This window comes from Atractosteus spatula, chromosome 22 (assembly GCF_055471065.1).
Source record: "Atractosteus spatula isolate fAtrSpa1 chromosome 22, fAtrSpa1.hap1, whole genome shotgun sequence".
Lineage (NCBI taxonomy): Eukaryota > Metazoa > Chordata > Actinopteri > Semionotiformes > Lepisosteidae > Atractosteus > Atractosteus spatula.
Window position 1 is genome coordinate 5,166,351 of NC_142727.1, and position 108,317 is coordinate 5,274,667.

General features: G+C 44.1%; 1 protein-coding gene and 2 pseudogenes across 1 annotated transcript; all 3 read right to left on the reverse strand.

Annotated features, from left to right (window-relative positions):
- Positions 1-5,464: 5,464 nt before the first annotated feature.
- LOC148816697 (alpha-2-macroglobulin-like) lies at positions 5,465-38,248 on the reverse strand. The gene is made up of 36 exons (XM_088939626.1): positions 38,187-38,248; positions 31,209-31,389; positions 30,246-30,402; positions 29,368-29,420; positions 27,275-27,295; positions 26,699-26,867; positions 26,440-26,524; positions 25,255-25,375; positions 24,831-24,945; positions 23,639-23,748; positions 23,284-23,454; positions 22,797-23,015; positions 20,431-20,494; positions 19,564-19,709; positions 19,175-19,321; positions 17,916-18,065; positions 16,944-17,049; positions 16,304-16,421; positions 15,747-15,972; positions 14,751-14,877; positions 14,541-14,662; positions 13,208-13,259; positions 12,726-12,809; positions 12,422-12,598; positions 11,915-11,996; positions 11,318-11,474; positions 11,060-11,134; positions 10,128-10,290; positions 9,452-9,642; positions 9,100-9,315; positions 8,642-8,766; positions 8,265-8,355; positions 8,035-8,103; positions 6,316-6,421; positions 6,011-6,055; positions 5,465-5,793 (listed from the first exon to the last, which is right to left on the reverse strand). The coding sequence occupies exons 1-36, from the start codon at positions 38,246-38,248 to the stop codon at positions 5,771-5,773; spliced, it is 4,326 nt and encodes a 1,441-aa protein (XP_088795752.1). The 3' UTR covers positions 5,465-5,770.
- Positions 38,249-48,677: 10,429 nt separating this feature from the next.
- Positions 48,678-75,793, reverse strand: LOC148816698 (alpha-2-macroglobulin-like; annotated as a pseudogene).
- Positions 75,794-90,413: 14,620 nt separating this feature from the next.
- LOC148816699 (uncharacterized) lies at positions 90,414-92,200 on the reverse strand (annotated as a pseudogene).
- Positions 92,201-108,317: the final 16,117 nt, after the last annotated feature.

Sequence of the window (108,317 nt, forward strand, 5' to 3'; positions counted from 1 at the left end):
TCTTTCTCATCCAATCCCCTTCTCACCCATTGGTTCTTGGTTTCCCTTGGTTACAGATTCACAACCCACACATTTCCTGGTCACAAAGGGAACTCACAGCCTGGGGTTCCCATTGCCTTTCGCATTGTTGTCAGCTTCCTCAGAAAGTTTCCGTCTCCTGTATATCTCAAGATAACCTCCCCAATATTCCTTCCCAGTACTCGGATCTACACCTAGCCTTCAGTAAACAGAAGGCTCTATCCCTCCCGCCTCATCGCCCTACTGACTGTCCTATAGACCTAATTCCAGGGGTTCTACCCCCTAAGGGCCATGTCTATTCACTCTCCCACAAGGAGACTCAGGCTATGGAAGATTATATCCAGGAATCCTTGGAATCTGGTTTCATCCGCCCCTCTTCCTCACCTGCCTGCGCCGGTTTCTTCTTTGTTAAAAAGAAAGACGGCTCCCTCAGACCCTGTATTGATTATCACAGTCTGAACAACATAACTATCAAGAACAGTTATCCCCTTCCTCTGATTTCATCGGCTTTGGAATCACTCCGGGGCGCCACTATTTTTTCTAAATTGGATCTCCGCGGTGCTTATAATTTGATCCGCATTCGGGAGGGTGACGAATGGAAGACGGCATTCATTACTACTCACGGTCATTATGAATACCAAGTAATGCCGTTTGGACTGGTTAATGCTCCTGCTGTCTTTCAGGGGTTCATGAATGACATCTTTAGGGAAATCTTACACAAATATGCCCTGGTATACTTGGATGATATTCTAATTTTTTCCCGCAGTCTCCAGGAGCATGTCTCTCATGTGCGCGAGGTTCTTCATCATTTGATTCAGAACAAACTCTACGCCAAATTGGAAAAGTGTACTTTCCACGTTCCCAGAATCCACTTCCTTGGCTACATCCTCTCACCCCTGGGCATTGAAATTGACCCTGCCAAGACTGAATCCATACAGAACTGGCCGACCCCCCAGAATTTAAAACAAATTCAACGCTTCCTGGGATTTTCCAATTTTTACCACCGTTTTATTAGGAATTTCAGCTCTGTCGTCTCCTCCATTACTGCCCTGACCCGAAAAGGTCCTGATCAAGGGAGACGGAACCCTGAGGCAGACCAAGCTTTCCTTCATCTCAAGAGACTGTTCACCACAGCCCCCCTCCTCCGTCACCCAGATCCCAACCTTCCATTCATTCTCGAGGTGGATGCCTCAGTCAACGGAGTCGGTGCCATATTATCTCAACGTCATGGAGAGAAGGGTATCCTCCACCCCTGCGCCTTTTTCTCCAAAAAATAGTCCCAGGCCGAGACCAATTATGATGTTGGAGACCGTGAACTCCTGGCTATCAAACTCGCCCTGGAGGAATGGAGACACTGGTTGGAGGGGGCCCTGAACCCTTTTACTATTCTTACGGATCATAAAAATCTCTCTTACCTACAGACTGCCAAACGTTTGAACCCGCACCAGGCCCGCTGGTCACTTTTCTTTTCTAGGTTCCATTTTTTCATTACTTATACACCGGGATCCAAGAACATAAAGGCTGACGCCCTATCTCGCCTCCATGATCCTCCTGGCTTTTTGGACCCTCCTGAACCTATTATACCCCCTGAGGGAATCGTGGCTGCTATTAGATGGGACCTGGAGAACCAAATCAAACGTGCACTTCACAACCAAACCGTTCCCCCTCCAGACAGACTCTTTGTTCCTGATACCATAGGCTCCACTGTTCTTCACTGGGGTCATGATTCACTGTTTGCAGGTCGCCCCGGTGTCAAACGTACCTTGGAATTCATCTCTAGACATTTCTGGTGGCCTTCTATGAGGACTGATGTTACTGGGTACGTGCAGGCCTGTTCCATCTGAGCCATGTCCAAATCCTCCAGTCTTAAGAAGCCCGGTTATTCAGGTTTACTCCAACCACTCCCAACCCCTAGAAGACCTTGGTCCCACATCTCAGTGGACTTTCTTACGGATCTTCCCGAGAGTCAAGGCAAAACTACCATTATGGTAGTGGTAGATAGATTCTCGAAGTCGGCTCATTTCATTCCTCTTCCTGCCCTTCCATCTGCCCAAGACATGGCCGACCTCTTCATTCTTCATGTCTTCAGACTTCACGGCATTCCTGCGGATATCGTATCAGATCGAGGACCTCAATTCATTTCAAGATTCTGGAGAACTTTTTGCAAATCTCTTGGGACTTCCACATCTCTCACGTCTGGCTATCATCCTGAATTCAATGGACTGACAGAAAGAACCAACCAGGACCTTCTTACTTACCTTCGATCTTACGTCTCTGCTTCTCAAGATGACTGGGTCTCTCTCCTCCCCTGGGCTGAATATGCCCATAACTCTCTCTTCCTCCACCACTGGGATGTCCCCCTTCTATTGCTCTCTAGGATACCAACCCTCTCTTCTCCCGGATTCTATTCCTGATTCGGATATTCCCTGCCTCCAGACGCGCCTCACTTTTCTCAGGAGAATTTGGAGACAAGCCAGATCCGCCCTTCTGAAGACCTCCTTGCGGCAGAAGACCACCGCTGACCGTCATCGACGACCTGTGCCCAGACTACGACGAGGACAATTTGTCTGGCTGTCTACTAGAAACTTACCCCTTAGACAGCCTTCGCATAAGTTGGGACCCCGTTATATTGGACCTTTTCGCATCCTCTCCCAGCTCACCCCTGTAACCTATCATCTTGCTCTTCCTCCAACTCTCAGGGTGCACCCCTCCTTCCATGTCTCTCTCCTGAAACCCTACCACAGATCCCCCCTCTCCCGGCCTCGGCCACCTCCACCCCCACCACAACTCATTGACGGTCTACCTTCCTACACGGTCAATAAGATCTTGGATGCCCGCTGGCTCCGAGGCCGCCGGCAATTTCTAGTTGACTGGGAGGGCTATGGTCCTGAGGAACGTTCCTGGGTCTGTGAGAAAGATATTTTGGATCGCAGTCTCATCGATGACTTCTTTCGTACTCGCTCTCTGGGGTCGTCAGGAGCTGACCCTAAAGGGGGGGTACTGTCACGCCCCACACTCTACCTCGGAAACGCTGTTCTGCCCCTGTCACATTCCACACTCTCCCTCGCAAACGACGTTACATTCCCGGAACCTCTGTTTCACAATCTCATCCCTGATTGCACCCATCACATTCTCACATGCATCAGATTCTCACTCCCTAACCAATCATCCAATCACACCCCTTTCTTTTCAGTATTTAAACCCCCTTCGCACACCTTCCCACGCTCACTATTGAGAAGCCTTTCTTAGTATTCTCCAGTGCGCGTTTCCTAGCCTTTCGACTGATCTCCCGGTACGAATCTTCTGCTTCCGCCTCTTGACCTCGCCTTCTGGATTTCGACTTTTGGATTGTTTTTGGATATCTCTCGTTACCGGACCCTCTGCCTCCCTTATCGACCCAGCCTTTTGGATTTCGTCTTTCGGATCGTCCCTTTGCTACTCTGCGTCCTGTGGGATTCCGGTCACGCATAAGGATCCTCCTATTCCCACATATAGGTCCCCTGACAATTTCTCTGTGTCTTGAGTGGAGAGAAACTGCCTTAGTTTTGCAATATTTCTTAACTGTAGAAAGCATGTTTTCGATACTGTTTTAACATGAGAGTTAAACAAGAATCTTGTGTCTACTATGAAGCTTAGGTTACGTGCTGAGTCTTTGAGGCACATTTTTAAATCCTCAGAGTTAAGTGCTGAGGTTATAGTAGTCCTATCAGTATTTTTGCCTCCAAACAACAGAACCTCAGTTTTATCAGAGTTGAGTAACAAAACATTTTCAAACATCCAAGTCTTTACTTCACTAACGCAATTAACTAAAGTGATAATAGACGAGTTGTCGTTAGGTGTAAATGATATGTACTGTATAGTAGAGTAATCTATCGTTTTTCATTCTGGTACGTCTTTAACAGGGTGGCGTGGCGGGGCTGGAGCCCTAGTTTAGTTCCAGACTGGGGCGCTATCTGTGTGGAGTTTCTATCTTCTCCCCAAGTTAGTGTGGCTTTCCTCCTGTTGCCATGGTTTTCTCTCACAGTCCAAAGGCATACTGGCAGATTAATTGCCTGCTGCGTGTTTGTGTTTGTGTGTCTGCCTTGCGATGGACTGGCTGTTCCCTGCCTTGCACTCATTAATTGCCCGGATGGTCTCTGGCTCCTCCGCATCACTGAATTTTAAGTTTTAAAATGGGTGGACAAACATTTTTAACAAGAGAGCTTCAACAGTCAAGAACTGTGACTGTAATAGAAACTGCTAGTAGATAAATGCTTTGAAACTAATAGATTTAGGATTACTGTACATTAAGTTTTGACCTTCAAAAGGATGGTGCACTACACCACAGATGAGACGCGAGACTTCAGTTCCTGTAGCTGTTCATTGCTAAAAACCTCCTTGCTGCTAGCTGCTCATTGATCCAAGAATCATTTGTTCATTGATCTAAGCCATTTTGTGAAAGTTCCCAAGAAAGCTGTTTCAACAATAGAGTAGTATTGTCTGTCCCACAATGGTAAATGAATTAATTTACTTGTATCCATTGCTAAATACACTGAAAAAAGAGCATGGCCAGACCAAAGCCTGGCGACCACAGGTTTGAGGGCGATATTGAGCTCATTTTACATGGCTGCAGGTAAACACTCTACCCGTCATATGGTGCAGAAAACACACCTGCCCTGGTCTATGGCAAAGCCGCTGCAGTCTTAATTGATTTTTGTTTCCTATCTTCCTTTTCAAGAAAAGATGTTGTTAAGGATCTTCCCTGTAATTAAGAAAAAATATTTTTAAATGTAATAAGTGAAATACTGCCAGCAGCCATTTCACTGTGCAGCTCCCAGCTGGCTACCCACTGGAGCTCAGCAGGGTTGAGCCTGGTCAGTACCTGGATGGGAGACTCCTGGGAAGCTATGGTTGCTGCTGGAAGTGGTGTTAGTTGGACCAGCAGGGGGTGCCCACCCTGCAGTCTGTGTGGGTCCTAATGCCCCAGTATAGTGGCGGGGACACTATACTGTAGTGGGTGCCATCTTTTGGACAAAACATTAAACCAAGGTCCTGACCCTCAGTGGTCATTAAAGATCCTTGGGCATTTATCGATAAGAGTAGGGAGTTATCCCAGTGTCTGGGCCAAGTTTCCCCTCTCACCCTTTACTGTGGCCCCATGTAGGATGGGCTTGCACTTGCCCTGTGATGGACTGGCGCCCTGTCCAGGGTGTACCCTGCCTTATGCTCATTGCTTGCTGGGTAGGCTCTGCTTTCTATCCTATCTATCCTATAGTGCTTTCTTTCCAATTGTTGGTACTTGAATTCTGTGAAGTTAGTGTTTTCGGCATCGGGATTGGTTCAAACACGTCACCTTGAAAGCAGAACCTTTCCATTTGGAAGAATCCTGTTAATCAGAGGCTCGAGCGTGCAATGCATGACTAGATTTTTCAGTAATTTATTTTTCATTGTACGGGGGCATTAGAAATTGATACCAAAATAGAGGAAAACAGAAAAAAGCATAAACAGTTTTCAAATTAATGGGTGCCCGTTGGCATTTTCAGAGAGCTCTTCAATACCCACTGCTCACAGGACAAATGTCCAGCCCTAGGAGACAAGGTCAGAGATTTTTTTCCTTTAACGAAAACATAAACTGAAGATCGTAGCTCATGCAGTCTTGCCGGGTCGTGCAAAATTCTGATCCTTTTGCGGTTTATGCTATGATGCTTTGGACCCGAAATCTGGACACATCTGTTTCTTTACCCTTCCAGAGGCAGTCTCCTGGAGCTCCCTCTCAAATCTGGTTGATCTCATGATCTGCCAAGAGAGCACATGACTCAGTGTGTAATTCAAGTTGATAGGAAGTTATAGAAGTTAATAAACTCAATGATTGTGGTGATAATAACAGACAGCTCTGCATCTTTTTAACTCGATCTCCCAGACACCAGAAACAGAGACTGAGATCACAGAAATCACTGTGCTCAATGGCCAGACAACAAAATGGTGCCCTCTTGTGGAGCATGAGTGATCTTACCTTCTTCAGGGCATGGATAGATGTATTCTGATGTAGCCTGCTCACCTGGAAGATACAATTAACATCCTGTGAGAGGCAGACCCGTCTGGCAGTTTACTATGGTAAATTAATATTTTATTTACATTATATTTCTCCGCACTCAGACCCACATCATGAGCTGACTATGCTGCAGACAACCAGACAGTAAAATAGTCTTAACAGATCGAAAGGTTTACTGAAAGAAAAGTAAAATTAGAGCAAGCCATTGTACCTTTTTCAATAAACAATTCAATTGGCTAATTATTCTCTCGTTAGAGGATGCTTACTTGTCTGGTAGTAGTCGTAGATCTTGACCACAGCTGGTTTGAGTCCCTTCACTGGGTGCTCCTGGATCATTCTGAATCTGTACTGTTGAGACTTTTCTCTATGAAGCTGCAAAGGAGAAAAAGATGACTGACATGGCTGACACCTTTGGTGAAGTATTCTATAATATCTCATGAAGAACAATGCAAAAGCCGAAAGATGCAATATAAATGAAAAATCTAGAAACATTTCTGATAATGTCTGAGAGACATGGGAATAAGCAGGAAGATTAAATTGTGTCATGTTCCTAGTCAGGTTTGTAATAAGAATGATCAGATGAGAGGAGGCCATTCTGTCCTTTTAGTATGTTTGTTAATTAGAAGCTAATGATCTGAGGATCTTAGTCATCCTTTTCTTGAAAGAAGCCAGAGTATCAGCTTCACAACATGGCTGGACAGTTTGTTCCACACTCCCAACACCCTTTGTGTAAAGAAGTTCCTACTGTTTTCAGTTTTAGATGTACTTCCATGTAGTTCCAGTTGTGCTCCCTGGCTTGTGTTTCACTGATGTTTCTGAAGAAGCCCGTTGTATTGAGTTTAGCAGCACCTAATAGGATCTCCAGTACAGTGCCACCTTAATAGAATGAGCTTTGTTATACCACCAATTCAGTACATAAACCATGTAGAATTATGTACCCCATGATGTTTTATTTCATTACACTGCAGGTTGGAATCTCTAGCTTTGTAGAATGGGTTTTGTGCTCTGTCAGATGGAGGTACTGTCCTTTAAAGACATGCTTTTGGGTTGATGCCACAGGAGTGTGCAGACATGACTTGACTGCACTAATACTCAGCAGCCGATGACTCAGAAACACTGCGAAGGGCACAGCATTGGCTGAACTGAAACCAGAGGCTGTGAGGGTGGGACCACCTGAGATTCTTATCCTCTGGGATGACCACTGTTACTAGGGCAGCACGACTGCAGTAAGAACCACCCATTGAAGACTACCGAGTGAGTTAAAAGTGGCAAGTCAAAAGTCAGTTTATTCCTCAAGTATGGAATTACAAAAAGGAATTATGTGGATGTATCAATGAAAAATAAGAAAATTAGGGTATTTCAGAAAGGAAGCATAAAATAAGTATATTACAGGAATGTGCTTTGAAAGACTCAGTAAAATGGAAGGGCAAGGGTCACTGTGTACAGTACCAACACAAGCAAAGAGAGCTTCCAAAATTAGTTAGATTTTAGTTTTACATATTACATGGGTAAGCAGGTTTATCCCCAAGACCCATGTGAAGTTGCACTTTAATTGAATCAGGACCCTTGAAATCTTCTCTTTTCAAGATTAAAAGGTTCGATTCTCTTGGCTTGTTTCGTTGGACATTCCTTTAAATTTGGGAATGTACCTGGTTACAGGACTGATTCCAGAGCAGTAATACCTATTTTGCTAAAATTTGACCAAAAGTTTGCACAATAAGGTCTCAGCTACTGTACCATTGTCTAGAGAATGAAGATGCCAACAAAAACACTTGAGTGTTTTATGAGTAGCTTGCTCAAGCTCAGTGATTCTGCTCATATTTACAGTTCATTTCTGCTACCTGTCTGTAACTGTATGAAAGGTCAATGTCAGGTGCTTGTCCAGGCAATTCTGTCTCATAGTTTTTGAATAATTATAATAATAATGAAAGACATGGTGTCTGCATCATGCTGTACAGGATGTTCTCCAGGAGGTTTGAACTCACCCCATCTAGATACACGATCACGTGACCATCTTCAGTGTCAACACGCTTGACATACGGGGCTCCTTTTAACTGTGGGAGAAACAGACATCACATGATGACTGAGAGGCAAAGAGAGAGGGTTTGCACCAGGGTCACATTTTGAAAACTGAGTAAGCGCACTCTGATGCTTCTGTATTGACTTAGGAGAAAAATAATGGAAACTGATGGCACCAGAGAGGAGGAGATCTCACCTCACTCAGAGTGTCTTTGTCAAAGACAAACCCAGACAGGAGCTTGACATTCACAATCACCATGTTGGTGCTCTCTCTCTTGCCCTTGTAGCTGTGGGGTCAAAAGGAAAAAAAGGTTTTGGAATGTAGCAGCAATACTTATTAATAAGTCAGAATTAAGTGTTGCTGTGCTTTCCTAAATGAGGCCTCATCTCTCTTTCTCATCTCTGTGGTGCAGCCACAGAGAAGCTATTCATGGAGTTGTGATTTAAGGTGTTTTCTCTCAGATAAGGAGCAGCTCCCAAATGGGGATGTGCCCAGCTGGTGGTGGTACTCTTCAACTCTCCAAGTGCTGTACTGGGAACACCACCACAACCAGATGAGAAACGTGCACTTGCCTCACATTGACGACAGCAGTGAGTGGCCTGTTCCTCGTGCTGCTGTCACATGTCATCTGTGACTCTGTTGTGATTTGGAAGGTGGAGAAGTCAGGAGGAGGAGGGATGTTGTAGTGGAGAGCCACCTGAGACAGGCAGGGAGGGGATGGGAGACAGCAACACAGTTTTGTTATTTCCAGACATTTACAATTAGTGTCCTGTGTTTGTGTCCTTTGGGAATATTGGCTAGGGTTTGGGTCAAGGCTGTGGTTCAGGATGAAATTAAGAGGGCTGTTCCTCTAGCCTATGTTGTATTAGGCATGCACATTGCATCAGGATTAGTTTGATAAGTGATCTGAGGATCTTGCCCTTTTGTTTCAGTTCATTTTAGAGTTGAGCTTGGATTTAAGACTGGTGTCATTTTCGTAGCCTCTGAAAACTCAGTGATGAAGCAATATTTAGGGTGTATAAGCACTGACCTGGATTGACATGCAGCCTGTGGCCTGCACCTCAACACTGTACTTCCCTGGGACATCTCGCAGTGCCCTCTCCTGGTACAGCAGACTGTTGCTAGAGTCCACAGTAAACTGGTGGAGGTCCCCCTCTGTGGACTGCACTGTCACTTGGCTGGAGACCTCTTTGCTGAAAGCCTCCGCCCCATAGAGAGAGAGAGCCTGCAGAGCTACTACGGTGTCCTGTGCACAAACACAAACCACAATCACTGCTTGTGCTATCCATATGCTACACAATACAAGGTCTCAGGTCACTGACTGGAGAGTCACCCAGGAGATCAGTAGGATCCAGAGCTTGATGATTTAGACAGATCAATACCTGTGTGGAAGAGAATCCTCCATAGGAGTTCTGCTGCTTGGTCAGCCAACTGACAATCTTGGAGGCCCGGCCCAGGTCCGAGGCAGACAGCGGTGGGTGACTAAGAAGAGCCAGCAGCACATAGGAGCTCATCTCTACTGACAAGGAGTCCGAATCCTCCGAGGCCGACTGAGACCAGTGCAGAGTGTCTCCTGAGAGAGAGGGAAACAGGTCAATTACCCAGGGAAGAGAGGAGGAGGGTGATGGGTCCAAGGAGAAGTCATGATGATAATTTAGAAATGTAACAGGTTCTTGGCTAGAAGTTCCATAACCTGTAAATATATAATTATGAATAGGATTTCATCCTCAACAATAAATGAGGTTTCTCTATGTGTGTCTTCATGTTTCAGGTTGCATTTAGATTTCTGAATTTATTTGAGTGACACTTCTCAAAAGAGAGTTCAGTTTGTACCTACAGTACATAAACAGCTGGACGTTTGTGAGGTAATGGGAGGTACAACAGCAGTGCCCCACCTGGGATGTGAACCTATAACTTTCCAGTTTCAAATCAACAGCCCAAACCCCACTCTGCTCTTTGTGTGCAAAATGTGTGTCTGCTCTTCCCAGTGTACTTCCAACATTATGTGTCTGTGCATTTTGAGAAGGGTGCTGAGCTGCAGAGAGGAGGAGGCTGTACCCTCTCTGCTGGCCAGAGTTTCTAGCTTGGTCCATAGTTGTGCTCTGGTGTCCTCGTCCCCAGCCAGAGTGAAGGTGTAGAACAGCAGGGCTGCAGTGTAGACATTGGTCAGGTTCTGGGTGGCAGAGTGCAGGCAGGAAAGGCTGCTGTTCAAGACCTGGTCCTGAGAGAGGGAAGAGCTCAGTGACTCCCTGACCCACTTGCGCTCAGTCAGCTTTTGCTTGAGGCTGTTCCTTTTCAAGGCAGGGTCTTGGAGCATTCTATACAGCTAGCCTACAATGGGGCTGTGGCTAGAATGACATCTAGGAAGGTGGAACCTTCAGCTTTATTTTAATAAGTTGTTTTATCTACATGATTCAATTTAGATTTAGCAAATTAGCAGCTTGAACAAATTCCCTGGAAAGGGAACATGGAATAAAGCCACTACAAAGGACAGTAATGATCTACAGAAACACCTTTTTTTGGCTGAGGAATAAAGGATCAGTTGGTTTTTGATGCAAATTATTTTAGCAGGAGAAAGTAAAAAAGGCACTGTGTGGACTCAGTCCACCTCACAATTTAATATAGTTTATAGGAAATTATAAAAAATAAATCAAGGCTGAAAAATATGGGGGTGTTGTTCATTTTGAAATCCCTATATGTAATCTGTGAGCAGTGTAGATAGGGGAGTACTCTTGCTTTGTAATGCATATGGACTAATATAGCTGACCCGCATGGTCACTGTACAAATTTATTGAAAACAGTTCCTTGAGTTTCTGTAAGTCAGTCTTCCTTGCAAAGTTGGCTGCAGTTTATATGTATTGTGTGTGCTGTTCACTCTGGCTTCCACCTCACATTCCCGTAGGCAAAGACCCAACCAGGATACAGTGTCTATTCAGTGTCAGTGCAGTGCAGGATGACACAGAACAGGTGGAGAGCACATGGTTACTCACTGTCTTAGACATGTTGAGCTCCAGCATGGCTGCAGAGATGTAGGCAGTCAGGGTCACCTCGTCACTCACACCTCCCTGAAACACATTCCTCACTGTATTACACACACGTTTACAATAGTATGATACACAGCCCACAACATGTCACAATTACAACTATCACAAATAGTCCATGCAGTATTCCACACAACTGTATCACATAGCACATCCTGGGCACATGTTCTCAAGATGTTTAACCCTCTGTGCCCCTCTCTCCCTCACCTTCATCCTGTTGTTAAAGAGCCTGCCCACACTTTGGAAGCAACCGTTGGGCTGCTGGTGACGGGTGAGCCAGTCCCTGGTGCTGGAGATGATGTTGGGGTCAATGTAGATATAGGACTGGGCTCCACCGAAGGACTTCATCACAAAGGCAGTCAGCCTGGGGAGAGGAGAGAGTTGGAGTTAAAGCGTCAGTAGTTCAGCATGGAGCCTCCAGAGCTGGTCTATTACAGGACTGAGCTATGCAGACCTATCATTGCAGAAATACACTAGCTAGTCTGTGTTTAGCAGATTGATCACATTAGTGACATTTCTGTATTGACTGCAGTGTAGTGGGGTCACTGTGTGTTGCCCAGATCGATGCTGCATATCAATGATGGATGAAGAAGGCCCCTCCTATGTGTGGTGTGACTGGGAATCTTTTGGGATGAAATACACTATAGAAATGTTTTTATTACTTTTTGACTCATATGCTGACTAACATAAAATAAAATCAGTTTAAGAATTTTAAGTGACATCTTTAGGCCTCCTTTCTTGCCGACTAGAGATGATGAAAGGTGAGTCTGTGTGTCAGGGCTGCCTGGCCTCCTGCCCGCTCACCATGTGTTTCCAGAATCATCACTGTACCCAAAGGCACTGTAGGAGCCATCAATGCGCATGTAGTTGAGCTGCCTCTGGTAGCCTGTCCAAGGTGGAGAAACAAGTCATGCTGCAGCTATTGAAGAATCTGATACTTGTACTGATTAGCATTTGGTGTGGTTTTCCTTACAGTGAAATCTTAATGGTCAATTTTAATAACTTCAGTTGAATAAATTGGTAGTTCACTAAAGGATTTAAGTTAAGTTAGGTTAAGTTAGGGAACTGAGAAGCTGGAACACAATGCAAATGGTAGCAGGGTCACAAGATCCAAATATGGTCTGCTATTTGCATTGCAAATGATTAAGAAAGCATACATACATGTAATAAATTTGAGTTAGTCTTGTTCAGTTTTATAGGTCCCAGTTTTAAACACTGGAGATAGAAAATTTTGTTTATTCTGTAATTTTATTCCACAGACTTGAGGGGTAAAATTTGTCTTCTCTGTATTGACAGCTTGTTCCCTCCTACCGCTCTTCAGGAACTCTGTGGCTTTGTTCCAGATCTCCTGTGTGAGTTGACCTGTGCTCTCCAGGTACTTTAGGATGTAGATGTTAGGGGCAAATAGCACCATGTTCTGCTCTCCACAGCCATAGGGCATGGCTAGGAGTCGGTCCAGGTTCTGTAGGGCCCGGCCCAACAGGTCTCCTGCACACAGAAAAACAAGGGATTGGAGGGTTGCTTTGTCAAGACAAAATATTTTGCTGACAACAAAGTTTATTTAAGCATGTGTTCATGCTAAAGAGAGATAAATTACATTGTTTTCTATATTTACCCAGAACAGAGAGTGAGGCCCTGGCTGATCCCTCCACAATGTCCTCTGGTAGCTGGAGCTGGACCTCCTCCTTCACCAGGCTGCCTGCAATTGGACAGGATAGTGAGGTACAGGGAAGAGCAATCAAGGGTTAGCTTGGGTTAGTGTCCAACTTGCAGGAGGGTGAGGGAGAAAAATGTTAATTCTGGATTTCCATTAAGAAGCAGAGAGAACTGGGGTTGTAGATGGTGAAAGAGAGAGATGAGGTGTGTTCATTCTTGTTCTTTTATAACTGCTGTTCCTTCTCATCAGTCCCAGAGAAATACATTGTTCTGTTTTTAACAGTTCTAACACACAGCCACATCAATCACATGTCATAAACAGTTTTTGTGCATTGCACTGTGCTTCTAAGAAGTTTTTTGTTGTATTTTAACCAAACTCCCATGAATAAGCTGAGGCAGCTGAAAGTCAGTGTCAGACATTAGAGAATCTCACAGACTCACCTTTTGGACACAGCAGCCAGTTGTAACTGATAGTCTTTTCTGTTCCTTCAGCCTGTGGGTACAGGAGAAAATTTATTAATCAAGAGTGTGGAAGGACTGGAGTTTTCATGTGCATTGACACGTGTGCATCTTCTGCACTTCATGACAGGTTGTCAGTTGTTTGGCTCTCTGGTCTTTGAATCCTTTCAAAATGATGTAATGTTTTCACTGTCGACATAAAGTGATTATACTTTTGTCATGGCCTTCATATAGGCTGTTGTTCTTAGAGAGAATGTCTGATCAGGTTTAAGTGAAATAAAGTTAAATTAAAAAGTAGGGTTTTATTTTTCCACATCTCCATTACATTCATTTAGGGATTGTGCTTTACAGTACCTGTTTTTTCTAGTATGGTTTAACAAACCCACAGTGTTCATGTCACGAATACTGTATATTTCCCATAAAGGCCATAAAGAAATCTAAGACCTTGTCACCCAGGGCTGTATGTCTGTCCTATTGTCACGCACACGGACTGAAATCCATGTCAGATCTTGTAGAAGACCCTATGCGATGCGGTAAGAGCTGGAGAAAACAGGAGGCGTGGTAAAAGGGAACACACAGGGGTTTAATAGTGCACAAAATAATAGTGACAGTCCGTGAGACAGTGTACAGGGAAGACAAAACGGCATCCAAATCCAAACGGGTCCAAGGGCAGGTCAAAGCACAGTCCGAGAGTCCATCAACAAGGAATCCATCCTGGGACGCGACAAAGTTAAAATCCCCGGGAGGGGGGAGCACATGAACAAACAAAACATGGAGGTCCAAGGGTGATGGGGCGAGATCCTCCAGACCCCGGGCTCAGGAAGCGGGAGGTGTTGGGGATGAGGCCTATGCCCTCAGGAGACTGATGTAGGGTTTCCTGGTGCTAGGCGGGCCTCGCGACATCTTACCCTAATGATGAGCCCCGAGAACTGGAGGAGCTGGTCTTTAAATAATAATGCTAAAAGGGTACACCTGGAGAGCTTAATCACACGGACAATAATGGGAGCAGTGGAGCGCCCTCTAGGGAGGGATGTCAGGTGTGAAAGTTCAGAAAGGTCTGAAGTTAGCAATATTGGACCATTGATCTCCGTTTTTCTCCTGTTGCTGATCAGTAGAACTAAAAAATAGCCATATATTTTGTTCATTGATCCACTGAACTGTGGTAAGTAATAAGCATCTGGTAAAGTTTGTGTTGTAATTAAGTAAAGTGTGATGCTTAAGTGTTTGAACTTAATTAACAGGTTTGTACAGCCAGATATGCTAGCTCTATCTATCATACTAGAGGACAAGATCAAGCTGAGCTGCAGGTCCTCACCTCCACCAGCAGAGTCTGTATGACTGTATCGATGCGTCCTTGCTCAGGCACCGACACCACTTCGTTGTCACAGATCATCTCTGTCTGAACTGCCTCTGCACTTACTGACACATTCACAGCACCTAGAAAAACAGATTCACAGCACAACTGTCCAGGGGAACCAGACAGTCACTGAGAAACTCACAGCACATCAATAGAGACGTAACTTACCCAGGACAGAGGCTACCAGGGTCCAGCGGAAGGTCTTTCCTTGGCTGGCACACAGACAGGAACTATACTCGGACCCTGGGCAGGGCTCCAGAGTGAAGTCAGAGGATGGGGCTGGACTCACCTTTACCTGGAGTGACAGGTCAGCACATCATCTCCCCACTCACACACCTGCCCCAATTTATGTTACCTGTCCTCTAGATTATGCTGCTGTCATGCTATGATTAACGCTTTCGTATTTCTAAATGACTTTTTTTTTAACATTTAGAGCATACAGTGTATGGAAATTCTGGTTGTACACACTAGGGTTCTGTAAAAACCTGGACAGTCTTTTGCGGACAGGGTGAGTTTCAGACAAGTGCAACAAGGCTCAAAGGCTTAATGCAGGACTGAGAAAGTTCATAAAATCACATGATACACAAAAATATCTAGAAGTATTAAACATAAGTTAAACAATATTTTCAGCTGGTATTTTCTTTTACCTTAATGCAAATCCTGAGTGTATTTCCAATATAGACATTGCATGTCTGTGTGGTGTGCTCAGCAATATTTAAACATCTACCGGCCAACCAATGCCGGTAAGATGAATCCTTACTTTAACCTAACTGACCAGATGGAAAAATGAAATTTGCGTTCTACAGACCCTACCCACACTTCACAGCACATAATTCTTCCAGTTCCTGATCCACCATGTACACTGTTCTAGTTTTCAATATTAAATGTAAAAATGAAGAGACAAATGTGTGTGAACGAGATTGGGATGGATTCCTGACCTTTTACACCCTTTCCTTTGCAAAGCCGAGCTAAAGCAGCAGCACTTGAGCCACAATGAGTAGTGAGAGCAATTATTTTCACCTTAAAAACATTACACACTAGCTCACACCATAATCGTTGGAAAGTCCTTGGGTCAATATTGTAATTAAAGTAGTGGACAGATCAGAAGAGAGTGGTCTGGTGCGAGAGAAGCCCTGGTGCAGTTGTAGGGAAGGGCGGTTCTACCGTGATGCACTTGGACATGTAGTTGAAGACGGTGGCCTTGAGCTCGAACCGCTCTCCCCTGATGATGGAGTAGGGCAGGGTGAGCTCCACGAAGAAGGGCTGGAAGGTGGTGAGCCTGACAGAGGGGGCCAGGCCCAGTCCTACTGGGGACAAGCAGAAGGCCCCAGACTCCCATGTAGTGATGGTGTCAGGCACAGTGACCGGAACCTGCGCTGAGCCAGACTCCCTGTGCAGAGGATGCCAAGATGGGACAGGTACAGACATTAACTGACCTGTATCAAAGTGGTTGTTCCAAATCCATGCTCTCTGGTATCCCACTGTTGTGGGCTGCTAATGCTGAATGAGAATGGCCTGTGAACTATGTAACCTTGAAGTTACGATTAACTTCAATGTGGTGGACTTTTAAAGCATCTAAACATGTTCCTTTCTGAGAATCCTGCAGATGAATCCTTGGATATCAATGCCTGAGCCCACACTAAAAATCAGCTTAATGCTTTTACAGAATATGCTGTTGACCACTGTAGCCAGAGTTAGGAACAGTCCTACAGTGCACTCACCCAACTGGGACAAGGTCCCAGAGCCATGTCTCAGGGAAGATTGTTCGGACCGTCTCCACAACTGGTGATGGAGCAGAACTGATAAAGTTTCGTTCAATTCCAGCTATTACTCCTCCGTCTGGTAAAGACAAGAAATTAGGTCAGACATAAGGATGTAAATCTGGATGAGCAGTTATTTGTGTCTTTATACTCCTTTAATTCGTAATTGGACTGTATGGCCCAACACCATGCAAGACATGGCAGTTGCATCCATGATGAAATTTTGTGGTTGGGATCGGAGGAGGGCTCATCATGAATCTTTCCATTGGAGCTGATGAAAATCTAACTAAAGATAAGAAATGAGGTCAGAGCACTGAGAGACTTGCATAAAACTAGGCATGATCATAAATCATTCCTATTAAGTTCCTAACTGCCTTGGTTGAGTTTTCCCAGCTCTGTTCTTTATGTCTAGAAAGATGCACATGAAGCAATCCACTGACTTCATTTCACATGTACATCTGGGGACAATCCTTTATCTTTAGAGAAGTGCTGCTTTCGCATGTTCCCCAGGTGTAGTGATCTTGGTAGTTTAATCATGCTGGTCTTGTAATGACCAGCTGTTACGTCAAAGATTGATGTAAACACAGCTTACCATTACTACGCCCACCATACCCTCTATCCCGTTGGTTATAGAAAGTCCATCCCTTGAACAGCAGACAGTCAGGCTCATGAAGAAACATATTTGTGACAGTTCTGATCCTCAGGTACTGTAGAGGATATTATGAGAAGATCGTTCCTTTTAATACCACTTTCCAAAATAATAATACTTGCTTACACTTATATAGCGCTTTTCTGGACACTTCACTCAAAGCTCTTTACAGGTAATGGGGATCCCCTCCACCACCACCAGTGTGCAGCCCCACCTGGATGATGCCCCAGTACTCTCACCACACACAGCTCTCACAGCTCTCAGTGGGAAGGAGAGCAGAATGATGAAGCCAGTTCAGAAATGGGGATTATTAGGAGGCCATGATGGGTAAAGGCCAGAGGGAAATTTGGCCAGGACACCAGCACCCCTTACTGGCCCCACTAACACCGCTTCCAGCAGCAGCCTTAGTTTTTCCCAGGATCCTCCCACCCAGGTACTGACCAGGCTCACACCTCACTGGGTTGTCAGTTGTTAGCTGCAGGGTGATATGGCTGCTGGCAAATTAGTACTTTAGCAGCATAGCTTGGGAACTTCACTCATTTCAGTGCTGGCAATGTGTTAAACGACAGAGCCTATTTTTTATTGCTAAGTGATATAAGAGCTACATACTGTAATTCCAGACCTTTATTCATTATTTTCAAACTCCCAAAATTGTTTCTTATTTCAGCTCCATCATAAGAAGGGTGCATAAGCAATTGCTTGTTTTTTAAAGGCTTTTTTTCACTAGAGTCATGTGCAAGTCATACTGTATTCATAGTTTTTTGAACATTTCTTCACAAGGCTGTGTCATGCTGTACTTCAGTCTACCTTTATTAAAGTTTTTACTTCTTTCACTGCTGCAGTCAGTCTGGCTTTTCCTTGCGAGATTTTCAGTCAAGGACTTTTCTTACTTTTATACTATGCTAACGAAGGCGACATGCTTACATTGAAAGTGTTGTCAGCATTCCTGGGTGAATACGGGTAGTGTATCATGTAAGAGCGTTTCTTCACTCTCACCGGCAGGCAGTCTCTGGGCTTGTCAAAATAATACTGGTTATGATAGGAGGTCACAATTGTACGTTGTAAATCATAGATCTGATATTGAGAAAATGTGGAGAAACAAGAGATGAAGTTTAAATATTGTTTGAAATCAGTACAAAATACTTAAGAGGCAGTACAGAAAAAATATTTTATTGCTGCACAAGTTGTTAATTTTATTTCAATACCATTAACGCCAGTGCACTGACACTATCACTGCCTCTCATACAAGCTGATCTGAAACTAAATCTAGCCAAAGTCTCTCACCTATACTAGAATATAATTATCTGGTCTCGCTACAAAACTCAATATTCTCTCCTGTTTTCTCTACATATTTGTAGAGAAATGTAATTAAAACCAGAATGGTCAACTCTCACAATCTCTTGCATATGCTGTATACTTGCATGTCCACAACAGTCACAGCTATGTATCTGTGCTCATTTACCATATTTTCATTGTCTGAAAATATTTATATAAATATTGCTGTTACAATGAGTGGCTAGGGTATGAAGTGTTCTGCTAGTGTGTGTGGTGCAAGTGAAAAGAAAAGGAAAGCTTTTACTCTGGAACAACAGCTTGATGTATAAAACAATACAAGAGAAAGGAATGAAAGTGGTATCATTCACTCTACTAGGCTTAGTCATGTTTAGTGTTGCACAAGTCTAAAAAAAACTGTTTGACCCTCTTACACTGTGCTATTTCTCATTGCTAATCAATGTAAATGTGGGTGCATATTATTCTTTATAGATTTTTTCACTTTTTATCTGTATAAAGTCACCAAAAACACATTGGGGAGAAAATCGAATCTTATAATATTACTTAAGAAAATATATGGTACCTTCCCATTGAATCAATGTTACGGAATGTTTTCTAGGAACACAACTATCACATTACAGCAGAAATGGCAGTATGGTATTCTTCCCGTCTAGTGACTACTCTAGAGACAGTTGCTCCATTACACAAGGTGACATTCTAGGTCTTAGCTGTTAAATTGGAAATTATGTGCGATTTTCTTTCAAATTAAGTCAACATCATAGTAGCAACTGAAGATGACATTTCAGCAATGTGTATATCGAGACCAGCAGTAGTTCCAGTAGCAACATGACTTCAGTATTACTAGTGTGTCACCCTCATAGAAACAGCGTGTGCTGTCATGAGAGTCTTACTTTTGCAGTCAGCTCTTGCTCTGGCTCCACCAGTAGCACACTGCGGTCAATGGCCTTCAGGGCACATAGTGATCCAGGATGGGCACTCAGGTGCACAGCACTGTCAGCTCCTGGGACAGACTGAGGGGACGCAAACTTCAGGGACACCTGAGGCACAAACATGGGAATGAGAACCTGACACACACAACAAAAATACAGAAGAAGAGTTAAATTGAAAAGGGATCAGAAGCAGCTTGTGCCAGGCTCCCACAGCTCATTTTTAAAGACAAGCCTCCTGGTCGCAGTAGGATTTAGGATAAAGTTTAAAGGTTAAAAATGGGTACACCTCTTCTTGCACAGTAATATAGGACAGAACAAAAACTAGTGGTGCCATTGAAAGCAAGACTTACCTTGTGTCTGAAACATTTTTCCACCTGGAAGTCTGAGCTGTGTGCAAGGACTCTCTCATTGGGCAGGACAGCATATACCAGGACATGAGCCTTCGGGGACAACTCATGGCTCACAGGCAGGAGGAAGGACACCTCCCCTTCTTTCACTGTAACAGACACCACAGGCACATCAGGCACTTCAGAGCAGAGGAGTTGACTGCACTTGCATCACTGGGAGAAGTAGAGCATCCCTCAATGACATGGGACACTGAGCAGGCCACAAGAGGTCAGCATTGCTCAGAAAGCCAAGCATGCCAGATTCCATCCAACCCAGGCGACGCTCACTTTGAGTGCACCATTGGTGGGGCCTTATGGATATCTGCTGGTGTGAATTTCTCTGGATTGAGATTTTTCTTTAAAATTTTGGACACTCTGGAAGTCTGTTGAAATACAGCCTGGTAGATCACTATGCTACTTTTCACACAGAATGCTCAGTTCTCCATGTGCAGATCTTCCAGCTGTATTATTAATCTGACTTCTCATTTCCTAAATTTGAAAGATCTGGTTATGGCACAGTTTTGCTGTCAGCCAGAGAACAGACTGGTGGACAAGGTCTCAGACCCACAGAGGACTCCCTAGTAACGGGTTGCCTCCAGTTATCCACACTGCCCTCAGTCACCCACAAACCTCAAGCATTCAGAACACCATTAGAAATACAATACGTATGTAATTTTTTAGCAATAGTTCAGTTTTTATTGGTCCTCTGTTTAGGAATTTGTTTCCCATCACTTTGCTTTTGAAACAGCTGATTAGTGATTGGCTGTAGTTTAACTGGCTCAGGTGTGTAGAGGCCAGTGTGAGGGCGGGACGAATACGACACAAACACACCTGAACCTGCCAGCAGGGGCTCCACCATGTGTCCACTGATTGAAATGGCTCCTCTGGAAACCACCTGGCAGCACACAGAGGAGAGAAACTCAACTCAAACTCATCTGCTGCTCGACCAAGAACACAGAATAACAATTACTTATCTCCTGTAATATATTATCTTAAAGTCTCTTGTGAGTGACCAGGGCCATTAGAGTTGGGATGTATCCTGCTGCCTGTAATGCTGAGTGACCTGAGGCTTAAGGACTCCCTGCAGATGGGATTCTAATAATGATGGTGATGTAAATTCCCTCACTCTGCCCCTGTCTCCTCAAGCTTTAGAGAAAATTTGTCTCAGCATCAGAACAAGAGCTGATCTTTACAGTAGGACAATTGTAGCGTGTGTTAAATGCCATTCCTACTACAGCTAAAAAACAAGTACCTGTAAATCTGTTTGTTGCTCATAACTCAGGTACTCTTCCTAGTTCTTTTAGGACTGTAGACGTCACCCCTTAAGCCCATAATTTTGTCCTGTCTCGGTATCTCCTTTTTCCATTCTTAGTGGAAAGCTATAGAAGGAATTATGTCTCAGCACCTCCATGGGTTTCTTGTTATCCAGAATATTGTAATGAATCTAGTTTCAGACATCATAATAGTATGGGGATGGCTCTAATATGGGTGAGAAATGATGTGTTGTGACATTTGTGTCAATTGTGTAAATGGTCTTGAACTTCTGATGGGACCATCAGGCATTGTCATGTTCATGTTCCTGTCTTATATAATCATTTGATTATAAAACTGGAGGGAGAGACTTTTGGTCAGTGGTTGCATGTGGTGTTTTAAATTTTGGCCCAGTTTTTTGTACTTTCCACATGCTACTGCTGACCAGTATATTTCGCAGACTGAATTAACTTTCATTGCTGTGCTGATGATGCTCAGCTTCACATGACACTCACATTGTGTGTCACGCTCGTAAACCCCTCCTCTTAAGGACGCTCCAGCCCTTCCTTGTTTTGTACTCATCTCCCGCACCTGCCTCCGGTTCCAGCCCCTCGTGCTATAAAAGCCAGATATTCCTGGCAGTCTGGGCTCAGTATTGGAAGATGGATGCCCAGAAACCTGCCTATCCGCGAGTCCAGGAGCGACTCGACGGCACAGGCTTCATCACGGCGTCCTGACCTTCTTAGTCCGGGATTAGGGAGCGTCTGGTCCTGTTACCCCCTTTTATTCCCCTGACCCTCCGGTGGATTCCGCTCTGGCTTTTAACTCTGTTTGTCTGTCAGGATGGATTACCCGGTCTTGCACTTTTGCTACACCCATGGATTTGCCTCGGACTCCCTTGGACTGTTTGCCTTGGCCACACCTCCCCCGAACACCTCCCCAGGACACCAGCACACCATGGACATGCCCCCTGTTTTCCTTCCAGCCCCTTTGCATGCCTTTTACCCCGTGTTTTCCTCACTCCTCCCCGGATTGTGCTGTCTGCATAGGGTCCTGATAGAACTTTTCGTTACATTGTTTTACATTGTGTGTCGTACACATCAAACAATGTTGAAAACCTTTTTAAAGTTTAACTTGGACAGAGAGGAGGGGACCTCAGAATCAAAACAAGCTCTGTCCTTCCTTGTTACACCTCTACGTGCTCTTTTTCAGGCATGTGCAGTCATACGCAGACACAGCTGTACTAAAGACAGGTGTTGTCTGTATTCTGTCATGTCCCACACTTGCCCTCGTAAACCCCATTACATTCCTAAACCCACTGTTTCATGTTCCCATTCCTAACTGAACCCATCACATTCTCACAGGCACCAGATTCCACAGAGTCTCACTCCTGAACCAATTATCAAACCACGTTCCTCTCCCTTCACTATTTAAAGTTCCCTCACACACTAAACCTTGCTCACTATTGAAAAGCCTCCTTTAGAGTTATTTTCTTGTTGGATTTCTGGGCTTTTGGACATAACTTTTCCCTTTTGATCTCGTCTCTTTCGCCTTTGGATTGTTTTCTCGGTTTGTCTCAGCCCTTTCTGGTTAACTCATCTCTAGCTTCGTCTATAGACCTTGCTTCTGGATTACGATTTTGGATTGTTTGCCTCTGCATTCTGCAGAATTCATGGCTATGCACAGGATCCCCAGAGAACTAACTGCATGTAATGGGGTTTGCGGGAAGTGCCATAAGTCCCGCTGTCATGGGGTCCTGCCTTTCCCCAGATCTCTGATGTGTAACTGTTTTAGGATCTCCTGCCTTTAACTTCACAGGGGCCAGGATTATGTATGAAATATAATAACAGGAATAACAAGGAGCAACCTCCTGTCTTTTTCTGAAAGCAGAGAATGAGAGAAGACATCACCATATTTTAATCTATGCCCTCACAAAAATGACTTACCAGGTAGTAAAAGTCAATGGATCCGACATCTGCCTCAATGTCTTTCTGAAAGAAAGAATATCGGGCTCTGATGGCCACTTCTGTCCCACATTGTAGTGTCTGATCAATCTTTTGGACGGAGATAAAGCTGCTACTTGGTTTATCACTGCGTGTGACAGAGTGGCCACTTTTCTTGTACCCGGGAGCCCACATGTCTTGAGGACTTGTAGAGGATTCAGCCTGCAGAGAAACAAAGAAGAGTCCAAGAGGCCTTTCTCATTTTCCTGTGCTGATCACACCCTGTGCAAGGTGTTGCTCTTGTTCACTCATTCCTAAGAAACAGTGAGAATTTTTACACAGATCAGTAGAAGAACAGTAGTACTAGGCAGTCCGTCAGAATGACACCCTTGTGTTCAGGCAAATTGATTCCACAAGTAACGATGAAGACATTACTTAATGACGTCTGGATGTGCAGCTAGAATCAAGTATAAAGATAAACAGTACTGACCAGCAGCCACATTGTTGAATGTGTCCACTGCGAAGTGTTGAAAGAGAAGTGAATAATCCCTTGGCTGTCAGTGGTATCGTTCAGGTGAATTTCATGTGGCCAGGCATTCAAACTTTTTACATAGACTCTGTGATTGGCAACAGGAGATGAGTCTCGCCGCACCACTCTAATCTGAGGACAAGAAAATGTTTTTTAATTTGTCCACTTGCCCCAGTGTGATAGAAGAAAGCCAACCAACTCCAGGCAGAGTTCCAAAATACAGGGCTGCAGAAAAGAAATATTTTTTTATCAAATGAAATATGATGAATTTGATTTAACAGGACCCCTAGAAACAGAAAACACTGCAGTTACTCACTTTGCCCTGTAGGGGGATCCCCTGCTCATAGTGCTTGGCTGTATCCAGAAACTCAACCTTTCCCAACAGGTGGGTGAAGCGTGTGTCATCAATTCCTGTCCGTACCACTCCTGGAAATTACACACACAGCATCATGTGGCAGTCCTGCCAGTGAGCTAACGAGAGCTAGTTTCAAATGCCAGTGATTGATGTAACAGATAGCTTCTTTATACTCCCACCTATCGGCTTTAAATTTGATTATCTGGAACCACCAGCAGACCTGTTCTTCCAGATGTTTGAGGATTAGGGCTCACACACTGTGATGTGACTGTGATGTGGCAGCCAAGGTTTCTGATGCAACTCTTGCCTGTTACGCTCGGGCTGATGGCGGCTCACATCCCGGCACTGTCACTGGCAACCAGTGCTTTGTGGCCAATAATTAAATTATTCTCAAGGAGCAGATTATTTAGGGCTTTCTCTTTCCTCATCCCATTGCTCTGACATTGAGTGAGCTGCGCTTTATAGTGAACTGTGCCCAAGTCCCTTTCCTTTAGCCCTGAATGAGCAGTGATATTTTTTCCTGCTGCCTTTATTTTCTCTTCTCGAAGGAAGTTGTTTCTCCTCTTTTTTCCTTCCTACTTGCACCTGCCTTATCAACTTCAACTCGACAGCACTTTTTAGCTGTCCTCAGGGAGACAGTCATTTTCACTGGGAGTCTCAGCCTCAAAGGTGGATGGCTCATTGTTTTTTCTCTTGCAATGGTTACAAGGCAATCTGTTACCTCTCCCCTCTCCGTGGCTTGCAAGCGGCCTTCCGATTCATCTTTCCTTCATGCCTGTCTCCATCAATCTTTCAATTAACCTGCAACCATTTCTCCCATACCCCTCGTTGAAGCCTGACACCATCCGAAGATCCCCGAGATTCTGAGACCCTGCATTTGGAGCTCAGCTTGTAATTCACCATGGTCCTGAACTTAAGGCTCAGCAGCATAACATTGTCAACGTTGCTACCTGATACGAAAGCAATTCACTGCAAAGACCGGAAACTAGCAAGGAATGAAAGTGGTGCCATGAAGCTGTCTGAGATAGAGCGACAAGTTAGCACAACTTTGGACAGGTCCTGTAATTCCGAAGAGGCATCGGACCGGGACTCCTCTCTACTGCCCTAAGGAACCATGTGTACCTCAGAGATCACTGCTGTCGAAGGTCCCCACCTGTTCCGTGTTCCTCTAGCTCAACGTACAAGCGAAGTCTGTTCTCGAGCTGCCCTTCATTCTGCTTAAACTCTGTCAGGTTGAAGGTGTGAGAGAAACAGCCGGTCTTGTCCGTCTATGAGAGCAAAAGCACACTGACATCCTACAAACCCCAGCAGAGTTGTGGATCATACCAGATGAGGAGATTCACAAAGTCTTTTAATGGGATAGTTTGGATTGTACAACTTTGTTATATATTTTTTCTCACTTATTGTATGTAAAAATGAAACAATAACATTTTAAACATGTTTAAGTTCCAATATTCTTCAAAACCTTGCTTTAAGAATTTGTTACAGTATATTGCCAGTATGAAAAGGGCACATTTTAAAAAACTTCAGATAGTTCAGATGCCTGCTGCATGTTCTGGTCATTTTTATGATCTTACCTCATCAGTTACTGTGCGGCAGATTGTCACATGATCAAAACCTTGAGATGAGAGATATTGATTACGTTTCCGGCATAATTCCAGTTTTGCTGTGCCAGACACTGGCTTCCCATATGTGTACCTGCAAATAGACAGGAAACAAAACCGCCTTTCACATATTGGGCTTTGCTCTGCTTCTAGTTCCTAGTGGGCTCCAGCGTGTTGCCCATGCCAGCTGGTGCCAGGAGGGACTGTAGCTCTCCCAGCCTATCTGGAAAGTGACAGGGATGATCTTCTCTTTTCATGTCAGGGCACCACTGCTCAATACTGTTCCAGCACCTCCAGAATTGATCTTTCCAGTCCTGCACCCTCAATAGGTACCTCGTTCTGTCATAACAGTAACAGTCTTTAATAATATGCATCTCTAGGGTGCAGGAGAAGACAAGCAGAGAGAAGTAAGAATGAAGGGAGACAAATTCTCAACTAGTAAAGGCACTGAAGAGAAATGTGTAGACCAAGAGTCAATATGTGCATGCCAGTACACAAGTACACTTGTTTCTTCAGTAAAGAAACTACAGCACGATGTTACACTTCAGGAAAGTGTTTACTGAAACACTTTTGCTTCTTTTATTTAATGTAGACAATGGGAAAGGTACAGTAGAACACATTCAGTACTACTATGTTTCAGAAAATATGGGAAAAGGGATTTAGGTAGAAGTGAAACAAAAGGAAAATGGGCAAAGAAAATGGCACCAGTTTTGTGAATTTGTTCACTTGTTCAGCTATCGTTCTGTTCTCTTGTCACCTGGAGTCCTAGACTAACAACTCAAATGCTACTAAAAATCTATTTTGTTCTGTTGTCTGTAACATTGGTTGGAATTAGATATTCCTTAATTGTGAGTGATTTTGATTTACATTTTCCACATCTAAGAAAGCTGTTGATTCATGTGTTCCCACCTTCACGATCATTTTAATTCGGAATTGTACTGTTGCATTTTCCCTGTTAACAGCTGTGTGTCAAGTAGTGACAGCTGAATGAACAACACTTTGGTTCTAGAGACCCAGAACACTGGTTCCTTTAAATGATCGTTGTTTTAAACATTTTAAGTTACTGAAGATACATTATATTGTTTTATTCTTTATCCAAAAAATCCATTATAATAGTTCCGAAGTTTTCGTTTGCCATACTTGAGGATTCAGACTCACTTGCCACAGACTTTAGCTGTGACTTTAGTGTCCAAAATGAAGATCGAGTCCGGAAGATGAGTCTCAACTTCAAATTTTGGCAGGACTGTGAACAGGAAGAAAAGAATTAGGTGTTACAGTCGCCTCTGAGATCTCATCCACTACATGGTCTCACAGTCATGCATCACACCTCCGTCTGTGAGGCAGCTCTTTTGCCTCCACTGCAGGAGACAGGCCAAGCTCAGCCCGAGGAGCATGCTGCCCAGCTCCAGGCGCTTACCAAACTCCTTGACTTTGAAGCGTTGGGAAACTCGTGTGCTTCCTTTTGCCAAGACTGCCAGGGTATATGTGCCTAGCCGGGCTTCTGGATTCAAGGGTTGTGACAGCTGCAGTATGCTCCCATTGGATGTTTGTTTGATCCACTGACTGATCCTGTTGGCTGCCGGGTCCTGGGGGTTTAGAGAGAGAAGTCAGGGTGGCTTTGTCAAAGCTGTACAATCACCTCATCTCTGCTTCCCTTCTTTAGCCTTGAAGGGGTTTTGCAGATGTGAGAATCTAATCAGGAAAGAACCAGGTCACAGAACACTGCCTGGGGATCTGTTTACTTTCATTGGTAGATTAATCCATTTCAAACAAAATTCCTGGACATGCTGGTTCTTTGTTTGCCCTCTTCAACTACCCTCTTGTGATTTCTAGTGCCCAACTCAATGCAGGATTTTAGCACTTGTTTCCCCATCAGTTATGGTCTGTGTGACCTCTGGATCCAAAAAGGTGATTAAATGAGATTGTGGAAAAAGTCTGGAATCTCCTCCATTGGAATACTGTCCTATTATGTCTAAGGCACAGTGGTTCTTACCCTCAGCTCCACAACGTCGTACTGCAAAAGAGAAACACAAACATAAGCAGGTTTACTTTGGCTTCACCAATTAGCTCACTACATACAACATGCAGCACTTCCCTTCTGCACTGTACACACAATAGACCAGCAGGGTTCCAGCACCCCTCCTTCCAGAATAATGGCTGCAGCTGGCACAGCAAGTCATACAGGAAACATGTATGCAGTACAGCAGCTCCCTTCACCTTCATTCAGTCAATTTGTTTTGCTTTTCTCAGAAGCTCTTTTGCCTCTGATCCTTGTGGTCAAGCAAATTTTGTGAAGCCTTCTACCCTCATTTCTTTCCCTCTTTTCTTTTCTCGTTTGTTTTCCCCCCTCATTCTGCTGCTGATGTATTGATCAGTGGGGGAGTGTGACCCTCTGACCAGGATCTGCTGTTTGTCTTCACTGATCAAACAGCACTGCTCTGATTACCTGTTTGTCCACATGGTTGCTCTAAACTGCTATCAGAAATCTTTAACACAGAGATGATCTCACAGTACTGGTCAGATGTACATTGCCAGTATGAACATATGCCACAGTACTGGTACAGTATGTGGCTGCATTGTTGATCCACAGGCTGTGTCCAATTGTACATTTGTACACCAGGTACATCTGTTCAGCTGTACCTTCCCTTTGTGCTTCAGATCAAGGCAACAATCTGCTGTTCTTTTATAACAACTTAAACAGCTGTTCCTGTTGCTTAAATGATACCCTGCAGCCTGTGTCATACAGGCTGTTCAGTCCTTTCTCAGCTCCTCCCTCTTACTTTGTCCTGTTTATAAGGCAGGTCCTTCATCCTTCATCAGCAATTCCAATTTTCCTTATCTGTGTGTACCCCCCCTGGCCTTAGTGTACAGCAAGATTCTAGAAAGGTCTTACCCCATAAAGGTCTACTCTAGAACACCATGATAAAATCAGTAGAAGCCATACTGAAACATTGTGGTAAAGTGTAGAAAGGTGAAGTAAAGCTTGCAATCAATGAAATCCATGGTCAAATATAATAATTAATAATAATAATTGCTTACACTTATATAGAACTTTTCTGGACACTCCACTCAAAGCGCTTTACAGGTAATGGGGACTCCCCTCCACCACCACCAAGGTGCAGCATCCACCTGGATGATGCAACGGCAGCCATAGTGCGCCAGAACGCTCACCACACATCAGCTATTAGTGGGGAGGAGAGCAGAGTAAATGAAGCCAATTCATAGATGGGGATTATTAGGAGGCCATGATTGGTAAAGGCCAATGGGAAATTTGGCCAGGACACCGGGGTTACACCCCTACTCTTTTCAAGAAACGCCCTGGGATTTTTAATAACCACAGAGAGTCAGGACCTCAGTTTTACATCTCATCCGAAGGACGGCGCCTGTTTACAGTATAGTGTCCCCATCAATATACTGGGGCATTGGGACCCACACAGACCACAGGGTGAGCGCCCCCTGCTGGCCCCACTAACACCTCTTCCAGCAGCAACCTTAGTTTTTCCCAGGAGGTCTCCCATCCAGGTACTGACCAGGCTCACACCTGCTTAGCTTCAGCAGGTTGCCATTTGTGAGTTGCAGAGTGATATGGCTGCTGGTCATATCAATATAACACTCTATAAGTTAACATAGGTAAACGTCCAAATAGAGAAGATGAATTGGGTGATGATGCAGGAATTAACTATAGTCAATACAATCTAGTGTTTCCTGGCTGCAATATTTACAGTGCTTCCACAGTGGTTTCTTTAAGGTACACACAAAAGGGAGAAAATGCTAAATATGAATTACTTTCTACAGTATCTTTAGTGTGATTGGGCTGGCCGGTCAACGTGCCCCATCGTATGGAAGCATTGTCGTAGATGTAGACACGGGTGCGAAAGTGCAACAGCCCCAAAACTGATCCTTGAGTTATGCCACTTATTTGCTCACCCACATCGAGGTTCCTCTCCTTGTTAGGGCTCTCTGGCACTAACTAGTGCTCTCTGACACTACTGTAACCACATCTGAACATGAACTTGTACAGTGTACATATAAGAAAAAATAAGAAATGTGTGAAGAAATTCTCACAGGATGAGATTGGAAACATACCACATCATTGACAGGAACAAAGTTCTCATTCAGAGAAACAATCCGGAAATGCACTAAAAAAAGAGAGAAGAGAAGACTATATAGAAATACACATTCAGGAATTCATGCAAACTTTACTTCTTAAAGTCATTAAGAGTTCAGTCCAGTGCAAAGTTCACACAAGGTACTGTAGGAACACTCCAATCAAAGTTTTAACGATAAATCGCTGAAATGCCAAGTTTGTCGATTTGTACAAGATTGTTGGCACAGTATCTCTGATGGTTGTGGTGTTATTACATTCTGATGGCCCAGCATGTGCACACAAGTATATAGCAAATGCTGAGGGTAGAAATCTACATTTCTATTGCAGTGTAGTTTGGGTCTGCATCTAAAAGCAAATATTTGACAGTTAAGAAACATCCATCTACTATCTCCATCTGCACTGTGTACTGTGCTGAGTACACAGAACTATAACTGCTGATCAGCCTTGTCCAGCCTGCTCATTCTTTCTTCTTTCTGGCTGATACTGTAGCTCTGTGGATTTATGAAAGGGATCAATAGTCATTTCAGGTCCATATTTTAGTCTACAGACGTATGAGTATGTGAGAGGTTATGCAATTCTGTTTGTAACAGTAAGTGTATGCATGAAATACATTCATTTCTATGTGTAGTGTAATGTTTGCTTATATACAGGATATATATTTAATTTCAAAGCCCCATGGAATGTCACATCCTATTCAAGCTAAGATCCAACAAATTTATAGGTGGGAGTTCCTAATATTTTGGCCGTCGTGTACAATTAGAAAGTGTCTGATTCTAGTACAGCAGATGTGAAGGTGAGGAGCCAGTGGGCTGAGCTCAGTCCTCCTGCACCCCCACATGGAGGAGAGGGAGAGTACCTGTCTGTCCTGGTTTGTAGATGGGTTTGTCAGTCTGAATGAAGATGAAGGAGCGAGAGGAACGGAAGTGGACCTCACTGCGCTTCTCCATTGTGAATCTCTCCCCTTGCAGCTGTACCTCCACCACCTCCTTAGAGTCAGAGGGCACTAGCGGACCCTGCGGACACAAAATCACAAATCCCCTGTCTGCAGAAATACAACCACACTGATACACCCCCAGGGTCTGCAGACACACATCCACACTGAAACCACCCCCACAACCACACAACACACCCTCACAGTCATGGGCACATGATTGCACTGATACACCCCCACAGCTGTTGACACCAAATAATCATCTCCATGCAAGACATGTCTCTGGGATCCTTGAAGAAGCACATTTTATACTTAATTATTCCTTAAACTTATGTAGTGCTTTTCTGGACACTCCATTCAAAGTGCTTTATAGGTAATGGGGACTCCCCTCCACCACCAGTGTCTAGATCCCACCTGGATGATGCGATGGCAGCCTTTGTGCGCAAAGTAGCTCATCACACATCAGCTGGGAAGGAGAACAGAGTGATGAAGCCAGTTCACAGAGGGGTGATTATTAGGAGGCCATGATTGGTAAAGGCCAATGGGAAATTTGGCCAGGACGCCGGGGTAACACCACTAACACTACTTTCAGCAGCACCAGGTACTGACCAGGCTCACACCTGCTTAGCTTCAGTGGGTTGTCAGTTGTGAGTTGCAGAGTGATATGGCTGCTGACATATTATAATATCCGTAAGTCATGTTCCAACACTGTTCTCTGAAGTTTGCAAATTGGATATGTGAAATGTTGGCAATGATATCTTTGTATATATATTTAACTGTATTTTTGTAGGTATCTATACCACAAGAGCTGAACCCTCCACTCCTAGCTCACAGCCTTGGCACTCTGACTGGCACCTATCATTGATGCCTGTCTAGTTTGGCACTGACCTGGAAGTGCTCACAGCGGTAGAAGCCCTGTGCTGTGGTCTCCTCCAGCAGCAATCTCCTGTCCTGCCCGGAGACCAGTGAGACAGACAGACGCAGGGTCTCGCTGGGGTAGAGAAGGGTGGCACACAGTTTGGACTTAATGCCTTCAGTGATCGTCTCAGGAAATGTCACCATGAAGAGCCTAGAGATGCAAAACACAAGCCAAACTGGTCAGCCACAGCTACAGACATGGTTCATTCACACGCTGGTCTTTGAAGAACAGAACAGCGTTAGTCACCAAGGGTCAATTGCAGTGAGTTTGCCGATTTACTACAGTGCTCTGTTCTGAGCTGATTATTATCCGGTACTGTAGTCAAGATCATCCTCGGGTGCCTGCTTGATTGCAACAAATAAACTTGCAAATAAAAGTGAGAGACCAGGTGAACCCATTGTAGTTCTGTACCAAGGATTGAGCAACACTGAAGGAGGCTGAGATTCAGAATATCTGAACTACAGTAATCGGACCAGTAAACTAAAATGTGGACTGACAATATATAGTTATGATTTTGAATATTGTATACAGTGTATATATAATGTTAGTTTTTAAGTAAGTATGATACTCCAGATGAGTACATTTAACTACCTACGTCATATTCTGTTGATTTCAACACACCACAAGTACAAGTATTGTGGGTTTGAATTTGATCATGAGGTATATCACAGTGGTTTTAATTTTCATTGACAAATGATATACTTGGACACCTTAGACTCATAAGAGACCACATTGGTAATTCATTTTTAATGTAGGCTACATTTAGGTGTAGAAAATACTGTGTACTTTCATGTGCTGCATTTGTTCTACTTCACCTGAGAGTGATTTCTGCCTGTTGAATTTGATGGTTTGGTTTACTGTGTCTCTACAGTTCTGATGAATAATGATCCTGACTTACTGCTGTTCCATTTCTAATCCATTCAGCCCTTCGGCTGTTTCCACCAGGGAAGAGAGGAGGTAGTGTTCTGATGAACTGTCCTAAGTATTTCACTTACTCAATTATAGTTTTAATTTAGCCTTGCATTTAACTAAATAAGATAACACATTTTACCCCCTTACCCTTATTACTCCACCAGTGTGAAGTACCAACAGAATAAATAACTGAGTGATACCCAGATGTGACATCGTGTTTGCTTATATTTGCTTAGATTTTACTTTGCTGCCCTTCACAGACTATTATCTCTATTATCTATATACTGATGGAAAAAGGAAACACGACATTTTCTGGAATGAGAACACTATAGTTATAGCTTATGTACTTTCACAAAAAGTTGTCCATTTGTTTTAAGCCCTCTGACCAGCAATACAGCTTGTGCAGTGAGGCATTGTAACTTGCCAATCACAAGAAAGCTCATTAGTTGCACTTTTACCCAATGAATGCCTGATCAGGTTACCTTTAAAAAGGTATTAATTCAAAGGTACTGCAAGAAAAAGGCCACAGTTTTCTGTGCATTTCATAATGCCTTGAATGTCACCAGAAGCAAGGGAGAGGGCCATTGTCATGCTGCAGGCAGGCATGTCATGTGCCAGCGTTGCCAGACACTATGGAGTAAGTTGCTCCACTGTGTCCCGACTGTAGAGAAGGTTTCAACAAACCAGTAGGACAGATGACTGTCCAAGATCCAGTCACCCTCGAGTGACCACACCAGAGCAGGACCGACACATCAGACTGGTCCATCTGAGAGATCGTTTCAGATCTGCCATCTGTATTGTTGCTGAAACTGCCAGCAAACACAATGCCCGCATCAGTGACAGGACAGTGAGGCTCCATGCTGCTGGCCTTAGAGCAAGGCGACCTGTCCAAGGCCCTCTGCTCACACCTCCCTGACGTCACACGTGACTGGCTTGGGCCAGACAGAGGCTGTGATGGACTCATCAGCAGTGGCATCAGGTCCTCTTCACAGATGAGTCACTCTTCAGCCTGTTCCATGCAGGTGGGAGGGCCAGATTGTGGAGGAGGAGGCGTTGCGTTTCTTTTTTACATCGGTATAAATATATATCTCAGAACTCTCTGTTTCATACTACAGGCTTTATATACATTTCACGAGGAATGACAGCAGCTGAAAGCTTGGGAGAAATTAGAATCGTTTATTGTGATGTGGAGATTTGGCGTAACCTGCTTGGCTGAGGGCCAACCTCCCGGCCGTTGGACGGGGAGGATAGGACCCCCATGCCACCAATGGGGTAGCTGCAAAGGTGGAGAGGGGGTGGAGGAGGGATGCAGAAAACGAACGAGGAAGAGGAGAGGGTGACGTTTGATATTTATGGAGACCGGTTGTTTACATCAGGATTAGTGAGAATTGCGGCAGCTGTGTTGAATGAGCGCGGCTGCCTTCATTCCTCCCGAACTTTCATTAAAAACTCCATTTCACGAGGAATGACAGCAGCCGAAAGCTTGGGAGAAATTAGAATCGTTTATTGTGATGTGGAGATTTGGCGTAACCCGCTTGGCTGAGGGCCAACCTCCCGGCCGTTGGACGGGGAGGATAGGACCCCCAAAAGAACCAAGTGGGACCCCCAGTCACCAGTGCAGAAAAACAAAAACAAAAGATTATTGGGCCAATTCAGCTGAGGAGAGAAAGTGCCTGCTTGAGGATACCGGGGTTAGTTTTAATGTATGCATGGTAAGCCTCGGAGGATCAACGGCCGAGTTGCTTGATGAGATACTCGGGTATGCCTTAGTGAGCGGCGGAGGATGCGGCCCCTGATCTAAAGGAGTGCCCGGAGAACTGTTTAGGAGGGTATCATGATACGGCCCTTCTCATTTGCGAACGGAGGGACAGTAGGCGAAGCTCCGGCGGAGGTGTGAAGATGTGCGTAATGGGATAGAGGCTCGTAAGGGCTTATGTAGGAACAGAGTTTGAAATAATAGATGAGAGTGGCGGATCTGAGTTGGTTGGTTTTGCTTTTCTTGAGATAGAAGGTCTGTGTCTCGGAAGATAAGATGGAGATGTTGGATAAGCAGGGTTGAGAAGAAGGATCGAAAAATGTGGAATTAACGGTAATTTCGGAGCGCCTTAGGAAGATAAAGAAGGCTGACAAGAATAAAGATTCAAGAGGGCGGTCGACCCAGGGTGAGTGGTAACCTGACCTGACAATGTAGATGCAGGATTCAAGGATGTCTGAGGTAAGTGGTGCGCGTAGGTTCGGAAGTGGTTTTTCAAGCCAGTGAAAGCCTTTAAGGAGAGTAATTTGAGGGTGGATAAGGGATGGACAGTTCGTGCCGAAAAGGAGTGGATGCCGCACAGGTATACTTTGGTGGTGGATGCTCGTACCTTGAGTGAGTTTCTACGATAGCAAACGAAGGATGATACGGTGAGAATGTCGAAAGAACAGAATTTTATGTTCGCGGAGAGGTGGAAGGATTGGAAGCCCTTCCAGGCAGTGCAGTAAGAATCGAAAGTTCGAGGGGCGATCCCTAAGAGAATAGTTTGCTGGTCCAGCTGGAGATAGCGATGGAAAGGATGATTCAGAGGAATGTGAGTTCCAAATAGGGAGGTACTGTGCACGGGTTCGGTCTTGCATCTGGTGCCAAGTTCCTGAATTGAAAGCGAGAGGGAGAGTCAGCTATCTCATTAAGGTGGCCTGGAATGTGAGCAGCTGCGCGGATGAATTGATGTGTGAGAGAAATCCATTGAAGGCGGCAGAGGAATTTCATGATGGATTGGGATGAAGACCTTCCTTTGTTGATTATATGAACTACTGCATGGATGGCCGAATGGATGAGGACGGTTTTTGTTTCCAATTGTGGCCCCAAAGAGAAGCAGCGACGACAATTGGAAATATTTCTAACAAGGCCGATGACTGGTTGGCGAGAGGGATTGGAGAGAAATCAGGAGGCCAAGGGGCCGCAAACCATTGGCCTTTGTAATAGCCTCTGAAACCGACTGAGGGGGCTGCGTCTGTGAAAAGCTGGATATCCTCAGTGTCAGAGAGGAGGTCATCGTAGAAGAGAGATATGCCATTCCAGTTGGCCAAGAGAAGCTGCCAAAGCCTGAGCTCGGATTTACAGTTGGCTGAAGGGCTTACGTGGTGGTAAAGAGAGGGCACGGAAGAGGCGAGGTCGAGAAGGTAGACCGTCCTTGAGGAATGATATGCATGGCGTAATTGAGGTGGCCGAGCGGAGATAGAAGTTCCCTCTTTGTGCGAAATTTGGCGGAAGAATAGATAGAGATATACATCTGGATCCTGTCGATTTTGTCGTGAGGCAGGGAAGCGGAGAAATTGATGGAATTGAGGGTGATCCCGAGGAATTGGATTATATGAGAGGGGCCAGTTGTTTTGTCCATGGCAAGGGGTACCCCTAGTTTCCTAAAACGGAAATAAGTGTGGTGGAGGGTCTTGCAGGTGGGGTGTGAGGAAAGTCTATGGTAAGGAAATCGTTGAGAAGGTGGACGAGAAAAGGAAGCTTATAGTTATTCGACGGGATCCAGCCGAGAGCTTCGGCTAAGGTACCGAAAATGTTTTGGGCTACTCCTACGTCCGAAGGTAAGGCGGACTGCGAAGAACTTGTTCCGCCAATGAACTCCGAAGAGGTGCCAGAGGTCTGAGTCAGGAGGCATAACTTTAACGGCACTGGAGATGTTGGCCTTAGCGAGCCAGGCGCCCGGACGGACCGCTATACCAATGGGATTGATGTGGTATGCAGGGAATGGGGAAGAGTCAAGTGGGCCGATCATGAAACCATTCTCGACTTTGGATGCTAGCAAGGAATCAATGGACTGGGGATCGGCGGTGGCAGATTGCAAATTTTTGCAAAAGACGAAGGAAGAAGGAAGTGTGCACGGGCCTGGTGAGAATCCGAAGGAAAGGCCGTCGAGTAAGATGTGGGTGGAAGAGGGGTCGGGGTGACGGAGCAGGCCGAAAGCAAGAGTGGGGATGTCGATTGGGGTAGACGGAAAAGCCAATAGTCTTTTGGGAATGCTGAAGGTGGAGCGAGCATGAGCTTCGCCGCAGAAGCTGCAAATGTGAAGGAAGTGATGAAGGGGAGAGGTACGTGTAGAGGAATTGAAGATGTTGGAAATTTGTTGGCCTCTGATCATCACGATGGGGTGACCGCGAATGTCTTTGGACCGGGAAGGTTTGAAGAAGACCTGGCGGGAGAATAGATGCTGTGGGGGAGAAGGGGCGGAGTTGGGGTTGGGCTTGCGGACGGTATCTGGGCAAAGATTTGATGAATGTGTCCAAGAGGAACAGAAGTCGCAGGAAAGAGCTTGGACACCGGTGAAAGTGCGGCAGTAAAGCTCAATGTCGAGGGCTCCCCAGTAGGTGCGCTGGTTCCGTTGGAGTAGGCGGGCAGCGGCCTCGGCCAAGAACTGCTTATGGTAATCGTAGAACAGGGAGGGGCGTGAGCCTGGGGCCTTAGACTCGGCAGCAAGGAGATTAGGGCAGGAGGCTGGGTGGAAGAGGCTAGGTGCAGTTGTTCAGCAGAGGAATGGATTGCTTGGGGGAAGAGACAGACACGGATATATCAGGACAAGACAAGACAGAAGATGCGACATGCAGAGGCGCGGGCGGCCTCGGGGTCCTCACGTTGGGATGAGTGGCGGCAGCGCGGGTGATGTCATCAGAGGGCGCCGGGGGAAGCTGGGGAGTTGATGTTTCCTTGTGTAGACTGCGGTTAAGTACAGGGAAAACAAAGCCTTTTTTTTTTTGGAAGCGTTTCTTTTAAAATGGACGCCATGTTTTCGAAGTATCCTCTGGAGGCTTGCTACGGTCCGGTTGGAAGTCGTGAGAGATGATCCAGGAGAAGGGGGAGCCGATGTGCGTGAAGCGCGGCGGCAGGGACATCCTCGAGAGAAGCGGGGGTTATTTGGAGACGGAACGCAGTCTTCGGCGAGGAGTTGGATCTTGTGAGGACTGGCTGGGAGATGAGCGGCGCTGATGTGGCACGGCGGCTGAAGGAGGCAATGAGACGGAGGTGAGGGGAGCTGTGGGGGGTGGACTGGACGAGAAGGGTAGGAGAGTCTCCTGTGCTGCAGAAAAAGTCTTCGTTGGAGCGGCGGATTTGTAGATCCATGAGAAGGGAGCACGGATTCGAGCTAGGCGAAAACAAACCATGCAGAAAACGAACAAGGAAGAGGAGAGGGTGACGTTTGATATTTATGGAGACCGGTTGTTTACGTCAGGATTAGTGAGAATTGTGGCAGCTGTGTCGAATGAGCGCGGCTGCCTTCATTCCTCCCGAACTTTCATTAAAAACTCCATTAGTAGGTGTAATGCTAATAACACTTTTCTTCATGATTAGAACATGAGACACAGGTCTATTGGATTGTGGTTTCAATTCAATATTAGTTGAATATAACAACAAATGTCCCGATAAAGGCTTCTTAATATCATTGCACAGTGACAGTATTTCAGTAATAAGCCGCTACTACATTCAGAACTTTCTCATTTGATTCAGTGCAATCCTCTTAGTACAGTAGTTAATTGGTTTGTCTATGGCAATAGTTATACTAACTGATCCTTTACATTAGTATCCTCCAGAGAGTTACAGTTGTTGCTTTGTGTTCATTGCAATTGAGAACATTTATAGCAGAGCTTTAGCCTGATTTCAGCATCCAGGATCGGTACTGTTGGAGTTTACATGGCAAATCATATCATGTGTGTATTAAGATAAGGAATGTCCTGTGCCCATGAAAATGTTTACAGACTGAAAAACTGAACTGCAGTATTACTATTCATTCCACTTAAAGCTACACAAAAGTCAATTTGGAAGCATAGGACACATCCCTAATAGTGCTGGACAGAAAACAGCACCACATCTTTGCAGACGGGATAAAGAGGAAAATTTAATTAATATTTTTGAATATTTCAAACACCTTTAAACATAGCTTTGAGAAATTAAATTGCATCTAAACAACAGCAAGCAAGATGAGTTTGTAACAAACTCTTAGTGTCATAGTTGTTAATCTATAGAGCCTGTTGGACAGCAGGAGTGGACTTACGGTGGTGTGGATGCCTGGCAGGTACAGAGCAGTAGGCAGGCCAGTGAAAACCCCCTCCACATGGTGACAGCAGACTGCAGCGAGAGAGACAGCAGAGAGAGCAGATTTCCTGGCAGTGTTGCTCCAGGACTGACCAGCTGGAATGAGACCCACACCACTTATCCAAGAGGCAATCCTCCCATCCCCCAGCTGCCTTCTGTAACTTTCCTTAAATCTCCTCCTGGTCTGGAGGACCAAGGGCACAGAGGTGATTGACCTGTGTGATCAGATCAATGAGTGGGCAGCGCCCACAGTTGTAAAGCAATGAAGACTCCAGCTGACAAGATTAGCAAATTAGGGGGGTGTGAATTCACAGAGGATGGCCTGCACACAAATGGAGTTTATATAACTAAAGTTTGGGAGGGATGACAACAACCTCGGTCAATCATTCCCAGCCATCAGTGATTAGCAATCACTCCCTTAGCCCTTCCTCCACCGAACACTATAGATACCAAATGCAATCTCTCTCTCCCTTGCTTGCGACTTTTGCATCCCACTTCCACCCCAATTCCACTTCTGCAGCTACCCCTTGGTTACCTTGCAGGGGGGTCCTGGCCTCCTCGTCCTATGGCCAGGAGGTTGGCCCTCAGCCAAGTGGGTTAAGCCAAATATTCGCTCCACAATAGTTCGTTACGCTTCGATTTTGGGCGTTGTCATTCCTCGTGAAAATTAAAAGGAACCCACAGCACACAGCACTGTGAAGACAGAATCAAGGCATGGGCAGGGAAGAGCTCCATATGACCACAACTGTTTTTTTACTTAATAACTAACCAAAGACATGTGTCTCCATTTAAGGTCAGGGATCAGATAAATGGCTTTACTTTACCTAACAAAGATAGCCTCTGTAGCTGGAAGTCAATAGGTAGAAATACAGAAACAGTGTCAGTGTTAGGCCTGGCCGACCTTAATATAAATTGGACCCTGTGCGGAGAAGAGGGAGAACTAGGAAGATGAGAGATTTCTTCAGGCGATAACAATCCGATCCGTGAGACTGAAGTCGTTGTCTAAGGACGAGGTCAGGTTCAAAGCCGTGGTTTCCGTTCAGAAAAGTTTTAGTGAAAAGTTTACTCTGGGAAGCAGGAAGGTGCCCATGAAGATAAAGAAAAGAAAGAAGGAGGTGAAGCACTAATCTGGGAAGAGGTACATGGTTGAGGCTGGATGCTAGATGGAGAGAAGACTGTCCTGGAGAGGACTAATCAGAGTGAAGACTGCTTCAGCCCCAGGGCCGAGACAGTCCAAGATGAGCCCCGAGATGCCGGTTGAATGAGGCTGCTCGGAAATGAAGCCAGGTTCGCAACATGAGTGAGAGGTCATGGAGAGATGTCCGGGATTCCAGTTAGGAATGGACTGGTAGGAGTGAAGGCTGCTATAGCAGTGGATCGGGGACTGTCCGGAACGAGATCTGAGATCCCGGTTGAATGAGGCTGCTCGGAAATGAAGCCAGGTTAGCAGTGAGAGGGAGACAGTAGGGGAGAGGTCTGTGGTGCCAGCCAGGAATGGACAGCTTGGAGAATAGATCAATGCTTTGAAACTCATAGATTCTGATTTACATTTAGATTTGAAATTGATGACCTTTCAAAGGATCGTACACTACAAGAAACATGAGATTAGGGATTTTGATAGCTGTTCATTGTTGAAACCTAATTATTCGAGAAAGCTGTCTGCTGCTAGATACTCATGGATCAAAGAATCACATCAAGCCATTTCCTGAAAGATGTCAAGAAAACTGTTTCAACAATAGAGTGGGATCGTCTGTTCCATTCACCCACATCTCTCTGAATAAAGCACTGTTTATTCCTAAATGTTGTGCAAAGAGAGCATGGCCAGACTGAGGCCTGGGGACCACAGGTTTAAGGGCGGTATTGAGCTCATTTCACATAGTTGAAGGTAAACACTCTACCAATCATATGGTACAGAAAACACACCTGCCCTGGTCTATGGCTAAGTCTATCTATTTTTGCTTCTCATTTTCATTTTCAACAAAGGATTTTATCAAGTCTCTACACCGTAATTAAGTAAAGTGGTTTCTTTAAAATAGGTAATAACTGAAATTGAATTAATCTTTAGACAGCAGCCTTATATTGAAGCTGTATACAGTATTTTGACAAATTAGAAGACATATGTAGTTTAAACAAATTATTCTTGATCTATTCTAGAGAGCTTTACGATTGTTGGTAAATGAATTCAGTGAAGTACAATAGGGATTTTACCCTAAACTATGAAAACTAGTACTACTACTACTACTACTACTACTACTACTGAATCTGTACTGTTGAGACTTTTGTCTGTGAAGCTGCAAAAGAGAAAAGATGACTTACACTTTGGGTGATACATTTTATAGTATCTCATGAAGAACAATACTGTCACGCCCTCTGCAGCCAGAGGGCGCTCCTTCTCTGACCTGTCCCTGGTTTCCGGTCTGCTGTCCTTCCGGTCCCTCTCTTTCCCTTGGGCTATATATTTCCGGGTCTTGCACTCTGTCCTCGCTCAGCATTGACGTTCGGATGTCCTGAGACCCGCCTAGCACCAGGGAGCCCCACGTCCGCTCCCTGAGGGCATAGGTTTCTATACGGCATTCCTGAACTCTTTGCACTATGAGCCCGGGCCTTTTTCCCGTCTCGCCGCTACGCATATGGGTCTTTTTCCGCTCTCCTGCTCCCCACGGTTAGTCCCTTTGGACGTCCGTGACAAATACAAAGACCAAAAGATGCATTATAAATAAAAAAAAACTCTGGTTAAGCGTGGGTTAACCAGTTCCTGTTAACCCATGACCATGCCTCCCTCTCTTTCTATTAAAGCCTAGCTGTCTGCATCCACTTTTGCTCAGTATCGGGTTGTACCTCTTGGTATATGCTTCAGAGCTTTCTTTTGTGAATCAGTCTGCCTCCTGGTGATTTTGGCCTTCTGCATTGCCTACTTGACTTTGTCTTTTAAGAATTAAGTGTTATCCTGGTTTTTGGACACTGAATTTTTCCTTTGACTACGATTCCTGACCACCCTGTGGCTTCCTGGTCTTCTCTTCACCTGCGTAGGGTCCATCAACATGTACTCACTGAAATCAGTGTAATAGAATACTGAGCCAAAATCATGGACCCCGCGGAGCAGGAAGCAGCCTCAAGCAACTCCTGCTACTACCAACCCTCGTTCAAGGCCTGTCATAACTCCTGAGAGATTTGATGGCAACCCAGCTAAATGCTGGGGTTTTGTAGCTCAGTGTTTTCTGGTTTTCAAACTTCACCCCACAGAATTCCCCACACTGCAGGAAAAGGTTGCATTTACTGTATAATCTCTTTGTTAACCTCTTGGAAAAGGCCGCCTTATTATGAAATATTTCAAGAACAGTTAAATTTTTCATCATGCGGCTCCCAGATAGGATGCTATTTATCGCCTCCCTACCCTTTGTCAAGGAAGATGCACCACCACCGAATATGCCATAGAATTCTGCGTACTAGCAGCAGAAACCACATGGGATGATGAAGCCCCATCTTTCTTTCACCAGGGCTTGTCGGAGGAAATAAAGGACCATCTTTCGGTAGTGTCATTAAAGGGGAAAACATTGGAGGAAGTCATTAACCAAGTAATCGATATAGATGACCAGCTCCAAGAGCGTTACTGGGAGAGATTCCGGACCATGCAACCTCCTCTTCCTAGTTTGTCCAGGACTCACTCCCAATCTGCATCTGAACAACCCATGGAACTCAGTCAGGCAAGATTGTCCACCGAGGAAAAAGAAAGATGCTGGAGAGAAGGTCACTGTCTATACTGTGGCTGTCATGGACACTTTTGGGGGAAAATGCTCAGCTAGGCAGTCTCCACGCTCCCCAGTCAAGAAAGAACTACTGGTGAGCAAAACCCCTTCACACTTTAAACCCCCCGAAGGACTCTTCGTTCCCACCACAGTCTCCTGGTATAATACCCACCTCTCTCTTCTCTTTTTTATTGATTCAGGGGCAGCTGGCAATTTTATAGATTCAACCTTAGCTTGAGCCTGGAATATTCCCCGGAGCCTCTGTATACCCCTTTGAGTACAAGCCCTGGATGGATCTCCCGTAGCTCTTGGATTAACAAATTGCAAACCATCTCACTTACCCTGCAGGTCGGGGCCACTCATTTCAAGAACATCAGTTTTCTTCTTCTGGACTCTTCAACCCATCCCCTCTTACTCGGTTACCCATGGCTAAGGTCACATGACCCACACTTCGTGGGCTAAAGGCGAGCTTTTAAAGTGGGGATCACTATGCCAAATCAATTGCCGTCGCCTCCCACTGAAACTGACACATTTATTTTTCTACGACAGAATCCTCTGAGATCTCCTTGCAATACTTTGATTTATGAGAAGCCTTTAGTAAACAAAAAGCCATGTTCCTACCCCCCCACTAGCCCTATGACTGCAATTGATCTCCTACCGGGAACCTTACCACCCAAGGGGAAGGTCTACTCACTGTCCCGTAATGAATCAGAAGCCCTGAAACAATACATTCAGGAATCACTTGAGGCGGGCATCATTTGTCCCTCCGCATCCCCCATGATTCTTTTTTGTACAAAAGAAGGATTGGGGTCTACGACCTTATATTGACTGCCATGCCTTGAATGAAATAACCATCCAGAATCATTACCCTCTACCGCTGATACCATCTGTACTAGAATCTGTTCAAAGAGCCACTATCTTAACCAAACTCGACCACTGGGGTGCCTATAATCTTATCCGCATCAGGGAAGGAGATGAATGGAAGATGGCATTCATGACGACCCATGGGCATTATGAATATCTTGTCAGGCCTTTCGGTCTCGTTAACGCCTCTGCCGTCTTCCAGAACTTTGTTAACAATGTATTCAGAGACTTAATACAAAAATATGGCCTGGTGTACTTCGATGACATACTGATTTACTCACGCACCTTTCCGGGTCATGTTTCCCATGTTCTAGGGGTACTCAAAATATTAATAAATAAATTATATGCCAAATTAGAGAAGTGCGAGTTTCTTAATCCTCACCAGGCTAGATGGTCTCTGTTTTTTTTTCACGTCCACTTTCTTATTACCTACACTCTAGGCTCCAAGAATCTCAAGGCAGACGCTATATATACAGATGCAGCCATTCAAAGTGCGCGTTACAGACACGTACCGCAGGTGACGTCGCTCAGTATGACGCAAGATGACGCGGGGCACCGCAGTACGTGATTGGTTGACCGACAGGGGCACTCGTGGTCCGTTGGTCTGTCGTAGAAAGACAGTAAACGTCTTTGCTGTGCCCGTTGTAGGTATTGAATTTTACCACTGAAGGGAAATCTTAGTAGCTGAGCATAAAAAGAATAGGAGCATACTGTAACGCGTGTGAAGGTCATAAACGATATTAATTTTGGAACATAAACATACAGTGTATAGCTGGTCTTGGTACTTTAAAGAAAAAAATACACACCAGTATTCCATTTCTCCCTAAACATTTTAAGCTTCGAAGTCTTTAACTAACGCGATACCGGAGTCAACAAGCATACTTTTAGAATTTGATTAAAAGGGAATATAATATGGAATCGCGTATCTAAAGAATTTAATAATGGTATTCGTGTGCTGCGACAGGGCTGTGTAGGGCTGTTTCGCCTGCCTGTTCATGTGAGCTGTCTTGTAGACGTGACTACCAGCTGACAGGTTGTGTTTTCGAATCCAGCTGGTGCTGGTCTTTTCTTTTAACAAACATTTCTTCGAAAAAATAGAATAGCGATATTATGGACAATCAATTGACTTTTATATTTCAAAATATCGCAACATGATCGATATTTGCGATATTTTGAACATATCTTCCCTTCTGACAGCGGTGCCTGCTTCTATTGTGTGTGTGTGTGCAACAGAGTAAATTTTTAATAGCGTTTTAAGCGAATAGGTAATTAGATTGCTCGTAAACCTAATCGCTTTTTCTACATAAACACAGCATGATTACTCTCTGAAAATGCTTTTCCTTTATTTTTAAAGTAGGCTCAGATTTCAACTATAGATCGTATTATTATAAACTTTCTTGGAAAAATGTATTTTATGTAAACCATGTTTGCTATTAATTCATTTAGGGCTAAAATACGTTCATTGTCTTCCAATCGAGTCGAGTTGACATTGGAAGCCTGCCACACCCGGACTGTTAAACCAACGCATTAGCACGTCAAAGCCCATTGAGGGTATTGAGCCAGTATTGGCTTTAGTATTCCCCCCCTCTCCCCTCAATTCAATTCAATTCAAGGTGTTTTATTTGCATGACAGATGGGTACAAGCAGTGTTGGGTATGTATATTGTAACGCTTACGGCAGACAGGCACTGTGTAACAGCCGGCGCACCAGAGCAGCGCACCGAGGGAGCGTCTGCATTTATAACTTGGTTTTTAAAATTAGTCAAGCAATATGAAGCATCTTCTTTTACTTTTGAGTCCCTTAAATACATTGAACACAGCTTTCTCACCACTTAAGATTGCTCTTGATACCATCCTTACACAAAGCAGAAGGGAGATTTTAGTGCCTGAGCATAAAAAGAATAGGAGCATACTGCAACGCGTGTGAAGTCCATAAACGATATTAATTTTGGAACTTAAACGTTCAGTATATGGCTGGTCTCGGTACTTTAAAGAAAACATACACACCAGTATTCCATTTCTCCCTAAACATTTTAAGCATCGAAGTCTTTAAGTAACGCGATACCGGAGTCAACAAGCATACTTTTAGAATTTGATTAAAAGGGAATATAATATGGAATCGCGTATCTCAAGAAATTAATATGCAATAACTGAGTCAAGGGACTCAGAGGATCCAAGGCTAGACTGAGTATAATAGGCTTCGGGCTTCTATTGTGACATCTACTGTAAATTACAGAAATGTTAAAAGTAAACAAAATAAAGTAACTAAAATGTGGTCTAAAATCACCCCTTTAGACACCCCTTTTACTTCACTGGTGTCAGATATGAAAGGCAATAGTCTCCCGTTCTGTCTGCTGTGTGTTGCAGCAGAGGGACTCCCTGCCGCTGAAAGGGGCAGAGTAACTTGCATGCCCTCTAGTACAGTTTACACATGCACGACTTTAAAAGCTAGCAAGACAGGTTTCGATTCACATTAGCTGGCGAGCCTTGTTAAAAAAACGAATGATAATGTAACATGCCACTGTTCATGAACAAAGTTATACTGAGATTTCCTAAGATACGCGATTAAAAAATAAATAAATAAAAATTTGAATCTCCTGCGGAGCACATTCCATAAGAATCAGTGGTTTTACAGTATATATCGCCTTTAAAGGTGGCTTCTCAAAACGCTTTACGGGATAAAAACAACCAGAACAGCAGCAACAACAATATTGTATTTCGTTGCACTTTGAAAACCAAGTAATAACTTAACTATACAGTACGTGCAAACGTTTCGTATGTTGCTGTCGTGAATGCCTGCGTACCCATAAGTATCTTATTTGCCTTGAGTCTGTCTACAGTATCTCTGTCCCACTACCCCCATCTCTCCCTCAATTCAATTCAAGGTGTTTTATTTGTTTGACAGATGGGTACAATTCTTGTTGGGAATGTATACTTTGATATTTACACCCGGCGCGGCACCGAGGGAGCGTCTGCATTTATAACTTGGTTTTTAAAATTAGTCACGCAATATGAAGCATCTTCTTTTACTTCTGAGTCCCTTAAATACATTGAACACAGCTTTCTCACCATCCTTACACAAAGCAGAAACTGTCCAATGACTCACAGTACAAGTGGAAAGATTACAGATTTTAATCGTCTTTAATTTTGTCTTTAATTTTGCCTGTGGAGTGTATCTTATTAAGCTCTAAATTGCATTTTGAGCGCGGTTTTTTACTTTTTTTTAATTGCATTTTGGGCGCGGACAGCACATACAAGGGTTAATGAACTGCGCCAAGAAATTTAAAATAGTATTCTTTAGGTGTGAGGGTAGGAGTGGACCGCAGCAGGCATAATCAGCAAACCAGGAAAACAAAGAACAGGACAGGTGAGATGTGTATCCAGAAAGCGAGTGATCAGAAAAAGGAAATGGAAAACGCAGAAAAAGAAAACGCTTTACAGGATAAAAACAATAACAACAGTAGTGGCTGGGCAAACGATTTTTTTTATCGAAATACAAATTGAGATACTGTACTGTATAATGATGTGCATGAACAAAGGTATACTGCAATTTTCCTTAGATACGCGATTAATGCTTCGTAGGAGGAGGCGGTCTTTTCCTCTTGTCTAACAGTTTGTCCACAAACAAAACATTCCTGTTAGACAAAAGGAATTGAAAAAAAACAATTTTGTCAATGAAAACCGGTGTGTGTGTCTCTCCCTGCTGGATGTTCCTCTCACAAACTGCTGAATGAATAAAATAATTTTATTGAAAATGCGTTTGCGATTGTCTGGTATTTAATCTGGTCCCTTTTAACTGTTTTTCGATCTACTGTATTGCTTTGAGATGCCACTTTTAAAGGCGATATGTAAAATAAAGTTTTTTTTATTATTGTTATAGAGAAACATGATCAGATTTTCCCTGGTTCAGAAAAAAGATCTAAAGTGCTACACATAACTTTCTTAATTCGATGTATTTAAAGCAGTGAACTACTGTAGGTGTCACATAACATTCAGAAATACAATCACGTATTTGACAAATAAAAACGATTATAATCTAATCCTTCCACGTTTGATCCCAAAATCCCAAGAAATATAAATCTTGACGGGTAGAAAGCTATGCTGAAAGTTTATTAAGATGCTTAGAAGACAAAGATACTGTATCAATTTATGTTGCATTAGCCTGATTATGATTAAAAAACACATATAATTAAACACGCGTTTGCGATTTAAATCAGAACACGATTTAAATCAATATCGATTCCATATTATATTAGCAGAAAAGCTTAAAACTACCACTTTTTCACACGCTATTTCACATGCTAGTTAAATACTTCGATGCTTAAAATCGTTAGGGAGAAATGGAATACCGGTGTGTATTTTTCCTTTAAAGTGCCGAATCCTGGAATCTGACTGGCTGACACCCCTCTGAAGTGGTTCCATAAAATCTGGTATACGGAAAAGAAAGCGTTGATAAATACAAGTGTCTTTTAATACACTCTTTGCTGTGCTCTTGAGGATCCTTGTGATATTTTAAGCTCTAGTTGAATGATAAGTGTCGCATTTTAAATCATTTTCGTAGTTAGAAATTATGAAACGCCCTGTTAAAAGCAAGGAAGTTTTTATGCCCGTTGAAGTAAAACAAAATGCCTGACAAAGTATGGCTTGGACAGATTCCAAGTGCTTGTACAAATGTGCTAAAGAAATTATACTTTGAGTATACAGCTTGTCTAAAGTCATCCATTATTAATACTATTAGTAATATCTTCAGTAAAGGCTTTGATGCATAAATATTTATGATAAAGGTAGGCTGTGTACTTTTGTCCAACTGAGCAATCTTGCTTTCATAAAATATACCAACATTTTAATGACTGATGATTAACATGCTGTAATACACAGTTCAAAATTAAAGGCTCAAATGCTGTACATGAGAGGTTAAGCTCCCCCTGGCGGTTTTACAAGGCGACGCCGGATAGTTAACCACGTGACACCACGTTAACTGCGTCATACCGCGTGATACTGTGACACGCCCACCGGGGTATGCCGCGAAATACCTCACGCATTTTGAATGGCTGCATCTGTATAGAAGAAGTGGTAAGATGGGCTCTGGTAGGTAAGACCATTCCTCTCCAGTGTCCTCCAGACCGTTTGTTCATGGATAATTCTGTTAGATCCTCTGTTTTCCAGTGAGGGCATGACTCACGCTTCACCGGTCACCCAGGTACTCATCACACCTTTGAACTCCTGGCAAGATATTTTTGGTGGCCCACCGTGAAAGAAGATGTCTCCGAATACGTCCGAGCATGCTCCATCTGTGGCAGGATCATGTCACTCCGGATGAAACCGGCATGCCTTCTTCAACTCCTACCTATACATGAACGTCTCTGTTCTCAAATACTGTATCAGCTGACTTTATTACAGACCTACCAAATAGTCAAGGCCATACTGTACCACTATACTTGTTTTTGTTGATAGATTTTCCAAAGCTGCTCATTGTGTACCATTACCTGCATTACCCTCTGCTCCCGAGATGGCCATCTAGTTTGTCCAACACATCTTTAAACTTCATGGTATTCCTAAAGTCTCTGATCATGGACCACAATTAATTTCTAAATTCTGGAAAGCCTTTTGTAAATCCCTAAGGACCTCAGTTTCTTTAACATCTGGCTGTCCAATGGACAAACGAAACAGATTAACCAGGAACTTCAAACCTACCTACATGCGCATGTCTCATCCACACAGACTGATTGGGTGCGTCTTTTATCTTGGGCAGAATAAGCACACAATTCTCTGTCCACCTCATCTACTGGTTTGTCTCCATTTTTGTGCTCCCTAGGTTACTAACCCACACTTATCCCGGATTCATTTCCACAGCACCTGGTACCCTCCATTCTGGATTACCAAACTCCGAAGATTATGGAAATGGGCAAAATCCACCGTTTTACACACAGCTAACCGACAAAAAAACTGACCTACATCACTGTGCCATACCCAGGTTCCAATGTGGTCAATTAGTTTGGCTATCAACACAAAATTTACCTCTCTGGCAACGATCCCTCAAATTGGGTCCTAGGTACATCGGTCCTTTCCATATCTGAGCCCAGATAACACCCATCACCTACCGCCTGATATTACCACCCTCCCTCAAGATCCGTCCCACTTTTCACATATTGTTACTTAAGAATTACCACAGATCACCATTACCTTGACCCCAAACTCCTCCCCCCCCGCCTCGCATGATTGATGGTCTACCCGCATACACGGTAAATGAGATCCTGGATTCTCGTTAGCACCAAGGTAAATTACAATATATTGTGGACTGAGAGGGCTGAGGACCAGAGAAATATTCTTGGGTTCCTGAGAGCGATATCCTAGATCGTGATTTAATCTGTGATTTCCACCACAGATTTCCTGTCCCGCGAGGGCGTCAGGAGCCACCCTTAGGAGGGCACATCCACACTCATGCCTTGCTTCAGCTACTCTGGTTAGGGGTGGGTTAACCAGGTCCTGTTAACCACGCATGACCACGCTTCCCTCTCTCTCTATTTAAGCCCAGCCATCTGCATCCGCCTTTTCTCAGTACTGTACCTCTTGGTATATGCTTCAGAGCCTTCTTTTGTATTTCAGTCTGCCTCCCGGGTTTTTGGACTTCTGCATTGCCTACCTAATTTATGAACTAAGTGTTTTACTGGATTTTGGACACCGTGTTTTTCCTTTGACTACGATTCCTGACAACCCCACTACAGCTTCCTGGTCTTCTCGTCACCCTCATAGAGTCCATCACCATACTGTATACTCACTTAAATCAGTGTAAGAGTGGAATTATGTACCCCATGATTTTTTTATTTTATTACACTACCGGTTGGAATCTCTAGCTTTGTAGAATGGCTTTTGAGCTCTGTCAAATGGAGGTACTATCCTTTGATGACGTGGTATTGGGTTGATGCCACAGGAGTGTGCAGACATGACTTAAACGCACTAAAGCTTGTACCTGCTCAGCAGCTGATGACTCAGAAACACTGCGAAGAGCACAGCATGGGCTGAGCTGAAACCAGAGGCTGTGAGGGCGGGATCACCTGAGATTCTTACCCTCAGGGCTGACCACTGTTACTAGGGCAGCACGACTGCAGTAAGAACCACCCATTGAAGACTACCGAGTGAGTTAAAAGTGGCAAGTCAAAAGTCAGTTTATTCCTCAAGTATGGAATTACAAAAAGGAATTATGAATTATGTGGATGTATCAATGAAAAATAAGAAAATTAGGGTATTTCAGAAAAGAAGCATAAAATAAGTATATTACAGGAATGTGCTTTGATAGACTCAGTAAAATGGAAGGGCAAGGGTCATTTTGTACCAACACAAGCAAAGAGAGCTGCCAAAATTAGTAAAATTTTAATTTTACATATTACATGGGTATTCAGGTTTATCCCCAAGACCCATGTCAAGTTGCACTTTAATTGAATCAGGACCCTTGAAATCTTCTCTTTTCAAGACTAAAAGGTTTGATTCTCCTGGCTTGTTAGCGTTGGACATTCCTTTAAATTTGTGAATGTACCTGGTTACAAGACTGATTCCAGAACATAAATACCTAAAATGTTAAGCAACATTTTGCACACTAATGTGAGAAAGGTCTCAGCTAACAGTGAATGAAGATGTCAACACAAACACGTGAGTGTTTTATGAGTAGCTTGCTCAAGTTTAGTGTTTCCGCTCATATTTACAGTTCACGAGGAATGATAGCAGCCGAAAGCTTGGGAGAAATTAGAATCATTTATTGGGATGTGGACATTTGGCGTAACCCGCTTGGCTGAGGGCCAACCTCCCAGCCGTTGGACCCCCATGCGACCAATTGGGCAGCTGCAAAGGTGGAGAGGGGGTGGAGGAGTGATGCAGAAAACGAACGAGGAAGAGAAGAGGGTGACGTTTGATATATATGGAGACCGGTTGCTTATGTCAGAATTAGTGAGAATTGCAGCAGCTGTTTCGAATGAGCTCGGATGCCTTCATTCCTCCCGAACTTTCTTTAAAAACTCCATTTCATTAATGCTACCTGTCTGTAACACTGTATAAAATGTCAGTGTCAGGTGCTTGTCCAGGCAATTATGTCTCATAGTTTTTGAATAATAGTAATGAAGGACATGGTGTCTGCATCATGCTGTACAGGACGTTCTCCAGGAGGTATGAACTCACCCCCATCTAGATACACGATCATGTGACCATCTTCAGTGTCAACACGCTTGACATACGGGGCTCCTTTTAACTGTGGGAGAAACAGACCGAGAGGCAAAGAGAGAGAAGTGCACCAGGGTGCTGGCTAAAATCTGCACATGAGGAGGAGCACATACTCTTTGGTCATCACATTTTGAAAAGTGAGTAAGAGCACTCTTATGCTTCTGCATTGACTCAGGAGAAAAATAAAGGAAACTGATGGCACCAGAGAGGAGGAGAACTCACCTCACTCAGAGTGTCTTTTTCAAAGACAAACCCAGACAGGAGCTTGACGTTCACAATCACCATGTTGGTGCTCTCTCTCTTGCCCTTGTAGCTGTGGGATCTAAAGAAAAAAAAGCTTTTGGAATTAATAAGATTCTAACTAAAGGAGAAAACAGACCTCATTATCAACAGGCTTTCTCATATTATTCCTTCTTGTTTATTGTGAACATACTGTATGTCTGGAATATAAAGCGATGGGCTGTCAGATGATCTGATCAGCGACACTGGTGGTACCCTGCAATGCCAAGTGTTGTACTGGGAACACTAACACAACCAGACGAGACCAGAAATGTGCGCTTGCCTCACATTGACGACAGCAGTGAGTGGCCTGTTCCTCGTGCTGCTGTCACGTCATCTGAGACTGCGGCGATGTTGTAGTGGAGAGGATCTCGCCCTTATGTTTCAGTTCATTGTAGAGTAAAGCTTAGATTTAAGACTGGTGTCCTTTTTGTAGCCTCTGAAAACTCAGTGATGAGGCAACACTGTACTTCCCTGGGACATCTCGCAGTGTCCTCTCCTCTCCTGGTACAGCAGACTGTTGCTGGAGTCCACAGTAAACTGGTGGAGGTCCCCCTCTGTGGACTGCACTGTCACTTGGCTGGAGACCACTTTGCTGAATGCCTCCGCCCCATAGAGAGAGAGAGCCTCCAGAGCCACTACGGTGTCCTGTGCACAAACACAAACCACAGACAATCACTGCTTGTGCTATCCATATGCTACACAATACAGGGTCTCAGGTCACTGCACTGGAGAGTCACCCAGGAGATCAGTAGGATCCTGAGCTTGATGATTCAGACAGATCAATACCTGTGTTGAAGAGAATCCTCCATAGGAGTTCTGCTGCTTAGTCAGCCAGGTGACAATCTTGGAGGCCTGGCCCAGGTCCAAGGCAGACAGCAGTGGGTGACTAAGAAGACTAAGAAGAGCCAGCAGCACATAGGAGCTCATCTCTACTGACAAGGAGTCAGAATCCTCCGAGGCCGACTGAGACCAGTGCAGAGTGTCTCCTGAGAGAGAGGGAAACAAGTCAATTACCCAGGGAAGAGAGGAGGAGGGCGATGGGTTCAAGGAGAAGTCATGATGATAATTTAGTAACATAACAGGTTCTTGGCTAGAAGGTAATAGGTAAATATATAATTATGAATAGGATTTCATCCTCAACAATAAATGAGGTTTCTCTATGTGTGTCTTCATGTTTCAGGTTGCATTTAGATTTCTGATTTTATTTGTGTGACACTTCTCAAAAGAGACTTCAGTTTGTACCTACAGTACATAAAAAGCTGGACGTTTGTGAGGCTATGAAAGGTACAATAGCAGTGCCCCACCTGGGATGTGAACCTATAACTTTCCAGTTTCAAATCAACAGCCCAAACCCCACTCTTCTCTTTGTGTTCAAGTGCGTGTCTGCTCTTCCCAGTGTACTTCCAACATTGTGTGTCTGTGCATTTTGAGAAGGGTGCTGAGCTGCAGAGAGGAGGAGGCTGTACCCTCTCTGCTGGCCAGAGTTTCTAGCTTGGTCCATAGTTGTGCTCTGGTGTCCTCGTCCCCAGCCAGAGTATAGGTGTAGAACAGCAGGGCTGCAGTGTAGACATTGGTCAGGTTCTGGGTGGCAGAGTGCAGGCAGGAAAGGCTGCTGTTCACGACCTGCTCCTGAGAGAGGGAAGAGCTCAGTGACTCCCTAACCCACATGCGCTCAGTCAGCTTTTGCTTGAGGCTGTTCCTTTTCAAGGCAGGGTCTTGGAGCAGTCTATACAGCTAGGCTACAATGGGGCTGTGGCTAGAATGACATCTAGGAAGGTGGAACCTTCAGCTTTATTTTAATAAGTTGTTTTATCTACATGATTCAAATTATATTGAGCAAATTAGCAGCTTGAACAAATTCCCTGGAAAGACATGATCATGATCTACAGTAACACCCTTAATTGGCTGATGAATAAAGGATCAGTTTATTTTTGATGTGATTCATTTTAGCAGGAGAAAGTAAAAGCCACTGTGTGAAGTCAGTCCGCCACATAGTTTAATATTGTTACGGTTGACATCCCTCCCTTAGAGGGCGCACCATTTTACTCCTGTCAATAGTTCCCTGTGATCATTTGTATGTGTTCCAGGTGTGCCTTGTTGTGTCTCCCCCTATTTATTCTTTGCTCCTCCAGGGCTCAGGGCTCAACATTAGGGCAAACCCTACGTCCGTCTCCTGAGGGCATAGGCCTCATCGCCGACACCTCCCGTGTTCTGAGCCCGGAGTCTGGAGTCTTATCCCAGGATCTCCATGTCGGTTGTTTGTTTGTGTTTTCCCCATTCCACCCCCATTCCAGGTGGAGTCAGATATGAGAGGCCTAAAAAGGAATTAACTCCATGTTCTCCTTTGTGGGAATGATGTTCATTAATCCCTGTGAAACATAGTCCTACAGCAACCATTAACATCATTAACAGAAATGATTTCATCCTGTGTCTGCAACTGGAGATGAGGCTTGTCGACAGTGTGAAGCGTGGATCCAGTGATCTTTTCCTTCTACTCGAACTGCAGAATCGGTCGTCAACAGGATCTGGTAGGGTCCGTCCCACCTGGGCTGGAGAACCTGTGAGGGAAATTTCCTGATCCACACCCACTCTCCTGGGATGAGGTTGTGTCCTCCTTCAGGTGGCGGTCCCCACGCCTCCAGGACCTGCTCAAGGGCACCTTGGGTGGCTTCTGTCAGCAACTTGCAATACTGTAACAGAGAATCAGTTAGTATTCTCAAGTCTACTCTGTCATGTCCTGGGGAGTCACTCAGTCTCATGGGGCGCCCCGTGATCACCTCAAACAGGCTCGGCCCCACAGTTTGATTTGTCCCCGCACGGATGTTACACAGTACGGCGGGCAATGCATCCACCCAGGGGATTCCTCCCAGGTGGTACTTTGTCAATTTATCTTTCAAAGTTCGGTTCACCCATTCCACCATGCCGGAGGACTGCGGGTGATGAGGGCAATGCAGGTCCCAATGATCCCCAGTAGGTCTGCCACCAACTAACACACTTTTCCAGTAAAATGTCATCGGGGAATTACTTCAGTCACAAGATATTTGGCAGTTGTCTGCACAGTCTCTCGTTTGACAGGGACAGCCTCCACCCATCTAGAAAACTGGTTGTGACAGAGGAGTCTGTCACGGGGTACAGATAGCACAGAAAATACAACATTCATACACCTTCCATTGTGCGGTTGCTAGATAAGTTCCTGAGGGTGCACACTCAGGGCTTGACTAGTAACTTCTATTACTTAATTTCATATACATTCACGTACATAAACATACCTAATTTCACATACATTCAAATACTTAAACACAGGTATGAGTGAGTATTGTGGTGTGAATGGAGAGCGCTCTCAAAATGGATGTTACTCACTGTTTGTTTGGTGTCAGTACTTCTGGGGTGAGTCAGCCTATGGTGGCCTATAAAGGCCAAACCTAACCCCAGTTCTCAAGGGTTATTTATGGAAAGGGGAAAAACCACTTTGAAGTAGAGAAATGGTTTGTTCCAGAGGGGGAGGGGCTTACAAGCTATTTAAGCTGGCTCATCAGCCTAAGGGTTTGTTGTTGGTTGTTGGTGGTTAGATAGAGAGATAGAGGACTTACCTTTATTTGAATAACTAGTTTTGTTTTCTGGTGTGGGGGACCGGGAGCACTGTAAACAGAGTGCACTTGTTGGCTTGGGTGCTTTTGCGGTGGAGCCAGTTTGAGAAAAAACGGACCTACTTTGGCCTTGCTCAGGCCATTGTGTGACACTGGTCCACCATTACCAGGAGGCCTGTTTTCCCTTTACAGCGTGGCAGTGAACAATAGTCTATTTGCCAGTGTCTAAAGGGTCCTTTGGGTGCAGGACGTTGTAGATTAGGAGCCCGAACCGACGGCGCTCCAGAGGCTTTTTGGCACTCTCCACAGCGTTGTACCACATCAGCCGCGAAGGGTGCGAAGCCTGTCCCCACCCAGCTCTGGGCAAAGCGTCAAGTCATTTGGCTAATTCCTGGGTGCCCTGTGGAGTGTATTTGTTGTGCCAAGTAGGGCATTAGCTGCTTGGGGCAGGCGGGTCTGCCTGTTCGTTGGCACCTCCAGGTCTCATCCTTTTGCAGCCCCACATTGCCTCCAATGATTGCCAGATGTTTACCTCCACCCTCTCCTCATGTACGGTTAATGTAATTCCTTGTAGGTATTTCAGAGCATCCCACCCCAAAAGATCTGGGGTAGGTCCTACCCACATGACGGCATTAAATGTTACCTCCCCATCTCCTAGTCTAATCTCGAGTTTTTTAGTTTCTCTGAGTGCTATTCGATTGTCCCTTACACCAGTGACCAGCTTCCTCCCTGTGAATATGACACCACACCGTTTGGCTGACTGTTCAGATAAACAAGATAATTGAGCCCCAGTGTCCCATAAAAGTGACATTTGAGTCCCATTAATTGTACATTGTAATTTGAGTTCTTTTTCACCCAGCTCCTGAGATAGGCGTAGGGAGGCCACTAGGGGGAATCCTAGTTTAAAAGATCCCTGATAGCGCGTTTATCTGCTTCGCTCAAATCCTGTAATTGTGAAAACAGGTTTTTTTGTCCCTTTCGATTTGAGGGATTGAATGGGGGATCGCGATATTTTCCGATCCTGCCTTCACTGCCTAGTCGCTTTTTGCAATTCTATTGAAAATGCCCAAAACTTTTACAATAATGGCACCGATTTGTAATAATTTCCCCTTTTGGACTAAGTCGGGTGTCAGGGCCAGCTCCACCCTTCAGTATCGGGGGTGTCCATCCTGTTTGTATTGCCCGCACTTTAGCATACATATTCCTTTCAATCTGTCGTGCCATTTTAACTATTTCCTCGAACTGCTTGTTCGTATCTTGCCCTATTTCGGGCTCTTTTAACTGAAGGGCTTTGGCTATATCAGGCTTAAGACCGCTCAAATAAATTTGTTTAATCACAGCAGAGGCGTCGCTATTCACATCACCTTCATCACCAAGTCCTGAGCATTCCAGCCAGACTGTGACGAAGCAGTCAGTGAAGTCAGCCACATCCTCACTTTCTTTCTGCTGACATGCAGATATCTTTTTCCAATCTGTCTTTGGTGGATAATTTTGTTTAAGCCATTGCCAAACCCATTCCCATCGCCCTCCCCTGCCGTTATCCTCACACAATTGTCTAAGTTCTCCGACACTCTTTTCCCCTGTTCTTCTGAGGATCATAGAGGCAGTCAGGGGAGTGATACCATAAGTATCTTTTAATTCCTGAAGCGCACTCCAGGTTCGCTGCATTCCTAATTTTGGGTGCGGTACTTCTCTAGCCCACAGGTCAATATCTTCCGGTTTTGGATTTGATCATATGGGGGAATCAGGGAAGGTAGGTGCGAGTGCAGACCCCCTAGACGGGGTGCGAGACAGAGTTAGAGTAGTGCCGTCATCAGCAGCGCCAGCCCCTGCTACATCAAGTCCTTTCCCACTTCGGGTGAGAGTACATATCTGCGGGCGCCTTCCCTCTTATAAGGGGAGACTCTGATCCGTCTTTATCACACTCATACCAAGTGTTATCCCAATCAGACCCCCCGTCTCCATATGGCCACTGTGGGACTTGATCCCAATTATTTTCATTTCCCGCCTGTCTGTTCCCCTGCGGTAGAGCCGGATATAATTTAGTCGCCGGCTGTAACACATTAATCAGTGCAGTGCGACCAGGAACTAATTCCTCCTTTAGTTTCTGATTCTCCTGCACTGCCTCTTTTAGCTTTTTTTCTAGTTCTTCTTTTGCCGCGAAAAAATTATCTTTCCTTTCATTTAATACTTTTATTTTTTCTGTGAACTCCTTCTCTTTTTTATCCCATTCTGAGTTTTCTTTTACACTAATCTGCCACCGCAGGTGTCGGCCGAGCACCAGGGCTGCAGCTAAATCTTTGTGTTTATACCAATGTTCATACACTTTCTTACAGACATCTTCGCCCCAAACTCCTTCTGACAAACTCAGCTTTTTCCTATATTTTTCTTCCCTGTTAACTTACACTTATCCGATATGTAATCAGACACTTCCACCACTTTCTCAAACACCCAGTTAGCACACATGTTCGGTTTCTTTTAAGAGTTACTTTGTTGTGTGTGAGGTAACAGCTCATACAGTAGAGGGATGCTTTCACTTGAAACTCCTGTGCATTTCTGCACTCATTCAGCTAAGGGCGTCTGTTACCTCCAAATCTAAATGCCTCTCAGGGTCTTTAGAGAGGACTTATACCGCACTGTTCACAGGGAGGAAACGAGACCTCGAAAACTCCCTTCCTTGATCAGTAATTCACCATCCCCAGAACGCCAGCATCGCTGCTTTTGCCCTGGGGTGGACTTACGCACTGAGCTCAATCAGGGCGATTCTCGGATCTCAGCATCCTTTAAATCCTGCTACTTAGTGCTTTGCTCTTTTATTATGAGGTTTGTTTATGTTAGTGTCGTGTGTGTGTATATGTATTCACAAACAAGGAAAACACCAAAAACATACATATATATCTTTTACTTCTCTCCTGTTCCCTTTAAAACAAAAAACCACGCCACGCCAATCCGTGCACGATCAAGGCGTAGCTAATCTCAGGACCCCAGGCGCAATTAAGGGCCACACCAATCCTGGATTATACGTGCATTTAAGGCACCATTCAGCTTCAGAACCCCGGGCGCAATTAAGGCCCACACTGATCCTGAGCCTCAGAACTCCGGGCGCAATTAAGGCCCACACCAGTCCTGAACTTCGCAGTAAAGGTCCAAAACCCGTTCAAAAACTCCACACAATTGTGTGTGGAGTTTTTGAACGGGTTTTGGAAGAGGCATACACTAGTTTCGAACGCATGTACACAATACCGCGAATCACCGCCTGCCAGACCAAATTCTGGGCTTACAGCAAACCACCCATTACATACACTGGTGTCTTCCCCGGGCCAGAGGTATCCAGGAACTCACGTTTACTCCGTCATCTCGGGCGATTCTTGCAGGGAGCAGAGACTTCCCAATCGGTCAATCGGTCAGAGTCGGGACTTTTAAATAAAAGAGGAGTCCTTACCTTTTAGTAATGTGCGTGCTGACCGTCTCTCCTGCCGATGGGAAGTTCTGCGCCTTCTGGAGCATCCGCCGACTACGCCAAAATTGTTGTAACAGAAAGAATAAGGTTCTGGATCCCGAGATGAAGTTAAACAGATGAGTTTATTGCATGCAAGGAACAATAAAGCCGAAGTCTTGTTTCCCGCAAGAAACAACAAAACCGAAATATTGTTCAATGTTCCGGTACAAACTTTTAGTTTATATAGTATTTTCTTTCCGCTTCTGATGTCATGGTATTTGGCCAGTTAAGAGACCCTGGCCAAATGGTCAGTTTAAGATGACGTCCCCAGGGGGTTCCTAGCTTGCATCTGGAATCCTTATCAGTTAACCCCCTTTCCTGCCATAAACTCCAGCTTGTGGTTTAGAAGTCTAAACCTCATACAGAAAACATTTAATTTAACCCCCATCTTCACATCTTACTTCAGTGCTTAGCAGATTGATCACATTAGTGACATTTCTGTATTGACTGCAGTGTAGTGGGGCTGCTGTGTGTTGCCCAGGTTGGTGCTGCACTTCAATGGTGGATGAAGAAGGCCCCTCCTATTTGTGATGTAATTTGGAATGTTTTGGGATGAAATGCCCTATAGAAATGTTTTTATTACTTTTTGATTTATATGCTGACTAACATAAAATAAAATCAATTCAAGGGGAGAACCAGGGGTTAGTAAAGTAGAGAAAAGAGCACCCGGACCACACAGGGTAAGCCAGGTGGCTGACTGGGTTGGCTGACTCGGCAGCCTCCGGGGCAGGAAAACATGAATGCCCCTGACTCGCAGAGAGTCGGTAGAGAGCCACTGCCTCACGACTGGGAGCTAGGCCCTCAGGTGTAGGGAAGGAAGAGGAAGAGGAAGACTGCCCTGACTCCTTGTGGGTTGCTTTGAGAGGCGCTGCCTCACAACCAGGCGCTGCCCTCAGGGCGAAGATTGGAGTGGATAGTCCCTTGACTCACTGAGAGTCGCATGAGAGGTGCTGCCTCACAACTGGGAACGAATCCCTCAAGGTGGAAGAGAAAGAACCCCTGACTGGAGGAATCGCTTTAAGAGACGCTGCTTGAGAGGTTGAGAATGAAGAGAAAGCTACTCGAGAAGGAAGCAAAAGAAATCCCCTGACTCACTGAGAGTCACTCTGAGGCTCTGCCTCGTAACTGGCATAAACCCTCAGGGGACCAAGGGAACGAGAACTAGTAATGTGGCCGGGGTCCATTCTGGCTCGAGCTTGAGAACCTCCCCAGAAAGGGTCAAGGTGGCGTTGCCATCCTGACATCGGGGAAGTGAGCTTCACTTACCCCCCCAAAGATGGACCCCGGACCAACACTTTCTCTCTGACCACCCGTGAGGACAAACGAAGTGTGTGCCAATGCATAATTAAAACAAACAAGAGAAAAGAACAGGAGAGGAAGGTGAAGAGGCTATGTATGAGCCTGACTGCACAGTAGAGAGGAAAAAAACCCTACATGTCAATTCAGGTGAAAACCTCTGGTGGCCCTGGAGGAACAGACACCCCCACTCCAGGCATACTAGCAATTGATATATCAAGTGAGTAACTGAAATGCCTGAGAGAGTGGTATTGATGTAAAGGTGGACTGCAGAGGAGGATGATTGGCCCCTATGTTTAAATAAGTTGAATATCCAGGATAGCTAGGGCAGTGGAGATGGCAGCTCCAATTCTGAAGAAACGAGGAGAGCAAACTGAGGGTTGAGACCAGCATTGGAGATTGAAACTCACAGCTGAGGAGAAAACATGCATCTGGTTACTGAAGTATCCACAACTAAGTGGATCAGGCTAGAAAAAGCTTAGGATACAAGTTAGGTCACTCAATTCTGAAAAATGGAATACAGACAAACTGGTGAATTGTGGCTCTTAGTATCTGTGACAGTAAAACACATTGCATCCATAAGAGCATCCTTGAAGGGGTAAAATGGCTTGTCTCGGGAAACAAGCGGAGGATTAGGAGCAAGAGATAGCCTTCCTGGAAGGAACTCTTAAAGGTGCTGTCTCTGTATTTCATGAAGTGCAAGATGGAGTGCTGGAATAGAAAGCAGTGAGGACATTAAAGAGACTGAAACGTGAGGCAGAACTGAATCCCAGAGGTAAGATCCTGTTGCAGTTGGAAAACAGTGAGAAGAGTGAGGTTGAAATAGAAATAAAGGTGGCTGGTGGAATGGGGAAAGGTAGAGCATGCAGTCCTGGCAGAAGAATGGGCTGTGTGGGCAGATGGGGCTAAAGCATGTAGTAACATGTCCATTGAAGTTGGGTGGAGATTTGATTCTAGATGACAAAAGAATGTGGAACTCAGAACTTGAAGGGGAAAAGAGCTGAGACGGGCATGAGGATGAGGGATTTGGGTAACTGCGAATGGTAAAACGCATTGATCGAGCATTGGAAAGGCCAGAGAGGTGATCCTCGTTAGAGCTGAAGGAAATCCAGGTGAGATGGCGAAGGAAACTGAAATTATCAGTAATGGAAGTAGTTAATTTGATAGAAATAAGATTGATCACTGGTCCTGAGGTGTCACAGACATGGATGGCGGCAACAATAGGGTAGAGCGCTAGAAGGGCTGACGATTATACAATGAGAGAGAGAAAACCACTGAGTATTGAATTTTACTGAAAGACTGACAGATGCATTAGAGAAAAGGGGGAGGTTATGCAGAGTAGGTCACCAATTCTTGTAGAAGAGAGAGGCAGTTATGAAGACAGAGTAGAGATATACACTCTGATTGGAAACAGGCCAGTAGAAACATTTTGAAGAACATCTAGAACGTGGTTAACAAGAAGGGAGAGAAGACCCTGAAGGGCGTGTTCCAGAGTGGGAATACACAATGTATGAACTTTGAAAGAAGAGAATCATTTTGGAGCAGCAGGACGGATCAGTCTAGAGAGGGCGAGATTGCTAGGTTATGAATATTCAAATAGGGGCATGCCTTAGAACAGGAAGAGTGGATAAATTACAAATCGGTTCAAACTGAAAATTTAATTGGGCAAAATAAAGAACCACCTGTAGCGGCAAGGCTTATTAAAATACAGGAATTAAGTTTTCTGCTCCCTTGCCAGTGAGGCCCCATCTCTCTCTTCATCTCTGTGGTGCAGCCACAGAGAAGCTATTCATGCAGGCCGATTTAAGGTTTCTTTTGATATGGGACAGCTCCCAAATGGGGGTGCACTTAGCTAAGCCTGGCTATCATGATCTATGGTCATCCATTGGCGCCTATCTGTCTTGGGAGTGCCAAATGGACATCTGGACTGCATTCCTAAGTGTCAGTAGTAAGTGACTCATATCTCACCTTGATCAACCAATCAGGGACTGGTACGGCTGAGTAACCCACGTGGGTCTCTGATGCCCATGAAACTTCCAGCCAATGAACAACCTGCAGTTCCTCCACGTAAAAACAGGCAACACAGAGGGCCTGTGAGACTATTCTAAAGGGAATTCAAAGGAGAATTCCAGGGGTGCGAGACAATTCCAGGCCAGGACGGCCCAGGAGCAGAAAGGCTCCCAAGGGCAGGACATTCTCGCAGCGCGCCTCCTGACCATCCTGAGACTCAGCCCGGACAACCATGTAATGGCCAGTGTGTCCGAGTGCCAGAACTTTCCTTTGTTCTAAGAGTCGAGAACGGAGGTTGCCACGAGTAACCAAAGGATCCACCCGAGGTTAGCATCAGCAGCAAGCCTCGTGAACAGGTCGGAACTGTGGACAGCTGAATCACTATTCAGAACTAGCGCTTCATCAGGAACGAACCGGTCTTCTTCCTGACCTGCTGGGACCCACAGTCATCTTTTCTCCTGTGCACAAACTTTGCTAGTTAAAGCCAACACTAACTAGCGAGTCTTCAGAGAGCATCAACAGTGCACCGTCGCAAGCCGCACAGCACAGCCTGGCACGGAGCCAGAGAGCTGCAACTGTTTCTTTGTGCCTGCAGGAGATCTGAATCCCCAGAGATTGGATGAGTATTCAACTTCACTGCATTACTGCTCGAGAATTCAATTCCAACCAGTTGATCATCAATTTAATTCCTAAGAGTTATGTACTTGTTTTGAGTATCTAATGTAGAAGTTGTAACCAAGTTCAATCACGAAACGGTCTAAATGAATGATATACCGAATGTATGTCCTCTTGATATGTGTAACTCTTCGTAACTGAATTAATATATATCTTTTGTATTCTGATAACCCTCACGATAAGATCTATTAGGTTTACATGCATATTTTATGTATTAATAAATGTATCCTCGTGTATTAGTACCTGTGTGTGTGCATTGTTTGAGTTATATCGCATGGTTGGATTCTAAGGCCATTAAAAGAATCAATTTCGTGATTTACTGCTACAATTAATAATTGTCCCAGTAAATGCCCAAACCCCTACAGAACTGGTGCCTTGTGAGAGCACACTACACACCTTAACAAACAAAGACAAGCAGTAGTAGTCCACTCCTGGTGCCGCGGAGAGTGGAAAGAACAGATGGCATCCCTGAAAATAGAGAAATTCAGAATAAATTCGCAGAAAGTGATACTTAAGATGACATGGATCCTACGATTTAGAGCAACTGGAGATCTCCCGATTTCATAACTCAATAATTGTGATCAGAGCTGTCTAGTATGAGAGAAATGGAACTGACATCTTTACCTTCAAGGATCTGGCGGTGAAAATAAGGGTGGCCTGAGAGCAGCATAGAGTCTAGGCTTTAGCTCTACTGAGGGTGGGGAAAAAAAAAAGACTGGAGATGGTTGGGGCTCAAGGAGGCAGAGCTGAACGAAGGGAATTTTCAAGCTTGATGAGACGGGAGTTAATATCAGTTACAGAGCAAGAAAGTGGTTTGAGACTTTGAGAAAGCTGCTGTGAAATCTGCAGAGAAAGAATCAGCTAGAGAGCTGGGTAGCTGTGGAGGAGGAGGAGGCGGAACTGGAGAGCCGAGAGAAGGAGGAGGGGCTGTCCGATATGCACAAGGCGGACATGCAGGTACTGCTGTAGAAGGAGAAGAATGGAGGACTGGTTGAGCTGAAACAGAATCCATAAAAGAAGAAAAAAGGGGCTAAAAGGCCAGAGTGAGGTGGAATAGGAATACATCTGTCGAGCAGTGATTTGAGGAGCCTTGTCCTTGTAAAAGAGACAAGTCGGCGTATCCAAGCTGGTGCAGTGGCGTTTGAACAGCGTAATGCGGGAGGCTGGATGGGAGAAGCAGAAGCATCGGCGATGGGGTACTGGAGGAGATGAAGGTGGTCTGGAAATGACGGAGAATTAGGCCTGCGAGCCATTATTGGTCTAGCGCTCAGAATTCAATTAAGTTTAATTTAAACACTCTAGACGTGTGTGTTAGCAGGGTTAGGGTTTAAATGAGAAAGAGATAATTGAATGATGGAGGAAGGGGCGGAGTTCCCCCCACTTCTCCCCTAGAACACCTATCGGTTTCTGTTTTAAGAATTTTAAGTGATATCTTTAACCCTCCTTTCTTGCCGACTAAAGATGATGAAAGGTGCGTCTTTGTGTGTCAGGGCTTCCTGGCCTCCTGATGCTCATCATGTGTTTCCAAAATCATCACTGTTCCCAAAGGCACTGTAGGAGCCATCAGTTAAGCTCTCTCTGGTAGCCTGTCCAAGGTGGAGAAACAAGACATGCTGCAGCTTTTCTGATATTTGTGCTGATTAGGATTTCACATAGTTTTCTGCACAGCAAAATCTTAACCCTGTTAACAATTTTAATAACTTCAAGTTTAATCAATTGGTAGTTCAGTTAAGGGTAAGGAACTAAGATGCAAACTGGAACAAAATGCACGTTAGTAGGGTCAGGCACAGTGACCGGAACCTGTGCAGAGGATGCCAAGATGGGACAGGTACAGACATTAACTGATCTGTATCAAAGTGGTTGTTCCAAATCCATGCTCTGTGGTATCCCACTGTTGTGGGCTGCTATTGCTGAATGAGAAAGGCCTGTGACCTATGTAACCTTGAAGTGACTAACTTCAGCGTGGGTGGACTTTTAAAGCATCTACTGTAAACATGTGCTTTTCGGAGAACCCTGCAGATGAAGCTTGGATATCAATGCCTGAGCTCACACTGACAATCAGCTTAATGCTTTTAGAGAACATGCTGTTGACCACTGTAGCCAGAGTTAGGAAAAGTCCTGCAGTGCACTCACCCAGCTGGGACAAGGTCCCAAAGCCAGGTCTCACGGAAGAATGCTCAGACTGACTCCGAAACTGGGATTGGAGCAGGGCTCATCATATATCTTTCCTCTTCACGTGTTAAAAGTATCCAACAGTATCCAAATCTGGGATTAGGAATCTTTTTTTTTATTTTAGAGAACAAAACAAAACCATTTTACATATAAACCAACATTATTCAGACTTACAGGCAAAAATTCCTGTTTGTTCCCCTAGTATTTTACAATTATATCACTTTTTAACAAAACTATATACATTCAAAAGAAGGAAGATGTATACATTTATGAATATGAAAAGGGAGGAGACTATATAAATGTACCTTATTTAAATTTCAGTTATTTTGTATCTTAACAAAATCCGACCTTAAAGGTTTAATGTACTGAACCCATCTAGACCATTTGTAATTTTAGTGAATTTTTTTTCCATTATACATATTTCCTTTATTAATTCAATCCAATCATTCATTGTTGGTAAATCTGGGAGAAGCCACTTTCTTGTTATAGCTTTCTTCCCTGCTGAAATAAGGATTCCAAACAAATATCCAATCAAAATCTAGTTTACCAACATATACAGCCTTAAATATAAAGGGTACATTCCTTTCAAATATAGTTTCCAGGGCCTCATGTAACTCCTTCCAGAAAAGCTTTATTTTTGGGCAATTCCAGAATATATGCCAATGATTACCTTGGTTTCCGCACATCTCCAACATTTAGAATGCGCCTTCTGACTCGGAGTAATGAAAAATCGAACAAAGTTTTTCCAGCAAAACTCTCTCCATAAATGCGAGTTAGTACATCTCCATTGAAATTCACAAATTTTAAGCCACTCTTCATTCGAAATTCTAACTTCACTTTCTTTCACCCATTTATCTTTATATACTCTGTAGAATATGATTTCTTTTCCATAAAACATTTATATAATCTAGATATAATACCTTTACCTAATTCTGATTTGTAGGCTTCTGTAACTATTTTCACTACCCCATCATTAACAATATCTAAATCTCCCCTTATAATCTCCTTATTAAAATAGTGGCGCATTTGAAGATATCTATAAAAATCTGAATTCTCCAAATTGTGTTTCTCCTTCAAATACTGAAAACTTTGTAACTGATTCTTATCCATTATGTTACAAAATGCAGTTATTTCTTTTGTGATCTAAATTTTAAATCTATTATCCAATTTATTTGGTTTAAACTCTGTATCATAGGCGTACCATCTGAGTATCTTTACTGCCTCACCTAAGTGATACTCTTTTGTAATCATATTCCATGTCCTTAGTTTGAACTTTATCCATGGATTGAATAGTTTTTCAGTAATGTTGTCTAAATTCCTATTACCTAATAATGTCTGAATTGGGGGGGGGGGGGGCTATTTACAAGGGATAATTCAATATCTTTCCATCTGGCTTGATATTTTGGATTACAAGAATTAACGAGAGGTTTAACTTGAGATGCATAATAATAATCCTTCAAATTTGGTTAAGCCATACCCCCTTTATCTTTTGAAAGTTGCAATGTTTTGAGTCTAATTCTAGGTTTTCTCCCCTGCCAAATAAACCTAGAAATCATCTTATCCCATTCTGAAAATTGTTTTGCACAGACTTCTACAGGGAGACCTTGAAATAGAAAGAGTAATTGAGGCAGTAGACTAATTTTTACAGATTCAATTCTAGAACTGAAACTCATAAAGGGGATTAGGTTCCATTTCAATATATCTGCTTTAATTTTAGTTATAAGGGATCCATAATTAATTGTTGCTAATGCAGAAATATCTTTTGGTAAATAGACTCCTAGATATCTCATTGAACTTTGGTCCTACTTAAGGTGGTATTTACTTTTTAAAAAATCAGGAGGGTTGTAATTAAAAGTTAGAATTTGTGTTTTTTGAAAATTTAACTTATTTCATTACTTCTATAAATGAACTAGTGGGATCCTCCAGATAAAACAAAACGTAATCTGCGTACAGTGCTATCTTGTGCTCATTCCCTTGTATAGAAATACCTTTTGTTTTGCTATTTTGTTGTATCCACTGAGCTACTGGCTCTATATATAGAACAAAAAGCAATGGAGATAAAGGGCAGCCTTGTCTAGTCCCTCGTTCTAAAGTTATTCTATCAGATAAATAACCATTTATTTTAATTAGTGCTGTTGGTCTATCATATAAAGTTTGAATACCTTTGATAATATTTCCACAAAAACCAAACCTACCTAAGACCCTATAGAGGTATTTCCACCTAACAGAGTCAAAAGCTTTCTCAGCATCTAGGCTCATCAAAGAAACTTCTAAATTATATTGCTGAATGATCACAACCTGCGTCAAATGTTATCATGGGTTTGTCTATCTTGAATAAACCCTGTTTGATCATAGTGTATCAAATGAAAGAGAATCTTTTCAATTCTTTTAGCCAGTATTGCTGTATAAATTTTATAATCCACATTAAGGACTGAGATTGGGCTGAACGATCCACAATCAAATCTATCTTTCCCCTTCTTAGGGATAACTGAGATGATAGCCATCCAATTTTCCATCAATTAATGCCAAGTTGCAAGCAGAAAGAAGATTTGGTATTAATTCTGCTTGGAAGTTTTATACCATTCTGAATTAAAACCATCAGTTCCAGGTGATTTATTAGCTCTGAGGCTCGTAATCACTGAATTCAATTCGTCTGGTGTTATCGTCGCTTTTAATATATTATTTTGATTTTCCGTAAGAGTTGGTAAACTGAGAGATTCCAAAAAAGTATCCATCTTTTCTTCACTTTCTGAATGGGGTTGTGTATATAGTTTTCTGTAATAATTTGTAAAAGTGTTTTGGATTTCTTCCCATTTATATAATACACCATTACAGTTCTGGTCCCTTATTTTATATATTGTATTATTGGTCTGTTGTTTTTTTAATTTTCTTGCCAACAGCTTTAGTGATTTTGACCCTGACTCGTAATATTTTTGTCTAGTAAAAATATAGATTTTTTCAATTTCCTGTGTATATAAGACATCTATTTTGTTTCTGATCTTCTTTATTTCTTGCATGATTTTTGAATCCTGTTTATCTTGATGTTTTTTCTCCAACTCTTTTAACTTTATATTCAGATTAGATAATTGTAATTGCTTTACCTTCTTCTGAAAAATGAATTCTACCAATATTGCAATGTATCCTATGTCTATCTCTCTACCAATATCGCAATGTATCCTATGTCTATCTCTCTTGTGTATAAAAAAATAATAAATCCTGGAATATACTGAATAAGGGAAGGAATAGTGAATGTAATCCCACCCACTTAGATAGAAATCTCTCCAAAGATCTATTATTCCCATTTCCCCCCATCAGCACATTAATCTTTTTATTCAATGACTTATCTCTCTAAGAAGATATATTTGTAGAATCAAGCCTGGGGTTAAGATGCAATCACCTCCACAAATCAGTATCCCTTGTGCATTAACCATCAAATCGAACATTTTTAAATAAAAATTAAAACTACCAGGTGGGGCATATACATTAAGTAACGTTAGTAATTATTCTTTCATTTTTCCCAATACTAATACATATCTCCCCTCCTTATCTTTCTGTAAGCAACTCAAATTGAACCTTTTGAGATATCAGTATAGCCACTCCTCTCTTATGGCCAGATTTATATGAGGAAAAATAGATTTTTGAGAAACCCATTCTCCTTAATTTCTCATGTTCCAATACACTCAAATGTGTTTCTTGTAAAAAAGCAATATGAGCCCCTTCTTTATTCATTTTAGACAAAATCTTACTTCTCTTAATAGGCTTAAGTACTCCATTAACATTAAATGGAAGTATTTAAGGTCTTGCTTGGACATATTTTATGTAAATGGTTGAACTTTCAAACTCTCTCCCATAAGACATATGTTTCATATTGTTTAATAATATGAAAAATATCCTCTTCCCATCATTTTTTTCTAATAATGCATCACAAACAAAAAGCACAGTAAACAAAAACATTAACCAAACAATCTTAAACAAAATTGTATCTGTATCCTGTAACTGTATCCATCTCCGTCTTGTTCACAGTACTTTCTTCCAACTGTGGGGTTCTTTTCAAATGAACCCTGTGTGGGCTTCTCTTTAAAAAAAAAAGTCTGTTAGGGAAGTCCTCCTTCTTCTCTGGAGGAAGGCCCTTAAGCAGGAGGCGTGATGGCAAATCCAAACTTATATTATAAAAAGAAAAAAGAGGGTAACCAGAAAAATTAAAAGTCACTCTAGTCGTAATCACCAGATATCTATCCCGACATTTACAAATTCTCTTAAACATCGCAGGAAACGTATTAAAAAAAACCTAAACAATTAAATCCCGACCGACTTTTAACAACTCACTGTATCCATTTTCTTCAGTCTTGCGAGGGGGATCTCCGCCTGAAACTCTGTAGTGTCTCGTTATATTGCTGTTTTGAGGGCTGGTGTTTCCCAGGGCCACCCTGTCTGCTGGCCTTCTGCCAAGTAAACAGTTGCTCGATTTCTTCTTCCAGTGCAGGCGCTGGCGGTATAACTTGTACTTTAAGTCACCCGCTCTGACATGTCCTTTGTGGCTTCTGCAGCCGAATTGTATAGGCAGGTGCCATCTTCGTAAAAAACCTGTAGCCTCACTGGAAATGGAGTCTGAAATTTTATTTTCTGCGATTTCAGCACCTTTTTTACTTCAGAATATTCCATACATTTTTTGAGTCCTGTCGGGGGGTAATCATGATCCATGTAAAATTGTTTGTTATTCTGGAAAGGTTCTTTCTTTTGTCAAGCTTTATGCAACACTTCCTCTTTCATCTCGTAACTTAAGAACTTGGCAGCAATGGAGCGCGGTTTGGCGTCAGGGTCTCTGGGTTTCGGCGCTAACGCTCTATGCGCCCTTTCAATTCTCAGTTCCACATCCTTCAGTAAATCAAGTTCCCCCCTCCCAGATTTTCAAGGAAGGTGACCATGCAGCGACACTCCAATTCTTCGGGGATTCCGTAAATCTGAATGTTGTCTCTGTGCGATCTTCCTTTCTGGACTGTTAATTTCGATTTCAAAGCAATTTGTCATTGCAAGAGTTTCTTTATCACAGTTTCTGTTGTTAAGACCCTTGTTTCCACTTCTTCGATCCGTCCCTCTGCCTTATCCAGTCTTATTAACCTTGCTCAGCTCCTGTTTAATATCACTAAACTGTCCCGTCTGAAGTCTCTAAATTCGTATAATATTTTCTGAAGACTGGCATCTGCCCCATCTTGTTCAGAACTCGCTGAGCTGCTCCGACTGCGGTCAGAAGTCGCAGTTTCGACATTTTCCACGGTCAGAAGTTTTGTCCTGCTTCTCCTTACAGCCCCTTCAGCCATAGTTATTATGTTTTCAAACATAATGTAGAAAAAAAACTCAGGGCTTTATTACAAAATTGTCGGGCGGTGATTATGCTGCCAATCCTGTCCGCATCCTAACCGGAAGTCGTCTCGGGATTAGGAATCTACGAAGAGAAACACGAGCAGGATTAAACTCATTTTCCTAACTGAAACATGAGCTAAGATTTAGAAAATAAATACAGGCACAAGCAATCTGAAATTTAAACTATCCACTGCAAATGATTGCAAACTGCAAATGATTAAGAAAGCAAACATACATGGAACGAATTCCAGTTAGTCTTGCTCAATTAAATAGATCCCAGATTTAAACCAAGGGATAAAGAATTTGGTTACTCTATAATCTTTTTCCACAACTTGGGGAGAAAACTACTTATTCCGCACATTAAAGCCAGCATTCCAAAAACACTGGATCCTCTACAGTTTGCCTATCGCACAAACCGCTCCACAGAGGATGCAATCTCCATAGCTTTACACACCACACTAACCCACCTGGATAAAAGGAACACCTATACAAGAATGCTGTTCATTGACTTCAGCTCAGCATTTAACACCATCATACCCATAAAACTTTCTACCAAACTCAGGGCTCTAGGTTTAGATACAACCCTCTGCAGCTGGATCCTAGACTTCCTCACCAGCAGACCCCAGACTGTCAGGATTGGCAACCTCATCTCCAACACACTCACCCTTAACACCGGTGCCCCTCAAGGCTGTGTGCTCAGCCCACTGCTTTACTCCCTGTTCACCCACGACTGTACTGCTAAGTTCAGCACAAACACCATCACCAAGTATGCTGACGATACCACAGTCGTGGGCTTGATCACTGACAACGACGAGACTGCCTACAGGGAGGAGATAAAACAACTCGCAGACTGGTGCCGAACCAACAACCTATGTCTCAACATCAGCAAAACCAAAGAGCTGATTGTTGACTTCAGAAGACAAGGAAAAGTTCACTCCCCCATCTACATAGAAGGGTCTGCAGTGGAGATGGTGAATAACTTCAAATTCCTAGGCGTTCACATCTCTAAGGACCTTACATGGACACTGAACACCTCCAGTCTCACCAAGAAGGCACAACAGCGGCTGTACTTCCTGAGAAGGCTGAAGAAAATACACCTACACCCACTGATCCTCACCAATTTCTACAGATGTACGGTGGAGAGCATACTGACCAGCTGCATCACAGTCTGGTATGGCAACTGCACTGCATCCGACCGTAAGGCACTACAGCGGGTAGTCAAAACTGCCCAACACATCATCGGCAGTGCCTTACCATCCATCCAGGAAATATACAACACCAGGAGTCTGAAAAAAGCCACCAAAATTATGTCTGACCCCACTCACCCTGGTCATAACTTGTTTGTTCCCCTACCATCTGGCAGAAGGTTCCGGTCACTCCAGTCACACACAACTAGACTCCAAAATAGCTTCTTCCCCAGAGCTGTCAAGTTGGTGACGCCCCCACTCCCTTCCACCTTATTATGATCTCTCCTAACATCCTCCTGTACCCACAACCACTGTACTCCTACACCACCACACACACATGTAAGCCAAAATTGTACTGTCCCCTCGATAGCCCAGTAAAATTGTAACAGGCATAATAATATTTAATATTTATTAATTAACCATACTACTTTTAACCATACTATCCTTTTTTTTTTTTTTTTTTTTTTTGCACTGTTCCAAGAATTACCTTGCACTGTTTTTGTCCTGTTAAACTTTCTCTGTTTGCGGAATTTTGCACAGTTTTCGATTACATGTTATTTATGTTATGTTATTACATGTTGTTACTGTTATTGCTATTGTGTAACTGTCTATTGTCTCATCTTCTGTCCTATTTATATACTGCACCTGAGTGACTAATGAGAAACACTTTTCATTATACTATGCACCTGTGTAAGTTTAATGACAATAAAGTTGAATTGAATTGAATTGAAATTCTTTCTCTTATCTGTATCGACAGCTTTTTTCCTCCTACCGTTCTTCAGGAACACTGAGGCTTTGTTCTAGATCTCCTCTGTGAGTTGACCTCTGCTCTCCAGGTACTTTAGGATGTAGATGTTAGGGACAAATAGCACCATGTTCTGCTCTCCACAGCCGTAGGGCATGGCTAGGAGTCGGTCCGGGTTCTGTAGGGCCCGGCCCAGCAGGTCTCCTGCACACAGGAAAACAAGGAAATCTCAGATCTATTCCATTTCTGCAGAGAAGGGCTTTGAGCAGAGTTCAAACTGGAAGCAGTAGGGGTCAAATTAGATAAATTCATCTTGGTATTAGTAAACATTCTGCATTGGATGACTCCAGTTGAAAGAGATTGGAGGGTTGCTCTCTGTCAGGACAAGATATATTGCAATGATGAGTCAGAAATGAGAACCAGGTTTATTGAATCATGGGTGCAAGCTAAAGACAGTGATAAATTACTGTAGGTTGTTTTCTATATTTACCAAGAACAGAGAGTGAGGCCCTTGCTGATCCCTCCACAATGTCCTCTGGTAGCTGGACTGGACCTCCTCATTCACCAGGCTGCCTGGAATCAGACAGGACAGTGAGGTACAGGGAAGAGCAATCAAAGAGCAGCTTGGATGAGTGTCCAACTTGTAGGAGGATGAGTGAGAGACATGTGTAAACAAGTCTCTCTGGATTTCCATTTGGAAGCAGAGAAAACTTAGACTGGAGATGTTGAAAGAGAGCAGACAAGGTGAGCTCACTCTCATTCTTTCTTTACTGCTGTTCCTTCATCAGTCCCTGAGAGATTCATGGTTATTTTTTGATCGGTTCTAGCATGCAGCCAAGATCACCTCTGAAAGTTCTTACGTCACAAAGAATTGTTTTACGTTCCACTGTGCTTCTAAGAGGTGTTAAGTTGTATTTTAATTAAACTCACTTAAATGAGATGAGCCAGCAGTCTGTGTCAGATCCATTAGGGAGGAGAAAGCTTAGAGAGACACACAGACTCACCTTTTCGACCAAACTCCCATGAATAAGCTGAGGCAGCTGAAAGTCAGTGTCAGACATTAGAGAATCCCACAGACTCGCCTTTTGGACACAGCAGGCAGTTGTAACTGATAGTCTTTTCTGTTCCTTCAGCCTGTGGGTGCAGGAGAAAATCCATTAATCAAGAGTGTGGAAGGACTGGAGTTTTCATGTGCATTGACACATGTGTATCTTCTGCACTTCATGTCTTCGAATCCATTCAAAATGATGTGATGTATTCACTGTCCACAAATACTGTGTGATTGTGATTGTGTTTTTGTCATTGCCTTCATTTACGCTCTTGTTCTTAGTGAGAATTTCTAATTAGGTTAAAGTGAAATAAAGTTAATTTAAAAAGTGGGGTTTTATTTTTCAACACCTCCATTATGTTAATTTAGGTATTGTGCTTTACACTACCTGTTTTGGCCAGTATGGTTAAACAAACCCAGTGTTCAGAAAGACCTGAAATTAGCAATATTGGACCACTGATCCCCGGTTTTCTCCCATTGCTCATCAGTAGACCTAAATAATAGCCATACATTTTGTTACTTGATCCACTGAACTGTGATAAGTAATAAGCATCTGGCAAAGTATGTGTTGTAATTAAGTAAAGTGTGATGCTTCACTGTTTGAACTTAAGAAAGGTTTGTACATGCAACGCAAGTGTTCTTTCTGGACCGTATGCAGATGACACAATCCGGGGATGAGTGAGGAAAACACGTGGAAAAAAGCATGCGGGAGTCAGGAATGAAAACAGGGGGCGTGTCCATGGTGTGCTGGTGTTCGCGGAAGGTGTGGCTGAGGCAAACAATCCAGAACCGAGTCCAAGGGAGAATCCAAGAGGAGGCAAAAGTCCAAAGCCGGGCGGTCCATCCAAGACAAACGGGGTTAAAAACAGGAACCAGGTCGGGACCAGCACGGGAACGGGAACAGGAACTAAAAACTTGACGGGACCAGGCGCTTCAAGGTCCCGGACTTGCCTGGTATGGAAACCAATGCAGAGCCCGGAATAGAGTGAGTGCCTGGCTTTTAAGGAGAACTGAAAAGGGGGTTGGAACAGGGAGCAGGTGCGGGAGATGAGTAGAAAACAAAGAAGGGCTGGAGCATCCTTAAGAGGAGGGGTTTACGAATGTGACAGTACAGCCAGATAGCCATGCTAGCTCTGCAGAACATACAGTACTAGAGGACAAGATCAAGCTGAGCTGCAGGTCCTCACCTCCACCAGCAGAGTCTGTATGACTGTGTCGATGCGTCCTTGCTCATGCACCGACACCACTTCGTTGTCACAGATTATCTCTGTCTGAACTGCCTCTGCACTCAGGGACACATTCACAGCGCCTAGAGAAACAGATTCAGCACAACTGTCCAGCTGGAACTAGACAGTCACTGAGAAACTCACAGCAGAGCAATAGAGATGCAACTCACCCAGGAAAGAGGCTACCGGGGTCCAGCGGGAGGTCTTCCCTTGGCTGGCACAGATACAGGAACTATACTCACACCCTGGGCAGGGCTCCAGAGTGAAGTCAGAGGATGGGACTGGACTAACCTTTACCTGGAGTGACAGGTCAGCACATCATCTCCCCACTCACACACCTGCCCCAATTTATGTTACCTGTCCTCTAGATGATGCTACTGTCATGCTAGGATTACAGCTTTCAGATTTCAAAATGACTATTTTAAACACTTGGAGCAGGGAGAACAGTTTTAGTGCTAGATTGCTGTATTAGTCTAAGAACTCACTATACTATTATTGTAATTCAACAGCTTTATCCTGAATGAGATGTTATTTGACCACACAAATTAGTTTGATTATACAGGATTTGTCAAAGATGTAGGCTATGCATGATGCTGCCTGAGGAAGAGCTTTGTTCTTGAAATGCATTTACACTGTATTTGTCTGTGATGCGATAATTTAGCTCCTAGGAAACCCTGTGTTTTTTATTCCATACTATAGCTCTCAAGAGTTCAAAAGCTTTCCGGCCAGGTGACGTGCCTGACCTGTATACCACTGTAGAAGACACTGTGGGGTAGCTTGTTTTTTTTTAAGTTGTTGTTTAAACTAGAATGTATATACTGTATATGAAATTCCCAACTTTTTTACACTCTTTCCTTTGCAAAGATGAACTAGAACAGCAGAATGTGAGCTCGTAATGAGTAGCGAAAGCATTTTTTCCACCTTAGAAACATTAGACACTGTGATTATCATTGGAAAGTCCTTGGATCAATATCGTAATTAAATTAGTGGACAGATCAGAAGAGAGTGGTCTGGTGTGAGAGAAGCCCTGGTACAGTTGTAGGGAAGGGCGGTTCTACCATGATGCACTTGGACATGTAGTTGAAGACGGTGGCCTTGAGCTTGAACCGCTCTCCCCTGATGATGGAGTAGGGCAGGGTGAGCTCCATGAAGAAGGGCTGGAAGGCGGTGAGCCTGGCGGAGGGGGCCAGGCCCAGTCCTATCGGGGACAAGCAGAATGCCCCAGACTCCCATGTAGTGATGGTGTCAGGCACAGTGACTGGAACCTGCACTGAGCCAGACTCCCTGTACAGAGGATGCCAAGATGGGACAGGTACAGACATTAACTGACCTGTATCAAAACGGTTATTCCAAATCCAGGCTCCGTGTTATCCCACTGTTGTGGGCTGCTAATGCTGAATGAGAAGGGCCTGTGACCTATGTAACTTTGAAGTTACGATTAACTTCAGTGTGGGTGGACTTTTAAAGCATCTAAACATGTGCCTTTCTGATAACCCTGCAGATGAATGTTTGGATATCAATGCCTGAGTTCATACTGGAAAATCAGCTTAATGCTTTTACAGAACATGCTGTTGACCACTGCCAGGGTTAGGAACAGTCCTGCAGTGCACTCGCCCAACTGGGACAACGTCCCAGAGGCAGGTCTCAGGGAAGAATGTTCATCATATATCTTTCCTCTGCACGTGTTAAAAGTAGTTCTAAAGATAAGAGATGAGATAAGAGCACTGAGACATGAGATCGTAGAATCAGATATGGTCAAAAACCATTCCTATATAGTTCCTATTCCTAACAGCCTTGGTTGTGTTTTCCCATCTCTGTTCTTTATGTCTAAAAAGATGTATGTAAAGCAATGCCACTGACTTCATTTCACGTGTACATCTGGGGACACTTATTTACTTTAGAGAAGTGCTGCTTTCGTATATTCCAAGGTGTACTGGTCTTACCACAGCTTACCAACATGCCAACCATATTCTCCATATTGCTGGTTAGAGAAAGTCCATACCTTGACAATGTGAGAGATCAGACCTTTTAATACCACTCTGCAAAATAACATTAGCAAATTTCACTGCTCACAAAGTAATAAATTGCAGGTCCTATTTTTTACTAAGAGCAACACGTTTCCAGACCTTTATTTATTATTTTCAAGCTCACAGAATTGTTACTTTCCTTACTATTATACTATGCTAAGGAAGGCAGCATGCTTACATTGAAAGTGTTATCAGCATTCCTGGATGAATCCAGGTCATGTATTATGTAAGAACGTTTCTTTATTCTCACCGACAGACAGTCTTTGGGCTTGTTGTAATAGTAGTGGTTATTATAGGAGATTGCATTTATAGGCTGCGAATCATAGATCTGATATTGAGAAAATGTGGAGAAACAAGAGATGAAGTTTAAATATTGTTTGAAATCAGTACAAAATACTTAAGAGGTAGTCCAAAAAACATTCTATTGCTGCAGAAGTTGTTAATTTTATTTCAGTACCATTTACACCAGTGCATTGACACTATCTGTAGTGACACTGACACTATCTGGACTGGCTCCTGTGAAGCGCAGAACCCTATGCAGACGGCATTATCCTGAAGTAAGTGGAGAAGGACACAGGGAGGAGACGACAAGGATCAGGGTGGGCTGACAGACGGGGGGGCGTGACGATGGTGAACTGGTCCTCAGGGGGCGTGGCCAGGGCAAACAAGTCCAGGGGAGAAATCCGGGGCGAAGTCCAAGGTCCAAAACCGGGTGAACCAACCAAGACAAAACAAAACAAGATGAAAACCCAGAACGGGATCTGGGACAGGGACAGGGAATAAAAACAGGTTGACAAGGCCAGGCGCTCTGAGTATGTAGCGAGGATGCCAAGCTTAAATAAGGAGGGGCAGAACAGGGGGCAGTTGAAAGTAATCAGGTAAAATCCGAAAGAGCCGGAGCGCCCTTAAGAGGAGGGATTATGGTAGTGACACTATGACTGCTTCTCACACAGCCTGATCTGAAACTAAATTTACCCAAAGTCTCTCATCTGTACTAGACTATAATTGTCTGATCTCACTACCTGACTCTATGCCCTCTCCTGTATTCTCTACATATCTGTAGATATCTTTGTAAGATATTTTTTTTCATTTATTGTATGTAAAAATAAAACATGTTTAAAGTTCCAACATGTTTAAGTTCCAGTTCCATGTTTAAGCGTGTTAAACATGTTTAAGTTCCAATATTCATAAAAAGAAACCTTGCCTGAAGGATGTTTTATATTGTCAGTATGAAAAAAGCACATTTTTTAAAACTTCAGATAATTTAGTTATCTGCTGCAAGTGCTGGTCATTTTTATGATTTTACCTGAACAGTTACTGTCTGGCAGATTGTCACATTATCGACACCTTCATGTTGAGATGAGAGTTCTTGACTACATTTCCAGCATAATTCCAGCTTTGCTGTGCCAGACACTGGCTTCCCATATGTGTACCTGCAAATGGACAGGAAACAAAACCTTCTTTCACATATTGGGCTTTGCTCTGCTTCTAGTTCCTAGTGGGCTCCAGAGTGTTGCCCATGCCAGCTGGTGCCAGGAGGGACTGTAGTTCTGCTAGCCTGTCTGGAAAGTGACAGGGATGATCTTCTCTTTTCATGGCAGGGAACCACTGGTCAGTACCAGTCCAGCGCCTGTAGAATTGATCTTTCCAGTCCTGCACCCACAATAGGTACCTCGTTCTGTCATTTAACAGTCTTTAATAATATGCATCTCTAGGGTGCAGGAGAAGACAAGCAGAGAAGTAAGAATGAAAGGAGACAAACTTTCAACTAGTAAAGGCACTGAAGAGAAATGTGTAGACCAAGAGTCAATATGTGCATGCCATGGCCTTGAATGATGTCATCATCAAGTGTACTTTGAGTTGGGTTGGCTTAAGATGGCCTCAGGTAATCCTTACTCTTGCAATAGTGATGCCCTAGGAATCGTCAGGCACCTGTACACTTCACGAATCAGTGTGCTGATCTGACAGGAAAGAGCATAGAGAAGTGGGTGCTGTAGCAATCAGTTGAGTTAAGTCATGAGAGGTGTATAATACTGCAGGAGGTAGGAAATGGAGGTACTGTTGAAAACCGAGGTGCTGGACTTTTAGATGTTATCTAAGTGAACTGAGTAAGACAGTAACAGGCTGGATGCAGGCAGATCTTGAGAGGTCATCAAAAACTAAAGGTGTATAGGAAAAATAAAAGGAAATGAAATAAAGAAAAGAAACAGTGGCGAGCTGACGCAAAAAATTCTCTCATGCCAAGATGGAGCCTGAACAAATAAGAGAAAACTTCTTTGGGAAAATAATTATTCTGAGAAGTTGTGTCAGAGAATAAAGATAGGCAGATATCAGGGTTATAAGTAACCCTGGGTAGATAAAGGGTAAGTAAAAGGGGTGCAATCGCTAGGTTTGCAGGGTTTTGCTCTTATGACAGAGCCAAAATTCGGCATTTTGAACAGACTTAAATAAGGAAGCAATTAATGTGATTGGGAACTAGATTTAAAATGAAAGACTTCATTGAGAGACGTCTCGACCTAGTTTAAATGACAGGCTGAGTGCTTGTGGAAATGCTGCCATTGTTTGGGTAACAGCAGGACTCAAGTTAGTCCCAGCCCGGGTATTTCATGATCTCCCCCTCAAGGGGTGGTCTCCGGACAGATCCCGAGGGCAAGAAGGGAAGCGGGATTGGAAAGCCTGAATCAATTGAGGGCAATTTAGATGTGGGGCAGGGACCCAGGGTCTCTCTTCTGGACCTCTTCCTTGCTGGTGGACCAGGTATTGTCCTAGTCAGGAGTCTATGATGCATTTTGGAATAAGTGCACATTAGTTCTTCACAGGTGGTGAAGTAGTGGGTGTGTTAGTGGTGGTCAGTGCGGATTTCAACAAAGATGCATGGAATGCAGAGGATATTTTTCTTCCAAGAGATCGTGGAAGGTCCAGTTAGTAGGTGACTGCATTTATATGTTACAGGACCTTGTATGGGCCAATATATCGAAGTGCCAGCTTACGACAGGGTGCTGAGTCGTAGGCCGTATACATTAACTGGGACAATAAGGTGGAATATTTCTTTATTGGTGGTTGGTCGCCTTGTCTTGCCACCAGATAGCTTTCAGGAGTCCTAAGAAAGGAGTTGTAACTTGTATCGATTTTTTCATGGAGGTATTTACAAGGTTTCATGTGAGTTCAGCCCAAGGTAAAAGGGGTGCCCAGTCATGTTGGAAAGTGGATACGTGGCAGTTCAAATATGTTTCCAGGTCTTGGTTAACTCATTCAATTTGATCGTTGGTTTTTGGACGGTAACCTGATGGTAACCGGAGATCCACACGTATTCATAGTTTTTGACAGAAGGATTTCCAAAATCAGGAAATAAATTGAGGCCCTCTGTCAAAACGAATTGTGGAAGGAAATCCATTAAGTCGAAATACTCCCTTGGTGAAGATCTCGGCCATTTGACTAGCAGATGGTAGTCTAGGTAGGGGGGTGAAGTGGGAGGTTTTGGAAAAATGGAAATGACAGAATTCCCCTAGGATTGGAGAAGACCAGTTATGAAATCTGCAGAAATGTTTCGCCATGGTCAGTCTGGAATAGGTAAAGGAAGAAGCAGCCCTGCCGGCGGTTGCCTGGAGTCCTTTGCTTGATTACAAACTGGGCAATCCTTGACGTAGTTTGTCACATCGGATCTCATGGATGGCCACCAGACATATCTGCCTTTGAGCTCTAATGTGCTGGTACAGCCAGGATGTCCTGTGAATCTGGAAGAGTGCCCCAATTGAATGACTTCCTGTCTGGTTTGAGAGGGAACATAGTGTTTGTCAGTCAGAGCATTTGACGGGTCTGTGGCCACCTTCTGTTAAACCTCAAGTTGGGTTAAGCCCTCAATTCGGTTGGGTGAAATAATGGAGACCAGTTCAGATGGAGTATCTTCAGAGGAGTGAATACAGGAAAGGGCAACAGCTTTAATGTTTTTGGTTCCTGACCTACAAGAGTTGCTAAAATCAAACCAGGAAAAAAAAAGGACCACTGCACCTGTCAAGGGTTTAGACGTTTTGCTATGCAGAGATACTCAAGATTTATGTGGTCCGTGAATACCATAAGTGGGTTTTGATTGCAAGGAGTCCCTGTCTCCAATGTCGTAGTTTCGTTCCAATAGGGATAGTTTCCAGGAGAGATAGGCACATGCATGGAGTTCAGATGGAAGCCCAGGGGTCGAGATAATACCACTCCAACTCCAATGTTGGAGACTTCCATCTACATTTCGAAGGGCTGGGAAAGGTCCGGATGTCGAAGTGCGTGGGCGGTACTGAACTGCTTCTTCAGCTCTTTCAATCCCTTCCCTTGATTCAGCCCCTTTTTTCTTAGGTCTGTTATAGGGGCTTTGATCATGCTGAGTTGTCAAATGAAAAGCCAGTACAGGATACACGATATGTCCCAGGAAGGCCACTTCAAATTTATGGAATTCAGATTTTTCTAGTTTGGCGCATACATGTTTTTTCTGGAGGTGTTGAAGGACTTGTCTGGTGTGGCAAACATTCTCAGGGTTTAGAGAGAAGATTAAGATATCATCACAATGGGCCAGTATGAATTTGTTGAAGAAATCTCGCAAGTTGATGAAGTTTTGGAACACTGCCGGCGCATTACACAACCTGAAGGGGCTGTTGAAGGCCATCTTCCACTCATCCCCTTCTTGGATCCAGATTAAATTAGACACCCCTTGAAGTTCTATCTAGAGTAGGTTAGAGATGTCTGGCTCTAGAGTTCCTATTAAGAGCTTGGATAACAAGCCATTTTTGTGGCAATTGGTTCCGCAGGAGATGAGCTGTTGAGTGGACCAGTCGAGAACAGGATTATACTTCTGTCACCAGAGGAACCTTATTATGAGAAGTGACAGACAATAGGAACTCCTAGGAAGTTTCTAAGCAGATATACAGACTCCATGCTACCTCTCCTATCCGTGTCCGAGCCAGCGAAAATATTTCAGGCCTATGCAGGCTTGCAGATATTATGCAGTGCTTGCAGTTGGTTCTGATCTGCAAGACAGGCAGAATGAAAATGATAGATTTAGGTTTCCTGGGGAAAAAACTAGGGTCTTTCACTGGAGCAAAGGGAAAACAGGCTGTTGAGGACTTGCGTTTGTTTTCAGAACTGAATTGTTGAAAAATCCAATTTACTGTAGCATTTTAATGAGAAAAGGCTACACTCACAAAGCTGAATAAAAGAAACAATAGATGAAGTGTGCATTGTGAGAAAATTATTTCCCAGGTCTGTGTAAGCATGCAGTTCATTTTCATGCCTGTATGGTGAAAATCTACAACATTATCTATAGAGTACTTTTAAGATACGCAAAATCTTTGAATTCAGGTTCAATAAACTTTTCAGACCTCACCAAATATTAAAGGGAGTCTCCCTGTGATTGTTGGTCATTGCTTACAAATGTCTCCTGAAATACTGTAAAGTTGCATAATCAGTAATGTTGAACATTGAAATTAGTAAAACTAATGCTACTTTGACAACTGAGACTACTTAATCTCATTGAAACGCTTTAATTAACATTATTTAATGTAGAGTTGGGAAAGGAAGAGCACATTCAGTACTAGTGCGAAAAACATGGAAAGATTTAAAAGGGAAATAGGCATAGAAAATTGCCACATATATCCCAAGAGTTTCTCTTTCTGTTGTAGCGGCAATGCTTGTTAATAAGACAGAATTAAGTGTTGCGGTGCTTTCCCAAACGAGGCCCCAACTCTCTGTTCATCTCTGTGGTGCAGCCACAGAGAAACTATTCATGCAGGCTGATTTAAAGATGTTTTCTTTTGATAAGGGACAGCTCCCAAATGGGGATGCACTTAGCTAAGCCTGGCTATCATGATCAATGGTCATCCATTGGCGCCTATCTGTCTAGGGAGTGCCAGATGGACATCTGGACTGCATTCCTAGGTGTCAGGAGTAAATGACTCATATCTCACCTTGATCAACCAATCAGGGACTGGTAGGGTCGAATAACCTACGTGGGACTCTGATGCCCATGGAACTTTCAGCCAATGAATGAGCTGAAGTTCCTCCAGGTAAAAACAGGCAACACAGAGCTCCAAGTGAATTCTGTGAACTTTTTCGGACAATTCTAAAGGGAATTCAAAGGAGAATTCCAGGGCAGGACAGCCCAGGAGCAGAAGGCTCCCAAGGGCAGGACATTCTCGCAGCGCGCCTCCTGACCATCCTGAGACTCAGCCCGGACAACCACGGAACGGCCAGTGTGTCCGAGTGCCAGAACTTTGCTTTGTTCTAAGAGTCTAGAGCGGAGGTTGCCAGAGAGTAACCAGAGGATCCACCCGAGGTTAGCATCAGCAGCAAGCCTCCTGAACAGGTCGGAACTGTGGACAGCTGAATCACTATTCAGAACTAGCGCTTCATCAGGAACGAACCGGTCCTCTTCCTGACTTGCTGGGACCCACAGTCATCTTTTCTCCTGTGCACAAACTTTGCTAGTTAAAGCCAACACTAACTAGCCGGTCAGTGAGCATCAGCAGCGTACCGTCACAAGCCGCACAGCACAGCCTGGCACGGAGCCAGAGAGCCCGCAGAAGATCTGAATCCCCAGAGATTGGATGAGTATTCAACTTCAATGCATTACAGCTCGAGAATTCAATTGTTATCCCAACCAGTTGATATCAATTTAATTCCTAAGAGTTATGTACTTGTTTTGAGTATCTAATGTAGAAGTTATAACCAAGTTCATTTATGAAACGGTCTTAATGAATGATATACCGAACGTATGTCCTCTTGATATGTGTAACTCTTTGTAACTGACTGAATATATACCTTTTGTATTCTGATAACCCTCTCGATAAGATCTGTTAGGTTTATATGCATATTCTATGTATTAATAAATGTATCCTCGTGTATTAGTACCTGTGTGTGTGCAACCCAAATGCTACTAAAAATCTCTTTTGTTCTGTTGTCTGTTAAACATTGCATGGAATAGGATACTCTAAGATTATTAGAAACTACTTTGACTGATTTTAATAAATATTTTGCTAATTTCCCATAACTAAGAAGGTTGCTGATTCATGTGTTCTCACCTCAATGATCATTTTAACTAGGAATTGTACAGTTGCATTTTCCCTGTTAATAGCTGTGTGTTCTATATTGGTTCTAGAGACCCAGAACACTGGCTCTTTAAATGATGGCAGCGCGGTGGCTTTGTGGCTAAGGATCTGCACCTGTGGCTGGAAGGTTGCCGGTTTGTATCCCGCGGCCGGCAGACTACTCCGTTGGGCCCCTGAGCAAGGCCCTTAACCCCAACTGCTCCAGGGGCACCGTATAAATGGCTGACCCTGTGCTCTGACCCCAAGCTTCTCTCCCTGTCTGTGTGAATAAAGTGATCTTATCTTATAATCATTGTTTTATGCATATTAAGTTATTGAGATACATTATATTGTTTCATTCTTTATACAAAAAATCCATTATAATAGTTCTGAAGTTTTTGTTTGCCGTACTTGAGGATTTAGACTCACTTGCCGCAGACTTTAGCTGTGACTTCAGTGTCCAAAATGAAGATTGAGTCCGGAAGATGAGATTCGACTTCAATTTTTGGCAGGACTGCGAACAGGAAGCGAAGAATTAGGTGTTACAGTCGCTTCTGAGATCTCATCCAACACATGGTCTTACAGTCATGCGTCACACCTCCGTCTGTGAGGCAGCTCTTTTGCCTCCACTGCAGGAGACAGGCCAAGCTCAGCTCGAGGAGCGTGCTGCCCAGCTCCAGGCGCTTACCAAACTCCTTGACTTTGAAGTATTGGGAAACTCGTGTGCTTCCTTTTGCCAAGACTGCCAGGGTATATGTGCCTAGTCGGGCTTCTGGATTCAAGGGGTGTGACAGCTGCAGTATGCTCCCGTTGGATGTTTGTTTGAGCCATTGACTGATTCTGTTGCCTGCTGGGTCCTGGGGGTTTAGAGAGAGAAGTCAGGGTGGCTTTGTCAAAGCTGTACAAACAGCACAAGTGACCTCATCTGGGCTTCCCTTCTTTAGCCTTGAAGGGTTTGTGTTTACTTTCATTAGTATATTAATTTGTTTCAAACAAATTTCCTGGATAAGCCGGTTCTTTGTTTACCCTCTAAAACTACCCTCTTGTGATTTCTAGTGCCCGATTCAATGCAGGATTTTAACACTCGTTTCCCAATCCCCATCTCTGACCTTTAGATCCAAAAAGGTGAGTAAATGAGATTGTGGAAAAAGTCTAAAATTTCCTCCATTGGAATACTGTCTGTATCTGAAGAAATATTGAGAAAGCAAAGGGTTTGTTTAAAAGAGACTCAATATGTTACAATATGAATGAGAAGTGTCATGGAATTTTATCAAAGAGCCAGGAGAGGTGTTCTCATTCACTCAGTTAGGTCTTTATTCATATTGCAATATAGGAAAAAGCAATCACTGGTCTGTGCAGAGAAGTGAAAGCTGATTCAAAATTAAGCAGGGAGAGCCCCTTGTTTTATATCTTTTTTAAGCTGATGCAACACTTCAAGGACGGGTGAAGCAGTAATTTTCCATTCCTTATAGGTTTTTGCTTTAAGCAAAGAAGAGCAGTTATTCAAATAGTTTCTCATACTCCCTTTTTCAAGCAGCAGTGATAAACATTATTAAAACATCCCGTGCCTTTGACGAGTTGGGTGCTACCACACTTTGTTCTAAGTATCCAGCTGCTTCTGCAGCACAGCTCTGTCCGTAAACAACATTTTTAGGATAAAACACTTTTTCTCAGTAACTTTCCATTACATTCCCTTCCTTTTATCCTTAAATATGTTCACACCACAAAGTCCTCATAGGCGTCACCTGGTGGGTCCCAGGGCTCCTCGGAGTCTGTTCTGAGCAGTGCATATTGATGCGTAAACATTTTCATTACCATAGATCGAAGCACAGGAATAATATAAGTCATAAAACAGCACAACAGCAAAAACACTACAACAACAGGCATGAATAGCTTTAAGAAAAACAGTCCCCATGACCCAAATAATGATTTTAACCACGAAAAGAAGTGGAACTCATTGCCAATACCCCGTTCTTGATTTACCCTGTTCTTAAGTTCTTTCAGCTGGTGTATTGCTAGGGTGAGGTTACCATGGTCATCATCATTAGCAGGGATATAGGTACAGCATGAATCACCTATCAGAGCACACACCCCTCCAGAGGCTGCGTTCTGGAGGTCTAGCACAAACCTATTTTGCAACGCCATTAACCTGACTCCTCTTAATTCTTGTTTAATTGCGTCAAGGCCATCCAGTGTTATATTAATAAAGGAGTACATTTCATAGAGGGTTATTTGCAGCCAGTGAGCATTAGCTACGGATTGGATACTCAGACCCGATGAGAAAACCAATTCCGCTGCTGAGAATAGTCTATAATCATCTGGGATCCCTACCATACTTTCTGCCCAGGTTAAGGCCCTCTTGGCTAGGGTTCCCTTCTGGGTGATCAAGGGTTGGGTGGAGTCTAGCAAGTGGGAGTCTACAGGAACTACTAGGATTGGGTGATGCAGGGTTATGAATGCACAAACACCCATCCACTGAGGAACACCTTTGCACCACATTGCCAATACCAGTCCATTAACACCATGGTTCCATCAGACAGGGTATGATGGAAAAGGTTTTTCTCTTTAACCTCTCTCTCATACAAATAAAAGAAAACACACAAACTTCCACAACATGACAATTTTCTCTTTTTTTGCGAACTAAACAGTTCTATACACATATAATACCGGTGTGGCTCTGTTACTGATTTTTTTTTATTTATTTTCATTTTTTTAAGTTAAAAAGGATACAAAGGCAGGCTTAAGTAAAAAGAAAGAGACAGAATTGGATGGGAGTGGTACAGTTGATCATGGATGGGAGGTGAACTACTATTTTGACTGGGGAGTCATTCCAAGTAATGTGTTTCATCATGTGATTCCAAATCGGGGGGCACTCAGGTTTTTTGTCACCGGTGTAAGACCCTCGTGCAGTAGTGTCAGATGTGTTGAAGGTTAGTTCAATGGAGCCTGGGACATGTCCCCTGGACCCATTCATTGTACTGTAGTTGTACCCCTCGGAGTAGGCCAATGAGGTTAGGACAAATCCTCCGGGGTCAGGCCTCTGAGATCCCACAACTAAACTTATACACTCAGAGAAAATACTTGCACCTGGCTGAGGGATGAGGCATTAGAGAACACACATAACAGGATGCATTTGGTCAAGTACTTTTCGCAATATAGTTCATGTTATGGCACCAACGGAACTGGAGTAGTGCCGTTTTGGCCTCCAGTAGTCACAGAGTCAGTTGTCAACAGAATGGGGACAATGATTAACAGACTAGGGGAGACGAGTCCACACAGGCTTCTAACGAGTGACCACTCTAAATGTCAGAATGTGTGCCAAAGACGCTGAGACGTCATCATTGCTCTGATACGTCGTCTACTTGTAGATCGCCTGTCACCTTCTTGTAGTGGGATGCATTGATCCAGGGCACTCTTTCTGCAACCTTCACAGCGGTGGTTGTGGTCAGTAGCACCTGGTATGGGCCTCTCCACCTGGGCGAACACCACTTTTTCCTCCTGAAGTCCTTCACCAGGATCCAGTCTCCTGGCTGGAGAGCATGGCAGTAGTCTTGGTCTGGAGCTAGTAGGGCAGCTTTTGCCTGTGAATATCACTGACAAGTTTAGACATTTTTCGGCAGTATGCCACTAGACACTCATCCAGCTGTGTGAGGTCTATGGGCATGCCCCAGGGATTTGGAAGACCTATTGGCATATGTGTGCCCGTGAGGACCTCGTGCGGGGACAGGCCAGTAGTTGCATGGGGCCATGCCCTGATACGGGATGGGAGGACATCCTGCAGTAAGTGTTTGGCCACACTTTTAGCGTCTGCATGTTTGCAGGGAAAAACTTCTACCCACCTCGAGAACATGTCCACTATAACTAGACAGTATTTGTATCCTCTGCAGGGTGTCAATTCTATGAAGTCTATCATGAGGTGGTCAAAGGGCCCCTGAGGAGTGGGATGGGCTGAGGACGGAGTCTTAGTGCACTTGCTGACATTGTTTTGGGCACAGATAAGAGATTTTTCACAAAATTTTTCAGCAAAGGTTGTGAACCCCCTTGTATCCCACTGTGTACTTACCATACTCACCATCCCTCCTTTTGCTATGTAGGGAAAAAAATGGCGGGGTAAGCAAGGTTTACCTGTGGGCCCCAGTCACACCCCATTGGAGAATGATCCAGATGTTTTCCACTTACCCCTTTCTGATGTGGGAGCAAGGGCTTGCATGTCAGGTAGACAAGCCACCTGGGGCTCCGGCTGGACGGGGATGGAGGGGAGGGTAAGAGGAGGAGAGGGGGAGCAGCGGCAGCCTTCGTGGCTGCATCAGCCCGAGCATTACCCTTCGAGATGTCATTGGTGGCACTGGTATGGGCTGCACACTTACACACAGCAATGGCCTCAGGTAAAAGGATAGCCTTGAGCAGATTATTGACCAAAAGAGAGTGCTGAATGGGCGTACCTTGAGAGGTGAGAAAACCACCTCTGTTCTTCCATAGAGTGACAAAGTCATGGACGACGCCGAAAGCGTATCGACTATCAGTATAATCAGTATACAGTATATCAGTATATACTGTAGCTGACTGTGAGGCAGCCAAGACACAGGCCTGTGCGAGGGCAAAAAGTTCTGTGGCTTGTGCAGACAGGTGAGACGGAAGGTGTCAGGCCTCAACCGTCTTGTGGTCAGAAACAACCGCATACCCCACGTGGTTCTGTCCCGTTGAAGGATCCTTCCTGGCTGATCCATCCACATAAAAAACAATTCAGAGTTACTGTAGGAAGAGGGGAAGAGCAAAGATCCTGTCTGGGGGTTACCTGAGAGATAATGGCTGCCAGCCAATCATGTGGCTCCCCCTCATCCTCCATAGGCAACAGGGTGGCTGGATTCAGCACCGTACACCGTTCGATAGTGACGTGAGGAAGGGACAGAAGGAAGGTGGTATTGGTAGGACATGGGAGTAAAGTGCGAGGTCTTACTCTGGAGGAGGATGGAGGCCACTGCATGAGGTACAAGAGGGTAAGAGGTAAGAGGGCGGTAGCACACCAGGGAAGCAGAGGCCATAACGGCTGCAGCTGCTGCTGCAACAGCATGAAGGTAGGCTGGCAAGCCGCGGGCCACAGAAGTGAGGCACTGAGAGTAATAGGCCACAGGCTTAAAATGATCGCCATGGGCCTGGAGAAGTACAGCACTGTAGAACCCATGTTTCTCGTCAACAGTCAGCGTAAAACCCTTATTCATGTCAGGAAGGCCCAAAGTGGGGGCTGACATCAGACCTGTTTTAAGTTTGACAAAAGCTTTTTCTCTGTTGGGAGTCCACGTCAAGCGGTCAGTCATGGTTAGATGTGGAGCACGAGTCATGTCAGACAGGGGCTGTGCCAGTTGGGCGTAGCCAGGAATCCAGGATCTGCAGTATCCCATACAACCAAGGAAAGACATCATCTCCTTTTTGGTTCAAGGCTTTGGAATCTTTTGAATGGCTGCCACTCGTTCAGTGCCAATTGAAAGAGAATTGGCGGAGATGTTGTGGCCTAAGTAATGCACACATTCTTTAACAAGCTGTACTTTAGAAAGTGAGGCCTTGTTACCGGTTTCAGCTAAAACAGTTAAGAGATCTCTGGTGTCTAGAGGGCAGGCTTTCTCAGTAGAGGGTTGGACGAGGGTGCTTAAAAGAGAACCCTGAGAGACACTCTTGCAGTGCCGAGGAGAAAACAGTAGGTGCCTCAGTATACCCCTGGGGCATCCGAGTCCATGTGTACTTTTTCCCTTTAAAAGTAAAAGCAAACCAAAATTGAGACTCAGGATGAACCAGAACACTGAAAAAAGCATTTGCCAAATCAATGACAGAGAAAAACTTTGAGTCCCTGGGGATAGAAGACAAAATGGTGGTCGGGTTGGGGACCACTGGAGCTTGAGCATGGATGGCGGCATTTACTGCCCGCAGGTCCTGGACCGGACACCAAGATTCCCCATCAGCCTTTTTCACAGGGAAAATTGGAGTGTTACATGGAGATGTTGGGCAGGGGATGAGAATCTTTTCTGCCACCAGCTTGTCCACAACATGTTCCAATCCAGCCTCAGCGTCTGGTCTCTAAGGATACTGCGGCCTGCAGGGCCTACAGGTAGATTTTGCTACCACCTCTAGGGGGATGACACTCTTAATCAGGCCCACATTGTACTTGTGGGCAGCCCAGAGGAAATCCTGGACTCCCTCTAGTGCAGGGTGTAAAGTGTCAACTGGAACTGAGGCAAACAATCGGCCCATCCTGTTGTCAGAGGCAGTCAGGTGCACTGTCCTCCAGGTGTTAAAAACAGGTGAGCAGGGATGCCAGCTGGCCTGGAGAGCAGAGTTACTCCTAATGCCTTCAGTATCTGGGGCTGTCCACGCCTGGCTAGTAACGCACTGTTGGACAAAGAAACCCACATCTTGCCAGCGGAAGCCTGCAGCTTTTGCCAGAGACACGTGCAGGTGCGTCCCTGCCTGATACAGAGACTGCTGCTCGATAGTCAGGGTCACGGCAAGGGTAGCAAAATACCTTGAGACCAGATAACCATTCCCTTTTAGTCTATTGCTGCACTGTCCATCTATAAACCAGACTTCCTCAAACCCTTCATCTGGGCCCCTGAAACTAACCGGGGCCATGCAATGCAAATTATCAATATCTTGAAAATCGCCCTGGCCAGGCCACAGTCATTCAGAATCGTTTGGGAAACCTGACCCACATCTTTTCCTAATAGGTCCCAGCTGTAGTAATAATCCGGGACCGTGGGGGAGTGTTGGACAAGCATGGTTCGGGGCAAGCAGTCTTCATTGCAGGTTAGTTCGAGCCCCTGTTCTGAACAGATGATGACAAGGCCCATTTTACAGAGCAAATTTCTGCCCCACAAATTAACAGGGCATTCTTTCGAAAGTAAGAATGAGTGGTTGGTGGGCCCAAACCCATGCTTCTGGCATTCCACAGTGAGCGGTGTGGTGAAATGAGCCTTTGTCGGAGTGCCTGTTACTCCTATTGTCAGGATAGATTTCGATGAGAGCTTGAAACGGTGTGCGTCGTCTCTAAGCAGGGAATGGGTTGCCCCTGTGTCAACTAAAAAGTCATAGTGATCGCCATTAATATGCAAAGTGACTTTGGGCAGCTGGGAAGGGGAGGAGACAGCAGGTAATATGAAAGCGGTGCCCTCAGGCCCTACCTCTCCTGGCGGGGACAGTCAATCTTTCTTTTCCCATTGCCATGGTATGCTGACTGTTACTCCAGCTGGGGGGCCTGAGTCCCAGTTTCCATCGTCTTCCTTTCCCCCCTCCTTTTTGGGGCATTCTCTTGCCCAATGTCCTGTTTTTCCACAGTAAAAAAATGCATCGTTGTCTCCTTCTCCTTGACCTCTCCCTCTTCCTCTTCCTCTTCCTCGGTAGCCTCCTCGTTGGCCATGGCCTCCTTGTCCCCTACCCCGGCCCCTTCCTCTTCCTCCTTGATAGAACTGGAGCTGGGCCATCTGGAGTTGGTATAGCTGATCGCTGTCTTTTCGTGCCTTTCTCTCATTCGTTGATGCTAATTGTCTTTCAGCATGGTAAGCATGGTGGCACACCTCGGTCAACCGGGCGGTGTCCCAGCCGATGCATGATTTTTTCACCATGCTCCTTATTTCGGGGAACAGGCCGTCCAAGAAAAGAATGGTAAGTTGAGTTCCGTATACTGAGCCGTCGTCATTAGAGGCAGGCGGGGGGTGAGGTTACTGAAGAGGGGGGTCAGTCTCTCCAAGAAATCATTACATGTTTCTCCAGGCTTTTGCTTGGTTTGTCTCAAGGTGAACCAGTGTCATACACCAAGTCTGGATTGAACGTGTCATGCACATCACCGCAGTCAAGCTTCAGGGTCTTTTGAAAAACAGTCTCTAGTTCACTACTTGTGGGCTTACATTGAGCGACTAGATGCCGCAAGGCAGTGGTGTATTTTCTCCCATTTGTCTTGGGGTTTTGTGGTTCGCCGATTACGGCTGTCAGTTCCGCTAATTTCCATGGGCAGAAAACTAAAACAGGGTTACCGCCCTGGGGGTTTGGACATTCTATCATAGGAAACTGAAGACCCAGATTTGGGTCATCCTCCTCTTCTCCATCAGAAAAAGGCAAAAGGACTAGTGACGGGTCCAGGTGGGAACCATATTGGGCTCCCGACCTCGTAGAGAGAGGGGAGAGGCCATCCCACACTGGTTGGGGTCCCTTCTTTGGCTTAAACTCAGAGGCTGTCGGGCGGAGCTTAACACTCTTTTCTCCTGACGCTGGTATATATCACAGGGCCTGTTGTTTAGGTTTCTCCCTCACAGGGGTCCCATGGCCTCCTGCGCCCTGGTTATATGGGGGTGGTGCCTCTGGTAGAGGTGGAGCTGGGCTGAAACGAGACAGTCAAGGTCTGGATACAATTTAGATGTGCTCAGCATCATCTGTTCAGGGTTAGTAAGAAAGGGGGGAATCTTTTTCCACATGCGTCCCAGACTGACACACATTTTCTCATATACTCATAATCCCAATCGGGATCCCCTCCTGGATTTGGAGGGTCGGTCATTTCATGCAGCAATCTCATGGCCCATGGCTGAAAACTCCCGTCTCGAGGCCACTGCTCATTTGTCCATCCTGACATGCAATCAGTGAAAGGTTGGCAGTAAACCAATCCATATTCTCTCCCTACTATATTCATGGGAGTTCCCTCAGGTTTCCCATTTCTCTCTTTCTTATGTGCTTCTTTACTTTTCCTTTCTCTAGCCTGCACCTCAGTTTTCCACAGCTCAAAACATTTCCAGTCTACTTTCTTGTTTCCTTTTTTTCTGTCCTGTAACTTCTCCTTAAGCTGCTCAACCTGTCGTGGACTAAAGCTGCTGTTCTCTGGAAAACCCAACGTTCTCCAAAGGGGAAGACACTTTATTCTCACATCACCAAACTTATCGGACATGTACTTGGCTGGGCCACTCAGCCCAGCCTTGCCTTTAGAGCTATCATTACCCATTGTTGACAATGCCTTACTGTTTCTAGAATGCTATCACATTAAATACTCCGCAGAGCAAAAACCATGTGTTAAGATATGTTCATTTCATGAGTCCCAGACTCGCCTGGTCCCAGACCCGTTATAAGTCAGTGACTTATCGAAGAGAACACCCTTGTGGCTTGCTTTCAAACTATTAGTTCTTTTAAAGATCACTTCCTGATGTCAGACGGCTGTGGATTTCTCCAGACGTTTCTCTGAAAGGATAAATATTTATCCCCCAAGGTTCGTCCAATTTACAAAAATTGTCCGGGTCTGGATGGAGTTCCAATAGCCCTCCGCAATCGGGTTTGTGATCCCATCCTCGTCGCCAAAGATTGTCGTGGAATGTTATCAAAGAAGAGCCAGGAGAGGTGTTCTCATTCACTCAGTTAGGTCTTTATTCATATTGCAATATAGGAAAAAGCAATCACTGGTCTGTGCAGAGAAGTGAAAGCTGATTCAAAAGCAAGCAGGGAGAGCCCCTTGTTTTATATATTTTTTAAGCTGATGCAACACTTCAAGGACAGGCGAAGCAGTAATTTTCCATTCCTTATAGGTTTTTGTTTTAAGCAAAGAAGAGCAGTTATTCAAATAGTTTCTCATACTCCCTTTTTCAAGCAGCAGTGATAAACATTATTAAAACATCCCATGCCCTTGATGAGTTGGGTGCTATCACACTTTGTTCTAAGTATCCAGCTGCTTCTGCAGCACAGCTCTGTCTGTAAACAACATTTTTAGGATAAAACACTTTTTCTCAGTAACTTTCCATTACAGAAGCGATGTACAGTTTCAAATACAGACGTGGGTGGGGGACACCGCAGACCTATTGGGCTGGGATACCCTGCAGCATTTACAAGGAATTACTTTAACTATACAGGACAGTGTATCACATGGCTATGAGACAGCATTTATGTGAACTTCCTCAACTGATCTCTGTGGTCATTCAAAATGTTGATGATATTCTGATTGTTTCCCCTGAATAGGGAATCCATAAGGTCGAGCTATTCCAAGTATTAAATCTTCTTACAAAGAAAGGGCATAAAGCCAGTTATGATAAAGCACAAATTTGATTGGATACTGTGATCTATTTGGGACAAAAGATTGGTAAAGGAAAAAGGGAACTAACTGAGGATAGATCTCAGGCTATCCAAGGGTTTCCAGTACCAGAAGAAATGGCGATAATGTCTGTGTCTGTGTAATTTTAACAGAGCCTTGAGAGGTGGATTCCATCTCAGAATGGGCTCAACTGGTGACGGACTTGTTTTGTGGGGGGGGGCAGTCTAAGGACTAAATTGCTTTGACCTCTGCAGCAGAAACTGTTTTTAATGATTTGAAACAAGCTCTTTTGCAGGCAATGGCCCTCAGACGGATAAACTGTTTTTATTTCTGTATGTAAGTGTAAGAAATGGGTTCAGGGTTGCTGTGCTGGCGCAGGAGCATGGAGGTAGGCATCGCCCGGTAGGTTATTATTCAGGACCCCTCGATGTGGTGGCCAAGGGACAGGGGCCGTGTTTAAGGGCTGTGCGCCTGTACTACCTGCCTGGCTGTACAAGCTGTGAATAATCTGGTGTTAAACCAGCAGACCGAATTAAAAGATTTAACTGAAGCTTGTAAAAATGCTAAATGGACAACTGTAACAATTTATACAGATTCTATATATACATTTAGTGATTTGGTGTATGCCACAGTTTTGGATGGCTGTGGAGGAATAGGGATTTCCTTACTGCAGCAGGGACTTCAGTTAAGAATGCTGGATTGGTCTCTGAGCTGTTAGAAGTTTTGCAGCTGACGATTGAAGTAGCTGTGGAATAGTGTAAGGAACAAAATAAAGAAGTGTTGCCAGTAACTCGAGGGAACAACTTTGCAGATGCCAGGCGAGCGGCCCAGGGGGAGCAGGAGTCTGAGACCTCTCTGAGACCTTTGTTGGTGGAAAAGGGACAGTTACAGGAAAGTTCAGGCTGAGGCCTCCAAAACAGAGAAATGGACATGGTTAGAAAAGAAAGTGGGGTTGCATGATGATGGGCTGTTGCGCTGCCAGCAGACTGGGCGCCCTCCATGCCCTCACAGCTTAATGCCCTTTGTTGCCCAAAAAAAGCATTCCGTCGGACACTTGAGTCAAATGGTATGCCAGTTTTCCCAAAACTGGGTGGGAACCAGGTTTGCAGCCATAGCCACTGACGTGGTATGGTATCTCAATGTGCTGCGTGCAAAAAGAACTCAACTACAGCTCAGGTGTGGATCTCAGACGACCTGCCCCTGAGGAACCTTTCATCTGGTAAATTGACCATTGGTGTTTGCTAGCATGTAAGGGAAAACTGGACTCTTAGTGATGGTGAATCTGATTTCTGGGTGGGTTGAGGTGTTTCCAGTAAAAAGAACCACTATCTCTGTAAGTGTTAAATATTTGATGACAGAGATAATTCCTTGGTGGGGACTGCCTTGCCGCTTGGGTTCTGATCAAGGGACACACTTCACAGGGAAGGTGTGTCAGGCTGTGGCTGCGTTGTTAGGGGTTAGATGGGACCTCAATTCCACAATATAGCACAGGCCTCGAGTGCCTCGAGTGCCTTATTGCTTTTATAAAACAGTCCCCAAATATGCGATTGCTGTATAGAATGAATTTTAATGAAAAAAACACGAAAATTAAGCTGTTTATGTTCATCCGCCTGAGAATATAGTCCCTCGCTGCTACGCAACGCAGAAACACAGCCATAAGTAACATTAACTAGCAAAGAGAGGACATTAGCTAGCCAATATGATAAAAGAATAAATGACTTGTTTTTTATTTATTTCTTTAGCACATTTATTTGAACTTTTCCATTGATCGTACAAGCATTGAAAAACTGTCCAATCCCTAGTTCATCAGGCATTTTCTTTTTTGCTGCGGGAAAGCTCACGCTGGTGCCGCTCTCAGTGCCTGACAAGATATCACTCCAGCGCTTTGTCATTAAATTGGGTTTCCAATAACGCAGTAGCGAACTCTCGTTTTTATGCCTTTTAACCAAGCTTTTAATAATTTCTAAGAGTGAAAATGATTTAAACTATGCGACACTATCATTCAACGAGAGCACAAAAAATCACAAGGATCCTCAAGAGCACAACAAAGACAGTAGAAGAAGTTACATGTATCAAATACCTGAGAATCCAAGCTTTTTATCTACGCTTTCTTATCTACGCTTAGAAGTAGTCTTTAAAAGCCTATGCAATTGGTTTGATTGACCGTTATTTATCAGTCAGCGCACTGATATTTCTTCATCACACAGTAAAATGTCAGAATTCCTTCTGGGGTGTGAGTATATCAGAGAATTTAGCACGGCTTCTAAAGCGCGTCAGCCAATCAGATTTCAGGACCGGAACCATCCGTTTTATAATCACAGTTCTAGGCCACCCTCTGTTAGGCTGGTACGCAGCTGTTAAGGTGAGCGAGACTGTGCTGTTCTATTCTATGGATATAGCCTCAAATGTCACACCTAATGGGACATACTTCATTTGTGGAAAGAACGCTTACCCTTGGCTGCTCGGTTAGCTGTTATTTAGGATATGTAGTGCTTCATGTACAAATACAATCACATAATTCCTTTATTTTCTAAAAGAGAAGTAAAAGTAGAATTACTGAAGAGAACATTTCTTTGCAATCGCTTTCTCCATGTATGTACAGCTAAAGCTTTCTTGAGAATGTATTAATTTGGCTGCTTCTTTAGAAAAATTAACTAATGACACCTCTAAGGTGCTGAAAGCTATAAATGATGAAATGGTAGCCCTACGGACAGTGGCTATGCAGAACAGGTTGGCCTTAGACTACCTGTTAGCAGCATAAGGGGGGACCTGTGCAGTAATTGGCGCAGAATGATGCATATATATCCAGAGACTATCACGGACTGAGAATATCACGGACTTGATATATATAATGAAAGCTGAAAATATCATAATTACAACCCTGATTACTGGGAGAATAGCTAGTTGGCTACAGTCTGTATTCGGGTCATGGGGTGGCACTTTGATGCAGTATTTGTTCGTAGGATTAGTTTTGTCTGTGGTCATTATTCTTATACTATCGTGCCTTAAATCGCTCTGTACCAAAGCTACTGCTTCAGAAATGATCATGCACCTCAGGACTTCAAAAGAAAGACAGGACAATCTCCTAGGTCCTGGACTACACAAGTCTTCGGCCATGAATGCATATGTGTAGAAAATAATTGGGTGTATAACAAGGGGGGACTGAAGAAATAAAAGGTTGTTCTTTTGTTTAAACTAACATATTTTTGGTATAACTTAGTACAGCTGCATCTAATATTTACATAGTTGGCTTTGTGCCCAGAACATAAAACCAGAACCTGTCTTTGCAATAAACCAAGAGACATGACTTAAGTTATAAGATGCTTGTCTGGTATGTATACCATATATACCTCCCTTCACCTTCATTCAGTCAATTTGTTTTGCTTTTCTCAGAAGCTCTTTTGCCTCTGATCCTTGTGGTCAAGCAAATTTTGTGAAGCCTTCTACCCTCATTTCTTTCCCTCTTTTCTTTTCTCGTTTGTTTTTCCCCCTCATTCTGCTGCTGATGTATTGATCAGTGGAGGAGTGTGACCCTCTGACCTGGATCTGCTGTTTGTCTTCACTGATCAAACAGCACTGCTCTGATTACCTGTTTGTCCACATAGTTGTTCTAAACTGCTATCAAAAATCTTTAACACAGAGATAAACTCACAATGCTGGTCAGATGTACATTGCCAGTATGATATACATTGCCACAGTACCGGTATTTGACTGCATTGTTGATCCACAGGCTGTGTCCATCTGTTCAGCTGTACCTTCCCTTTGTGCTTCAGATCAGGAAAACAATCTGCTGTTCTTTCATAACATCCTTAAACAGCTATTCCTGTTGTGTGCTTTAAGATACCCTGAAGCATGCGTCACACAGTCTGTTAAGTTCTTTCTCATTTCATATCTCTTTATGCCTCTCATTTTGAGGTCCCACTCCTTGATAGTGCTCTCTGAGCTCTGTGCTGTTACCACATCTGAACATGAACATGTACTGTACAGTATATAGGAAAAGGGATGAGCTTGGAAACATACCACATCATTGATAGGAACAAAGTTCTCATTCAGAGAAACAATCCGGAAATGCACTAAAAAAAGAGAGAAGACAAGAGAGGCTATATAGAAATACTCATTCAATTTATGCCAACTTTGTGTCTTAAAGTTCAGTCCAGTGCAAAGTTCACACAAGTTAAGAACGCTCCAATCAAAGTTTTAATGATAAATCGCTGGAATGTCAAGTTTGTCGATTTGTACAAGATTGCTGGCACAGATATCTCCGATGGTTGTGGTGTTATTACGTGATGATGGCCCAGCATGTCCCAGTATACAGCAAGTGCTGAGTGTAGAAATCTCAGATTTCTATTGCAGTGCAGTTTGGGTTTGCATCTAAAAGCAAATATTTGACAGTTAAGAAGCATCCATCTACTATCTCCATCTGCACTGTGTACTGTGCAGAGTACACAGAACTATCACTGTTGATCAGCCTTGTCCAGGCTGCCCATTCTTACATCTTTCTGTCTGATAGCTCTGTGGATTTATGAAGGGGATCACCAGTCATTTCAGGTCCATATTCTAGTCTACAGACTTATGAACATGCGAGAACTTATGCAATTCTGTTTGTAACAGCAAGTGTATGCATGAAATACATCATTTCTATCAGTATTGCAATGCTTGCTTATATACAAATATATATGTTTAATTTCAAAGCCCCATAGAATGTCACATCCTATTCAAGCTAAGATCCAACAAGTTTATAGGTGTTATGTAGTTATATAGTTTGGCCAAATTGTGTACAATTAGAAAGTGTCTGATTTTAGTACAGCAGATGTGAAGGTGAGGAGCCAGTGGGCTGAGCTCAGTCCTCCTACACCCCCACATGACCACAGAGAGTCAGGATCCCGGTTTTAGGTCTCATCCGGAGGACGGTGCCTTTTTACAATATAGTGTCCCCGTCACTATACTGGGGATTAGGACCCACACAGATTGAGCACCTCCCACTGGTCTCACTAACACCACTTCCACCACTTCCACCTTCATAGCTTCAGTGGGTTGTCAGTTTTGAGTTGCAGTGATATGGCTGCTGACATATTATAATATCCGTAATTCATTGTAGACAATGATATCTTCGTATTTATAGATATAACTGTATTTTTGTAGGTAACTATATCACAAGAGCTGAACACTCCTCTCCTGGCTCTGTGCTGTTGTCTCCTCCAGCAGCAACCTCCTGTCCTGCCTGGACACCAGTGAGACAGACAGACACAGGGTCTCATTGGGGTGGAGAAGGGTGGCACACAGTTTGGACTCAATGCCTTCAGTGATCATCTCAGGAAATGTCACCATGAAGAGTCTAGAGATTCAAAACACAAGCCAAACTTGTCAGCCACAGCTACAGACATGGTTCATTCAAACGCTGGTCTTTGAAGAACAGAACAGCATTAGTCACCAAGGGTCAATTGCAGTGCGTTTGCTGATTTACTACAGTGCTCTATACTGAGCTGGTTATTATCCAGTACTGTAGTCAAGATCATCCTCGGCTGCCTACTTGATTGCAAATAAAAGTGGGAGACCAGGTGATCCCATTGTAGTTCTGTACCAAGGATTGAGCAACACTGAAGGAGGCTGAGATTCAGAATATCTGAAGTACAGTATTCAGACCAGTAAACCAATATGTGGACTGACAATATATGGTTTTGAATGCTGTATACAGTATATATACTGTAGCTAAGTACTTGTGATAATGTTAGTTTTTAAGTAAGTGTAATACTCCAATTGACTATTTACCCATGATTGTGTCGCCAGGCATAACTCAAACTCCATCATTTCACGAGAAATGACAGCAGCCGAAAGCTTGGGAGAAATTAGAATCGTTTATTGGGATGTGGAGATTTGGCGTAACCCGCTTGGCTGAGGGCCAACCTCCCGGCCGTTGGACAGGGAGGGTAGGACCCCCAAAAGAACCAAGCGGACCCCCAGTCACCAGTGCAGAAAAAAAAAACAAAACAAAAGATTGGACTAATTCAGCTGAGGAGAGTAAGTGCCTGCTTGAGGATACTGGGGTTAGTTTTAATCTATGCATGGTAAGCCTCGGAGGATCAACGGGCGAGTTGCTTGATGAGATGCTCGGGTATGCCTTGGCGAGCGGCAGAGGATGCAGCCCCTGATCTAAAGGAGTCCCCGGAAAATTGTTCAGGAGGGTATCACGATACGGCCCTTCTCGATTACGAACAGAGGGTCAGTAGGCAAAGCTCCGGCAGAGGTGCGAAGATGTGCGTAATGGGATAGAGGCTCGTAAGGGCTTATGTAGGAACAGAGTTTGAAATAATAGATGAGAGTGGCGGACCTGAGTTGGTCTGTTTTGCTTTTCTTGAGATAGAAGGTCGGTGTATCGGAAGATAAGATGGAGATGTCAGATAAGCAGGGTTGAGAAGAAGGATCGAAGGATGTGGAAGCAGCGGTAATTTTGGAGCATCTTAGGAAGATGAAGAAGGCTAACAAGAATAAAGATTCAAGAGTGCGGTCGAGCCAGGGTGAGTGGTAACCCGACCTGAGAACGATGCAGGATGCAGGATTCAAGGATGTAAGTAAGTGGTGTGCGTTGGTTTGGAAGTGGTTTTCCGAGCCGCTGAAAGCCTTTAAGAAGGAGAGTAATTTGAGGGTGGATAAGGGACGGACAGACCGTGCCGAAAAGGAGTTTGTGGAAGAAGTGGATGCTCGTACCTTGAGTGAGTTTCTACAATAACAAACGAAGGATGATATGGTAAGAATATCGAAAGAAGGGAATTTTATGTTCGCGGAGATGTGGAAGGATTGGAAGCCCTTCTAGGCAGTCCAGTAAGAATTGAGTTCGAGGGGCAATCCCTAAGAGGATGGTTTGCTGGGCCAGCTGGAGATAGTGATGGAAAGGAAGAGGAATTTGAGTTCCAAATAGGGAGGTACTGTGCGCGGGTTCGGTCTTGCATCTGGTGCCAAGTTCATGAATTTCTGACATTGAAAGCGAGAGAGAGAGAGACAGCTATCTCATTAAGGTGGCCTGGAATGTGAGCGGTTACGAGGATGAATTGATGTGTGAGATAAATCCATTTAAGGCGGCGGAGGAATTTCATGATAGATTGGGATGAAGACCTTCCTTTGTTGATTATATGAACTACTGCATAGATGGCCGAATTGATAAGGACGGATTTTTGTTTCCAATTGTGGCCCCAAAGAGAAGCGGCAACGACAATTGGAAATGTTTCTAACAAGGCCGATGACTGGTTGGCGAGAGGGATTGAAGAGAATTCAGGAGGCCAAGGGGCTGCAAACCATTGGCCTTTGTAATAGCCTCCGAAACCGACTGAGGGGGCTGCGTCTGTGAAAAGTTGGATATCCTCGGTGTCAGAGAGGAGGTCATCGTAGAAGAGAGATATGCCATTCCAGTTAGCCAAGAGAAGCTGCCAAAGCCTGAGCTCGGATTTGCAGTCGGCTGAAAGGCTTACATGGTGGTAATGAGAGGGCACGGAAGAGGCGAGGTCGAGAAGGTAGGGGATGAATGACCGTCCTTGAGGAATGATACGCATGGCGTAATTGAGGTGGCCGAGTGGAGAGAGAAGTTCCCTCTTTGTGCAAAATTTGGCGGAAGAATAGGTAGAGATATACATCTGGATCCTGTTGATCTTGTTGCGAGGCAGGGAGGCGGAGAAATTGATGGAATTGAGGGTGATCCCGGGGAATTGGATTATATGAGAGGGGCCGGTTGTTTTGTCCGTGGCAAGAGGTACCCCTAGTTTCCTAAAAACGGAAATAAGTGTGGAGGAGGCTGTTGCAGGTGGGGTGTGAGGAAAGTCTATGGTAAGGAAATCGTCGAGAAAGTGGACGAGAAAAGGAAGCTTATAGTTATTCAAGGGGATCAAGCAGAGAGCTTTGGCTAAGGTATCGACATTTTTTTTGGGCTACTCCTACGTCCGAAGGTAAGGCGGACTGTGAAGAACTTGTTCCGCCAATGAACTCCGAAGAGGTGCCAGAAGTCTGGGTCAAGAGGCATAACTTTAAAGGCACTGGAGATGTCGGCCTTAGCGAGCCAGGCACCCGGACCTGCAATTTTGATGAGAGAAATGGTGTGGTCAATTGTGGCATTGTGGAGGGAGAAGTCTGAGCTGGGAATAAGGCTATTGAGACTTGGCACATGGGAGTTATGAGGGGCTGACAAGTCAATTATAAGGTGTTTTTTACCGGAATACTTACGGACCGCTATACCAATGGGATTGATGTGGTATGCAGGGAATGGGGGAGAGTCAAGTGGGCCGATCATGAAACCATTCTCGACTTCGGATGCTAGCAAGGAATCAACAGAGTGGGGATCAGCGGTGGCAGATTGCAAATTTTTGCAAAAGACGGAGGAAGAAGGAAGTGTGCACGGGCCTGGTGAGAATCCGAAGGAAAGGCCGTCGAGTAAGATGTGGGTGGAAGAGGGGTCGGGGTGATGGAGCAGGTCAGAAGCAAGAGCGGGGATGTCGATTGGGGTAGATAGAAAAGCCAGTAGTCATTTGGGAACGCTGAAGGTGGAGCGAACATGGAAGGGCCGGCGGGGGCAGGCAGAGCGAGCATGAGCTTCGCCGCAGAAGCTGCAAATGTGAAGGAAGCGACGAAGGGGAGAGGTACATGTCGAGGAATTGAAGATGTTGGAAATTTGTTGGCCTCTGATCATCATGATGGGGCAACCGCGAACGTCTTTGGACCGTGAAGGTTTGAAGAAGACCTGGCGAGAGAATTGATGCTGTGGGGGAGAAGGGGCGGAGTCAGGGTTGAGCTTAATGTTTAATTATTACCTGCATTATTTCCTGGTGTGCCTTGTTTTAGCTCCCCTATTTAAGTTTACTCCTTCCTGCCTTCTGCACTCAGCTTTGGTACTCGGTAGCCCAATGGCCCGCCTACCACCAGGCTTCGGGAGGAAGCCTGAGGGCATAGGCCTGTTAACTCCACTGAGCCTGGAACTCGGAACAGAGTATTTCCTGGATTCTTGTCTCGTCTCGTCTCCTCAGTGTTCCTATTCATCTGTGTCTCCTGATTGATCTCTCAGCTATGGACTTATGGACTGCTTCCTGACTTCCTTGTAGGCACTGTAGGCTCAGAAGGTTGCAAGGTGTGTATAGAGTTCAGACTCTGAGCCTTCCCTTAAACCTAAGAAAGACTTTCTGGATGTTGGAGACCTGAACTCATACTACATCTGAGCAAATCTCTGCCACAGAAATGAACGTATAACTATAGATTTATTCATAGCCATGATGTTTCGAAACTCAAGCAGCCAGGCCTGCAACAGGCAGTGCATTGCTCTCAGGAACCGCTTGCTCTGCTTACATTGCAGCAGTATTGTCAAACCAAGTCATGTCCTCTAGCCAACCCAATTCAGATCTACATTAATCAGATCCAGCTGCCACAATCTAAAAAACAAAGATGAGAAGACAAATGTTACTGCACGTTATCTTTCTGTAACAACTCAAAAAAACAATTAATAAAGGATGAATTTGCTATGTAGGATTTAGATATTTTAGATGAACCACACAGGAATACAAAAACATCAGTTTAGAAATTGCTTTACTGCTTTACTGACTAAACACCAAAATCCAATTAAAGTGTTCCTACACAACGTTTCAGATCTGAGAGCACATTTTAAAGACCAAATGTTTTGGGTGTGGTTGGTCAGAATCCGACTGCAAGGGGCCAGAGTGTTACAGAGGTGCTTGAAGAGACTCGACAGGGAATTGAGCACTGTGGAACAATAGAGGGTTGATGAGGGTTTAGGTGATTATTGAAGAATAGAATACTGGACAGCGGAAGCTCAGTCAGACAGTATAGAAAACAGAAAGCCTGGCCCTGGGACTGATAGATCAGATGCTTAATCATCGCAAGAGTGTGAGCCCACCTGTCAAGTCGGGTCCAGTACTAAGACGCCTGAGACCAAGCCAGCAGTGGCAATCACTGAGACTGGGTCCACAATGGGGCCCTGGTCTCTGTTCCCCGTGCAGCTGCCTTAAGAGTGCCCCAGACTTCACGGTCACGAGTGCAGTGCTACCAGACGGAGCCCAGGGATTGGAATCCCAGGAACAGGGAAGGCTCCGCTGGGAAGCAGGAAGGTGCCCATGAAGAAAAAGAAAAGAAAAAAGGAGGTGATCTGGGAAGAGGTAAATGGTTGAGGCTGGATACCAGATGGAGAGAAGGCTGTCCACCGCAAGTCCTGGAGAAGACTGCTCAGAGTGAAGACTGCTTCAACCTCGGGGCCGAGACAGTCCAAGATGAGCTCTGAGATCCCGGTTGAATGAGGCTGCTTGTAAATGAAGCCGGGTTAGCAGCGAGAGTGAGAGGTCCTGGAGAGATGTCCGGGGTTCCGGGTAGGAATGGACTGGTAGGAGTGAAGGCTGCTTCAGCAGTGCATCGGGGACGGTGCGTAACAAGCTCTGAGATCCCGGACAAATGAGGCTGCTCGGAAATGAAGCCAGGTTAGCAGTGAGAGGGAGGCAGCAGGGGAGGGGTCTGTGGTGCCAGCCAGGAATGGACAGTTTGGAGAATAGATCAATGCGCTGAAACTCACAGATTCTGAATTACATTTAGATTTGAAATTGATGACCTTTCAAAGGATCGTATACTACAACAAATATAAGATTAAGGATTTTGATAGCTGTTCATTGTCGAAACCTAATCATTCGAGAAAGCTGTCTGCTGCTAGTTGATCACGGATCAAGGAATCACATCAAGCCATTTCTTGAAAGTCTTTATCTATTTTTGCTTCTCATTTTCATTTTCAACAAAGGATTTCTTTATCTCTGCCTTTCGGCGCACGACTGTAAGTCCATCCCGTACCGGCGCCGATCTAAAAAATCTCCTTTTACTACTGCATCTGGAACGCACTCCGCACTCCTGAATCCCCGAGACTGGCCAGATCAGCGCTACTCAACTACCACTCCATTAACAACAAGGTTCTTCTTTTATGTGACATTATCAAAGAAAAAAACTGGAACTTGTGTGCTTAACCGAAACCTGGCACAAACAAAACTATGGACTCCTGTTTAACCAATTAGTCCCTCCTGGTTATGGTTTGTTGACCTTCCGAGTCTTTCAGGCAGAGGCGGGGGCATCATTTTTATTTACAACCTTTTTTACAATCTAAGTCCTATTACTTTACCTCCTCCCTCTTCTTTTGAGTGCCTTGTTTTAAATGTTTCTATCCCCCAATCTACTACTATTGACACAGTTTATAGACCACCCAAACCCAGTGAAGCCTTCTTAGGTGAGTTTGCTGACTTACTCTCATTTTTATGCCTTAAGTTTAAAAGGATCCTTATTCTAGGGGACTTTAATATACAGATCGATTCAAGGTCTTCCAGTCTGGCTAAGGACTTCCTTTCTCTATTGGGATGTTTTGATCTTACTCAGTTTGTTTGTACCCCTACACATAACAAAGGACACACCTTAGATTTAATTATTGCAAATGACTCTTTTGTCTCCCACTGCTCTCCCCTTGATCTAGGCCTCTCTGACCACTTAGCTATTCTTTTCAATCTGGAATTACCTGTTTCTAATACTTCCCCCTCACGCTCTGTAAATTTCCACAACTGGCGATCAATTGATCACCCAAGGTTTGCAAATTCTGTTTTGTCCTCCTTATCTTGTTTCTCTTCCTCTGACCCTCTAGAGCACAAAATACAGTTACTTGACAGTGCTCTTTTATCTACCCTTAATAATAATAATAATTGCTTACACTTATATAGCACTTTTCTAGACACTCCACTCAAAGCGCTTTACAGGTAATGGGGACTCCCCTCCACCACCACCAATGTGCAGCATCCACCTGGATGATGCAACGGCAGCCATAGTGCTACCCTTGACACCTGTGCTTCTTTAAAAACTCGAACCATCTCCTTCTCTTGCCCTGCCGCCTGGTACAACGACCATCTGCGAAATACTTGAGCGTAGGTGGCGTCTTTCTGGCCTAAATGTACATTATCTGTCACGACCACCAGCCAGTGGAGATCGACCCATAAGGGAACTAATCAGCACCAGCAGCGAGTTAATAATAGCAAGCGCCACCGCACATGTTAATCCACCTGCACACGCTTTACTGTGCAGCACCCTACGCTATTTATACCATCATAACCCACTTCCAGCTGCTCAGTATTGAGTTATCTCCCTGTGAGCTCTACCTGGCATACCCTATACCTTGTGACACTCTGGATTTTGGACTTCCCCTTTTGGCATTTGACTTCGTACCTCGTTTCTCATTTCGGATTGTTTGCCTCCTATGTTTGTTCTGGATTTCGACCTACCTTTCTCCCTTCGACCATGATCTCACCTCTCGTTTTGGATTGTTCGCCTCTGGTGTCTGTCTTGGATTTCGACCCTCCTTACTCCCATTGACCACGAACTCGCCTCTTGATTCGGATAGTTTGTTGCCTTGTCTACCGGCTACTCCTGCGGCTGCACAGGATCCATATCTCCACCTTTGGGTATCCTTACATTATCAGGCTTGGAGAGATTACTTGTCTGAATATAAGGTTACTATAGAGTCTGCTAGATCCACCTACTTCTCTTACATCATTGAAAATCACCAAAACAACCTGTAAGATGACCTGGGGAAGGGTCATTCATAACAGGTATTTTCCTACTTAAAATACTAGATATGGACCTAAGCAAAATGGCTGCCAAAATGAATCAGCTGACCCGTATATGGAAAGGGTCTACCCTGAGAAACAAATATACCGAAATATAAGTGCCCCGGAGGCAGTGAACAGGGCGGAAGCCGATAAGGTGAATGCGGTTTGGAGGAAGAGAGAGGAAAGAGGTTTATGTTAAAGATCGGACTAAAGAATAACGGACTACTGAGAGGAGAAAAGGTTTATGGTTTTTGGATTGCAGATAGTGGATTAGGATGCATCGCGGATTGGCTTTATTACGGACTTTTGGAACTCGGATCGGATCAGGATTAAGAGAACAAATTACGGACTGGATTTGGAAGATAATTGGAGGAAGAAACACCACGAAACTCGGGAAAGAAAAGTGTGGTGTGTGTACTTCTCTGATTTACATAAACTTTTCCCCGGAGGCACCACAAACCTCAGACATCTTTTCTCCACCATCAACAGACTACTCAAGTCAGACATAAGTAGTGCCCCACCACATTGTCTGCCTCATCGCAACTTTGCAACACATTCTTAGATTTCTTTAGTTCTAAGATCAACAATATCTGGCATCACATTTTCTCCACTACACATATTATTTCCATACCTCCTCCTTCCTCATCCAACTTCTCTGGTTCCTTTCTCTCCAGCTTCTCTCTTCTTGACTCAGCATCCTTCAATAAACTAGTTACAGATATGAAACCCACCACATCTATTTTAAATCCCATTCCCACTACTTTATTTCAGTCCTGTTTCTCTTCTCTCTGTCCCATTGTCCTCAATATTATACATGAATCCTTGAGCACTGGCACTGTACCAATGGTCCTCAAAACTGCTGCCATTACCCCTGTGCCAAAAAAGCCTAACATGGCTCTCGACAGCCTTAACAAATTTTGCCCCATCTCCAACTTACCCTTTCTTGCAAATATTCTAGAACGTGCTGTCACACATCAGTTACAGTACATAACCACCTCATGACAAACAACCTTTTGGAACCACTCTGTGGCTGAAAAGCTGATCAACACATTTGTATTCTCTCGAATTGATTACTGTAATGCTCTACTCGCTGGGGTATCTAAATCTACTTTGAACAAACTGCAGTATGTCCAAAATTCAGCAGCCAGAATCCTGACCAGGTCTACTGCAAATGATCACATTACTCCTATCCTGGAGTCCTTGCACTGGCTTCCTGTCAAATTCTGTGTGGACTGAAATCCTCATGCTCACCTACAAGGCTCTGCATGGCTTGGCACCTCAGTACCTGTCTGAACTAGTATCACCCTCCTCCCCACCTTGAAACCTTCGGTCTTCTAATTCTGGTTTCCTTACTGTCCCCCAAGCTCGTCTAAATTGTATGGGTGACAGGGCCTTCTCCTGTAATGCCCCCAAGCTCTGGAACTCTCTCCCCAAGGATATCAGAGAGTCACCTTCTCTGAACTCCTTCAAATCCATACTCAAAACCTTCTTCTTTAGAAAAGCATTTACTTAACTGGTTCCATTCTTCACCCCTCTGCTTTTCTTAGTACCACCATCCACAGTCTCCTCTGTATATTGTAATTGTGTTTTATCTTGTGTATTCTTTTTATTTATTGTTGTTGTCATTCTGTAAAGCGCTTTGAGAAACCACCTTTAAATGCACTATGTAAAATAAAGTTTATTATTATTATTATGTCTCTACACTGTAATTAAGTAAAGTGGTTTCTTTAAAATAGGTAATAACTGAAATTGAATTAATATTTAGACAGCAGCCTCATATTGAAGCTGTACACAGTATTTTGACAAATTAGAAGACATAAGCTTTACTATTGTTGGTAAATGAATTCAGTGAAGTACAATAGGGATTTTACCAATAGGGAATTTCAATTTTTTCCATTCTGTTCAGGATCAATATGGGTTCAAACATGTTGCATGAAAAGCAGAACCTTTTCCATTTGGAAGAATCCTGGTAAGCAGAGGCTCAACTGTGCAATGCATACAATTTTTCAGTATTTTATTTTCATTGTACAGGAGCATTAGGAAGAGGAACCAAAATATGGCAAAACAAAAAAAACATGTTATTTTCAAAGGAATCGGGTGCATTTATTCTGACATTTTCAGTGAGTTCTTCAATGTTCACTGCTCATAGGTGTCACACCCGACATCCCTCCCTAGAGGGCGCTCCACTGCTCCCATTATTGTCCGTGTGATTAAGCTCTCCAGGTGTACCCTTTTAGCGTTATTATTTAAAGACCAGCTCCTCCAGTTCTCGGGGCTCATCATTAGGGTAAGATGTCGCGAGGCCCGCCTAGCACCAGGAAACCCTACGTCCGTCTCCTGAGGGCATAGGCCTCATCCCAGACATCTCCCGCTTCCTGAGCCCGGGGTCTGGAGGATCTCGCCCCGTCACCCTTGGACCTCCATGTTTTGTT

Coding starts and splice junctions, on each gene's coding strand:
- LOC148816697 (XM_088939626.1), bottom strand. CDS start 38,248: ATGTGGAGGGGGTTTTCACTGGCCTGCCTACTGCTCTGTACCTGCCAG. Junction 18,066..19,174: donor AGCAAGAGCTGACTGCAAAA/GTAAGACTCTCA, acceptor TCTCAATATCAG/ATCTATGATTTACAACGTAC. Junction 8,356..8,641: donor ACTGCTGTCGTCAATGTGAG/GCAAGTGCACGT, acceptor TTGACCCCACAG/CTACAAGGGCAAGAGAGAGA.